The sequence below is a fragment of the Strongylocentrotus purpuratus genome, unplaced genomic scaffold (genome assembly GCF_000002235.5).
Source record: "Strongylocentrotus purpuratus isolate Spur 01 unplaced genomic scaffold, Spur_5.0 spur5_scaffold_6, whole genome shotgun sequence".
Classification (NCBI taxonomy): domain Eukaryota; kingdom Metazoa; phylum Echinodermata; class Echinoidea; order Camarodonta; family Strongylocentrotidae; genus Strongylocentrotus; species Strongylocentrotus purpuratus.
In genome coordinates, this window is record NW_022145612.1 from 61601519 (window position 1) to 61745697 (window position 144179).

Below are 144179 nucleotides of genomic sequence, written 5' to 3' on the forward strand. Positions count from 1 at the left end.
GTAATGTCAATATTCCCGCTGTTGTGTATTTCACATGATGTAACCTGAAGTATAATAAACAGTTTAATTCATGACAAAAACAAGCTTTAGTAGCTCTCAGGCGCGGATCTACGGGGGGGGTTTAGGGGGTTTAAACCCCCCCCCCCCCTTGGGCGGCCCCCCCCCCAAAAAAAAAAAAAAAAAAAAGGAAAAAAAAAGAAGAAAAAAAAGAAAAAAGAACGCACGCTGGAGAGAAACCCTTTCAAGTGCAAATATTGTGAGAAGATATTCAACTCATCTGGTAACTTAACCAAACACATGATAACTCTGGATATAACTGTGTATTTAACTGTTACTTGATTTAAAAAGACGTTATCATGCACTGCTTTTTATGGTCTCCATTGTGTTAATAGATGCCAGGAAAACATCACTTACACCCCAAAACACCCCAAAAAAAATCGGGTCGCCGCTTCGCGGCTCGTGGACGATGCTCCGCATCGTCATTATTTTGGTCAACCCCCCCCTTAGCAAAAAGCTAGATCCGCCCCTGGCTCTTAGTGATGCCTGGATTACATTTGCCCCCGCGCCGTACGATAAATTAGTCTACGATTTTTCGTAGACATCGTAGGAGGCTACGGGCTACGATGTTTGTGTTTACATTATCTACGAGCATCGTGCTATTTATTGTATTGGCCCTCGGGGGCAGGCCGGGCAAATCCGTACATAGGGTGCTCAGAGATTGTACGGAAATCGTGCAATTTGCATGCAGTAGCCGTGCAGTCTCCGCAGCCTCCGCACGGAAATCATATGGAGCCCGTGCAGCTTCCGTGCAAAGGTTGCGCGGAGAAGGCGCGGTCACCGTACAGCAACCTTGCGATAGCTGTGCAATTGCCATGCGAATGCCCCATGAGTCTACAATCTCTGTACGATTTTCTTTGCCCCCATGTTCACCGAAAAATCGTACGCTTGCTGCACAATCAGTGCGAAGCCTCCGGGCGATGCCCGTGCGGGGATTGTGCAATGCCACCTACGACATGTATACGGACTACGGGCTTACGATTTTTTTCAAATTTGTTTAACTTCTCGCGAAACAAAATCGTAAAGGCTGCGGAGCCCGTGAATCAGTACGAAAATCTCACGGCCGCCTCCTGCCACCGCACATAGGCCGCACGGAAAAAGGGATACGAGCAGGATACGGGCTCCGTAGACTAATCGCAGGCCAAATGTAATCCAGGCATGAGGCCTTAGAACCTATCATTCCCGAAGCCGTGCACCTTGTGGTGTAAACAAATGTTGGTTGTTCACATATTTATCAGTCGTTGCTAAAAAAAAAAAAAGTAAAAGAATGTAAAGCCCTTACAAAGTGGATTTTTTTTTAGATTTTCAAGATGTACTTTGGGGTTCGTACTGTCAAATTCCATTTCAGTCAACAATAGATATCAACATGAGGTGGTTTCAAATCAAGATTTTAAATAGAATATTATATATGAAGGACAGTTTGTTAAGATTTGGTGTAGTGGCTGACAAGAAGTGTACTTTTTGTAGTAACAGTGATGAAACTATCATACATGTTTTTTGCTTTTGTAACTATTCTAATGAAGTATGGTCGAAGTTAGAGTTCTGGATATTTCGTAATACGGGGGAAAGGATCAAACTACAAATCAAACTAAACTGTTTGGATTTTGCGGTAGCAATAATAATGCATTCAACTGTGTTCTGGTGGTTGTAAGACAAAAAATATTTTCAGCTAAATTACGAAATCAACTACCATCATTTGATATAATTTTATCAGCTGTAAAACATTATTATGAAATGGAAATATATATATATACCAAACAAATCTCAGAGAGAATAAATTGAAAAAGAAATGGTTTCACTTTATAAAATGTTTTGAGAGTGTTGGAAATGTGCTAACATAAACATGATGATGTATTTTATGTTTGTTTTTGTTTTTTTTAATTATATATTTAAAGTACTAATTTTGTCATAAAATAAATAATGTTTGTTTTTATCTGCCACAAAAGTTTTCGGCCGTGATGATTATTATCTGTGTTAAGCCATTATGTATGGAAATTATTTTTTTAACTATTTGTATATGATATATTATGATGGAACTTTTTGTGAAAATAAAGAACACTGTGGAAGGGGAACAAAATTTAAAAAAACGAAAACAAAACAAGCCTAAGTGTGATTGAAAGAGATTTTTTAAATCAAAAAGACCTTGCGATATTCGCAAAAGATAACCTGACACAGTGGTAGAGTATATAGGAGCATCATAACACCCATATAAGTTTATAATGTTTTATCTTGAACTATTTCAATCATTACACCCTGAATGCCCGGGGCAAGCAGAGATTGAACCCAGTCTTGATTTATAAGTACACATAAATTATCTGTAATATTTTGAACCGGAGACGAAGGAAACATTTAATGTGTCAACACATATCTAAAAGTTTATCAAAACGGGATTTGCAATCTCTTGTGTGCACAGATCATGACTGATGCATTTTAGTCAATTTCAAGGGGGTCCGTTTATCTCCAAACGTTTTTAAATGACTGAAGTAGTGAAATACGGACCCGTATGTTTTTCATATTAGGGACTTTTAGATTTGCACGTCAACAGCTTTGACTGTAACGTTTGACGTCATTTTAAGGCACTGCGCATGCGTTACGTCGACTCAGTCGGCGATCGAGAATGCGTCAACCTTAATGTTCCTAAATCTAGTACATACATACCTACATATTGATATTGATATAGCGCCTTTACATGCTCAAGGTACTAGTATGCCGCGTGCGCATAAAATATACAGTTCCTCAGGTAGACAAAGTAACTTCCCTTCCCAGCTATGTAAAAATGTGTAGAACAGGTGTCACATGCATATTCACCTGTTCTACACATTTTTACATATTAATAGCAGTGAAGGGATGTTCTTTTGTTGAGGGTAGAATGAGGAACTGTATATTTTGTCCTCTTTCTTTGCCGTAATGTTCATAGTGTTACTTCCTGCATGCATGTATATCGTCGAGTGCAATCTAAAAGATTTCTAATTGTAGTCAACATGGGCAGTTAAGTACGTTGACACGCATGAACAGTCGGCGTTCGTCGTGTTCCCGTCCACTCAATCTAAAAGTCCCTATTATGGTTAGACAGGCGCGTACGCAGGGGGGTAGGGGGAGGTTTGGGGGTTAAACCCCCCTTCATTTTTGAATGTGTGTATTTTGGAGAAAAAAAACCCTCCCCCTTTGTGTTGTTACTGTTGTTGTTGTTGTTTTTTTAAAATTTAAATTATGTCAATGGCTGACCTAAAAAAAGGTGACCTGAACGAAAACGAATTCGTTTTCACTGAGTGCCTGCCATAACAACATGCAGAATTGACAACAGACTTAACTCCGTTTCGTTGACAATCAGCCATGCATGAAGTCTTTCGTCTATACGGCTGATTGTCAACGAAATGGAGTTAAGTCTTTTGTCAACTCTGTTTGTTGCTACGGCAGGCACCCAGTGAAAACGAATTCGTTTGATAAAATTATGGAAATGCAAGCACTACTTTAAATAAACAGAACTTTGTCATTCCTTGCTCATTTTTCCTGATTGAGGTGTCATATAAAAGGGCAGAAACTCAACTTTCTAGAAATGAAAATTTTCTCCTTGAAATTTAGATACCGTCCACCAAATGACTTTTTGGTTTCCTCTCTTAAAATTCATTTTAATCACTCATGTGTGAAATATGCATCATATGAGTTGCATCAAATGAAAGAGGAGGATCTAAGGTTTTCAAATATGTGTCATTTATTAATTATAAATGTGACTAAGTTATGATAAAACATCGATTGTTTTCTGTTCTCGGTTTCGTTTTTCCTTGGGACCTTTCATGCTTCGTATTCTCAAAACATACGAATTGCTATTCTGTGATCTAGTAACAGTTTACAAGGTAAACATTCGCCCAAAATTGGTTATGGAGTACCCTTTTTATTAACTGAAACCTCACCCAAAATCAAATCTTAGGTTTGGAACGAATCCAGAAAAGATCATGTAGAACCATATTAGGTGATAAATATATTAATTATGACAAAGCTCTTGAAGTGTGTTCTTTGCAGACGTTGTCAGATACTGTGCACGAATTTTTGCCTCATCTCTTGCCAACAACCCACTTTGTAAACATTGGTTACCTGTTGACAATAATGTACATTATTCACTGCGGAGAAGGACTAAGTACCGTCAATTTCATCGTAAAACGAACCGCTATAGAAATAGCTCAATTCTGTATTTAATAGACCTGTTGAATGCATGAATGAATCACCATTTACACTTTCCCATTTGTCTTAATTATCTACCTGTTGAATTAGTTGAAATATTTATTGGTTACTGAATCATCATAGGTTATAACAATAATGTGACAATGTCTTTACATGAGTATAAAACATAAGTTAAATTACATTTCCACATTCAGTAAATCATAGATACATACGCTCGAAGAGGTGATGATACAGAAGGGCTACAGCCTAAGCGTGACAGCTTGATACGCTTGCAGCCCAGAAACATTTAAAATCATAACGATTGTAAAGTAAAGTAAATTACAAAACATAATTGGGGGAAAATAACAAAAAATAAACAGTGACTTGCAACCAAAAAAAAAAAAAAAAAAAATGGGATAGAGGGTGCATGGGAGGGGGATTTTCCTGCTATATCAAGGAAATGCTGACAAACATATATGATATCATGTGTTAATTTAAGAGATTTGTCAATATTTACTCAATAAAATTGATTTCACACTTTTCTTGAAAGTATATACTGACTTCAAGTTACGGATGTCAACGGACAGTGAGTTCCAAATATCCGGACCAGAATGTCTTATAGATTTCATAGCCATTGTTGTTTTAGGATTACATAAATGGTATTTATTTGATTGTCTGGTTGGGTATGTATGAATATTTCTATTCAAACAAAACATTGGTGGGAAGTGGGAAGGTAGGGAATCATTATGTAGACCGAACATGAACAGTGCTTTTTGTAAAAAGTTAATATCAGTTACTTTCAGAGTTTTTAACCTCGCGAATAGGGGATCAGTGTGATCGCGATATCCAGCATTGGTACGCACACGAATCGCTTTCTTTTGTATAAGTAGCATGTTATCAGTATATACTTTTGAGTCTGCCCACAGTATATTGCAATAAGACATGTAAGGAAGAATCAAGGAATTGTATAGCATATATAGAATATTCAAAGGCACATAATGTTTTAACTTATACAGTAAACCAACAGTGCGTGACACTCTCTTTGAAACGTAATGTACATGATCACTCCATTTCAGATTTTCATTGATGATAGTTCCAAGAAATTTAGTATTTTGTTTTTTCTCCAAATATTCACCATCCAAGACTATTTCAGGTATAGGTTTATCAGTTGCATTTTTCCTGCTTTGAAAATGGATATAATTAGTTTTTTTCAGATTCAGAGACAATTTGTTGCTCCTAAACCACAAAGACAGCTTAGGTAGCTCGGTGTTCAGAATTCTCTGAAGTGATCGAAAATCGGAATTGGAGCAAAACACATTAGTATCATCAGCAAATATAATATATTGTAATGATGTAGTTGAGTTCGAGATATCATTAACATACAGTAGAAACAATAAAGGACCGAGTATCGATCCTTGTGGGACACCACATTTCATAGGCAATAATGATGAATCTACAGATTCGTAGCTTACATATTGCTTTCTACCTGACAAATAATCATTAAACCAGTCAAGAGCAACTCCTCTTACTCCGTAATAATGAAGTTTGCTTGATAGTACCTTGTGATCAAGAGTGTCAAATGCTTTGCTTAAGTCCATGAATACACCAATAACATGCTTTCGAGACGCCAAAGCATTCGAAACCTTATCATATAATTGTGCAAGGGCTAAATCGGTTGAGTGGTATTTCCTGAAACCATATTGATCCTGATTCAGTAAGTCATTTTCTGTTAGAAAACAATATAGCCTATTGTATATAAGTCTTTCCAATACTTTGGACAAACTCGAGAGAATAGAAACAGGGCGATAGTTTGAGACTTGGGAAGAGTCATCCTTTTTGTATATCGGAACAACCTTAGCAATCTTAAATGCTTCTGGAAATGTACCTGTCGTCAGAGAGAGATTAAAAATATGCACTAGTGGGGTTATTATATTTCCTATAACTTGTTTCAAAAGATATGTGCTTATCCCATCATGACCGTTAGCATAGCTTATTTTAAGAGAACGTGCAATATTCAAGATTTCAATCAAGTTTGTTGGTTTGAGAAATAATGACTTGTTGCAGGGAATCTCATTGTCTGCTTACATTTTACATTTTATGCTTCCATTCACTTGTAACACCTTTTTGAAACGTATAAATGTATATTGAATAGTGATAGGTTTCGTAGCAATCATGACATGGCAATTCAGATCAGATGGTGTTCAAGGCTTTAAATCGTGTACTTATTTTGCTCCAATGTATGAAGGTCGGGAGGGAGCTTTCTTGTTTGTTTTTTTTTTTTTTTTTTACATTTCGAAATACCCAACACTTCTTGACACAAGAGAAGTCCAGGGATGGGCGAGCAGACCTTAGCTAGTGTATGGGAGTGTGTATAAGAGTGTGAATGTGGTGTTTATGAGAGTGTCCATGGTACAGGAGTGAGAATAGGAGCGTACACTGTAAAAAAATAATAGTCGAAATAACTCAATAAAATTGAGGAAAAGAATTGCCTTATTTTTATTAAGTAAATATTACCTACGGCATCTTAAGTAGAATTTACTTATTTTGCTGAATAATTTTTTACTTAGTTAAATCGAGTTACATTAACGTAAATAATTTAAGTATTGTAATCATTTTAGATAATTAAAAAAAAGCTATGATAGGATTACATATTGCACGATTTGGTACCGGGCCCATCTAATCTAACAAATAACATCCACTATTCATTCACTACTTCTATTTAAGATTTAACCGTATATATCTACCACCATCACAAACTATTACATACGCTTCAATTCGACACATATTGAAAGGCTCCAAATTTTATATATACTTGATCGTAGCATCTTAAAAGAAAAATTGGTTGACAATTTCTTGGAATATCAAGTTTTGATTTGTTTTGAACTGGGTAACAATTAAAAATTGTCTTGTCTTTGCTTAGCCATGTTAAATGAATTAGTAAATGTTTTAAAGTCCTTAAATTTTCATTCAACCACAAAAAAGAATTGTTTTATTTAAAAAAGAGTTTAATTTGGTCTTAATGAATATTCATAAATTATGTAAATATTTCTATTACGCACTGCATCGGTCCTTACTTTAAAAAGATAAGAATAATCAACATCAATTGTTTGAGTAATACGTATAATTTCTGATTTTGAGTTAAAATTACTAAATTAATACAAGCTGAAATTACTTAAAGTTCTTATGTATTTGATTTTACTTAAATATTCCACGTATGTTCTACTAAATTGAAAGTTTGAGTTAGCAAGACTTAAATTTAGTGCGTAAGTGGCAAAACTAATGTTTTCACGTAAATTCTACATGGAAAAAATACGTAAAAATTACCAATGAACAAATTCTTTTTTACAGTGTAGGGCCTGCTTGCTCATCCTTTGACCCACTCTTGTGTCACCTCACAAAATATATTTTAAACCTGACTTAATTTTGTCTGTTATTGCCTTAGTCATATTGGTTATGAATTATGTTGTATACTGTATATTATACTTTGTGAGAATTTCAAACCACATTTGTATGTATTATTGTCAATGTAAATTGTACTTAATTAAGCCTTCTGACTGCGAAGTGCAATTATAATTAAAAAAAACCTTTTCAATCAATCAATCAATCAATGTATAACAATGCCTATGCATGCTACCAGAAGAGCGATTGATTGCATTGATCCATGGTCGTACAATCGCCTAGTAAGTAGTAGCCTGTCTATACTGATTGTTTGGGAAGCCTGTATATGTGATGAGCGAAGCAGCATCGGTCTTATACAGGCTCATTTTCTTCATTTTAGTACGTTTTTCTTCTGAAAAAAATGAGTAAGATGCAGTGGATACTGAAAATATCACAATAACAAAATTACATCACGATAATACATCTTAATAGTGGCATAAAAGCTAATCGGTATGAAAAGTTTTATGAAAATTTATCTATAAAATAAATGACCTAATCAATAAGTTGATAAAACCAGTTGTTCTTCAGTCCCTTCCCTTTCGGATTCTTTTTTTTCTTCCCCCATTAAGAGTTCATGTTTGAAACAATCCATTTAATTACAAGCCTATTCAATACCTATCAATTTTAGCCATCCCTTTTTTTGAGTAATTGGCAGAGAAGAAACCAATTCCTGGTTAGCATATTTTTCCCCCTTTTTTTGATGGTGCTGTTCTCTTTTTTTTCCTTCTGAAACCAATGTTTGTAAATTGGTTTTGATAATCCTATCATTTCTAATTACCAGGCGGAAGGGAACACAGCTCTCGGTATGTCATCGACAGCTCCTGCATCGAATGATGCAACGCAACAAAGTTAGTTCCAATTATGCCTCCTGTACATCCAAGCGTGAACACATACCACACAGAAATGATACTATAAGATGTATAATAATTTACTGTTCATAGATTATTTCTAAAATAATTATCAATTTTCTAGGTGTAAACTTTTTTTGGACTCACACTGTTTCATACTCCCCGGCGAAACCCAGGCTGGCATTGTGTAGGCCTGTCTGTCTAATTGCCTCTATTTGTGTATCGGCAGCAACTTTAGACTCTATTCCTCAGAATTGTAATTATCAACGAAATGATAAATGATTAACTTAGTAATCAAAAATGTATTTAAATGATGAATGGGAATTACGTTCTTTTATTTTTGTTCTTAATCATCAGATGCATCTCCTTCATCTAATCAATCCATCTTTGACCAGATCAAGAGTGAGAAAGAGAAGGATGGCAGTCTAGTCAGTTTCATCGGATCTGTCATCAGAATCCTGTTCGGCACATGTAAGTCAACCGACTGGCAAACGGTCCAGACTAGTCTAGTTCTGGACCCTATATTGATTTTTGTTATTCGCCGACTATAAGCGTTAAGCCGAGTGATAGCGCGATCCTTAGTGGCTGCACTAGACTAGGTCCAGACCAGTGGCCTCTCCAGAAATCTATTTAAACAACGGGACCCTGGGGGGGGGGGGTGCAATTTGGTAGACAACCCCCTCCAATTAAAATAGTCTAGGACATGTCTAAAGACTCTTCGAGACTTGACTGTCTCGGCAGTCCTACATTTCTTCCTGAACCTTCAAATTCTACACTGTTTTTTAATCCCACTGATCCTAATGAAATAACTAAAATGACGACAAATCTAAAATTAAGTAAATAACAGGGTCAAGATAGAATTAGTGCTTTCCTTCTTAAACACGTCATACACTTTATCGCTTGTCCTTTAACTCACATTTTTAATCTATCAATAAATACCGGGAAATGTCAAGAGTCCTTGAAAATTGCTAGGGTAAATCCTGTTTTCAAAAAAGACAATCCTCACGAAATTAGCAATTACAGGCCTATTTCTATTCTTCCCAGCATATCCAAAATCTTAGAAAAAAATATTTAAAATTGGCTTTACAAGTTTTTAGATACTTTTCATTTCCTAAATCTAAATCAATATGGTTTTAGAAAAGGTCATTCAACTGACCAAGCTTTAGTACAATTATATGATAAAATAACGAATGCTATGGCCAATAAAGAACATGTAATAGGAGTTTTTATGGATTTATCAAAAGCGTTTGATACACTGGACCACCAAATTTTACTGAAAAAACTTTACTGTTATGGAATTCGTGGAGTTGCATTGTCATGGTTTGAGAGCTATTTATCTACCAGAAAACAATATGTAATGTATAATGATATTTTGTCTAATTTCCTACTTACCAAATGTGGAGTTCCTCAAGGATCAATTTTAGGCCCTTTGCTTTTTCTATTATATATTAATGATTTAACTAATACAACACCTTTATTATCATTTGTCCTATTTGCCGATGACACGAACATCTGCTGTTCACATCCTAATTTAAACACTTTAGCAAATACACTTAATAATGAGTTACCAAAATTATCTCTATGGTTTCATGGTTTCAATGCAACAAGTTATCCCTTAATATAAATAAAACAAATTTTATGTATTTCAAGCACGCAAATTCTCATGTCATTGACTTTCCTTACAACATAATTATAGATAATGTCCCTCTCGAAAGAAAGAGAACAACTACATTTTTGGGTGTCACTATCGATGAAAATCTAAACTGGAATGAACATATACGTCATATCACTACTTCTATTTCTAGGAATGTTGGTTTATTATATAAAATGAAGAAATTAATCCCATGTTATACACTTGTTATGCTTCATTGATATTACCGTATATAACATATTGCAATTTAGTACGGGCCACCATCGCCAAAACCAAAATCAACTCTATTTATTTATTGCAAAAGAAAGCCCTTCGTATATGTACTGGTTCACCATATTTCTCTCTCACAAGTCCAATATTTTACAAACTGAAAACCCTAACAGTATTCGACATAAATTCGCTACAAAGTTTACTGATCATGTTTAAGTATTTAAATAATATGCTTCCTCTTTCATTTCAAAACTTTTTCACTATGAATAAAGCTATTCACTCTTACCCTACCCGTAATGCCTCAAGTTTTCATCTAGTAAACCCGAAATTACTTATTGCCCATGAATCCATAAGACACCACGGTCCTGACCTATGGAACTCTCTCCCAGAATCTAATAAATCATGTTGCTCCTTCTACTCATTTAAGGCCAAAGTTAAAACGATGTTATTATCAAAATACTCAAGGTAGAATTTCTGTATCAACTCTTCATTCTTTATCATGTCATCTCTTCTTTCATTCATTCGAATCATTATCACCATCGTCATCATCATCATCATTATCATCATCATCATCATCATCATTATCATTTTCATCATCATCATCATCCTCATCTGCATCACCATCATCGAAATTTGAATTTTAAATTACCTATCCGTTTCTGCTTAATAAATGTGTTAATATATTTCATGAGTTTTGTCTGGGGCTGTCGTATTATCAAGCAATCTGCTTACAATGGCAGTCCTTCTTCCGCAAATAATTTTATAATGTTTTATCATGTTTGAGGAAATTTAGTATTTATGACAGTGTATCATTTCGTTTTTGAAAATAACAATTTATATATATATATTTGCTTATTTATGATTCATTGTCAGAAAAACCGTATGCTTACATGAATGCAGAAGAAAATCAAATCAAAATCAAATCAAATCAAATTTGCCCCAGTAAGTATGCAAGCACAGACTCTAATTTGACACTGTGACCATAATTCCTAAAATACTTGAGCGGAGCCTCGATGATTATGTCAGTCACTGGCTTTGTTCAGGATGGGCTACAGTACAGAGCATATCATAGTCTCATATTGCAGACACTGTTACGCACAACGAATGACAAAGATTTGTGTCTGCAAATTGCCCAAGACACTACCCACAACAACAATCTAAATGTGGGGAGGGGTGTGATTTTCAAGCAATCATATTACTGCTAGAATACGAAATATTTTAAAAAATAAGACCTCAAAAAGATACTGACAAAATAATAGTCACAGAGGTTTTACATGTATATAGAACAGAATCCGCTTTGCCTACTTTCACTGAATGTTCAGAATTACAGAAAATCGATTAATAGATGGAATGGTGCCGTATGAGGAGTACAGCAAATCGTCATGTATGAGTATAACCATTCATTGAAAGATAAATCCCTGTTAAATTGTAATTCGAGCGATACCAATGTATCAACAACAAAAAAGCCATTATAATTTGATATAGAATTTATGGATTCTTTCTTAAATAAATTCCGTGCTTTTTCTTTGTTTACAGCTATCGTGTCATTACTTATGGCAGTATCCCTCGTCATTCTCATTGCAATGATCGCAATAGGTAAGTGAAATATTTCTGGGAAAAATATATAAGTTATAAGGTCTACAAAATCAGTATAGGCCTATGTAGTAATGTATTGTCATGACCATTGAATGCAGAAATATGTAGATTGACATTTTACTCTCTCTCGATGAAGAAATGATAGAAAAGATTATAGAGAATATTGAAAGAGTAGACTACATAAAAAAGTATAGTCCCCATCCAATCGATAATCATACCGATTTCTATTTCACATGTGCAATAGCAGCATTTTACATGATAAGAATGGAATATTTATATTCAATATGAATTTATATTGAAGATATTTATCCTTAGATAATCATATTCCAACTTGCCTCTCCACCCTCGATCCACCAATTGTATTCGGAAACTTTGACGTGACGAAGTTGTCGATCTGCATACCAAAATGCTTTCATGATATACAAATAGAGTACCAAAGCGCTAACGTCATGATATTCAATCGGCGTTAAGGTTACTGGTTCCTAACAATGAGCCTGTACATGACGTTCACCGCGAAAGCAACGGGCTGGAGCAGGGCAAATTCAGTGTTTTGGGCTTGTGTGACCTAGTCTGCAAGCACAAACCCTGGTCAGTCGTAAAAGTGAGTCTGCACTATAAGACTACCATAGGCCATGTACTGTAGCTGCTCACCAGTAGGTAGCTGGGCTAGACTTCTCTCAAGGCACAATGAGTTTTTGATAAAGTGTCAAATTAGGGTCTGTGCGTGTAAACTATAGGTGTGACCAGCGCACCATTTTTAGCACACAATAATTGTGAGCCAGCAACCTTGTCAACCATGCCAGTAAGCCGTCGCACTTACCGGTACTCTATACAGAGTGAGTCAGAAAAATGTCCCACTTTTTAAAAGTTGTATTGTTTGAAGTATGGATATTTAATCATGGGTTTCATGATATGTCTTGATAAAGTTATCCTCCCAGTGATAAAAATGGAATATAGGCAAAGGGCGAATAGTCTCACACTAAACTTTTAATACGTTGTATTTGTTCAGGATGGAAGAAAAAGCTTATACTTCCGAACGCACGTAGTGCACAAACATTTATTTTTCGACAATGATGTAAATAAATGTATAACTTGACCAAAAAAAATATAAACAAACTGCAGATTATGAAATCATCCCGATAGACCGACGCATACGAGGCCGGTCTGCATGATTTCTATAACCCTATCACTCACCCTTACGGTTACGTCATTGCTAATGACGTAACATATCAGCCAATCAGATGACCGGCAATATTAGCATTGGCAAACCTGTTTGGGAAAAAAAATAGCGGCCGGGAGCCATGAGGCAGATGACCTAAGAGACCGACACGGTCGGTCTCCTGAACCCTTAGAGATGTAGTCAGTAGTTTTCCCGAGAATGATATATTAGTATCGGGGGCCGCCAGTCTCGCCAGCCATAACAATTTGTGTTCAGGTCCACGAGACCGACAAAGTGGGCCTATGTGCAGCAGATGAAAGTGTGATATTCTAAAGGACTTACACCAGAAGAATTCAAAGTCGTCGTTGCTAACAATACAATATCATTTATTTTACTAACCACAGGAGCCGTTTATTTTGACAACTGCCCTGCACAAAACCTTATCCCTATCTATTTGATCATCATGGGGGCGGCTTCCATAGTAAAGACCTTGATCAATCTGAAGGGGAGGGCTCAGCGCTCTAGACTACCATCAGAAGAACAGGCCGACTTCAAACCCAACAAAGTGGAGAGAATAATCAGCCTTCTCATCGGAGTATTCATCTTCGGATTTTTCATCGCCGGTGACTATTTAATCGTTTTCCGCCCGACTATTAAATTCCAAAGAAAGAGATGTATTTGTTATATATTCTGTTTAATGTGTCATGAGTAAAAGGTCTTATAATTTCCGACCTTACCAACACGTACAAATCGGTATCCCATGCTAAATCCGTCTGCAAAGTCCCAACATCAGTATCGATGTCATCATCTGTGTATAGTCAACATGGTTTGGCTCACGGAAAGTTTTAGTGACTAAACCATTATGCAAAAGGTCGCTCCTCTCCTTATAGTTTCCCCTCTGCTCCCTTAATTCTTCTTTTGAGAACTTTTGCGTGGAAGACGTTCTTGCATGATTCCTTATTGTCGTTTAAAATTAACTTCATACAAACAGACAAATTAATACCGTGGGTTTTATTTTCCTATTTTCAACACTGCTTTCATTCAGGAAATGTATGGATCTGTGGGATCTTCAGGCCCAACACCACGGACAATTCTGCTACTGACTACTGCCACCCGACGCTCTACTACTTCGCCTTCTGGTGGAACAATGTCTGCTACATCATCGGGATCGTCTGCTTTTTCTGCTGCTGCTGTTATGGCTGCCTGGCCCGCCGTTACGCCACGACCAAGGGGGCCGCCGGTGCAAACTCTGAAAACAGAGACGTCCCCTAGATAAATCTTGATGACAAGGACGACGATGGCGATGATGATGATGATGATGATGTGGAATATGTAAGATGATGCCGTTATTGACGGTGATGACGACGATTATTCCTGCACGTAAATCTGTATATTTAATTGCGGCACCGTTCTTAAACAAAAACAAAACAAAAAGTTATGTTTATTGGTGTAGTACCCAGAGACCCGCGTACTTCCTCCCCTCTCCCTGTTTGAAGGCCGACTCAGTCAGTACACCATGTAGTGCGTCTCATGTCGCATGGTGCTACCCAGTTTATCCCCAACCCTTACATTTCTGGATACGCCTATAGTTTTCGATATTGCACCTACTAACTTGTAAAACTTTTCAAAATGAGGCATCCTCTGGTATTATTCGAAGTTTTATTTAAATGTTGGTGGGGGCGGGGTTGGGGGGAGGGGGCATATGACGTTTTACCCAATGCTGGTTATGCCACTGATAATACATTAGCAAATTGATTGTCTCTGTTCGCGTCATAAATGTTTTGAAAACTATAAATTGTCTTCATATATTTTTTCCATTCAGTAAAGAAAGACGTAGGCGTTGTGTGTTATAGACTCAACAGATTTGACTGTACTCATTCTTAAACACAAGACAAATTAGCGATTAAAACAATAAATAGGGTTACTCATTATAGCTTGGTAATTATAAAGTGTTTCGCTCTGTGCCCTCTATGGGTAAAAATACGAGGTACGCCTAAACAATGCGTTTTTGTATAGACCCCTCGGTGGAACAGCGCCACTATAGCGTTGGCGGATGCTGAGTAGGGCAATCCAACCGTTTATCTCTTATATTATTTGTGTACATATCATATTGCGTAATGTGATGCACGCAAAAGCAACTTTGTATGAAGAAGTCTTTTTATAAAATCTTCGTAAAGACATTACATTCCAAAGTGTTATAATGTGTTTCTGCTGTATTAGAGGTGACGGTCGAGTCTAGGTCGGTGTCAAAATACATGTTTTCATAGCTAAGCTAGTCTCTTACATAGTCCTAGATGATAGTGCGTATATGAGGGCCAGAGGATAGCATATTCAACGAGGCTTGGATAATGTTACAGCAGGAACACAGTATAACACGTTGGCTTATTCACTCAAAGTTGTTTTTGCGTTCACATCACAGAGTAAGAGAAACCCATTCAAACCTGTTGCCTGTAAACCTACAGCCTGATAGTATTTTTATTTGCTTATATTTGAATATATATCCGCATAAAAAAGAGGTTTCATAATCGAAAATATACGTGGTGTTACCGTAAACCTAAGCCTTTAAATATTATAATATATATGTAAGACTATTTGTAAATATACTTCAATAATTGTGATGGAATTAAAGTACAATATATTCCCACCTTTGTTTAAGGTTACAGTGAAGACAAACTGGGGTAAAAGAGCACGGGTTCTTAATAACAAAACAAATTATTTGGAAGAAGAAAAAACATACATGAAAACATACAACTCTAAATCTTTGTATCATGATTTTTTTTTTATTTCCCCTATTCGTTTATGTCATAACATGTAGATAATGTGATAAGTGTATATAAGATGATATGATACACTGTCAGGCGCGTACGCAGGTATTTGTATGTGTGTAAACCCCCTAAAACCCCCCCCCCCCCCTTTTTTTTTTTTTTTTTTTTTAATATTTAAAAAATAAAAAATAAAAAAATTGTTCCCATGGCTGACCTAAAAAAGGTGACCCCAACGGAGAAAAATGTCAAATTTTCAAATTTCGAGACCAAAAAAAAAAGAAAAAAAAGTGTCCTCTTCCCCCCCCCCCCCCCCCCCCTGCTTATTCAGCGGCTGGCTGAGTCGTTGCGAAATTTTCGGCCCGATTTAAAAATGTCAACCCCCTCCCCCCTCCCCCTTGAAAAAATCCTGCGTACGCGCCTGTACACTGTCACAATGTATTGTAGGAATATGAGCAGTCGTGTGACGTCAAAGCTTTCATCAGCTAAGTTTCGCAGTTTGATGAAACGATTTCTTTATGCCTTTATCTCTTTTCGTTTCCTTTGATATAACAATATCAAACATGCATGCCTTGGCGATTACAAAATGGTTTGTAGGGATAGATTTCTTTCAATAAACAGAGGTTTTGTAGAAAATACGAATAATTTCTTTACGATTGTATAGTTTTGTTGGTATTGATTTATCAATAGGAAAATATGACGTTAGTCTTGCAGAGTTTATTGATATTTATATATTATTCCACTTACATTTTTAGCCTTTTATCCCTTTAATTGTATTTCCTTATATATATAAAGATGCATAATGTGTCATGAAAGTAATCGTTCAAGGTCTTATTTGTTCGAAGAGAAAAATTAGTCAGGCTTACTGAATTCTGCTTGGGATTTCCCAAAATATGAATGATCGCCATGGGGTAGTAACTACATATTTTTTTGGGGAAAAAGCTGAAATACTTTTATTAGAACTTTTCTTGAGCCTGAATTAGGCTGAATAAACGAAGTTCTTGTGGATTAATATGCAAACCATTATTGTTCAAATCGAAAGTATATCATATTCATACTAATGTACATTTTGTAATATAAATATATTCTTCGTATTTCATCTTTTTTTATTCTTCAAAGCTCGTGTAACTCTTTGTTATTGATGAGTAAATAAATGTATACATTAACAAATTTCGTGGATATTTGTGTAAGTCTTTTGTTTGCTGTAATATTTATTCGTCTGAAATAGTCAATCATGACAACACCACATTACATAATCAGAACATGATTTCTTAACACAAAAATATATATTCCGACTGGCCTGGAATTCTGTTGGGGATTTGCTTTTGGTTTCAAGCGCATTAGATTATTCGAAAATTATAAAATACTTTTGATGTTTGATTGAACCTCAATTTACATACAGTTTACCTAAAGATTTTATGATATTTTTTTTTCTTCTTCAAATTTTAAGACACAAGACAAACTTTCCCCAATTAAGGTTTAAAGGTAATGCGATAGCCTAACTACAGTGTGAGTCAAAAAAAAAAGTTTACACCTAGAAAATTGCAAATTACTTTTAAAATAATCAATGATCTGTAAATTATTATACATCTTATGAAAGAGTGTTTTATCCCAATTCATTTTGGTATCATTTTTGTGTGGTATGTGTTCACGCTTGGATGAACAGTAGGCATTGTTTGCGAGAGTGCAAAAATCGACTTGCGCCAAAGTGATGCCTACAGTATGTATTATGTAAGGATTAGCGGAGTGAGAGAATGAGTTGAATGTATCAAATGAAATGCATTGCATATGCTTTTTGCAGAAGCAAAGTCGCACACACACACACACACACGCACAATTGTTCGTTGATATTTGGTGTGGCATGATTAATTTTGTTAGGGATAGTATTTGGATCTGCAAAGACCGGATTAATACCCAAATCCCAGTTGTTTAATTCAAATATCAGATAAGCAACTTTGGCGCATTTTTATATGATACAATGTAAACCAAGTATTGTTACTCTTTGGACTTCATTCGGTATATTTTTTAATAAAAACCGAAATTTAATTGAATTGAATTGAAAAAATAGTCTGCATCATATTAATTATTACCAATCAAATTAATTTTACCGCACTGAAGCATAATAAGTTTATTTCCATTTATATTCAATCATTATTATTATTAGGGTAGGTGCAGGGAATTGGAGACCCTTAAGCACATTTTCATAATTTACATAAACATGAAAAATGTTACATTTACAGAAAGTTTTGTATTCTCTTCAGGAACTTCTTCTCTTTATCTGGTAACAAAGTTGTGGGCATGATGTAACTGATTAATAAGATAACAATGATAAATGAAATCAGCACCAAAGGTCTAACATTAACTACATGTGCAGGTAATAAGGGACAGTTACAAATCAAGACATATAAAATACAATTTGAATGAAAATGGTAATGTTATGGTTAGTTCAAACACTTTTTGAAAGAGATATATGCAGCCAATGAACTTACTGTAATTTTGAAACGATTTTAAAACAATGTGGCCATTACATACACCAAGACCTCCGTACACCAAGCCAACTTCTTTGGGTGTGGCCCTAGCCACTGTTATACATTATATACAGTCATCTACAAAAAAAAACTTCCTGTCTATAACAGGTGTAATGTCATTCCACTTTCCTTTCAATGGTAGTCTCAACCTTTTCAGACAAGTAACCCGTGACAACACATTCAATGATTCGCGGGACACTGTATAATTTCTATGCTAATTACATCCACCGATGGCACATTCACTCTCGCTCGCTCTCCCTCTCTACCTCTCTCTCTCTCTCTCACTCTCTTGCTCTCTCCCTCTCTCTTTCTCTTCCTCCCTCTCTGTTACAAGTACACGCTATAATTCGATTTATTTAGTTCCTAGTTTAATGAAAGAAAAAAGGATGTTTTGATAAAACCGCCGATTGCATTTTCCAACGTGACACTAAACCCCGCGCATGGTTTTATTTTGATGACAAATGCAGCGATACAAAAATAAAGGAATCTGTCGCTTGTAAACAAAATAAGACGCCATTGTATATACAGCTGCACACACCGGGGTATGTTCGGCGTTTCAAGAGGGAACAAATGCCGTCCTTAACCCTTTGCTTACTGGAACCTGGTGGTCCCTGTGTTAAGCCTATGGGAATAAGATAATTCAGTAGTCAACAGGTTAATATCATTCAGGGGGTTTTTCAATTTGAAAGTCTGGTTTCTTTGATTGTTAATTAACCCCTATCCTGTGTATTTACAAGCAAAAGATTTTAGTTATCAGAATCGGGTCATATCCCCTTTTGAATGGTTTGACATGCCATTACATTTATATACACTAAACTCATTATAATTTGAGAAATAATAGCTTTGCAATCATGTTCATTCTCTATGGGATGTCGTCTGCTTGCGCAGTGTTGGTCCATATAGTGACGTCATTAAAACATCGTTATTTTTTATATGTAGTTGACCTTAAACTTGTACGATGGCCATCTGTTAGCTTACCAGTTGCTAGTTATACATTAGTTGACATATTTGTGTTCTTCTTTGAATTTCACCTTTAAGCTTTCCAATTATATTGGCTGCTTCGAATCTCGGACATCAAAGGTATAACATCACACCTGTAAATTCTATTGTGCAACCTTAGAAAACGGCAGCTGCTGGAAATAACTTGTTGCTAGTTGGGGCTCCAGCTCTTGCTTAAAGGTACTATGTCCCATTTGCAGGCCAGAAAAAAGGAAAATGTTAAATTCCAACGCCGGGCATTTATTTGAAAGATAATAGTAGTTTAGAACTTCCCTAAAAAAAAAAGGGGGGGGGGGGCTTGAAAATGTCTTTAAGTGGGAAAAATAACGACTATTAGTTGTCGAATCGACTTAAGAGCTATAGAGCCAGTAAGTAATAGTCTGATTTTCAGACCATTGTACCGAGTGGTCGTACGTTTTATGCTGCGCAAAGATTTAATCAGTTTAATTTTGGCCATTACAAGAAGTGGGTCATTTATGTAGACAAAAATGTTCATGTACAACAGCCAAATGACAACAGCTCATTTTATGTATGTTATTACAAAAGAAGGGGAAAAAAAGCCAGTCAGTCACAATAGTGTCTGACAGTGAAGTCTAGCAAGTAAACGGGTTTCCTTGCATAATTTGAATATTAGGACACTGCTAACGTTTAAATTTCACAGATAGGACTTACTACATGACATATTTATAATTCCTGCAAAGTTCTACATAATTTGATATTGGCTGCAAAAGGGACATATCTTTAAAGTCTTGGGCAGACTGTTAGTAGCATGTAATAGAAGCGCGCGCGTGTAATAATGTGTTCCCCTCCGTCCTACAGTCGCTCGTATCGCCATGGATCGTACAGCAACTACGAAATCAGCTCAGGAAGTGGGCCAGGAAGCAGACAGAGAGTAACAAAAGGTGTTATAAGATGGGTAAAAGAATCCCTGCAATCTGATCGGTCAATTACCGTGAAGTTATTTTAACTGGATTTTTTTTTCATTTTTTTTCATAGGTTTTCATGGATTTTTTGTTTTCATAGGTTTTTATTCGTTTCTCTCAAAGAAAATTGTACATTTATAACATAATACATTGGATACAAAATAACAAAATAATTTAACATAGGTCTTTATAAATTTACCAATGATCTTTTACATTTACATACAAAAGTTACACCTCTTCATTTTCCTTTGGAGACAAAAAAAAAAAAAAAAAAAAAAAAAAAAAAAAAAAAAATTATATATATAAAAAAGGGAAAAAGCTACAAAACACCTACTACCCCCCCACCCCACACAACATTTAAACACATAACATGTACAACAGTATACAAAACACACGCTAACATAGAACGAGCAACAAAAAAAAAAAAAAAAAAAAAAAAAAAAAAAAAAAAACTGAAAACATTTATTCTAAACTTTCCAAAGCTTCCCATTTCCTTAAATGAATTGAAAGTGTGTCTCTTTCCATTGAAAGTTCCTTCTCTTCATTTCTATTTTCCAACAATCTATATTCTATTTCTTTTGCTTTTGGAGGGTTTCCCTTCTCTCTACTGTGGAAAATCATATATTTAATCAAAATTAAAATGTGGTTCAATAATTGCTCTGTTTTAAATGTAGTGTCATCTATTCCTATATGAATTTCTTTCCAGGATAATTTCTTCAAAATTGGTAAATTAAGTCTATCTCCACATTTCCCCCAGACTTCCTTTATTGTATTACATTCAAAGAATATATGTTGATAAGTTTCTTCAAAATTTTTGCAAAATGAGCACAAACCATTTTCATGGAACCTGAATCTATGTAAATGATGATTTGTATATAAAATATTATGCAATAATTTGAACTGAAATTCTCGCAGTTTACTACTTAAGGTACACTACTTAAGGTACACTAGTTTACTACTTATGGATGCACGCGATATCGGCGATCGATACCACCGATATCTCTTTTTTTTGTATATATATATTTTTTTTTTAATTATTTTTTAAAAATATATACCGGTATATGTATTTTTTTTTTCTTCTTCTTCAAATAGTTATAATTCTTAGTTTTTCTTGTTTTTTGATAATTCTTTAAAAAAAAATATATATATATATATATATTTTTTTTTTCTTCGAGTTAATTTTTTTTTAGTTTACAAGTTGTTTTTTTTTATTTTTTATTACTTGATAAGTTTCATGAAATCATGCTTTCCTTTAAAGAGAAGGTTTAGTTCTGGGAAGAGGTGAAAAATACTTTGTGAGCGTTATCATTCTTATTATGCAAGTGTGGAAGATCATCAGATATGACATGTTCCCTGAAAAGCATGGCTCTTCAAATGCCTTCATGTTCTAAATATGTCATGTAACATCGTAAAAATCCAGGTAGGATTTTTACCCCATGTGTTCGTGTAGTCCCATATACATCTTACTGTGTACTGTGTTTGTAACTTTACCAAGACTTGGCCAAATTTCTTATCATTTTGATGATTCCAGAACCTTGCAATACACACATATACTTATATGCTAGATGGTCAACGTTTTCTGATCGATTCCACACCGTTTCTTTCACAATGCAATCGCATGACCAGAACTCAACTTTATCTTTAATTACCGGAAAGCATGGCTATGGCAAAACTATGCGTCCGGTGATTACCGGAAAGCATGATTTGCCATGCACCCGGTAAATCTGTAAAATACCTTGTGCACACAATCCCTACCGACGCACTCAAAGCTGTGCATCATTTGTATCAGTGGCGTAGACAGGTTCGTACACCTGGGGGGGGGATGACTCAGGGGCGGATCTAGCTTTTTGCTAAGGGGGGGGTTGACCAAAATAATGACGATGCGGAGCATCGTCCACGAGCCGCGAAGCGGCGAGCCGATTTTTTTTGGGGGTGTTTATTTGAACCCCGTAAGTGATGTTTTCCTGGCATCTATTAACACAATGGAGACCATAAAAAGCAGTGCATGATAACGTCTTTTTAAATCAAGTAACAGTTAAATACACAGTTATATCCAGAGTTATCATGTGTTTGGTTAAGTTACCAGATGAGTTGAATATCTTCTCACAATATTTGCACTTGAAAGGGTTTCTCTCCAGCGTGCGTTCTTTTTTCTTTCTTTTTTTCTTTTGTTTTCTTCTCTTTTTTTTCCTTTTTTTTTTTGTTTTTTTGGGCCGCCCAAGGGGGGGGGGGTTAAACCCCCTACCCCCCTCCCCCGTAGATCCGCGCCTGTTTAATCTTGTGGTTATCTTGTGGTTTCCAAACCACAAGATAACCACAAAATACTTGTAAGATTTTCTTTTTTTTACCGTCTGAATTGGCTTTCACCGTGTGAATGCGGCTAATAACAATAAACACAATTACAATAATGATGAGGATTATTATTATCATCATCATAATTATTATTATTATTAATATTATAATTGTTATCATTATTATTATTACTATTATTATCATCATTATGACTTATTAAGTAAGCAAATATCATTCCCCAAAACCTGGGGGGATGATTGTACATGCCATCCCCCTCATCTCCCCCCCCCCCCCCCGTTGTCTACGCCCCTGATTTGTATACTGGTATTACTGGTATTACTGGTACTGGTACTGGTATACTGGTATATCTCTTTGGGATAATCAAAAGACAACTGCAATGAGTGGACCAAAGCGTGCATACTTGCCAGCTGTTGTGTAAAATAGTAGCGTATTGATTTTTAAGAAGTTTGTCAAAGCTGTTGTCTAGTGTCTGTGCCTGCAGACCAGCCTGAGTTGACATGATGGCGGCAAAACCAGAAACGATTCAAGCTTCCTATGTGGTTCGAGGAGGACGACGAGAAGACTGCGATGAATTATTACGACTCATCTGGGAACTCGCTGACCATGAAGGAACACTGCAGAAGCCCACAATTACGAACGAAAGTAAGTAAACAGACCTTATTAGAAGGTTGTTTTTTAAAGTTTTATTTATTCCACATTTTACATAGAAAAGCAGTTTATATTTTTATCTTTTTTATACAGGCGTATATTATTATAAGAATAGATTTCACACAAGAAGAAAACAAAAATTAGAGATTTCAAATCAAATATAATGTACGGAAAATAAGTACGAAATTTCGAGATATGTATATATAACAGGCTGGGTAGAACAATGTAAAATGTGGGGAGCCTAAATAAAAAGCATAGCTTGTATGTGAATAGGCTCCCGTACTGAGTAACACAATATAGTAGGTCTGGATTTCAAAAGTATTAGAGGAGGCGAAAACGGAGTAGTATAGTATGAGATTCTAGAGACGTACAAGGAGAGTGAATTAGAGAAGAAACGAAAAATTGAAATAAAGAGTAAAGAGAATAATATAATAGTGATAAGTAGGAGAAGGTGAAGAAGGGAAGAAAGAGGAAGAAGAGGAAGACGAAAAAGAATTGGAAGCATTGGAAGAAGAAGAGGCAGAAGAAGAATAAGAGAAAGCAAATTGATGAAATCAATGGCATTGTAAAATAACAAAATCAAAGTCTGTATAACCACCTGTACGACCACCTGTACGATCCAGCGCGACATCAACACTACTTTTATACATACCTACTTAAAAGGAAGCACCTGAGCTTTCGTTTAAGTGAATTAATGGAGGGGCTTTTAAAGGGCCCATGATATCAAAATACAAGTGTATTCCTGTTGGTGTGCAGTCCTGCATACATCTCGTATTTTGATATGTAAACTTTTGAATTTGTTTCATAGATCTTTGAATATTTGTTTAAATATTTGTTTTTCAAACTTGCTAAGCTCCACCCCAAAAACCTCCAGATCTCATTCCCCTTGTGACATCATCTGTCAGTCATCAATGGGCTAACTTGAGAAAGTGGCATGTAACTTTGCCAAAGTTGACCACCTGTTACAATACCACAAACAATAGCAACATATAAGTTGCTATGTCAGACATGTCAGACTAAACTAATATTCTAGAATAGACAATGGTACATTTCCTCCAGCTTAGCACACGTTCATAATAGAATTGCATACTTCCATACATATGTACAATACATCATCATTGCCTTTTTCTTCCTGGTGATGCTACAGCATGTCTGACATAGCAACTTGTATGTTGCTATTGTATTACGTTTTGTAACAGGTGCTCGACTTCGGCAAAGATACATACCACTTTCTCAAGTTAGCTTCTTGATGACTGACAGATGATGTTACAAGGGGAATGAGATCTTGAGGTTTTTGGGGTGGAGCTTAGCAAGTTTGAAGAAAAAAATATTTTAAAAGATATTCACAAATCTATGAAACAAATTCAGAAGTGTACAAATCAAAATATGAGATATATGCAGGACTGCACACCAACAGGAATACACTTGTAGTTCGATGTCATGGGCCCTTTAACTCGTTCGTTATTCAGGCTGTAACAGAATTTGGGTCCAGTAAAAATAATTGTTTTGTTAGCAAAAACGGTGCGAGTTCGAGGGAGATGAAAATGGTTTGACTGTCTAGTAGGGTAAGAATGTATAGTATTATTGCGGTGAAAAAAGGGGACGAAAGCATCTGGTCAATTATCTTTCGATAGTTCATACATGAATATTCCAATATTATATAAGTGCAAGTCAGATATTTTAAGAATATTAGAAAAGCATATTTGTATGGGCAAGAAAACCAACATTATTTATTATTCTAACAGCCGGTTTTTGTACAACATTAACTTTGTCCATGAGGGTTATAGAGAGCTATTCCCCCATGCGAGTATACAATAATTAAGATGAGGCAAGATCAAGGTAGAATAGAGTAGAAGCATGACATGAGGAGGTACAAAAGGTTTCAACTTATTCATTTCCATCACACACACCTGCAAAGTATGTGCTAAGCAGTACTTTGGACCACGTTAACATGAAAATCTTGACGATCACTCCCGTCAATGTATTAATTACAATGTAGGGGTATATTTACCTATCTATACAAAAAATGCTTTAAGGGTAATTTTTGTAGGTGTCCCTTTTTCCCAAAAGAAGTGCCCTTTTTTATTGGTTTCCCCCACTCTGAAAGACGCTCCGCTACCCCTGAGTTCCAGGTTTAACAAAAACAATCATAAATATTTCAATGACTAAACGTGAAATTCATACTACTTCTAGACTACACTACAATAACAAGACCTACAAAGCTTCAGTGAAGCGGAGTACTGAGTCAGTACTTTAAGAGATGTTAATTAAAATCTTGTGCCATTCTTTTTTAAAGCACCCCGTATGTACATGATTTATCGTTCTTTATTTATTCATTTCATGCAGTTCTTCTTGAAGATGCTTTCGGTGAAAGGCCCAATCTCCATTTCTTTGTGGTAGAACTAGAGGACAATGGAGTCAGCAGAAAAAGAATGCTCATGGGGTTTGCTGCAATGAACAGTTTCGTCACTGATATTTTTGACGGTCGACATTCGATGCTTTGTGGTCTGTACATCGACGAAGGCCACAGAGGTAGGTCTAGATTTTTACCTTTGTGCCTCATGCGTTGTTAACTGCTTTCACTATTTCTAAGACTTATTTTTGAATCCGGAGGATTTACTTTAAAGTCTAAGACAATTTTAAACCGGGGAAAAAACCCATAAAACTCATAAGACTAAACTTTTTAAATCCCTTAAAATACTTAAAATTCAAGTCTAATGGATTTCACTTTTAAGTACAATAAGATTTAATTTTGTTTTCGTGCGCATGAGCATGCTAATCCGATTGGTGGGTTAGATTTTGTAATCGTATAGTCAGTTAGCTAAATATTTAAGACTGAAGTATTTTTAAGTCTTAGGAAGGATTTAAAATTGAATTCTGTGAGGGTATAATCAGGGAGGTGAAAGAAAGGGGTGGAAACTCTTGTAATGTATTCAAACGCATGTGTGAGTTCTAAAGCGTAACAATTTCAATTATTGTAAGATTAGTTGAACATCTCATTGATTTACTTAATACCCAGGCAGGGATTATGTAAATTGAATATTCAATAACCTTTTTTTGAAGAAGGGAATGTTCAAGATGTCGGCAACTTATTCTTCAGGTAAATGGTAACTGAAGTGTGGGGTGAAGGTTTTTCTTCAAAGTCACAGATGTAAAAAATAACAGTTTGTAACATAAAAAATTACAACATGTACAATCACCCCATCCTGACTCCCATGAACACACCACTGAGTCTACCAGGGAAAGTTACAATGCTACAATAAAATATGCAACTCCTGTTCACTCATGCATAAAATTTTGGTTTAATAAACCATGAAATTTACTCAGCAAATCATAAATGTATCATATCACTCTCAATTTTGTAAGCTCCAAAGGATTTCCCTCTCACAAATTGGAAAGCTAATTCCTGCGCAACCTAATTTTCATACCCTTTACAAAAGTTAGCAATGCTCACCCAAGCATGAATTATTTTCAGACTTTATGGTGTCCTATGAAAGTTATGTTCATGAGCTTTCCGTGCATATAAAACTTTTCCCCCAGAATCATATATTTTATTTTTTTTGGCAGCCATTTCAAAAGTGTATAGTTTTTGTTGGGACTTACTGTAGAGTCCTTTCCTCATGGAGAAAAATTCACAAACGTGATTCTTGCTTACTATCGTGGGTCAGTGGATATGGTATTGGTTTTGGAACTTGAGAATTCGGGTACGAGAAGATTTGAAAGTTAAAAGGTGTCATCCAGTATACTTACAGTACGTGGCAGGCATTAACAAAGGTTCACAAGACCGACGGCGTGACAGACAAATAAAGAGAAATAGATGAGAAAATATAGAGCAAATAAATATTGAGAGGAATAGGGGCACCTATGGAGAATAAAAAGGGGCACTTATCTAAAGTAAAATTGTACAATTGTGTGGTACTTGAAAGAAGAGGGGGTGCACTGTGCCCCCCCCCCCCCCAGGTGCGCCGCCTCTGCATACCCACAAATGGCCAGGACCATGACGATTTTAAATGATCGCTTTGGAGTAGTTTTGGTGTCTGTCTGGCAGTATAACTAGGCCTAATTTAAAAGTTTGAGTTAACCGACATCCAAATTGAAAGTCCAGGTTAAGGACAATGCACCTTTTGTAATATTTTCATTTGTATATATAAGAATAAAATCAGAGAAACAGAATGGCGAAATTTGAAGTGAAACGTATCGATAATAAGAGGATATGAATGCTCAAAATAATTATGAGATCACAAAATTATGCAAATTTCAAATTGACAATTTTGTCAGCGGATTGTGACGTATTCAAGGACGTAAAACTCTCTCATTTTTTGTCGTGTACAAATTTGGGGGCACTACTAGAACTATTTTATGCATAGCATAAAAACTAAAAGATCTTCCTGACTCCTAAGCCATACATTTTGGGGGAATTATATTTCAGTCCTATTGTATATTGAAAAAGAAAAGATGGGAAAGCGCAAAATTACATTTCATCGACTGGCTAGAAATGGGGCGGTTTGGGTAGGTTTGGCGGTCTGATTTGAGGTATTACATTTGCGATTGTTTTACGAGTCTCTGACCAGATTACTATTGAACCTATAATTTGGATTTGCTTGTTTTGGTTACAGGTAACGGACTCGGGAGGGCACTCATGAAAGCAGTTTGTAAGGTAGAGTGTATAATTCAAATCTCAAGATTTGTCTTCTTAACCTGTTGATAACTGGATTCTCTCATTCCCATAGGCTTAACACAGGAGACACCAGGTTCTAGTAGGCAATGGGTTGATTGTATTAACCCTTTAAATACTGAGCGCAGGATAGCTCGAGGCTGGGTTTTCTTTTTTTTAATCGTCTTTCCTAAAAGTGATAACGCAATATTTTATCGACAATTTAGATGGAACATATTGGGACACAATTTCATACTGAAGAAAGATAATGCTGGGGGCGTTCATAGCATAGGGGAGAGGGTGTTCGATTAACATTTTAGTTTAGACTTTGACAATACTCCCAACATAACAATAACATTTTATTTTCACAGTTGAGGCATACTATGTATACCAAAAAAAACAAGTCAAGCAGGAAATTAAAATCTCTAAGTAGAATTCAAAGTGTTAAAATCCCATAGAAACACGTGTTATAAGTCACCTTTTTTCTCGAAAAAAACTTGTATGTCAAAACTTTAGTACACTTATCAATTAGAAATGGTATGAAAGTGCGAAACAAATTTGTGTACAAAACCTATGGCCGTCCGCCAAGTTACTGAGGTTGAACAAGAGAAAGAAAGAGAGGGAGGGGGAGAGGGAGAGGGAGAGGGAAGGAGAGAGAGAGAAAAAAAAAGCAATGTCAAGAGCAGTATAATATGAATAGGCATTGTATCACACTGCTTTAAAAATGTATCGCAATAAGCAAGAATAATCATAATGAAGAGTAATCAATAATTATATAAAAACAACAATTATGAACACATGTTCAGTTTTATACAACCATGAAGCTATATCATATCAAGTGAGCACTTTTGTTTGTTTTTTTGCCCCGGGAATGTGAAGATTTTGCCACCGGAAATTTGAATATCGCTCAGACCGCTATTTTCGCTCAGTTTGTGTGTGTGTGTGTGTGTATGTGGGGGTGGAGGTAGTGCTATAAATTACAGAGGAAAAAACTCAACACCACCCCATCTTTAAAAAAAACAACTTTGTTATGGCGAGGGGTGGGGGCCCGTATTTTTTAAAGCTTGATTTTAACCAAGGGGGGTCGGGCCCGTCGCCCCCCCCCCCGCCCCTCCCCCACGTTGAACCGCGCCTGAATCCATCAACAGCTGCCCTTTTCAAAACAAATGATCCCATCTGGCATTACAAAAATTACGAAATATTACGCAACGCCGTTTGCTTCCATAAGTTCTCTATTCACTCGGTCGTTAAAAAAAAAGCTTATAAGTCATCCGTGGCACATCAAAAATGACGTCATGTTCAGTGAAGATGGATAGCTAAAACATATTTTTAAAAATACAGAATCCACAGCATATGACCAAGACAACTTTTTATTGGTTATCAAATGCTTTGTTCGTGCTCGCATAACTCTACTGAAGACATAACCATTTGAACAAGCAAAATCGACCAAGGAAATCGTGAGTTATATAGCGAATGGTAGGTTCTCATCATCATGATTTTCTCATCTAATAATTGATGTTTTCCGAAAATGTCCAAATTTGTACATGGCTAGGAAGGTAGTTCAAAGGTTTATCTCCTAAAAGACCTACATGAAATTGTGTTATATGTTTGCGCATTTGTTGGATAACTCAGTGTTAGAAGTTGTGAATTCATCACCACTTTTCACCCCGCATAAGCCGCCCTGCTCGCTGGGTTGGGCTGTGGGTGGAGAGGGAGGACTTAGTGCCACCAAAGTTAGGTGATAATAGGTATCCAGATAATAATAATAATGATAATAATAAGGTTTAAAAAAAAAAAATACCCCCCCCCCCCTAAACAGGGAAGCATACAACTTTCTATGCTATCCTGCTATAATGAAGTTGAAAAACCTATCCTTTTGTCTGTTCTTTGCCCACAGACCTGCCTTGATCTGGGTGTTGGCTCTCTTGATTTCGACGTCAAGATGAACAACCAACGAGCTCGACATTTTTACTCGAGTCTTGGAGTGACTAACAACACGGAAACGAAGGGCTGGGAATATTGGACATTCCATGATACGAACATGAACAAGTTTTCTTCAGAACCCGAGTGCCTCAACGGAGTGAATACACAACTTTAAGATAGTGAAGAGGAGACGAGTTTCAATTTAAAAGATTGTTTTTAAAGTATTATAAAATCATGGGCTCGAGCTCATGCGTATACAATTGATGTGAAATAAATGAATGAATGAATTAATGAATGAAGTTTATCATCATTCTTTGCGCGATAGCTCAGTCGGTAGAGCATTGGTCTCGTTATCCGGTGACCCAGGTTCGAAACCAAGTCGATGCGCTAGTGCCCTTTGGTAAGGCATTAATCCTCATTACCAGGTCCCTCAGAGAGGACCCGTGAGCCGTCGGTCTTCTGGTTGCTTACTAACAAGCATTTATTGCTTTCTTAGCTGCCAGGTTAAATAACCACCACTATCACACCATCACTATCATTTTGTTTTCAAGATTTCACTTTGTCTTACCCAATTGAACGATTTAAACAATGCGTTAAAGATAAAGGTGAGTTCTGATATAAAAAAAGAAGGAAATGAATTCTCACAGAATCAAACGAAACTTACACTGAATGTTCAAGATAAGAAATAAATGTCATTTACCGAACAATTTTGGTAGAAAATGTATACTGGCTGAGTAATGAGCATAGAAAGATTAGGAAATCAATGTTGGTAGCCCTCACACCATTTATTATTACCATTTCTGTGTACAGTGTTTGTTACTTTACCAAGACTGGGCAACATTTATTATGATTTTGATGACTCCAGAACTTTGCAGTACACACCAATACTTGCATTCTACAAGATCAACTTTTTTTGATGCATTCCACACCTTTTCTTCCACAATGCAATCGGATGACCAGAACTCACCTTTATCTTTAAACACCAAATCGGAGAGTGCACAACGATGCCTAATACCCTTTTCTAACTGCACTGATTTTCATCGGATGCATCTGGACGCATCCGATGAAACGGCCAGTTAGAAAGCAACAGAGGAGAAAAAGGCGATTAAATAGCCGATGAAAAGAAGAGAAATAGGCGATTAGATTCGCATTCTATCGGTGTGACACCGATGAAACGGCCAGTTAGAAAGCGTTCGGGAGAAAAAGGCGATTAAAACAGCGATTAAAATGGTCAAAGGTCGCAGTATACGCGCGCTTTATCGTAACCAGGTGTGTTTGTTGACTTATGGTTGAACATACTGCATGCTAGCTATATGGAGCGCGAGCTTAATAATTACGCAATAATTCTTCACTTCCGGCAAGGGCTCGCCACAGCGAGTGAATTTCACCGGCAGTTAGAAAGCGACAAGGAGAAAACGGCGGTTTCACGTTTGTTTACATAAGGAAAATTCAATCGGTATTTTCATCGGTGAGACTCCGATAGAAGCCAGTTTGAAAGCAGTATTATATAGTCCAATGTTGTCAGATGGATATCTCGGTCACCAAAAATCAAACCTTTAGTGATTTTTGTTTTAACCCTTGGATGGGGATAAAAAATAAAACCCAACGTGCACCAAACCAAACTTTTGAGATTTCGCGTGTGATTTTCTGCTGATTTGGAAAAGAAGCTTAGAATTAAATATTGAACCAAATACACCAGAAAAACGTTTAAGGTGTCATTTCCAACTAACTTGGGGATGCCAATTCATTTGGTAATACTTTTGAGATCACCTGAACTCAGAATTTTGCATTTAGGTCAAGGTCAAGGTCAAAATTGACTAAAAATAGCAAGTTTTGAATAGTTACAAAAGGTTAAATCTCATTTATTTGTCATTTGTTCTCAAATTTATTTAGGAATGGTTCACCCCCGGCCCCCCCCCCCCCCACTCAGTGTTATTTAGGGTACGCATATGCTCGTACCCTCTTTTTGAAAGCACCCCCTATCTGAGGACTGCCAACATTTCCGAACCCCCCTTTCGCGGGCTTTTCGCGGGCTTTTCCTGCCTTTGAGACCCCCCTAAATCAGGAAAAATGCTCAATGTACCCCCCTAAATTCAGAATAATTTCTTAGGAGTCCAAAGAGAAGAGAGAAAAAAAGAAAAACACCCCCTTTTTAAAGAAATCTCCGGGTGAAAAGTCAAATACACCCCTTTTTTTACAATTCTCGGGCCGGACTTTGTCGCACGAAAAGTACCCCTTTACCGGACATTTTGGCAACACGCATGCGGTCATTCCGACCTCTGAGTGGGGGGGGGGGGGGGGCCGGGGGTTCACCTGCCGAGTCCTCCACCTTAATCCTTTTCAGTTAGTTTATTTCACAGTTTGATGTGACCTCTGATGACCCTGAGAGGTCAAATCCAAAATGGCAGCCAGTCCGCATGGTCTAATGTATAAACGTGAACTTGAACCAAATAATCTAGAAAAACGTTTAAGGTGTCATTTCCAACTAACTTGGGGATGCCAATTCATTACGTAATACTAAAAGATCGCCAGAACAAAGAGCCCTCGTGAGAAGGCTCACGGGGGCTCTTTTATTACTGACGGGGGCTCTTTTTTTATACAAATATCCATTGAATTGGTACCTATGATACTCCTCAATTATTTGCTATTTCTTCATTATCATTTCAATCAGCATTTTCCCTCTTACAAATTTACAAGCTACATAGCTGTTACTGGCCTGTGTATATAATATATACGCATACAACACTGATCTTTATGATGTCTTTAACGTGACATAATCTTCTTCTCCCCTTGCAAACGAAAAAGAAAACAAGGTCATTAAAAGGGATTAAGCGACAAATAATGATTGTGATTCAAATTGATGCGAATATTTGTTTGAATAAGCACTGCTATTCACCCGAATCTTCTTTGTAAAAACAACTTTTACAAATCTCAGCCATGCTCACTGAGTTGAGACGTTCCATTCAATTTGAAATACCCATTACATAATACACTTCTCCTAATCTCAAAGTGATCTTACAGCACAGTGGCAGAATTGCATGGCTGAGATTTGTAAAAGTCGTTTTTACAAAGAAGATTCTGGTGAAAAGCATTGCTTATTCAAAAAAATCCTTGCATCAATTTGAATCACAATGATTATTTGTCGCATGGTCCTTTTATTAAATAACCTTGTTTTCTGTTTTGTTTGCAGAGGGAGAAGAAGCTATGTCACGTTAAGAAATCATAAAGATCAGTTGTATTATGCGTATATACATTATGATACCAGAACAAATGTTGATTATCAGAATGTCATTTTGGAATACCTCTATACAAATACCACATTGTCTTTAGCCCGTATCAGTATTAGTATGATCCAATATAAAGCTATTATTCTTTATTTAATTCAGTATAATGCTTTTCCTCAAAAATAGTTTTGCTATTTTTTTAGGGTTGAGACGCTAAGAAATGGTTTCAAATGTACATTACACGAACCCTGAACCATTGCAAAATGATGGTGGTTCTCTCTCTCTCTCTCTTTATTTTAATCATCCATTATCAACTACATATAAAGCAGCAACCAAAAACTTAGGATTATCTGAGATAGGTGAAAGTAAGAGTTAAAAAGAAAGTCATGCTAAAACGGCGCTTCACTTCCCCCCGCCCCCTGAAAAAAATTAAATAGATTAGTAGTCCTCCTCTCCAGCATCCCCCTCCCCCCCCCGCTTTAATATCACATTTTCACTTGGCAGCACAAGGGGGCCGGGGGTGGGAGGAGGGGGTTAAACCCCCTAACCCCCCCCCCCCCCCGTAGATCTGCCCATGTTACCGTATCATTCCACGACATTTTGGTCTTCCTCTTCTCCTCAAAAGGGACTTTTAGATTTGCGTGGACGTGGACGTGTTACGTCCTTTTAAGGCACTGGCAGTCACATTATGTGACGTCCTTTTAAGCACTGACCGTGCCTTAAAAGGAGGTCACACGTTGCAGTCCACGTTCTCATCGTGCAAATCTAAAAGTCCCTATTGATTTACTGGTCGAGGTTCATTATTTGCTGACAACGAAAAACTTCTCCAGGCCATGACCATGTTTCTGCCCTTGCGCGATCGCCTCCAGCTCCAGCAGACATGGCGCGGCAGCGTGCACACGCACCGCTACTAAAGGCGCAGTAGGCCTATAACCACTGCTGACGGCGGCACTGCACTGCGAGCTGAATCGGTAATAATAGGCCTACTCATAAAACGAGAAATCTTGCACGCTAATCTTAGTTCCATTTCAATTGTTTAAGGTTTGAAAATTGAAACTCAATATTGTGTTAAAGTTATAACAGAAAAGATAATCTTTATTTTATAATTCCACCGGGGCGATTTTTAATTTTGCAATCGCCCCCGTGAGCAACCTGACGGGGGCGATTATGTAGCTCACGGGGGCGAATCGCCCACCGCCCCCGTGTATTTTGAGCGCTGCAGTAGCTGCCCACTGACCATGCTATATGCAAATGGTCAGTTACAAGACAAATAATGGTTTGGTGCTATAATTAGTGAAATAAACTAACTGATTACGATGGAGACTATGCAGGGGAACCACTCCTAAAGAAATTTGAGAACATAAGGGGACAAAAAAATGGGAAAACTTTTTGTAAACATTCAAAACTTTTACCTTGACTTAATGAAAAAGCCCTGAGTTCTGGTGTACTAAAAAGTATTACCAATTGAATTGGCATCCCAAAGTTAGTGGGAAATAACACCTTTAACGTTTTGCTGGACTATTTGGTTCAAGAGTTAAGCGCGTTTGTACAATTATTAGACCATGCTGCGGACTGGCGCCATTTCATATTAGACCTCTTAGGGTCATCAGAGGTCAAATCGAAATTTGAAATAAACTAACTGAAAGGGATTAAGGTGGGTGACTATGCAGGGGAACCACTCCTAAAGAAATTTGAGAACATAAGGGGACAAAAAAATGGGAAAACATTTTGTAACTATTCAAAACTTGCTATGTTTTAATCAATTTTGACCTTGACCTTGACCTAAATGCAAAGCCCCGAGTTCTGGCGATCTCAAAATTATTACCAAAATGAATTGGCATCCTCAGGTTAGTTGAAAATGACACCTTAAACGCTTTTCTGGACTATTTGGTTCATGAGTTAAGCGTGTTTGTACAATTATTAGACCATGCGGCGGACTGGCGGCCATTTTTTATTTGACCTCTCAGGGTCATCAGAGGTCAAATCAAAATGTGACATAAACTCACTGAAAGGGATTAAGGTGCGTAAATTCCTAAAGAAATTTGAGAACATAGGAGAGAACAAATGACAAATAAATGGGAAAACTTTTTGTAACCATTCAAAACTTGCTATTTTTTTAGTCAATTTTGACCATGACCTTGACCTAAATGCAAAACCCTAAGTTCAAGCGATCTCAAAAGTATTACCAAATGAATTGGCATCCCCAAGTTAGTTGGAAATGACACCTTAAATGTTTTTCTGGACTATTTGGTTCAAAAGTTAAGTGTGTTTGTACATTAGACCATGAGGAATAGCGGCCATTTTGGATTTGACCTCTCAGGGTCATCAGAGGTCAAATCTGACTTCCCTCCACATCTGAAAATAAATCTTATGGTCTAAACTAACTATGCTAGAAGTTTCATGCTTTTCTCAAAAAGTGCACAATTTTCATTATATTGGGAGCTTATCCGCTGTACTACTAGGGAAATTATCGCATTATGGTGTCAGGGGCACAGCTCTGGACTACTTAGCTGACAGGAAACAATTTGTTTCTTTAAACGGTTTTGATTCAGGGTTACAGAATGTCACTTTTAATACTTTGGTTTTTACTGGACCTAAATTTTGGAACTCTCTAGGCTCTAGCGTTAAGCAATCTGTTAGTCTCTCTTCATTTAAGTGTAAACTTAAGGTTTATCTTCTCGATAAATACTGTGATTCATAGAGTAGTTCATTTTTGTAGTTATTATGGTGCCAAGATATATTATGTATTACTATAAATGTAAATTTTCTTCTTGATATTAATATGTGTCTAAATGAATATTTTCAGATTGTCAACCTCTTATTCCCTCCCCCTGTTGTCTTGTGCCCGTTGTGTGCTGTGCCTATTGTCGATGTGCTGTAGTCTTCTATTATTTCTCATATTTTCTGTTTTCTCCCGTCTTGTCTAGTCTCGTCTCTCGTTTTGTTGTTGTTGTTGTGTGTGTGTACACTTCTTGTTTTGTTATACCCCCTTTTCCCTATTGTATTCTTAGGTAGTCACAAATATCTATTCATCATGTTTTATCCGGCTCAGAGGGGACCCTAATAATTACAAGCTCTGCTTTTACCAGGGTCTCCTCGTCTTTCTTTTAGTTAACTTTGTTTTTATCATTGCCATAATTTGTTATTTTGCATTGTAAAATGTGTTATGATCCAATGTTATGCTCTGTATGTCATTTGAAAGAAAGACGAATAAAATCTTATCTTATCTTATCTTACGTAATCTATTTTTACAATACCATTCATTTATAGCATATAAATCTGCTTGGAGCTTAGATGTAATGACATTAATATCCATATCAGAAACATATAAGACAACATCGTCAGCGTACATGTAAGCAATCAGTTATATCATTTATAAAAACAAGAAAGAGGGAGGAGTCTAAAATACTCCCCTGAGGAATTCCTATAGTAATGTCCTTTGTTTCAGACAGTTTACCATGACAATAAACTGCTTGTTTCCGACCAGATAAAAAACTAGAAAACCATTTAAGTTCGGTATTTAAAATACCATACTTATTCAATTTGGACAACAAAAGTTCATGGTCAATACAATCAAAACATTTTTAAATATCAAGAAAACATGCACCAACTTTTTTCTTTTCATTAAAAGATTCGTACCAATCATCAATGACTCTATGTAAACATTAGTTGAATGATTTGGCAAGAAAGCATATTGGTCAACACTAATAAGATGATTAGTCTGCAAGTAAGATAAGAATTGAAACTGAACTTCCTTTTCAAGCAGTTTAGCAATATGACATACGACTGAGATGGGTCTATAATTTGAAATATTATTCTTATCACTTTTACCTTTATAAACAGGCGTAGTTCTGGCCAGTTTCCAATCATTAGGTAAAAATCCACAATTTAAACTTTCATTAAAAAGATAATTAAGAGACATATTAAAATAAGGAGCTGAGATTTGAAGTAATTTTCTATCAAATTCTAAGATATCAAGGCTACTCTCTTTCGACAGTAGGGAGAGATTATGTTTAGTTTTCTCGGGACTGATTGATTTCAAGACGAAGGTATGTATACTTTTAGGGTGGTTCCATGATAGATCATAATTACTGAAAGTTTCTGAAATATGTTTACCAATTTTTACAAAATAATCGTTCAATCTATTACTGTCTAAATCAGATGGTAAAACAGAGTCTTTTTTTTTCTCCCCCTTCCAGTAATTTTGCTTAACTCCTTCCATAACGTCTTACTATCATTACTGTATCTCTCAGATACTGAATCAAAATATTCTCTCTTCTCTTTTCGTATGAGCTTGGTGACTGAATTCCTGAGATTTCGATATTCAATCAATAGATCTGGAAATTTTAGTCTATCATATTTTTTCTTTAAGTAGTCTCTTTTATAAATGAGTTTAATAATATTAGAATTCATCCATGGGCAGTGCCTAGTTTTAACTCGACATTCTTTTACAGGAGCATGTTTGTTACAACAAGTTTTTTTTAAAAGCCTGTTTCCATTCAACCCACTTTTCTCGTAGGGGAATACAAGAAGTACAATTATTATTAAAATATTTGGAACATATAGAAACATTGATCAAATCCCGGGACTGATGTAGACTATAGAGTTTTGTACTGAAGTCTATCCTAATTCACACACATCTGCATTACTATCCTGGCTGTGTCCTGTGTATTGAACCTATCATATTAATTCTCAACATTTCAAACACCATGCACTGTACAAAACTCAACTGATTTTACTCAAAATCGGTACTTTAGTTTAGTGACAATAATAATGACACCTAAAATTAAATAGCAGTAATTACTGACTCGTTAAATCTAAAGAGTATCTTTACGAGGATAAAGTACAGAGTTTGAGTACATAAGTCATTATTATGACAGGTACATTAGTATGTTAAAGGACACATCATGCAGGCACAGGTGATGTCAGTTCAGATTAATGGAAGGTATATTTCTAAGGCGAAGTCTCAATATCAGGCACTAAAGTAATTATTCGGTGGTGATATATTATGCAGATAAGTGAGCATAAAACTAATGGGCAGACTTTGTTTATTCTTACAAGGTATGAAAGAAAACACGAGCACAGTGTATGTATTTCATGTGCTAAATGTCTCTGGGTAATGCAGGCTGAGTTCTTTGGGGGTAATCCCTGGGTGTGTGAGCCAACCAGTAATGACAGCTTCATCTGAGATAGGGGGAGGGGGTGGTCTGCATGTCCTGAGATAGGGGGGGGGGGTTCATTGAGCAGTGTTCCGGATTTAGGGGGGTCTCCTCTCCAAGGCAGGAAAAGCCCGCGAAAAACCCGCGAAAGGGGGTCCAGAAATGTTGGCAGTCCTCTGATAGGGGGTGCTTTCAAAAAGAGGGAACAAGCATAATTATGCGTACCCTAAATAACACTGAGTGGGGGGGGGGGGGGTGGCCGGGCCCGGGTACAGTTTGTAACCGTAATGTCGTGTTGGGATCGGATTAGTGAAGAGGAGTCTAAATGAACAGATTGAATACAAGTTGAAATGAGATGCATTTATTCGGTAGAACTAGTGCAGCAATTACTCTCAATCACTGGCGTACCTATGGGGGGGGGCAGGGGGGCAGAGTGCCCCCCCCCTGACGGGCTCCAGGGGAAAAAAAGAAAAAGGGGAAAGAAAAGAAAAGAAAGGGAAAGGAAAGAAAAAGAAACAAGGAAAAGGAAAGAAAAAAGGAAAGAAAGAGAAAAAAGGGAAAAAAGGAAAGAAAAAAGGAAGAAGAAGAGAAAAGGAAGAAAAAGGGAAAAGAAAAGGAAAGGAATAAAAATGGGGAAAAAAAATAAAGAACATGGCCGTAAGCACCAGGGGGGGGGGGGGGGCAGTTGACCCCAGATATTTTGAAATCGTACAGTTTTTTTCCTGAAAATGTAGTGTAGGCCTATACCAAATCCTTCAATTCTACTTTTGAAAATGCAAAAGTACCCTCATGACCAGTTCGGTCGCTCGAACTCCCTTCACTCCTTTTGCTTTTGAGATTCTTCGAAAACTTTTAACGCATCTTTCCCCCTTCCCCCATCAGAAAAATATTCCGCATACGGCCCTGAAAAATTAAAACAAATGAAAATAGGAAAATATAAGTGATATAACAAATTTGAAACTCTTCGCTGGCGCGAACTGCTTGCTAGCCTATTTTGTATTAAATGTTTTCACTTCCTCGTCCCCCTGAAAAAAGAAAAGGATTAGTATTGCGTAGAATACAATTGTGCCTGCCCCGACGGGCCCCGACCTGCAACCATGGCAACAATAACACACAATATATGTACCAAATGTTACTAAACTAAGAGACTAATTCATTTTTCTCGCTCGCTACACTCGCTCGCGAATAAAATGAATAGACATTGCTTTGGAAACAATTGTGCCCACCCTTGACCTGCAACAATATCATTAAAAATGGAAGAGTTTTTTCGCCCTCTCGCCAAAAAGGAATTGAATCGCGTTAAACGCGATTGCGTCCATCCTGACCTGCACCAATAAAAACAAGTATTTATTAATTTCTATTAAAAGAGAATTTATTTTTTTGCTTGCTCGCTATGCTCGCTCGCCAAAATGGAATTGACACCGCTAACGTGCCCGCCCCAACCTGCAACAACCAGTTAATAATTATGTACGAAACGTTATTCAAAGAAGTTTTGGTGTGCTCGTGCTCGCCAAAACGGAATTAACATCACCTTAGACATGATTGTGTAAGCCCTGCCCTGAAACAAAAAAATCTGAAATTTATGAACCAATTATCATTACAAAAATTTTGCTCGCTCGCTACGCGCGTAGCGAGCGACGCTCGCTCGCCAAAATAGAAATAACACCGCTTTTAATAATCACGTCCCTGACATGGAACAATTAAACCAAGTTTATATACCATATTTTCCCTATAAAGAGAAGTGATTTTTTTTTTGCTCGCTCGCTACGCTCGCTCGCCAAAATAGAATTAACACCGCTTTTAATAATCACGTCCCTGACATGGAACAATGAACCCAAGTTTTATGTACCATATTTTCCCTATAAAAGAAAAGTGATTTTTTTTTTTCGCTCGCTACGCTCGCTAGCTCGTGGAATTATGTGCCCACCACTAACCTGCTACAATATCATTACAAAGAGAAATGTAGGGGGTTGCCTGCCCGCCAAAATGGGATTGACATTGCCTTAAACACGATTGTGCCCGCCCCCTACCTGCAACAATGAAACAAATTTTATATAGCAATTCATTGAGAGAAAGATGTATTTTCGCTCGCTAGCTAAAATGGGTATAAAATCACCCTAAACACAATATTGTTCCGCGCCCTGCATGGGACAATTGAACCAAGTTTAAGTGGCAATTATTAAAAAAGAAGTGATTTTTTTTCTTGCTCGCTACACTAGTTTGCAAAAAAATGAAATTAACGTCGCTAACAAGTGAATGTTCCCACCCCCAACTTGCAACAATACCAGTTTATATACCAAACGTTACTTAAAGATTTTTTTTTGCTCGCTCGCTCGCTCGCCAGAAGTGAAAATTAGCATCGCCTTTTTTGTTTGTTTCGGTCGCTTGCCCCCCCCCCCCCCCTGACGGAGTACCCCAGGTACGCCACTGCTCTCAATAGAATTACATCGTATTATCAGAGATGTACACGTGGTACATGTTCAGCGGTTGATGGTTTGAAGTCCTTTTGATTAGCAAACTTTAGGCCTACTATCAGGAAAGTTTTTCGGGACTAGGAACAATGTTTGGATGGGTCTTAATGGTAAATGGTGAGGGTTGCTAAGGTAGGCCTATTATCGGGAATGGCAATTAATGGAGAGGTGCAAGTGACTGGGCCGGGTTTAATTGAGCCGATATATATGCGTCGGGCTTTATGGCAAATAATATACTGATCGCGTTGTGGAGACCGACATCGGCGCTCGGCTGGCGCTCGGCTGGCGCCCACGCCGATGTTAGTCTCCATAACGCGATTCAATATACTTGTAAAGCCCGACGCATATCGATACATATAGGCTAGGTTTATTTGGGCCGATGAGTTTAGAATAAAAAGTAATGGGATCGGTGTCTAAGAATAATGGGGTCCTGTCTAGGGATAATGGAGTTGGGAGAAAGGTGAGTGAAAGGTAAATGACTGAAGGAAGGGGGAGTGATACAGGTACTATACATAACAGTAACTCTTAATGCTGTAGCCAAGAAGTTACCCCGGTGGCCCGGGTCACTCTTCCGCAGAAGGTGACGCATATGACCGTTACCACAAATGCAAATACCCCCCTATTGCGGTCAATTTCAAGGACATTTTGTGATCTTAACCCCCTTTTTTACGTCAAAATAAGGACAAAATCGTACTTTGGAATACCCCTTTTTATAAGATTGTAAGGACACTTTCGCAAATTAACCCCTATTTTACCAAATTTTAAGGACAAGACTCTGCTCCAAGAATTATTCTTCCCGGTTTTCTCTTTTCCCTTTTCCTGACCCCTATTTATCAATTTCGAGGACACCTGTGCACCCCTAACAAGCAATGAACCAAGTTATTACCTGAGGTAAATAAGATCAAATTTGATAATGAGAAGTTGTTGAAGACCCTAAAAATATAGTTACTTTTTAATACTTACCTTTCTATAATAGGTGATAATCTTGCTAAAAACATTCCGCCTTCAAACAAAAATGTTGTGGAGTAGTTAGGCCCTCACAATCCAAATTCTATTTCCCTGTTCCAACTAATAGGCAAGAAATTGTGAAAATTGTTTCTAAGCTGAAAGATAAGGGAAGTTCAGGATATAATGGAATTAATAATGTCATACTCAAATCCATTATTCCCTTTATTGTAGATCCATTGGTTCACATCTTTAATATATCACTTCTACATGTTCAATTTCATAATTCTATGAAAATAGCCAAAATTATTCCGTTATTTAAAAAGGGTGATAAACTGGATGTTGTTAACTACCGCCCGATTTCTTCATTATCTTCATTTTCTAAAGTTTTTGAAAGAATAATCTATATCCGGATGATCTCCTTTTTGAAGAAATATGGTGTATTTTCAAACTTCCAATTTGGTTTCAGAGAAAAGCACAGCACCATTCATGCGGAAGTCATGATTGAGTGACCCCACCGGGGAGCCTGTGTCAAGTTGGCCAACAATACGCGAGCCCACAACAAGCCAGCCCAATAATCTAGCCAACATTAGCAGGATTAGCTATATCGGATACAGTATTACGCGGGGCTGTAGAAATTGGACTCGCCTGCTTCCACGGCTTCGCGAATCGGCCAAGAATTTTCAGGGGTGTCACGATAATTGCTACGGCGACATTTTGTCCGGGGTTTGGGTGGGGGGGGGGGGGGGGGGGGGGCTCTTTTAAATTTGGACATAATTCAAAACTTATTTAAAGTTATAAATAGTGAATATTTGATGGCATACTTGCCCCAAAACGACAAATTGTTCCTGGGATCCCTTGGTAGAATAGTGGGAGGACACCTAGTCATTCATCCCATGATAGTAAAAGTGGGACCAGTCGTCAAGTTTTACTAGCCCCACTCTTTTAAATTTGAACACAATTCAAAACGGGAGGTATAAATAGTGAATATTTGATGGCGTACTTGCCCGAAAACGACAGATTGTTCCTAGGAATCCCTAAGTGGATTTGTTGGAGGACACCTAGTCATTCATCCCATGATAGTAAAAGTGGGACCAGTGGTCAAGTTTTACTAGCCCCACTCTTTTAAATTTGGACATAATTCAAAACGGGAGGTATAAATAGTGAATATTTGATGGCGTACTTGCCCGAAAACGACAAATTGCTCCAGGGAATCCCTTAGTGGAATTGTGGGAGGACACCTAGTTTTTCATCCCATGACAGTAAAAGTGGGACCGGTGGTCAAGTTTTACTAGCCCCACTCTTTTAAATTTGGACATAATTCAAAACGGGAGGTATAAATAGTGAATATTTGATGGCGTACTTGCCCGAAAACAACAGATTGCTCCTGGGAATCCCTTAGTGGAATTGTGGGAGGACACCTAGTCTTTCATCCCATGATAGTAAAAGTGGGACCAGTGGTCAAGTTTTACTAGCCCCACTCTTTTAAATTTGGACATAATTCAAAACGGGAGGTATAAATAGTGAATATTTGATGGCGTACTTGCCCGAAAACGACAGATTGCTCCTGGGAATCCCTTAGTGGAATTGTGGGAGGACACCTAGTCATTCATCCCATGATAGTAAAAGTGGGACCAGTGGTCAAGTTTTATTAGCCCCACTCTTTTAAATTTGAACATAATTCAAAACGGGAGGTATAAATAGTGAATTATGGCGTACTTGCCCGAAAACGACAGATTGTTCCTGGGAATCCCTTAGTGGAATTGTGGGAGGACACCTAGTCTTTCATCCCATGACAGTAAAAGTGGGACCAGTGGTCGAGTTTTACTAGCCCCACTCTTTTAAATTTAGACATAATTCAAAACGGGAGGTATAAATAGTGAATATTTGATGGCGTACTTGCCCGAAAACGACAGATTGCTCCTGGGAATCCCTTAGTAGAATTGTGGGAGGACACCTAGTCTTTCATCCCATGACAGTAAAAGTGGGACCAGTGGTCAAGTTTTACTAGCCCAACTCTTTTAAATTTGGACATAATTCAAAACGGGAGGTATAAATAGTGAATATTTGATGGCGTACTTGCCCGAAAACGACAGATTGCTCCTGGGAATCCCTTAGTGGAATTGTGGGAGGACACCTAGTCTTTCATCCCATGATAGTAAAAGTGGGACCAGTGGTCAAGTTTTACTAGCCCCACTCTTTTAAATTTGGACATAATTCAAAACGGGAGGTATAAATAGTGAATATTTGATGGCGTACTTGCCCGAAAACGACAGATTGCTCCTGGGAATCCCTAAGTGGAATTGTGGGAGGACACCTAGTCTTTCATCCCATGATAGTAAAAGTGGGACCAGTGGTCAAGTTTTACTAGCCCCACTTTTTTAAATTTGGACGTAATTCAAAACGGGAGGTATAAATAGTGAATATTTGATGGCGTACTTGCCCGAAAACGACAGATTGCTCCTGGGAATCCCTTAGTGGAATTGTGGGAGGACACCTAGTCTTTCATCCCATGATAGTAAAAGTGGGACCAGTGGTCAAGTTTTACTAGCCCCACTTTTTTAAATTTGGACGTAATTCAAAACGGGAGGTATAAATAGTGAATATTTGATGACGTACTTGCCCGAAAACGACAGATTGCTCCTGGGAATCCCTTAGTGGAATTGTGGGAGGACACCTAGTCTTTCATCCCATGACAGTAAAAGTGGGACCAGTGGTCAAGTTTTACTAGCCCCACTCTTTTAAATTTGGACATAATTCAAAACGGGAGGTATAAATAGTGAATATTTAATGGCGTACTTGCCCAAAAACGACAGCTTGCTCCTGGGAATCCCTTAGTGGAATTGTGGGAGGACACCTAGTCTTTCATCCCATGACAGTAAAAGTAGGACCAGTGGTCAAGTTTTACTAGCCCCACTCTTTTAAATTTGGACGTAATTCAAAACGGGAGGTATAAATAGTGAATATTTGATGACGTACTTGCCCGAGAACGACAGATTGCTCCTGGGAATCCCTTAGTGGAATTGTGGGAGGACACCTAGTCTTTCATCCCATGATAGTAAAAGTGGGACCAGTGGTCAAGTTTTACTAGCCCCACTCTTTTAAATTTGGACATAATTCAAAACGGGAGGTATAAATAGTGAATATTTGATGGCGTACTTGCCCGAAAACGACAGATTGCTCCTGGGAATCCCTTAGTGGAATTGTGGGAGGACACCTAGTCTTTCATCCCATGATAGTAAAAGTGGGACCAGTGGTCAAGTTTTACTAGCCCCACTCTTTTAAATTTGGACATAATTCAAAACGGGAGGTATAAATAGTGAATATTTGATGGCGTACTTGCCCGAGAACGAAAGATTGCTCCTGGGAATCCCTTAGTGGAATTGTGGGAGGACACCTAATCTTTCATCCCATGACAGTAAAAGTGGGGCCGGTGGTCAAGTTTTACTAGCCCCACTCTTTTAAATTTTGACGTAATTCAAAACGGGAGGTATAAATAGTGAATATTTGATGACGTACTTGCCCCAAAATTACCGATTGTTCGTTTGGAATCCCTTGGTGGAATTGTGGGAGGACACCTAATCCATATATAATAATTAAGAGTGAAGGTAAAAGAGAGAGAGAGAGAGAGAGAGTGAGATATAGAGAATATGCTATTTTGAAAGCATGTAGAGCCATCATATCAAGCTAGAGCTATAGGAGAAAGATAGAGGTCTTCTGAGACTTTGCTGAAGGGGTGGCTGTGGCCTTTAAATTCATATAGGTAGATTAGCTCAGTTTAAAAAAAAAAGAGAGATCTGTATTTTTTTATCATAAGTTATTAAAATACTCACTGGCTCCAATTACAACTGTTATAGGCATTTTTTTTTTAAAACCAACTAGCTACATATCCGACCACCTCCCATCTACCATGTCTTTATTGAACCCACTGGCCATCTACCTTCTCTTTCTCTCTCTCTCTCTTTCCCTCTCCCTCCTTGGCATTATCTTAATTTAGCCAATCTTCTATCATTTCAAATTTCTTACCCCCCCCCCCCCCCATTCTTCAACAGCCCTCTCACACTTCCCCCTCTCCCTCTTTCTCTCTCTCTTTTTCTCTCCCTCTCTCTGTCGATTCATTTACTACTCAATGAACAGAAGTACCTGCAAAAAAGAGAGAAATTTCCTGCAGATTAGGAAGAATCATTTGGTTTTTTCATCTTTTATTCCATTCTCTTTTCTTTTAAGTGTTTTACTGATTTTCAATATGCAAACCAATACATGAATAAAAAGAATCATTTAAAAACAAAAACAAAATTTATTAACTACCATTTTCATCTATTACCACATCTTACTTCAAATAATCATCGCCAGCAAAGGTGGTATCTAAACGAGCGGCAAATGTTTGCTAAATTTTCCTTTGTCATCAGCGGCAAATCCTTGCGAACGTAGCGAATTTGGGGGGTTTGTTAGAGATCGTAAAAAGTCGCAATCACAGGCCAGTGCCTATAATTGTTTTATGGGGGGAGGGGGGGGGGGGTTACGACATTCGAAATAGAGGACCTTTCTTCGGGACTGGCCATTGCGAACGCGAAGCTCGAGCAGAAAGTTTGACTTTTGTAATAAAGGTAGTGCAATTGAAGCACATTTTGCCTCTTTTTTTTTTTCTTTTTTTTTATTCTTTCTGAAACTGATGATATCCTTCGTTAAAAAAAAAGAAATGCGAGCGCAAAAGAATCCCATAAAAAGACCTATAATTTCTTTGTAATTCTTTCTGAAAATGATGACAACCCCTACTATTAAAACATGCGAGCGCGCTAACTTTTTTTTTCAATTGCTTCTAAAAATAAATGATAACATTGTTTAAAATTTTTAAAAAGCAAACAAACAGGCGAGCGTAAAGAACTCCTGTAAAATGATTAGATTTCATTGTAAATCCTTCTGAAAATGATAACATGCCTAAAAAATAAGGACATGCGAGTGCAAAGCGCGAGCAAAAATTTACCTAGGAACCTGAAACCAGGGTATTTTAATTTGTTTGTCTTTATTTCTTTTTTTTTGTTTTGTTCAAGCGGGGGGGGGGGGGGGGGGGGGGGGGGGTTCCTTCAGACTTCTAACTTCATTTTTAATTCCTTCTAAAAATGATGATAACCTCGCTTTAAAAAACAAAACAAAAAGCATACAAACAGGCGAGCACGAGGCGGGAGCGTAAACATTTCTGTAAAATGATATGATTTAATTATTGTAGAGATGAAAATGATAACATGCCTAAAATTAAGAACATGCGAGCGAGGGTATTTTAAGCTTGTTTCTTTCTTTATTTTTTTTCTTCAAGCTGACCCTGCTCGCCAGCGGGGGCGAGGGGAGGGGGGTCGTTCGAACCTCCCAGAACCTCGCCTAGTTATGGGCCTGAAATCGTATGTTTCTTTGCGACAGTAAAACACTTTTTGCAACTCTTTACGAACCCTGATGAACTCTAACGAACCTTCCAAATTCGCTACGTTCGCAAGCATTTCCCGCTGGTGACAAAGGAAAAGTTCGCAAACATTCGCCGCTCACTGAGATACCCCCTTAACAACAAAATATTCCAAATGGAATACTGTTAGAACAAACTTTATTAGAATGTTTCATTGAGGAAAGTGTGAATGTGGTGTTATGGCCTATTATGTAATTAACACAGGTATACATATGTGGACACAATGTCCCTTCTAAGGAATACAATTGATGTGAGAAGAATCATAGTGTATGGAATGTTCACATATTGCTTTTAACAGAGAGGCATAGTTAATTGATAATTTTGTCTTGAAAGAAAGAAAAATATATCAACGATAGTGCAAATGAGAATATTCTACAAACTTATTGGCCTTTTGACGGAATATCCATCAAAAGGAAAACATAGAGTTGATGTTTAAAGATCCCAACCAAAGTGAAAAAATGAAATAGACAAATTACACATCAATGAAAAGCCCATAAGCTACAGAATACCGCAATACAAACTGCATGCGTTTTCCTTGAATACCAGGAGAGAGTATTTGCTTTCGAAATACTCGAACTCGAGAGCTTCGAAATGTTTTTTTTTTTTTATCCCCTTCCAAACGGGCCTGAATTGCTGCGTGGTGGATGACGACATATATTATATTAAATAGTAAAGCCGATCATCTGGGTGATAATGCATGTGTGCATGCTTTGGTTTGCATGCCTTTGCATGTAGAAAAGTTAGATTCGCCAAGAATAGTTCGTTTACTATGTTATTCAAATTTATGAATGTTTCTTCCTGGGGACTTAGTAACAAGGAATTCAATTAACCTGTTATTAAACAATGAAATACAAGACTTTGAATCCAGTTTGTATACATTACTTGTTGGTATATCTAGCAAGCACTCAGTTTGTCAAGAACAACCTTTGTTTAAAAGTATACATAATATTTGAACATGCCAGTAACAATATTCTTTCGTTATCATCAAAGTCACGACGTTGAATTTTCGAGCGAGCTAATCTGGCTGGCTGTAAGCACGAGCTGAAAAGGTCTACAATGAATGACGTCAAGAAATTAACAGTTTTTTTTTTAGTATTTGGGAGGTAAATTTCGATCTCCTTTTCATGAAAACTGAAAGGAAAATTAGCTTGATTTGTGATTATTCATATTCGATATATCTATTTAGCTTTTCATCGATGTAGGCCTATGTTTTTATTCACTTCGGTTGGGGTATTCAGATTTCACAGTGATTGATATAAGTATAGACTAAAGTTCATTTTCGATGGACATTCCAACATTCCAATCCTGTTCGGCCTGCGCCTCTACTTCATCAGCTACTTTGTCTTCCATACTGGTCGTCCCATGGTCTTTAACTGTGTATTCATTAATGTTACAATTATTCCATATTCGTTGTGTATGTTCCCTTACCCCACCTCTGTTTTCTCTCCATATGAATTTTAAATACTTTCGGTTAGACTCAGTATTAAACCAATTAATTTCCCTCGAAATCGTTCCCCATACAGACGACGCTGTTTCACTCGAAAAATTTGTAGATGACAGAATGTACCTGCCGAAAACATTCTTCATCTGCTGATAATCTACTTGTTTTCTCTTTTTCTTGACAATGGGGAGACGATTCTGGCGGCAACGACGTCGAGAAATGCTGGTAACATTCTGTTTAAAAGAAACACAAATTCTTTGTGAAAACTACGGTTGTTAACATGTAAAAGAGACACATTTCAACTGTTCATTGTACGTAAGTGTAAAAAAAAAAGGAGATATAGAGAAAGCGGGAAATAGTTTTCAGAAAAGAATTACTTTCCAAAAGATGGTGAATCCAGTTTTCATAGTTCACAGAAAAACACAACTTTTTCGTTCGCTATGTTTTTATTTATTTATTCATTTATTTATTATGGTATATAACCTTGTACATGGCACCCTTACTTCTGAATTAAGTGCAATTTACAATGATAATATCAAGTTCGATTGTAACAATAAAAAAAGGCGTATCAAAGACATGGAAAATAAAACATACATAACAGGAATCTCATGAAAAGAAAAAAAATTACAAAGACGAGCTGCTCGAATTGTGACAAACCAATTTGACTATACCATCAGCAGCTCTATTTTATTAAAAGAATTAACTTGGCAACCATTTGAAAAGAGAATGTATTACTTTCTTTGTATTCTGGCATATCAATGCATATATGGGCTTGCTCCTTCAAGATTATCTAATGAAATTGAAATGTATTTTGATAGGCACGGTTTTGACACAAGAAATGCCGATTCGTTGAGGGTTGTTTTAAAATCAGTGTACATCGTCCTAAAAGCGCCTTCTGTGCCCCATAAAAAAAAATTCAATGCGCTTTTATCTAAAACATGATATCGCAAACTAATGGGCACTGTTAGTGCAACCTACAAGAGCGAAGAAACTGTTGGAAATACTTATTTACTTCTCAAAATATGACCATACATGGCACTCTGGGGCCAAAACGTCATTTTTTATGTTTACATTTTGAGCAGGTGCATCTCTATCAGCAATCATTAGGCATTGTTTTACCAATCAGAATTAATTATTAAAATAAATTTGTTTTAAAACTAAATACCCCGCAAGTTGGACACAATTAGATTTGTTGTGACTTTTAACCAAAAATGTGGTGCCTTTTCAATCCAAAAATGTTTGGTAAAATAGTTAGTGTGCAAACTTTTGAAAATAAAATTGTTTGGTAACAGACAGGTTAGAAATAATAGCCGCCATTTTTTTTACTTTTACCAAGAGGGAGAAATGGGACATTATTAATGCAATGAGCAATATCGGTATCGTTTTTTGTGATCGATATAACTAAGTTGATTGTAGTCTGTACTTTGATCCAATATGTTATATATTATAATATGTAATAGAGATGTATGATTTGATAATAATGTATTGAATGTATACAATAGAGAATACTAGTACTACAAAACAAAATATAGAGGGGGGGGGATTATAACAATATTGATTCATTCAATATAATTGAGATTACTGTATTTTTTACTCTGTATTTGGTTCCAATATTTTATATATTACAATTTGTATGAATTGATATTATGTATTGAATGAATACAATAAAGAATATTACAAAACAAAAAACAAAAGTGTGCATCCCTATGGGAGTCCCATTTCACCCCAAAACTAAGGGTTTGCGAAATTTATGATTACGTGAACATTTAAGCTGTGGGAATTCAATCTATTGCTGCAATATTTACTTAAGTATCTATAGTCTATTACCAAACAAACATATTTTGTTTAGTCCAAATATTTACAGAGTTACAAGGTAATATATCTGAAAGTGAAAAAAATGTCCCATTTCACCCCGGTCTCCCCTTAAGGTAACATACTTTAAATCTAAATTGTTGATCCACATTTCACTCAGACTTAAATTTTACTCCTTTTAAATTGCTTCGTTACTTTTAATCACATATACCAACTTTGTTACAGCCGTTCAATTATTATTGTTTTACCTCGTTCTGTTAATTATGTCTATTAAGTGCGTAAGTATATACTTTATGTTATTCTCTTATCAATTATTTTCATGTTATGCAATGTTATCAATGTTAATATCAATGTTATGTCATTTTATATTCCTGTTATCAGGACCATGATGTAAACAAGTTTTATACTGATCATGTTTTTATCCTGTATAAATAAATTTCAATAAATAAATAAATATATAACGGAACAATATTAGTACACATTCCCAAAATACACTGTTCGTCATAAAAGTGGAATATTTTTGCTCTGGCCTTTATTTCGTCAATGCGCCTCTCCCAATTTTCATACCACGGGGTCCTGACGATCTCAGACTTTTCCCCTGACCCTTCCCGGGCTCACCTTAAAAAAAAAAGTGTTCGAACACCCCCTCTATACCCATTTTTTTTTTTGCCTTTTTGCCTCTTTTGGGGCCCCCTTTTTTGTTGACCCGGGGGCCAAGGCCCCCTCAGTCCTACCTCCAGGAAAGGAGTCTGAAGTGTAGGTTATGATTGTTCTTTAAGTTAGATTTGGGTTTATGGTTACAGGGTTAGGTATATTGTCTAGGGGAAGGGTTGAAGTAAGGAGTGTGATTGGTGAAAACTGGAATATTTTATGTTGCGTTTACCGTTAACGACAAAACTGAAATCAAAGACACCCGTAAACCCTTAATTACTATTTGTTTTGCTCCAATTCTATTTTAGCCCTTATGACAAGGTTGTAAATGGTAACTATGGTTTGATTTTCATTGTGATTTATGTTTGGCTGAGATTGTACAATTCATTTCTGAGAAGATAGAAATTTCCATCGATGAAAATTTGATAAAAATCAATTTTGAACCCCAGTCAAATATAACTGTGACCCTTCCCCTAGACAATACCTAACTCTGTAACCATAAACCCAGATCTAACTTAAAGGAGTAGTCCAGGACAGCGGAATGAAATTAGAATCATTAGAGAGGTGAAAATCCAAGATTCCCAAATATAGCTTTTGAAAAATCTGTAAAAACCAGTGTACACGTATATAAGGATGAACAATTTGGTGGAGTAGGCGGATACATAAGGTGAAAGAGAAAGACCTGAACGGTTACCATATTGATTAACATCTATGTTTTGTAATATCTGTTAACAACCATTTGCAAATTAATGGTTCAGCTATTTATTGCAAAATAACTAGTAAGTGCAATCGGTCTTAAGCTCTGTAATGTAACAGGTTGACATTTAGGGATGGGAATTATTTCAGATTGTTACTACTGATATGGTACATTCGATTATTTAAAAGAGGTCAGTAAGTGGTAAATTTAATTCAAAGGCAAATTCTCTAAGAATTCTTACAGGTAAATACCCTACAGTACCAGCTTTAAGCTGGTTTTAAGTTACGCAGTTATGAGTTTTACACTTGTGACGGTTGAACAACAGGACAGTTAAATTGGGCTGGCAAGAAAGCAGGTAAGTTGTTCCTATTGAGTTGTGGGAGGTCTGCTGCTACTGCAGCAAAGTGGTCGTTGATATGATCTGCGATCTCCTTTAACCAGGCCTGTCTTTAAAATGCTCAGGTGTGTTACTATCAAGTCCTGGTATACTAACAGGAGAAAATTTCTTCACACTGTTTGTTAAAACTCCAGTTGCCTTGTTCCAAGCTGCTGGGTTATCATTTTTAAGTTACGAACCCTTTCATTGTAATATGAACTCTGTAACCAAGGAGTTTCCTTGCTGTAACTGACTAATTGTCTTTTAAACGAATTTCTTAAATAACGCCATAATGGTTTCATCTTGTGATCAAAAGCCCACTGCCTCTGATTGATAAGAACTTTCATGCACTTTTGCATTTATCCAAGGTTTATCTCTACAATGTCAGTGGCGGATCCAGGGGGGGGGGGGGGGTTAACCTCAACAAGTGGAAACGGGGCATTGATAGCTATGTATCAATACAAACAAAAAAAGCACCAGTTTTTTAGTCAAACAAGATTTGTTATTCTCAATCTGCATCCAAGAGTTAATCAATATGATGGATTGAGCTGTCTGTGGATTTTGGGAAAATCCATTGATCCATAGCTTGTAATGTGATGACAAAACGGTTCCTGATCTTGTCCACCGTCCTCGTATTTTGGGTAATTGTCTTTAGCTTGTCGATGGTAGGAGTTGCATCTTAAGTATTGGAGCTTGCTGCTTGCTTCTCCATCTTTCTCTTTCTCCTTCCATCTTGGATTTCATGTTGCTGTGATTGAAAGAAAAACAAATTATTTTAATTGTTTTTACCTCAACTCTCCGGTTTTGAATTATGTCCAAATTAAAAAGAGTGGGGCTAGTAAAACTTGACCACTGGTCCTACTTTTACTGTCATGGGATGAAAGACTAGGTATCCTCCCACAATTCCACTAAGGGATTCCCAGGAGCAATCTTTCGTTCTCGGGCAAGTATTCCATCAAATATTCATTATTTATACCTCCCGTTTTGAATTACGTCCAAATTTAAAAGAGTGGGGCTAGTAAAACTTGACCACTGGTTCCACTTTTACTGCCATGGGATGAAAGACTAGGTATCCTCCCACAATTCCACTAAGGGATTCCCAGGAGCAATCTTTCGTTCTCGGGCAAGTACGTCATCAAATATTCACTATTTATACCTCCCGTTTTGAATTATGTCCAAATTTAAAAGAGTGGGGCTAGTAAAACTTGACCACTGGTCCCACTTTTACTATCATGGGATGAAAGAATAGGTGTCCTCCCACAATTCCACTAAGGGATTCCCAGGAGCAATCTGTCGTTCTCGGGCAAGTACGTCATCAAATATTCACTATTTATACCTCCCGTTTTGAATTACGTCCAAATTAAAAAAAGTGGGGCTAGTAAAACTTGACCACTGGTCCCACTTTTACTATCATGGGATGAAAGATTAGGTGTCCTCCCACAATTCCACTAAGGGATTCCCAGGAGCAATCTGTCGTTTTCGGGCAAGTACGCCATCAAATATTCACTATTTATACCTCCCGTTTTGAATTATGTCCAAATTTAAAAGAGTGGGGCTAGTAAAACTTGACCACTGGTCCCACTTTTACTGTCATGGGATGAAAGACTAGGTGTCCTCCCACAATTCCACTAAGGGATTCCCAGGAGCAATCTGTCGTTCTCGGGCAAGTACGTCATCAAATATTCACTATTTCAGGCGATATGATCCGCGTTCTCAATGACATATTGAGCTATTGTGGAATAATTGCACAATGCATATCGTACTGCTTTTACAAAATATCCAGCTTGTGATAGGTATTGTATCAATAGCATTGAGTCGTAATTATATGTGTACAGAAGGGTGTTAAATGTGGCCAATTTGATGTAAGTCTTATATTTTTGTTTAGATATTGGTACACGTTTTAAATGTCGTACCCTTCAAAATACTGACATAAATACTGTTTGATAATATACATATCAATAACACTCTTTTGTTATTTATTGTTATTGATTCTTTGCTTATTCACAATCATCAAAGTACAATTATAAGTATGTTTTTAGAAAAGGCCAAGCTTTATGATGACGTTTAGCCACATACGTATCTATTCTTTCTGCAGCAACCAGGCAAGTAGCCGATTTGAAGTTCATGTACAGGAATAAGGATATTTTTATTGGAAAAAACAAATTCCTTGGTTTGCTAATGTAATAATATATATTTTGTTAGTCTTAAATTATGATAATGCTTATTGTTGCTATTCAAGTGGAAAGTATATAATTGTGAAATGGCCTACACATGTATTGATAAATGGTACTAGTCTTGAAAACAGAAATAATTAAATATTATATTAAGTCTCAATAATCTCTGATTGACTTAGCCCTCGGCAGGGCCTAGGGAGCATGAGGAATATTTGCGTGTGTCTAAAGATGTGGCATGCAGTATATTTTGTCAGAGAGAGAAATTGACCATATACAACATCTCGTTTCAACATTCAACCATGTAACGTCGTAACCTGTTGATTATTAAAGACTACCTACTATAGTATACGCAGTAATGATTTTTTTTTTCCATGTTGCCGGAAGTTAGTCTAATTTTCTCAGACATCAAATTGGATCGTGGGGTGAACAGAATAAAATAATATGAAATTGTAGGCGCATCTCATTATTATCACCCGTTTTATTTCGTACATTTTTTATTTTATTTTATTTCTGCAAATTTTTACAAATAAAATATAACTGAATAACAAAGAACATAAAATACATGTAAGGTATAATAAAACATAAACAAACAATAATTTCTTAATGTCAAAATGTTTTTTGTACATAATATATGTACATATAATAACGAAACTTATTACTTCCATAACATATTATCATAAATTTAAAGTATTATCTGAACTATTCTGTTGGAAAAGTGCAGGAGACCGCAATCATAAGCAAAGCTTAACATTTCATTTATTTGGTCGCTTTATTTGTTCAGCATAAATTTTAGTTTCGACCATTCATCTAAAACACAGCCACATGTACATGGGTATCGACGGTTTCAACACTGCTAAAATAGACTAAGGAACAGTTCCAAAGTCTTAACATTACCATAAACTTTTTTTTTTAATAGGATAATTTGGGCCTATTATTATACCGGTCAATTTTTATGTTTTTCTAAGACTGTTGTTCTAAATTGCTTTACTCTTAATCAGAATAGACGTTGGATTGGAATATAACATTATTAAAGTTTATGATGGAGAGAAATGACGATGAAATTATAGGAAATAATGTTTGCGTCAAGCTTGTGAAAAGACTATTGCAGTCTAAATATACACGCCAATAAAAACTATAAAACAACAACATTATGTGATCTTTCTGATGGACACCACGGAAGTTCCGTGATTGACACACGAGCAACGAGGGGGGGGGCGGGGGGTATTGAGCACTGCTTTTTTTTTTTTAAATCAACACCCCCACCCCCTTTTTTTTGTGCCCACCCCAGGGGAGGACGCCCGTCTTCATTTTGATTTGAAAACAGTTTTTTTGGCCAGGGGGGAGGGACCCCCTCCCCCCCCCCCCCCCCCCCCCACCCTTAGATATGCCACTGGGGATAGCCGTAGGGTCGACGGTCAGTTGGAGTCGAGATGAGAGTCATGAGACACACTTGATCAGCTCAATTTATAGTGTTTCTGTGTTTCTGAGTGGTCTAGGCACCGTGCGTTATAAAATTAAAAGATCACTGCGCACGCACGCCGAGTAGCCGAGAAGCCTGTTTCACATCGGGCAAAGCTAGTTTTCCATGCCATCGAAACCGGGCTGACCAGATTAAACTTTAAAAAAAAAAAAAGCAGAAACACGAAGTTGCAAACCATCCAGAGACTCCTAAAAAATTGCGTTACTTTTTAATTATATCATTACAAATCTTTATCCTCAGTTTTCTTATTTATAACTGATTTTCCTTATAAAATTAAAAATAATTATGGCGTATATATTCAACATTGAATGAACGCCAATAAACAATTACCCAACAACAACAACAACTTGATCAGCTTAATGTCACAAATAGCGGTCTGCGTGTGCTTAGAACTAGACTAGTCTATTACTATTAGTTCATCGTCGATCCGTCGTCCCATGCCCTCCTCAGAGACAGACCACGCCACAGAAGCCGCTAAAATGGTGTTTTCGAGATGTTTTAAGGTAAGGTTTGTTTTGGTTTTTCCTTAATTGTCAATAAGAGTAGTAGATTAAATATATATATATCTTAACATAGCTTCATTAGTTGAAACTGTGTGCTTCTAACGCAGTATCCAGACTAGAGCTAGGGAAAGCCCCAAATCACCACCATTGGTTGAATGAATTAAGCCCGACTGCGCCCGCCAGGCCGCCTGCCAGGCCGCCTGCCGGCGGTGGCCTAAGAAGATGAGACTATAACTTCGTTAGTCAGTTAATTAATGCATTTTACTCGTACAAGTACTCGTCAATCGATGAGCGCGAACGTAGCCTGCATGTTCCTGATGTTGGACCGATGAAAGCCTTGCCTTTGCTTTGCCTTTGGTCTCTGAAAAGTCTGATATCAATGGTTATGGTTGTTCTGCTATAGGACCTAGATCTAGACCTACTAATTACTACAGTGTAGGCCTAGGCCTAGACTCGGCTTAGCTACATGTAGCCTATACTATAGATCTAGATCTAAACATGATAAATAACTATGTCAGGCTCCTCCATATTCACTGACTGCCTCTATACAGAGCTGACTGAGTGTGGCTGTGGGGAGCTCAACAGGGAAGGGTAAGAAGTGCCCACTACCCCCCCCCCCCCCCCCCCATGAGCAAACAAAATCCATATGATACAAGTACGCTGGTTTATTTTACACGTCTGGCGTGAGGTTTTTTCATAAACCAGGAGCTTGCGGGAGAGCAGGAGGAAGGGCGTGTTGGCGAGAGTCTCCTGCTACGAGCTGGTGGGACGGCGGGAAAAGGAGTGTGGTGGCATATGACTCCCTCCAAATGCGGGAGGGTTGGCGGCCCTGGGTTATGCAATGCAGTTTGTGTGTGCATGAGCGCCGTACCCATCCTGCACAGTTCAGTAGCTTCACAAACTGGAGCTGGACTTAATTAATTGTAGAACATCGAAATAGAAGGACTTACATGTACTTTCAGCTTATCTGATGCTTTTCTTGAAGCTTCTGTGCGAGTTAAGATGGGTGATCACACACAAACTGCATTGCATAGCCTCCCCTCACTAACCCGTACGTATAGAGACAAAATCTTGCCCAATTACAGCTAAATTCATCTTGTATACAAAGTGCATTGGTCTTTGAGTGGAAGAAAACTTACTGGAAAAAATCTATCCAAGAAGACCCTATCAAAAGAAAAATGCTGGTCTGCTATCCGCAACAAGATCCCATCCTAAACCACTGGGAGGACAAGTCAGGATGAGTTATTGAACTCATCCCCTTAATAAATGTTAACAAAAATGTAAAAAAGCTAATCTCATGCAAAGAAGATCTTGATCATTTGCCTGCAATGGATAATTTAGATACATACCCCCAACTACATATTTGGCTGGTACATATCTTGTACAATGAACCATAGTGAACATTTCCCTTGCAGTTTAAAGCCCCTCTAAAGTGTTGGGAGCCCCAAATTTGCCAAAAATTTGATGACAAAATTTCACTTAAATTGTATCATAATGTGAAAGACAAGGATGTCATTTAAAACACATTTCTGCCAGGATTTTCCAAAAAGTTGTGTTTGAGGATAAATATTGATAAAAAAAAGAATACTTAATTTTGTTTTTCTGTTGCATGCAGAAAACGTACATTTTGTATTACTAATTTAGATGTTTTTAATTCCTAATTAGGACAAATTAACATACATGTATAACCTTATTTCACTCAAGGAACCTCCATAGAAATTAATGAGATTGGTGAATATATTGGTAGTATTTGAGGTTTCATTCTCTAGCTTTCTCTGAAACATGGATTCATGAAAGTACTTCATTATTGTTCAATAAACAAGGTTACACTATGCCATGTTTACGGTATTTCAGTTTCTCTTGACATTACTGTTAGAGATGACATCATGACTCGGTCAATGTGATGGTTATTTTATCTGACTGCTAAGAATGCATAAATGTTTGTAAGTAAGCAACCAGACGGCCGACGGATTTAGGTCCTCTCCGAGGAACCTGGTAGTGAGGATTAATGCCTTACCAAACTAGCACATCGCCTTGGTTTAAAACCCGGGTCACCGGATTACGAGACCACTGCTCTACCGACTGAGCTATTGCGCCTCCTCAAGTCAGATGATATTGAATCTCTTTTTACTGAAATAATCAAATTGGCAAGCTGATAGTAGTTAAATATTCAGAAACCCAAATCAAACATGCAAACATTTACTTATACACTAGATGATTACCGGTATATAAGGATTAATGTTAACATTGACCATATTTATATTTGTACATGTACATGTACATGTATGCCAAATAGTGGTAATGATTTTGTTGGTATGAGTTACTCACATTTTCTATACCAGGGTAACTATTAAACAAGACTGCATCTCTGATTGAACAAATCTTTACTAATATGTAATGATGTACATGTATGTGCCAGTATAACTCCTGGTATTCTTTATTGTGATGCAACTGATCACTTCCAATTTTCCAATTAAGTAACCACATAATAACTCCTCCATCTGAGTCCTTCAATACCGTCAAATCAATGATGACACTTAATTGGCCCTAAAGGTTGATGTACTGTACAATATACAAAAATCTCCTGAAAAGAAAAAGGAATGAACTGAAAATAGCTGTAAAATACAACAACACCACCATTCTTGGATGACATTTGAGTTACTGTACATGTAGTTTGGTTGATAGTTGATACGCAATGAATTCTATGAATGCTTCTGAAGATAATTTTAAAAAAGTAAGAATGTGTAGAAGATATTTGATAAATTATTATGCAGAACCAGACTAAATTATTATCCAGAATAGTGCTGCGACCGTGTATAGGCACGAACCACCACTACACAACAGATAAACGAAGAACAAATAATCACCTGTTTTTCAGCATTATAAGAGTCTGAAGTCAATATTTCACAAAAATGTCATCAGTCTAAAAATAAAGTTTAAGTTCCACTGCTACTTCCTTGAATAATCATTTCCATACACTGTACGATTTTGATTCAATGCCGTTGAGTCTCTTCTCTTGTCATCATGCAAACAATGCCAATCATTGTGATCTAACTTTCCAGTGAGCGCAATGGTTTTGTGTGCAGTATGGTTACTACACCTGTACAGTTACAACTTTTCCAATGCCATTGAGTCTTTTCTCTTGCCGTCATGGTAATAATAATAGGCAATTTTTTTCAAACTCATTGCGGAATTAGAATCTGCGGTTCGTGTGCAAAATCGAGAAGATACTATAGTAACAGTTGGATGACCACTGAGGCCCTGAAATCTAGAACGGGTTTTGGCCAAATCTACGGGCGTTCTCAATGACGCCCCAAGTGAATCAAGTGCCTCGATACAAACCATTTCATTCACCTGATAATAATAGTATTTAAATAGACAGAATCCAATCTGCATACATTAGTTGTTGCCACACTTAATACATGCGGTTTGCATTCTGACTATTGCGAATCCTAGACAGGTGAATGAAATAATTTGTATTGAGGAACTTCACAAAGACGTACAGTATGTATTAAATTTGATTACATTACGAAAATGGCCTGTTCCCTTCAACGCAATACAGTACAGACGGGACTACACGACTAGCACAACTTGTCTCAACCAAGCCACAAAACGGCTTTTTATCAAATTTCAACAATAATTTATCATCAAGTTTTAAAACAATTCATATCCATATTCATGTTGTTACTGTTCAGAAACAATAATCGGAAGAAACAAAATTCACCGAAGAGTCCTTTGTGCCAGGGGCGGATCTAGGGGGGTTAGGAGGTTTAAATCCCCCCTTTGGCTGGCCAAGGTGCTTTCTACCTCCCCCCCCCCCCCCCCCCCCCCGAAATATCGGTTGGCACTTTTTTCAAATTGAAAACAAGTTTTAGTGCTCCCTACCCCCCACTAAGCAAAATATTGGTTGGTGCGATTTTTCAAATGTCAACCCCGCCCGCCCACGCCATAGAAAAGAAGCTAGATCCGCCCGTTAAAATTCGTCATCCTTCGTTATTAGACGACAAAATTCTCATAACCATCTTTGGTACAAGCTCGCTGATTGGCTGTTTATTCACTTGGGGCGTCATTGAGAACGCCCATAGATTTGGCCAAAACCCGTTCTTGATTTCAGTACCTCAGCGATCACCCTGCTGTTACTATAGTAGCTTCTTGATTTTGCACACGAACCGCAGATTCTCTGTCCGCAATTAGCTTGCGAAATACCCCTAATGTTTGTCGAACTGGCAACAACTAATGTATGCAGTTTGAATTCTGTCTATTGAAATACTATTATCCTTATCAGGTGAAAGAAATATTTTGTATCGAGGCACTTCACAAAGACGTTTGCATTAAATTTGGTTACATTACAAAAATTGCCTAATGGCATTGCAAATGCAATACCTCCGTAGAAATACGTACGCATTCACCGAAAAGCAAAACCACATATTGTATTGAGGGCAGTCTGTATGCGACGGCCGTAAACCTGAGTGCTCTGCGTCCGCGAAGGTCTGTATGTTGCTGAGCGAAAACTCGCTAATATGTCAATCATTGCGGTCTGACTATTCCATGAGCATGATGATTTTGTGTGCAGTACTGTTACTACTGTAACAACTTTACAGAGAAAATGGCTGTTGTGAATGCGCGCTGGATTGCTGGTCCAAAGTCATTGGCTAGGTCAGTTGGTTAACAACAATATGGAATGAATAGTGATTACCTGTATTATTTTCATAACTTCAATTACTGAACAACTCTTAGTAGAAATTTTTTTAACACAGTGAGCAAATATTTCACCCAACAGCTAAAAATGTTTTTGTGGTTAATGTTGAATAGAAGTGTAACATTTTATCAACCCTAGAGATATTATTGTATTAAAGAACTTTTCAAATGTTGAATAATGAATATCCATTTTACATGTAGAGTGTATAAAAATACCAACATTTAGCAATCATACAACAAACATTCTGTGATATGAGTTCAGGCTCAAAACATAACACAATTTGTTAATGCATGGCAACAAAAATGAAGACACCTTATTGTTTATGTCTTGCAGTGTAGGAAATGATGTTATCTCTTATTGTGAAAGCTTTGTCAAAAAGCTGTATTACAGAATTTAAATACCTGTAGCTTTATTTTCAGTAGACAAGAATATCAAAAGACATCCAACTTCAGGACCTTGCCTATTCTGCAATTTTAATTTTAATTTTCTGTCAACATGATTGTATGAGTACTTTTAAAAGTTTGTTGTTTGTTAATTCATCATTTGCATAGCATTGCATAACATTCTTTAACCAATGAATTTCTGTTTACATTGGTGCCTAAATAATATGGATTTTGTAACTTTGATATGTGCAGTATACTGCTGAATGGGAAACATGATACATGTAAGTGACAATGTTGCAAAACAAATAGTGACTCTTAATATTAATGTTGATTCTAAAATACATACATGTACATGTACATGAAATTCACAATGAACATGACGGACAAAGAAAGCGGACAAAATATACATTTCCTCATTCTACCCTCAACAATTGCTATGGTAGACAAAGGAACATCCTTTCACTGCTATTATGTAAAAATCTGTAGAACGGGTGTCGCATGCATTTTGTTCTACACATTTTTACATAATAGCAGTGAAGGGATGTTCCTTTGTCTACCATATATAGCAATTGTTGAGGGTAGAATGAGGAACTGTATATTTTGTCCGCTTTCTTTGTCCTTAATTTCCATAGTGATTGTAGATTTCTGCACCTAAACAGATGTCTTGTTATCCAAAAGAACTGGTGAAACTCTCAAAATGATAACTCTCAATAATAGCACCACAATCAATTGGGTATCATTGCATAGAGAAATAGGTCTACACGTATTACAGAATAAAAAAAGGATAGTATTATATTCTCATAAGTGATATTAACAAAAACCAACTTTCTAAACAGGGTGGATTGTTTCAGAAATGCATATTTCCTTCAAATATTTAATATCTGTGACATTTACATGCAATCTAAATTTGAAGCTCCATTTACTACCGGGTAGTTTGGTTGAAATTGGTTGCGAGTGTCTTTCTTCAAATCACTTTTTAAAGCAAAACAGGTTTTGATCTGAGGTATAATTAGAAAATTAAAACATTTGTATACTAATAAAAAGAAATAGATTAAATTCCTCTCCTGGCAGCTTCAACTCTGAAGTATGGATGAACTATGGCCTGTACCTGCAATAGAAGTGGTCAAAAGCCTACTATTTTGAGTAGTATAAAATTCTAATCTTTGGAAAATCCTGTTTCAATTTATTATACAATGTTCAGTGAGCTGTGAGGCTGCATTATAGATTTAAGTGGTATCAGTTACGATTGATGGGCCATTCCCTTTCTCCATCTCACTGAACATGTAAATAGTACCAGTATTCTTTTGGGCTATATTTAAAGAAATGTAAATCAAATCAGACTACCGGTAGTCATTCTCTTTCCATACAGTGATGAAGTGAGCAATGTGGTTCAAAATTCTGAATACTTTGTTTTGGTAATGTGATCTTCCAATGTCTTCCAATAATGGTTGTCTTGCTGACCCTGACTTCTAAGCAAATAGCCTACCTTTTTTTTAAATGGTACATTGTAGCTGCAATAGTTTTGAGAAAGAAATCTTGATATACACCCTGTACATGTAGGTGTCACATTAATTCATTTTCTATTTATGTAAATAATAGTAAGCATATCAACACCACCCTTATGTAAATAAAAATGTTAACAAAAATTCAGGGCAAAAACTTTTCCTCACAACAACACAGCCTCTCTAAATCAAATATGTTGGTATGTATTACATTTGATGTGATACATGTAGTTTGAATATCATGATGATACTGTACATGGTTATGAATAGCTATTATGGATCACATTCTTTGCCCCCAAGATATGTGAAATTCACCTATGTAGAAGATTTGGGATGAAGGGTTCTCAAATGGTATAGTTTGGCATAACCTGTCATTAATTGGAGCTTAACATGATTGTCATTTACATAATATTACTGGCCTTGAGGGAGAAACAAGGTAATACACCCTGTATTGCCTTCACTGATTCAGTAAGGGCAATACATGTACATATAAATGCATATCACTGTATCTCCCAAAAGATTATAATTATTACCTATTCATTTGTGAATCACGTACGGTCACTATACCCTACTACAGCGCCGCATGATAGTCTGCTCAAACTTTGCGGCGATTTTAGCTGTTTGAAAGGTCCAATATGGAACACAATCTTTGTACTCAAAGTGAATGGTGAAACCCGAAAGAGAGAAACTATCAGGAAATATTGCCCGCTCAAAACTGTTAGTTTGCGGACCGGGCAAATATGCATTTTAATGCATGGTACATGTACATGTAAAATTACCTGCTACTGTATACATGAAGGTAATAAAGCAAACAAAGATCAAATTCACTACTGGTTCCTGTAAAATTTCACCTAGAGAGTACATGTTGTGGATAGACAAACTACCAGCCATACAAGAATGTAGGAAAACCAAATCGAGTAGGAAATTGTTAGTTAAAAATTCAAAAATATTGCTTTGTATAATGTCTTATAATGTGACACTGAGAAAATCCTTTAGAATAGTGCTAGTACTCCAGTACACACTGCTGAATCATTTTACATAGCAGCTCATGAAACTTAAATCACATTTTAGTCTTTTCAAATCCTCTGTGAAGTCCTTTTGACATTAGCTTTAATGTGGCAATTTTTTGTAGTACTCTGTACATGTACATGTACATTCAATCCTATGGTCATACAGAGATTGAATCACATTCTTATGAAATTTGAATTGCCTCCTATACAGGGTGTACATGTACATGTACTGTACATCTTCAACAATATTCACATACACAAGATTTGTGTAATTATCACTGTTTTGTATACTTGAGATGCTTTTCGCAAATATTTATTGGAAGATTTGTATATCCTTTGCTTACATAACATGGATTTCTTTGGCTTTGTCAAATAAATTTCTAATTGGTTTAGCATGTACACATGTAGACATATTGATCTATCACCTACACATACAGTACTGTACATGTATGTAGTGTACTGAAATATTATAAGAATACTTTCTTTTGATCCTGTAATGTAATCTGTATGATATGTTAGATATTTGATATAATTTTATAATTCTTAAAATGCTTATTCATTTTTCAGAGGGGCAGGTAGACACTTGATGACAATCAACGCAAAGGCACAAGGTCACTGTCAAGATAAAGGAGAAATGGCATGTGTACTCCACCGATTGTGAGAAGGGGCTCTTGATTATCCTTTGAAAAAAGTGGTAGATCAAGTTGATCCAGTGTAACAGTAGCAGCAAATCTATGAGGTATGTACAATGTAGATGGATTGTAACAAAAACTTAGGGGTGTTCAATGATCAAGGTACATGTATTTAAGACTCCTACCCCATTTTTTCACAATTTTTTTTATTGATGGCTATTAAGTGCTGCATGCATGTACAATGTAGTTTTTCAATGAATGGATGTAAAAATTGATGCTTTTGGATCATAATTGACTAATATGCCCATGTAGTAGACAATTTTCAAAATGTATTCAAATGTAAACATACATGTACGTGTACCTTGCGATGAGCTATTACATGTACATGTACATTCACCTGTTTTCTATTATTGTACCTCAATACCGGTAGTCAGAATGCAAATTGTGAGGATTAGTTGTTGCTACATGTAGGTTGGGTAAACATTATGGCCTGCCTGACCTAACAACACGTAATGTGTGGTATTGGTATTCTGAAAGTGTTTATTATTGAAATACAATTTTTCAAAGCAGGAGAATGAAATGATTTATTAAGAGGCAGGTAAAGAAGATGTTTTTGCATGAAATGTATTTACGGTATGAAAATGACCGATCAAACCAAACTCTTGAGTATATTTGTCTTTACTTAGAATATATACTAGTATATGATAATAACTCAACTTTGTTATTGTTTTGTTCCTGAAAGTCATTTCATTTGATATATGCTGTACTGTGACTTATCCACATAGAAATTGTAGAGCATTGCATATAATACAATTTATAGATTGTTATGTTATAGATAATTATTGGGGAAAAACAATGTGAACCTTTCCATTTGTTAGTATTGGCAATACAGTGTACAGGTACAAGATTACAACAATTGTAGAATACTTAATACTAGACAATATTTGTATATTATATTATATGATATGATAGTATGGTATGGTATGATAGGGAAAAAATTCATCTCGGAAGAAATTGTAGACATTTGAATGAATTGTACTCCAAGATATATTATTGTTAGCACTGTTCACACTGTTCTTGAGACCAAAAAATAAATGGAAGCTCTGTTCTTTATTTTTCAAACCAACAGATTTCATATGGGATCCCTTTAAGTACAAGGTCTACGCAGCTTCACACACGCACTGAGAGGGACCTGGCAGAGGCTAATAGCATGGCCCTTGGTATGATCAGCCTAAGGTTAAGGTTGATTCAACGAGACATTAAATGGAGATTTTTCAGTGAATATTTTTTTAATGTTTAATTCCAGATATTTAATTGTCTCAAGTAAAAAAATATGTGTTCACTAGTGTTGATTTGAAAAAAAAAGCTCCTGCTGTGGCAATCGAAAAGAGCGCTATATTTTGATTTCTTACAAAGAAGTTTCAGAACCTATGACTATAAAATTTCACACTTTATATCTAAAGGGTTTAATTATTTAAAATAATTTGCAAGTTTCTTGGAGGTTACACAAATTTGAAAAAGTGTAATTTGTAAGAGTTTACAGAACTCAATATCACTGTATTTTGATGATATTTAATTTGGGTTTGAATTAGAGCAAACAATTTAAGATTATACAAGTTAAACAAATAGGGTGTGTAGTTTGATAAATGTGGGATATCCATTTGTTTCATTATACTACAAATTTTTGTGAAAGGTCGATCATCCACTATTGTTGGAGGAAACCTCACAAAACCTCACCCTAAAGAATAAGCGTAGGTATTCTGAAAAGTGAGATGTATTTCTGCCGGCCCTATGATGTACAAAATTCCTTACGAAAATGGAAAAGAGCTACCGGTATGTAGGATGCGAAAGTTAATGTGGTTAGATGAGCAAGTGTGCACTTGTAAAAATGACACCTGGCTGGAATGATCCCCAGGAAGTAGAGAATGTGCATACATAGTGTGCGGGTAAGCCTGAATCTGATGACCGGGGTAATAATATATCTGTAAAGCACTTAGAGACATCATACGCTATATAAAAGCGGAATCATTATTATTATTATTTTATTTTAGGCATCAGATGAAGGAAATGGGTGCCGAAAGATATCCTTTGAGCACCTTATCTCTGCCAAAACTGCATTAATAATTTAGCACTTTATGTAAAGTCCATTAGATAATATTTATTTGATGGTATTATCGTAATGGCATTCAGGAAAAGTCAACTTCAGGTGTACAATCATCTTGCAACTAATAAACCTTATATGTGATTTAAATAGTTTGTAAAATGATTAGAATAATGATAAAAGGATATGAGAATGGTTATGGTATACCACTTATAAGCTTGTATTACAAGATGATTTCAACATAAAAAATAAACCCAAACAAGCAAAAATATTGAGCATTCAACCATACTATTTTTTAAAGATGTGTATGTACACAAGAACCAAATGAGATCACTTTAAGGCGCCACGGAGGCATATATTACATGTAGTGTCTTATAGCTCATGCAAAAGTTGGTAACCCCCTGCCTAACTATTTGTTCAGGTTTTTCTGATATGTGTTGCTAGATAGCAAGATGATTACCATTCTACAAGCTCCTTGAAATTATTTCTTGCAAAAGTTGAATACTGTACTAAAACATAAGAGGTGACAATTATTAGTCCCCTGTCATCATCTAAATTCCTATATGGCTTCTTTTCTTTTCTGTAACCATGTTAAATATCACAAACTAGTTATTAAAAGCTCCATAAGTTTTCTGAATTCAAAGGTGACCAAGTGCCTACCGGTACTTCATTCTTATTATTTACTTTGACTGGCCTTATTATCTCTTGTGCTATGTTTCAGGTGTGGGCAACACATCCATATTTGTGTGGGCGTATTAAACCTGACTGCAGCTATTGCTCTTTGTACATTAAATATGTAACAAATGAAAGCATTGTAAAGTTGTAAACATGTTTACGGCATAGCTTCTGTATGAGGCTATTGATATATCACCTGTGTAAATATATACATTATTTCAATAACATTTGCTATTTTTTGTGGGGATAATAGTGCTATACATTCCATTCAAAATATACAATCAGACCGGTTTTATTGTACATAGGTCATGCTGAAATATAATAGTGTAAATGAAGAAAAATTACCATGTAGTAAATATGATTTCAGGAACACGATGTTGGTTTGCTGCAATTCGAGAATTGCTGTGTTGACAATTGTTCCGGGCTTTAGTTTAACAAAATTGTAGGGTTAGGGTTAAGGTTAGATTAATATTTAAGCAAGATTTAGGGTTAGGTATAGTATTGGTCCAGGATTAAAGTTAGTAATTCATTTAATGTTGGGAACTATTGTGAAGCAATTTTAGTAGGAGCATGTGTCACAAAACTCAATTTTTCCTCACATTTTGTAGGAGGTATTATACTTAAGTATTCATCATGGAATACCCAAACAAAGTCTGTTTTGTATGTGCTTTATTTTTTGTTTGGTGTGCATGTTGATATTTCTGACTGTAGTAGTAGTAGTAGTAATAGTAGTAGTAGTAGTAGTAGTAGTAGTAGTAGTAGTAGTAGTAGTAGTGGTAGTAGTAGAATTAGTTTTACAAGCTCAGTTTTAAAAAGCCTCTCAACAAAACTTAATATAGACAAGTACAAATAATACACAGTACAATAGGTGACAACTTATTACTTATTCCATACTTGCAAACAAATTGATGATAAAAATAGAATAGATTCGTCATTAGTATTATTTTTTATAATTATTGTTAAGTGAGGAATATTCATATTTTAAATAGAAATCGAGACTGATTAATTGAGTGTGTGACAAGTAAATACTGAAGATTTGTTTGATTTTGAACCATATTAAAATGCAAATTTATTGCCTATTCATATTCTATAATGTAATTCATGACAGTCACACACAATATATGAGGATCTATCATAGAAACATAATTGAACAATACTGAAAGAGAGAGAAAGTGTCAGGGAGAGAACAATTTAAAGAGAGAGGGTTAAGTTAGAAAAAAAAGAAGAAGGAAGAAATGCATGAGAGAGAGAGAGAGAGAGAGAGAGAGAGAGGGGGAGGGGGTGGAGAAGAATGGAACAGATGAACTGTGAAGACATGGAGAAGAAGAATAATGATGGAAGTAAGACGACAGAGGGAAAGCGATTGTGTGTATAAGTCAGTTTGTGGCTCTGTATGTTGTAATGAGGGCATGCGATGATGTAGCATAGCAAAAGTGAGAGTTTGGGGTGTAGGAGTGAGTTGCAGGGCGTCGGACGGGGCCCGTAGGGTGTCGTATCATCTCCTTTTTACTTTCTCTTCCACTTCTTATCTTCCTTGATTTTCTGATTTTTCCCTTTCCCCCGTCTTTTCCCCTTTCAATATTTGGTTAGGCCTCCAATCTTCAACACCAGAGGGTGTGGGGGTAATCTCGCTATTCATAACGTCGAACTGCATATATAAAACACGAAGGCGGTAACTATTGATAAAAGCATGAGGACCGTCATGTGAGATGAGGGTCGCTTTTCATAATTTATATTGGGGGTCACTAGGACCGCTATTCATAAGATAAATTTAGGGGCACTATTTATAATTAATGCAGAATGAGGGTCGCTATTCATAATATGAGAAGAGGGTCGATATTCATAATCCGAAAAAAGCGTTGCTTTCCATAATAAATACGCCACAGCCATAGGGGTGCTCCTAGCCAACAATTAACTCTCTTGTCATTTTGTTGCTTATTCATTTTTTTTTATGAATAGCGACCCCCATTCCGCATTATAAAGAGCGACCTTCATTCTGTTTTATGAATAGCTACTCTCTTCTCAAATGATAAATATCGACACTCTTCGATTAAGATTAGCTATCCTTATGAATAATTACCCTTTTCTCAAATTATAAATAGCGGTTCTTATAATAATGGTCCTAATAAATAGCGGTCTTTATGAATAATGGTCATTATAGCTAGTTGGCCTCGGGGGGGGGGGGGGATTGGTGTCCGTTTATGTGTCTTGGATGAGCTTGGATGGGCTTGGATGTGTATTAACGGGGGGCACGGTGGGTATGCTTTTTTTTATTAAAAGTTGCAATTAGATTTAAGTAAAGATGATAGATTTAATTAAAGATGGTTAATTTTGATAATCGGGGAAACAAGATCGGTCAATCTTCATTGATTACTATTTGCAAATTAATTCATCCTTGCTGAACCTATTTAAAAACTGAATTTATAAATCATCCGAAACGAGCTGAACGGGTTGAACGTAAACCAATTTGTAACACTAATTGTAACATTAACCCTAGTCCTAAACCTAGATATAATCCTTAACCCTAGATCTAACCCGTAACCTTACCCTAGTCCTAACCCTTGTCCTAACCCTAACTCTAAACCCTGAACCTCACCCCAGTAACAACCCTCTCCCTGACCATAACCTCAACCCTAAAATCATTATTATTGATGGTGGATTATTCTGCAGTTTGCCCTAACAGGTGTTTTGCCTGATGTTTTAACTAAAATGCTACCCGCCACTTCCTTATTTGTGTCGATCGATCGACTTTACGGCGATCAAATTCAGAAGGGGGGATAATTTGTGTTGGATGCGTGTTACGGGGGGGGGGGGGCAGTATGGATATTTTTTTGAATTTTTCATCAACAATTGCATTTTGATTGAAAAATAGTTAATTTTGATAATCAGGGAAACAAAATTGGATAAAGACGGCAATCCTCAATGTATTAATATTTTCAAATTATTTAATCTTAAATTTAACCTGCTTAAAAAAAGGATTTCTAGGTAATCCAAAATGAGCTGCATGGGTTGAACAGAGCAACACTAATTGTGACCTCAACCGTAGTCCTAAAATTGCCCTAACCCTAGTCATACCCCTAACCCTTGTCATAACACTTAACCTTACCCCAATCCTAGCTTAACCCTATTTCTAACCCAGCCCCTGTCACTGACCCTAATCCTAACCCTAATTCATTATCATGGATGGTGGATAATTCTGCAGTTAAGCCCTATAGGCCGTTTTAGCTGATGTTATTAATAAAAATTAATGAACCCCCGCTCCTTTTGTATATGTCCGATTAGACGACCATCGATCAAATGTCAAAACAAGAAGAACAAATATTTTCTTTAAATGGAAGATTATCCTGATGAATAATTTGCAGATTAGGCATCATGCAACAAACAAAACTGTTAAAAAATTCTTTTAAATGAAGCCAATTGATAAGTTTATGACACTAACAAGAAAAAGCGGAAAAGTACCCTTTTTTTAAACCATTGGTATTAAAAACGTAAATACACATGCACTTTGAAATATCATGATAGAGAGTGTTGTTATTATTCAACAATCATGATATGCGACCCATCCCGAAATTTTTCATCTGCAAAACAAAATTAAAGATAAATTTGAAGAAAAAAAATAGGGGTTTGTCTCAGTTACTTCGGATATTTTACTTCCAATTTTACAGCGACAGAATTATGAGACTACGTACCGTTGTTTAAAGTGGAAAAAGCCCTCTATTGACTCTTTTGCAATCGACGCAAATAAAGAAATTGAACTACGCAAGTGGCTCATAGTCTCTTTCTTCAGGCTCATTTACTATATGAAGCGTTATTTGACATATTCATTGTAAAGTGTAGAAAAGAAAGAACAAGAAAAGACAACAACAAAATGAAAGGAAGAAGTTTTTACAAAGCTGTTTAGTCGCCGCTATACCCGAATATAGTCAAATTTATGGATTATCGTTATTTGCTGGATAAAAGCACAATTTTTGGTACAGGGCTTCGTTAGGACTTACTAAACGATATTAGGCTAAGAGCCCCCGGCAACAAAATCGATTAAAGGGTGTGGGGGCGGGAGCGTCTTTTTGGAGCCCCCAAATAATTTTACAACATTGATTTGTTGCTGTACAAATGCCGTTTTTGGTACAGGGCTCCCTTAGGACCTTCTGAACTATATTAGGGAAGGAGCCCCGGCAAAAATATCATATAAGGGTGTGGGTGGGGGCGTCGCCTCGTAGCCCCCAAATATTTTATAAGATAATATAACATTGGGTTTTTGTGAAACCCATGGGGCCCCCAATCGCACATATATGAATAATTATGCCGGGGGCTTCTACCCTACCATCATTCAGCACAGGCGCGGATCCGGGGGGGGGGGGGTAGTGAGCACTATTTTTAAAATTTGTTTTGCTCCCCAAAATTAGAAAATCGCGCCGGCCGAAAATTCGCTCAGTGGGGGGGGGGGGGTGGAGTGTCGAAAATTTAAAAATTTTCACCTCAAGGGGGAGGGGGGGGGGGGTTCGGGCTCCCCGGGCCCCACTCCCTGGATCCACCACTGATTCAGCAGGTCCTAATGAAGCCCTGTACCAAAAAGGATGACTGTACTACAAATCTCAATGTTATAATACCTTATGAATTTTATGTGGTCTACGAGGCGACGCCCCCGCCCACACCCTTAAATGATATTTTTGCCGAGGCTCCTACCCTACTATCGTTCAGTAGGTCCTAAGGAAGCACTATACCAAAAATGGTGCTTTTGATCTGGCAAGTAACGGTAATTTCACTAAGCCACCTGAATATTAAGCTATTTTTCACAAAATTTCTCGTACATTGATTGCTTGAACAACTATGGTGATTATTATTTGGTCATCAATGCCGATCAACTTATTGTTAAAATGTGACAAACATTTATCTTCATGTGATTTATACCGCCTTGGGAGAGAGAGAGAGAGAGAGAGAGAGGGGGGGGGGAGGGAGAGAGAGAGAGAGAGAGAGAGAAGAGGGGGAGGGGTGATGATGACATTGGTGATGACAATGATGACTCTCCCTGTTGAATTGCACGACAAGGTTTATTTTTTTCTGTAGTTACATGTACTTATTTCGATTTAGTCATACAAAACATTTGAATTTAAAATGCACATTAAAAGGTATAAGTTTACTTGTTTTTGATAAAGGAAATTGCTTTAAGGAGTGGGATATTATTAGTACATGCTTTAATATTATTGTATAAATATCATTATTATACATGTATCATCACCATCACCCTTGGTGCCATCATCATCACTACTACCATCATTTTCACCACCACCATCATCACTACTACCATCATCATCACCACTACTACGATCACTATCATCATTATCACCACCATCATTACTACCATCATTATCATCACTACTACCACCATCATCACTACTATACTATCATCACTACCATCATCATCGTCGTCACTACTACCATCATCATCACCACTACTACCATCATCATCACCACTACTACCATCATCATCACCATCATCATCACTACTACAATCATCACCACCAGCATTACAACTTTCATTATCACCATCATCACCACCATCATTACTACCATCATTATCATCATCATCACTACTACCACCATTACCACCACCATCATCATTACTATACCATCATCACCACCATCATCATCGTCGTCGTCACTACTACCATCATTATCCCCACTACTACCATCATTATCCCCATCATCATCATCACCACCAACATCGTCACTATTATCATCATCATCTTCATCTATTCACAGTAAAGTTTTCAATGAATTCGGTGTTGTCTGCCAAAGTTAGCTTACAGTTTAAATTTTGATATTAAATATGCAAATCATGTAAGTTCCACTGCAAACCACCCTTAATGCTGTGGTTCATAATTTGAAGCAGTTGATAATTGTCATAGATATTACAAATTCAAAATTATTCAGTCTAGTCCATTTTCAAGGTGGCATATTTTTACAAGTTTTAACTTTCTTATTGTAATTTTAACACAACTATTGTGAGAACATGAAAACAGAATTTAAAATTCTTGATTTCAACAATTACACCATAAAACTTTCATCCATTTGAAAACGTTACAACTACATGTACATTTATTTCTAAAAGGGCCCTAATTCACCCAGTCAACCTTTCATTCTTAAGTTACAAAAAAATGCATCCCCAAAAATCACATTTACAAGGAGTATGAATAATTCACTTGTTAACTCTATATTTTATATCTCAAACAATATTGTTGACATTTTCGTAGCACATGTACATTGCAAAAAGGACATGTACACGCATACAGTGTAAGCCCATTGACATAACATGATGGAACTGACAAGGAATATCCATTAGTTCACAGCATATGCTCTGAGGAAAAGTAGAAATATTGAAGAAATACATTGGTAAAAATGTAATGAACTGGATAATAATAACAAATTATGAAATATTCTAAGTTATTCCATAATACACATATATACATGTAATATGTATGTTAATTTCAATTAAACTGTTCTGTAGTTGTGATGTTATGTGGACAACCCTCACATTTGCTTTTATTGACGCAAAAAATACATTACAGGATAAGAGAAATGTAATTGCTTTGGAAATACTTTCTTGGCATCTACTAAATGTCCCTTTACTTGCTGGTTATAGTGAACAATACAAACAATGGTAATTAATCAATCAGCAGTTTTTCTATCTTTAAGTCCTCCAAACTATATTAGCTATAGAAACTACATGTACAAGATTTGATATACCCGAACACATGTTCATTTAGATCATTTGCTGACATTTAACAAAAAAGATCCATTACTTATTTCATCTGGGGACAAAATAGTATCTCATTTGAAAACTTACATTTTAGTTGATACGTATAGAGAATATATGTAACAATCTTACCTCAATCTTACATTATTCTTTACACTACCGTTTTGGAAAATTATGACATATTTTTTTTTGTAATGAACAAAGTATTATGCTGAATCATAAATATGCAATTATTACAGCTTTGATACCAAGGAAGAATCATATGCAACAAACAAACATGTACATATTCACATCATTATGGATACTCATGATTTTTTTTTTTTTTTAAGCTATCCTCACACTTTTTCCTTCTGAATATACAATGAGGTATAACATACCTTTTAGATTCAATGGCGATTTAATCAATTCATAGTGAGCATGCTGTAAATATATTCTTACTTGACCAACTATACCTGCATGTATCATAATGCAAATGCATTTTTCTGAAATATTGAAAATAAAAGAGCACTGTTTATGTACTGTTAAGCCAGGATGTGAAAATAATTGCACAGGAAATGACAAGAATGGTTGATGATACTTTTTTTTGTTTGGTAACATGCATTACAAAGACATTAATGTATGGAAATTCATAAGTATAACATCCGTGCATGTCAGTTGAAGGAGTGTTCTAAAATTCCCTTTTTAGGAAACTTCCAACTTTAATTTTAAGACTACAACAAATTTAAAGCGTTTTGCTGCTTTTTCTCATCAATTGATGTACCTAGTAACATGCTATTAAAGTAAATCAATGCGGTTGTAGTGAAGAGAAAAGAATTGCACTAACTCGTACATGGATCCTGACAAGATTCAGATAGTTAGACAGTGAAATTTTTATGACTTACATTTTGATTTTCAAATGACAGTGTTTCTCCCTTTTACATTTTAATGTTTGATGAAATTAATAACAAGCGTACTGAACTGAAATATTGCCAATTAAAAAGCATTGTTTATGTGCTACAGTATAAAGCAACATTCCTTTTGAAGGAAAGGATAAATGATCCAATATAATGTCTAACTATCTGATTCTTAGCTTCCTTCACCTTCACCTTCACCTATCCCACAGTCTGGCTGACCCTTGGGGCACCACTGAAGATTTATACTACCAGCTTCCTCCACTCCTCGTGGTTCTTGGCTTTACGAAGTATGATGTTTCAGTCAAGGTCACTCGTTAATGTTGTCTTCCCATCGTTTCCTCTGCCTGCCTTTTCGTCTCCCTCCTTGTACTGTTCCATGTAGAATAGTCTTGGCCAGTCCAAATGATCATGTGACATACCCATACCACTTTACTTTGCATCTTTTCACTGAAGTCAGGAGGTCTTCATACGGCCCTATGGTGTTTCCAATTCTGATTTTCACTACCTCGTTGGTTATGTGATCTCTATACCAGATACTGAGGAGTTTGCGGAAACATTTCATCTCCAGTGCCTGTATCCTTCTTTTAATGTCTGCTGTCATGGTCCATGTTTCACATGCATACAAAAATATGGACATATGGACAAGATCCTATAACCGATTTTGAATGGGTGGTATTCGTTTTCGACTGAAACACTGCACATGTGTGTTACTTCCAGCCTGCATAGAAAAAGAAGAAAATGATAGCGTGAATGGTAAAAATACAACAATCGCGTAAACAAATCAAAATTGATTCTATCAGGGTTTTACAAAAGGTCTCTAATAAAAAAATTAAAATCATATCAATTCTTTAACCTCCATGTAACAAATAAAGTGGGATAGACTTCTTTTTTAAATTCATGTATGCTCCAAAGCCTTTCTTTTAGGAATGAATGAATGCATCTAATTAAGAACACAAACTGATTATTATCGAACATGTCATTATCAAGTCCCTAGATATCATTCTTTATATACTGTACATTTATCTATAGAGAGAATGATTGGAAATTCAATTTTAAATATATATCTAAAGGCTATCCTCCTACATACGTGGAAAAGGTTCTCTCATACTGTAACCACTTTGACATATAATCTATTAAGAGGTAATGACCACATCATCTTGAAAAGCCTTGTGAGGCATTTTTTCTATCTACACATATAAGTTATAAAAAAAAACATGAATGGTGCCACTTGTTGATTTCCCCTTTCTGTAAAGGAGGTTTAATTGAAAATTGTATAGTTTAATAGAACCATGATCATAGATTTGCAGGATATCCTCCTGAATATGATAAAGTTTATGGGTGAGTGTATATTACATGTAGGTACATAATAATTACAGTACTGTTTCATCAGGGTTAGCATTAAAACAGTTATAAATCAAATCATGAAAACATGAAAATATGAACTTGCAAAGATGCATTACAATTAATCTATAACTATTTAATTATATTGCGAAAGTGTATTGGAAAAAGAGGGAATGTTCACTACACACACTGATGAAACTTGGTTATCAAAGGGGAAGTCTACCTTGATATAATGATGGTTTTGAGAAAAGCAGAAAAACTACAGACAAAAAACTCAATGACCAAAACAACACGTCTGCAACTACCTAAAGAGAAAGGAAAAAAATCAACTACAGGCAATTTCGGAAAGAGTTCCATATATATAACCCCACTAAAATCGATGCACAGCTGTATAGCCTACCCTCACTCTCATCCTAATCCTAACCCAGCATACCCATATTTTTTCCTTCAATTTTAGTGGTGGTTACGTGTACATATGGAACTCTTGTCGTAATTTTGATGGCCTTGCAGGGTTCATCTTCTGAAACTTGCAAACATTACAAAGATGTATTTACAAAGATGTATTATAGAATCAGAACATAATTGCCGGAGTTGATTTGAAAGTTGTTGGAATGGTGTTAAATGCAAATTAGCATCTTGTGAATGGTGTAGACTTTATTTATTGACATTCCTCTTGCAATTTCTTTTTAAGGCTACAAACATTACTGTTATGATAATTGTAGATCTATCACATAAAAGATGACAAGTGACGTTTGAAATTAGATTTGGCTTCCTACATAATTAATCATAAAATGTCTCAAATTTATTTGCTTTGTGTTTCTGCTACGTGTATACATGGTGATGGTCTTTCTCTTGCTCCCTTATTACTCTGCAAGGAAAGACCCAGTATTTAACAGCTCATTGCAAAAACTATATTGTGTCTTGAGTGAAGCCCAAACTGGTTCCTGCTGCTTAGCCTTGGCTGCATTCTCCTTATAGTCTTCTAGCTCAGATCCTCTCTTCCACACTTCATTTCATTATCGCAATTTGTTCTTATATCTTATGGGTTACCGGTACATATCCCTAATCTATGTGAATCATGCATTATGTTGCTGACTGAAGAAAGCAATTTCTAAATTTGCAACTTAAAAGATCTAAGCATACGTCAAAGGGCTGGCTCAAAGAATACATAGAAGCCAGAAAAACAGGAAGGGGGTGGGGGGGGGATTGGACTCAAATTCATAAGATTTCACAAGAGGACTTTATGAAAGCAGGTCATTTTATACAATAAATAAATATAGTTGTACTTTGAATCATCTTCACATGAAAAGGACTTACAGGTAAGTAAATGTTTTTAAGATATTGTTACATGTACCTGCTACTGCTACCTGGAGCTAACCCTCGTCGCTGAGAAATAGCCTTGAAGTATACTGTTTGGTTGAACGGAAATTCCATTTCAGCTGTATACTACCGCAAATGTCTGACAGTTTGCTCCAAAGAAGACTGTAGTTTGGGTAAGAGCAATAGTTACAATTAAGTATAAGTATACACATGTAAAGTTGCATTTATACAGAACTATTACAGTGACATAATAACAATATTGCAACTTCCTGCGATCAAAAAGGGGAAGAGAGAGGTAGCTAGAGTGATTGAAAGTAAAAAAAAAAGGGAAAAAAGAGGGGAAAAGAGGGATAAAAAGGTAGAAAGAGAGAGAGAGAGAGGATATAATTGAATCAGGAGCTGCCAAGACATATACATTTCTACTCATATGAATCTGCATAATAATATACAATACAAAAACTACATGTAGGTATTGTTAATACATGTTCATGCAGATCTGCTGAAATGGATGATATAAAATCAATGTTTGGTAGTTGTTGCTTAACTTGAAATAAATATTTGAAGAGCTGCATGAATAAGTATATTATTTTCTTTCAAATCAATGATGGTATTGTTTCCAAGAAATAAGAGTGACTTAAATTGAAAGTTTGTTTTAAAATGTAGAAGCCACAGTATTCTTGTGCACTGATGCATGCAACATGCTATCTTTAACATTTGAAATGTGATACGTCTAGCAAAAACAATCCTAACTTAAGTTTGTGGGGTAGTATTGTTCCTTGTACACAAATGGTATTTAGATAATACTAACACAGCACTGCCAACAAAATGAATGGATGAGTACCGTTTAAAACTTTAAAATGTATCCAATAAAAATATTGTTGCATATTCTTTTTAGACAGTAGACACCCTGTAGAAAAACAAAAATCCTAAGATTTTACTGCAAGCTATAATTATTATTTCATTTGGCATTGCAACAATGGAAACAATAAATTACTGCTAAAATGTATGGACAGTCAGATTTTATGCAAATTTAGTCTCAAAGTTACTATTCAGTGCGTATAATAAAAAAAATGTACCAGTTCCAACTTTGGTAACTTAATTATAAAGTTGATGTGCACTGTAAAACTTACAGGTTGCAATCCACAGCAGTCATTAATTTTGCACAGGGGGGGGGGGGGAACAAATTTCCACACCCAACCCTCTTTTAAAGACTAAAACCATAGACCGCTAAAACCAAGGAACGGCTCTACGTAATATGTACACTGTATACAATATATACCAAACTGAATGGAAATCATACCAGAGTTGAAGAATAAATGAAAAATAGATGTGCATAAGAATAACTTTGACATAGACACACACAAACAAAAATCCAATAAATTTTAAAAGGAAGACTGGCCAACTTTTAATGCTACATGTAGGAGATTGCATATACTGTAGGGATAAGGGGTAATCTTTTGGAAATTGGATCAAAATAGAAAAAAAAATCATTTAAAGGAGAAAACATTATGCAATTAATATCTTTGTACAGGAAATAAATAAAATATATCAATAAAAAACAACTACAAACAAACAAAAATAAAGGATAATCAGCTGATTATTGTTGGAGAAAAACATTATCTTTTTAATATGCAAATTATACTTTAGTTTCATTTATTTCTATACAAATTCAGACAAATTGCAAAATATTATGGTAATGAAAGATAACTGACCATGGTTAGTTAAATCTTAGGTAATCAATAGTATTCAATGGTTTTGGATCCTCAGAGAAACATGTATTTTAACTCAAATTATATTAATTAATTTAGCTTTACCTAATCTATAGAACATAATGGAAATTGAATAGAAAAGCTGTATTTTCCACTCAATAATATGACTCTTCTGAAAATATGTGCACATGTACATGTAATGTACATGTAGGGTCTTACTATATTAAAGATTTGTAATAAATAGTTTTTAAAATGGCATAAGAATACGAAGAGGGAGAAAGTGCAACATGGATGCTTCACATTATACACTGTCGCTCATATAGTTGGAATATTTTTGTTTTACCCCACTTTATGGAATTATTTTTAAAATAATTTAAAAATAATAGATCTAGATAATAGTATCCATTCTCCGATTTTATTGAATAATAATTTGACAATGTGTGTTTTGCGTGACTGCTAAAGCATGTGTATGCTACTATGCTTATCAAATAGGGGACCTACGCCCTTAAGTCATAAATGACAGTAACGAGGATTAATGCCCCACAAAAGGGCACTAATATAGCACATCGACACGGTTTTGATCCTGGGGCCTCACAGTTACGAGGCCATTGCTTTGTCACTGAACCATGACTGTACGAAGCGGGGGCTAGGATAGGGGGCAGTTTCCATAAACAAAATAAAAAACAGAAAATGAAATTTATTGCATTTTACCCCGGTCCCCAACATAAACAAATCCTCTGAATGGCCATGCATTATGGCTCAAAAGCTGTTCAGTTTTCTATTAGAGGGATATCAGATGGATATTTAAAAAGGGGTGATGATGTTAATGCAGAGGTGATAGAGAAGGGCAGATTAGAAAATAATTCTGAATTCTGAACCTTACAATTTTCCTTCTACATACCAAAGTAATTTACATTTCATTTATTTACTGACAAATAATTGCAGTCACTTTTGCAATCAATAATAGTCACTCTTTCCAGTTTATTATTCTCATACATGTATGATCTCCTTTTCTCTCTCTTTAAATATCTCTCTCTCTCTCTCTCTCTTTCTCTTTCTCTCTTTGCAGCTGCAAGTTCCAGGTACTGTTTTGTTTTAAGTTTGTGCAATGTTAAGCACCTAACAGGAATAAAGGTACATGGGTGTCATTGGAAATAGGGTATTAAGGAGGGTACTTTTGACAGACTTTGTTTCAAATTGGCATCCCAAATATCTAGCTACAGATACGGGGTAATAAAGTGGACATGTACATGTATGTAAAAGTAGCTGCACAAATCTAGAGTCTGCTTATCGTGCATTTTATAGAATGAAACGGGATAGTAACTTTGGAGCAAAATACTATAGAACATAAATCGGTTATACAAATATTAACACTTGGGATGAAGAACAGGAAATCTGAAAATTAATGAATCGTCATTGATGAGAAAAATAAAAATCACATCATTTTATTCATTAGGTCATTTCATTGTGATGACGAGTAGGTGATTAGAATTTCAAAATGTACCCAGGAGAAATCTGCCCAGATAGAAAGCTTGTGACATATATTTACATTCAATATCATGCAGCACTTTACAGTTTTCTATTCTTCTGTTTTATTATTTGTTTAAATTTCTCCTTTTATTGAGATAACCCTATGTTAGTCTTTTTTTCCTTCTGTTTTCCTCTTTCTCTCATTTTCTATGTTATTCCTTTTTTATTGTCTACATCTTTTTTCTTCTTTTTTCTGTCCTCGCTTCATGTTCTCTTATTTTATCCTTCTTTTATCTTTTACTTTAATATCTTCTATTCATATACTGTTTTTTTATATTCTTCTTTCACTTTCCCCTATTTCTGTCTACATAGGATATGACTTTTCACTCAGTTTTTGTCTTCTTTCATTGGTTCTTCTCTCTTTCCCTGTGTGTGCCTTTATTTTTCTCATTTGTATCTAAACAGTTATCTTTGTTCTTCTTCCTTCACTCATTTTCTCTTTCACACCTTTTTCGCATGTATTCTTTATCTTAAATGTTATCATCCTCCATGTTTACAATCAACTATGTTTATCTTTATTTTCTCATTCATATCACCTCATGACTGCGAATGGTGGTCATGTTTTACATAAAAATGTAAGAAAACAAAAATGACATAAACTCACTAATGCACAGAGAAGTTGCCCACTAATACCTTCCATTTTTTTATAAAGAAGAAGCATCCAAAGAACAGGAAATCATTAATAATTGGGGATGTGTCAATTTTGGTGGTGGCCTACCTCTTTGTTGAAGCGTACTTAAAAACACCAGAAAAATCTCACAAATTAAAAAATATAAATCCTTTTCACGATTTAGAATCTTATTTCCATACAATTCCATAACTTGGATCTCTGTCACCTTGATCAAGTGAAATTTGAGGCTTTTGGGGGGGGGGGGGCTGGTGATTTATTTCCCTTGTCAAAACTCACACACAAGTTTGAGAATACTCACAGCAGTTGTACTCCACCATAGCTTTACAAAATGTACCTGTTGAAGAGGCTTCAATATGTCTTGTGTTCTAGTATTAATAGCAGGGATTGACCATTCATAGATATATAAATGTACATGAGGAAAAAATTATTCAAAATTTCCCTTCAACTCTGAAACACAAAATATGTACGTGTAGCATAAATTACAATACATGTATGGGTTGAAGAGTCCCTGAATTGAGTTTTTTTTAAATACAATGTAAGAGAAACAGAATGGCAAAAGTTTGAAATAAATCAGACCAATACTAAGAGTTATGAATGTTTGAAGTATGAGATCACTAAATAAATGTGAATCTCAAATTGGCAATTTGGTACATTCATGTAGATGTAGCACCGGACTTTCTTGGGTGGGGAGAGGATCATTCATTTATCTAGCGCAGCGGAATTTAGTTATTTCCCCACCTGTCGGGTCCACAGAAACAAGTTTATATCAAACAATTACAGCACACAAACTCATTCATACTCAATCAACACGAATCTAGTCTATCTCAAAATAAACTAGAGAACTAGGCAATATAAAGGAAATGTATAAGTTCCTTTATTATTGAGTAATACAAAGCATATTTACAATATATTTACAAGAATCTGTAACTCCTGGTTACATTACATTAACTTCATGGCAATAAGTTGAGATATTATCTCTATGGCTTAAAACAAAACTATTAGAGTTTGACAAATTACAGAGGGTCTCAGGTTGACAGGGGTGTCATGAGGTGACGACCTTTAGCCTGATCTGAAAGGGCAGGGAAAAAACAGAAGTTATTGAAGACTGATGTTTCGAGGATGCTCCCTCTCCATCTTCGTAATAGTGAAAGAAGCATTTAATCAATAAAATATAGTTTAGATACTTAATGATAAATCATGGTGTATCTTTAGAGAATAATTAATAACTATCATATTGATATTTTATAATAACTGTGTTAATACATCATATTTATAAACAATGTATGCAATTCAAGAGGTGGTCTTGCACAATATTGTTCAGGAAAGTCTTTAATCACATACATTAGAGTTCGCACAATATTACTGCGGCAAGATAGAGAACCCAACCTATCTGCTTGACCAGGGTAATACTGTTTGTTTGTTTTGGAATAGCCCATTACTTATAACTTTGGCGCTGATTTCCAAAGGATATAATTATACAAATCGCTCGGTGCACGCGCTGCTAGACAATACTAAACAACAAGTGCTTGACCATGAACAATCATTGAAAATGGTTAGTAACATTCAAATAACTGCTTATCTTGAGTGAGATTTATATAAAGATAATGGTATATGATATTAAATCTATCTCCAGATGTATAAAAGTAAGCTTAGTCATACTGTTCCAATTAAAAAAATTGGTGAGACACGCATAGTGTCACATGATTAACGATATTCATTTAAATCCACTTAAATATGTCACATCTAGTATCTAGTAATGATGCATTTATAATGTATAACAAACTATTGAACATTGAAATAATCAAATATAAATAAATGACTTTTGGATCTTACCTGAAAGGGCAGGGAAAAACAGAAGTTATTGAAGACTGATGTTTCGAGGATGCTTCCTCTCCATCTTCGTAATAGTGAAAGAAGGAAGATGCCTCAAGAAAATCTTGGATGTTGGTATATCGAATATACCATTATTATAGGAAAGGGGTCTGAATAGTAATAGTTGGTTGTGGTTGTTGATCCGTGAGTCATTTATATAGCAATATAAGACATTGAATATATATCCTAAGCAAAGTCATGCAAAGAGATAACAACTAGAATTAACAGATAACATACAAATATGAAATATACTTTTATCTTAAAAGCTTTCTACCCCTATAGCAATTAATATGGAGCAGTCCAAGAAGTTCCAAGAAGTTTCGCCCTATAGGCCCTATAGGTTAAAAGGTGGAACCTCTGGCAAGACTCACTCACAAGAACTATTTGCTAATATAAACAATTTGCTTTCGCCACAAAGTTACAACAAAATCTCTCCTATCGATCACTACTGTAGGTATAGCTATTCATGCCATACTTTAAAGAGGTTAATCCCTTTTTTTTACTTATGTGGCACCAAAGAGGGGCTACATAGACATTGATAACTCTTCTGTTTGTTGTCTACTTCACCTCTGAAACATACATGTAGCATAAATTACATTACATGTGTGAGTTGAAGAGTCCCTGAATTGGGTTTTAAAAAAATACACTGTAAGAAAAAGAGAATGGCAAAAGTTTGAAATACATGATGTAGACATGTATGGATAACTCTCCTGTTTGTTGTATACAAAACATAATCTTAAGTGCCTTCTTCCTTGTGGAAATTATCAGTTTATTTACAGGTCCTCTTACGATATAAAGATCACCTTCTGAGTCATACATGTACATGTTTTTTCTTTTTCATTTACATTTTAGTCATTCTGTGTGTTGGAACAAATGGAAAAGTTGTCCGCCACTACATCCTATAGACGTTACTGATTCAGCCAATTTGAAGAGCCCATACCTACATGTTTTAATGATTACAAATTTACAACAAAAATGTGTACATGTAACTTTGTCACTTTTAGTCTGATTTAAATTTAAATCAAATTGTCCCCATTGTGCTTCTTATATTTGTTCAGCCTCCACTGGTAGTTTGCTAATACTAGAGAATAAGGTGGATTTCCCTTTAACATATATATTAGGTATATTAAATCTTCTGTGAGAAGAGAGATTATGGTGTCTGTTTTTCACTATTGCAGCAGTGCAGTGGCAGATCCAGATTGGGGGGGGGGGGGGGGGGGCGCGGGACCCCCTCACTTGGCCCCATAAACAGGTAAATTTAACCTTTTTTTAGATTTAAAAAAGACGCCCCCCTGGAGAAAGGGGGGAGCAAAGGGGGGCCGGGGGTGGTGGGTGTTAACTCGGTGCTCAACATTTTTCACGAATTGGGCCCCCTTTCAGCCGGCCCCCTCCCTTTCTGCAGACTGACACACCAAATTGCTATCCCTCCAGTATCAAATATTTACATTTTTTGTTAAATGTTTGTATTATTTTAAAGTGATTTGTATGAGAAGAAAGAAGAGTTTATATTACTAGTCCTACAGTATAGTAATACTAATCATACTAGTATTAACAGCTACCACCAGTGGGTAAGGTTATTTTAGTGTGGGTACTTCTAGTGGTTATTATGAACAAATTTGAATTTTTGTTTTATATCAATTATCAGTCTTGATAGGGGTACGGGTATCAATTAAGTGGCTCGGTAACATTGCCTCAGATTCTGAAGAAAAAAACTCCTGGATTTAGCTCATGCTGCAATCATGATTACAAACATTTAGGTCAGTCAGGAATCCCATGACTTTACAAGCCGATTGCCTAGCTGTCTGATTATCAAGATATTTATGATTGGAAATCAAAATTTTATTTTTTGTTTACCTAACAGTTTTTTATTACATTCATGTACACTACAGTCTTTTGGGGAAAATGAGTATGGTAAAAATGGTAACTCAAACTAACAGATTTTTACTTCTTTGAGGCATTTCTATCATGATCATTTTGAAGCGCAATTTTGTTTAGGGCTTCAATATTACACCATATCACAGGCACTGATAACACGTAGGGCCATACAGCTCAGATTGAATATTATTAAATGATATGGGTATAGGCCAAGTGATATCAATGTTATTAGATCTACAACCTGCGTCTAGCAGCTACCATGAGCTGAGGATGCATGATGACACCGACAGTAGCCTATACGTGTGAAAAGTTGATGCACATGGGTCATATGGCAAGATTATTAAGAAATCTGATTTGAACGTCATATGCTACCTTACGTAAAGTCCACGCCTAAAATGCAATCATTAGAGTCACAGTTTTTGATATTTTATATCGTATTCCACCCAGGCCTGCAGGGCAAAACCACTCCAGCAAGGCTAGAGTCAATTAATGCTTAGGCGTATTGTCCTCTAGCGCTGTTACATGTACGTGCTGAGAGGCAGCAATAGCACACGATGAACACATTGCACACAATTGCACACTAATGCACACAATGTATACAAAGTGGTTGATTAGCAAGTTTGACAGTAGACTCACGATTTGAATTTTTGAATTTTTCTTTCTAGTCTAGATCTATATGACTATAGACTAGATTCTAGATCTCTAAGTATAACTATAACATAGACCTAAGTTGAAAAAATTGTATGCTATTTAGGTGTCATCAACTCCCGGCCCCCCCCCCCCCCCCCCCCCCCCCCCCCCACTCGAGAACGGATGGACCCCATGCGTGTTACCAAAATGTCCTTTTCGTAACAAAAGAAAAAGGTCGACCCGTATTGACTTTACACACCGGACTTTTGCTGAAAAAGGCTTGTATAACAAAAGAAAAAGGTCGACTTGTATTGACTTTACCCCGGCCCCCCCCACGCAGGGGTCGGAATGACCGCATGCGTGTTACCAAAATGTCCGGTAAAGGGGTACTTTTCGTGCAACAAAGTCCGGCCCGAGAATTGTAAAAAAAGGGGTGTATTTGACTTTTCACCCGGAGATTTCTTTAAAAAGGGGGTGTTTTTTCTTTTTTTCTCTCATCTCTTTTGACTCCTGAGAAATTATTCTGAATTTAGGGGGGTGCATTGAGCATTTTTCCTGATTTAGGGGGGTCTCCAAGGCAGGAAAAGCCTGTGAAAAGCCCGCGAAAGGGGGGTTCGAAAATGTTGGCAGTCCTCAGATAGGGGGTGCTTTCAAAAAGAGGGAACGAGCATATGCGTACCCTAAATAACACTGAGTGGGGGGGGGGGGGGCGGGCATCAACTATCACTAAAGTACCGATTTTGAGTGAAATCAGTTGAGTTTTGTACAGTGTAGTTTGAAATGCTGAAAATCAATATGAACAGTTTTTAATACACAGCTGCACAGCCAGGATAGTAATGCAGATATGTGTGGGCAAAACCAGGGACATGGCTCGTGATGTGCACCAGTCTAGGTATCCTGCCGGGCGGGAGCGGCGGGCCCGGCGCACCTGGTAGGGCTATTATTTCCATTTGAATGTGCAAGTTAGATTTATTTAAAAAAAGAATAAAATACGGTGTTACTGTAGAACCTACCTTAATCAGACGGATGGGCACATAATAGAGACCTATCTTGATGTCAGGCTACTAATGTGGTCTAGTTGTTTCAGTCGGGCAACCGTGTTCGTGAAAGAGAAGAAAGACAGCTGCACGATGCGATGGAGAGTTAGCTCGAGAGCGGGCTGCCGTCGCGTCCGGGGCATGCATCGCAGGCGGTCAGATCCGAGCTTCCAGCGTGGCCGTGGATGCGCCAGATTCAGAGCGAGTGCTAGTTTCTCGAAACTGCCATAAGTCTAAGCTCGTGGAGATTTGGTAGAAACACGTGTTAGATCTCTATCACACGTTTCAATACGATGTCTAAAAAGTTAGACTTAATGACGGTTTCGTGAAACCTCCCCAGGTGTTCGGTGTCGGGGATCTGGGCAGCGTTTCATGAAACCGTCATAAGTACAAGTCCAACGACATCCCATTGAAATGTGTGTATTAAGTTTAACACACGTTTCAATGGGATGTCGGTTAACTTGTAGTTATGACGGTCTCATGAAACGCTGCCCAGATCCAGTGGATGCCTGGTACTGGGAGGCGCACGCCCCCCCCCCTTTTTTTTCTCCCGAAAAAAATGTGTTCGCATACATATTCTGTTTAAGCATTTGGATAGGCCTCAGAATCTGCCAAAAGGCTAAGATTATCCGGGGACCGCATCCAGTTGAAGGCTTCATTCTCGCAATTTCGTTTATTTCAAGCTTCCTCCCCCCCCCCCCCCCCCCCCCCCCCCACCCCCCCCCCCCCCCTGTAAAGTCTTTGATCTGCCCCTGGATGTATGGCCGGGTAACCTGGCGCTACAGTCGTTTGTAGAAAAAAATGTTGCTGGGCGCTGTCGCCTTAATGACTCTAACCACAAAAAGTAGGTCTTAAAATAGCGTTAATGACTACTGGACGCAAATCAAACACATGTTGGATGTGATACAAAAACGGGTCAATACATATTGCATCATTTTTCCTAAACTGGTCAATGACTTTAATGTCGCAGCTCGTATCGGGTGACTATTTATACCTCCCGTTTTGAATTATGTCCAAATTTAAAAGAGTGGGGCTAGTAAAACTTGACCACTGGTCCCACTTTTACTGTCATGGGATGAAAGATTAGGTGTCCTCCCACAATTCCACTAAGGGATTCCCAGGAGCAATCTGTCGTTTTCGGGCAAGTACGCCATCAAATATTCACTATTTATACCTCCCGTTTTGAATTATGTCCAAATTTAAAAGAGTGGGGCTAGTAAAACTTGACCACTGGTCCCACTTTTACTGTCATGGGATGAAAGACTAGGTGTCCTCCCACAATTCCACTAAGGGATTCCCAGGAGCAATCTGTCGTTTTCGGGCAAGTACGCCATCAAATATATATATACCATATAATAAAGGGGTCACTGAGATGGGTTTTTATAATACCATATTTAATATGTTCTTCCGGACGGCTAGTAGTATATAAATATGATCTATAAGTTTGCGTTACCAAAGACAATACGTGTGGGTGACTTAATCATTTGGTTCATGAGAAATCCTGTCATAGCTGACTTTAATCGAGGAGAGTAGATCACAATTCAAATCGCGAAGTATAATAATTTCTTCACTTCGATTGATTGCGTTATTCAACATGTCATCAAGCCTGTCAAAATATTCAAGAGGTGAATTTGGCGGCCTATACAAAGTACACAATAAAACTGATTTAGTAAGGAAATTGCATTTCATACCTTTCTACTTTCTCTTTTCCCCCCTTTCCCTTTCTCTCCTCTTTCCCTCTCTCTTCACTTCCTTTTCTCTCTTTTAGGCTTCCCCGGGGGGGGGGGGGGCAAGGGCCTTCCCCCCCCCCCCCCGATGCACATGTTGTTGGCGGGATTAATAGCAACTGATCTCCGCTTCTGTTCACCCTTTTCTTTTCTTCTTCCTCTTTTTTGTTCCCTTTTAGCTCTCCTCTTTCCCTTTCTCTTCCTTATCTCTCTCTCTATTTTTGGCGGGGGGGGGGGGGGGGGAGAGGCAAGGGCTTTTTGCTCCCCCGATTCACAACTTGTTGGCGGGAAAATTGCAACTGATATCCCCCTTCTTTTCTTTTCTTCTTCCTATTATTTTCCTTCTCTTTATCTCCTCGTTTTCTGTTTTGTAATTCTCTCTCATTATTTTTTTTGACGGGGGGGGGGGGGGGGGGGTGAGAGGCAAGCCCTTTTCGGCCAGCCCCCCCCCCCCCCGATATCCTTTCCCCCCCCCCTTTTCTTTTCTTTTCCCCTTCTTTCTTTCCCTTCTCTCTTTTTTCCCTTTCCCTTCTTTCCTTCTTTCTTTCTCTCTCTCTCTCTCTTTTTATGCGGGTGGGTGGGGGGGGGGGGGGGGTCGGGCAAGGCCTGCTCGGCCCCCTGGATCTGCGCCTTCTTTCTTTCCCTTCTCTCCTTTCCCCTTTCCCTTCTTTCCTTCTTTCTTTCTTTCTCTCTCTCTCTCTTTTTATGCGGGTGGGTGGGGGGGGGGGGGGGGGGATCGGGCAAGGCCCGCTCGGCCCCCTGGATCTGCGCCTGACCCTGTTCAATCCACAATACTCTTTGCATATTTAAATTGCTACTTCTTCTTGAGAGGAAATATGGCAGAACAGAAAAATACATAATGGTCAGGGGCGGCGCCACAGGGAGGGGGCAGGGGGCCGCCCTTTCATTTTCAAAACAAGGAAGAGGAAGAGAAGGAGAAAGAGGAAAAGGAGAAGGAAAAGAAGGAGAAGAAAAGAAAAGGAAGGGGATGAGAAGGAGGAAGACCAGGAGGAAGAGAACTATAATGTACATTATGTCTGACGTATAGGAGAGCGGGAGAGAGGGAAAAGAAAAAGATAAAGATAGAGAATATTGCGCTTGTTTTTGTTTTTAATCAGACAAAAATTATGCACCAATTAAATCGAGCCATTTAAAAAAAAAATCTTCAACTTCTGAGGGGAGTATACTGAGGGATGGGCAGTCGCCCCCAAACGAAAAAAATGTGGGGCAAAACGCATTTTCGCTCCCCCCCCCCCCAAAAAAAAGAAAAAATTAAATTACTGTCTGGCAAAAAAAATGCATAGAAGCCTTCTTGACAGGGCCTGCCGAACGGCGGGCCTCACTATTTTGAAGAAGTAAAAGAAAGAAAGAGAGAAAGAAACGAATGAGTGACTTGCCAGTGTCACAAATGACTCGAAATGAGGTATAAAAATATGCTCATCTGACCGTAATTAAATGCCTAAAACCCCTAAGCTTATACGGGTGCTCCACCCCCTGGATCGATCGTCAATACTCCACTTTAAAAAACGTTACGCGGGGCCTGCACGTAACATGTAAGAGTGGTGGTGATGCAGATTTTTCTTCTGCCCCCCAAACGCTTTTGCTCATTATGCCACTGCCCCTGAAAGGTGAGCCCTTCGGAACGTATTGTTTGCCCCCCCCCCCCCCCTCCAACCCAACAGATTGCTTTCAGCACGCCTGTCCCCTGCGTCGCGCAAGCGCAACGATGGCGCTGGCGCGCCCATTGGCCCCCCTAACAAAATAACCTGGCGCCACCCCTGATAATGGCAACTCGAATAATAACTGCTAGTGCTACAAAAATTATATCACATGGAATGACCGAAGTAACTACTAAAGCATTGACAAAATAGAATGGAATATTATGTTGATGATATCGCTTAATCAAAATTACAGTCAACAGTGCATGGCCAAGGCTTATACCCAAATCATTATATTCTACATTGGCCTCCAATTTTCAAATACAGAAAATGTATTTTTATTTTGTTAAAGTGGAGGTTCATTGATTTTAAATATTGATTTAATTTGTATCAATGCATAATGAAAGGTTAGATCAAACAGGTTTATCAAGATTCCCAGGTTGTAAGCATACACAGCAACAATCAAGTACTTCTCTGCTTTCGCACTTAGAGCTCTTAGAACACTGCCAAGATTCGTGACGTCACGCAAGGGACCGAAGTAGCATAGGCAGACGATGTCCCATAACACTGCACAAATATTATCAGAGCCTGCTTCATAATCACTTACTTCTCTTACTTCAGAAGAATCATTGCAACTGTTTGATCTGTTGCCTCACCTTAAATTTCAAAAATGGTTTCATTTGATGAAAAAATGCAGGGTTAATCGTGGAAAAAAACAAAGAAATCAGTTGTAGCTTTACTATTATCATTATCATTACTTTATTCGGCAGAAAACACTCGATATAAAAATACAGAAACAAACTTAATCAATTGCAAATCACACAAAAATACATGAATTCCAGGTGCACCTGGCTGTGCTGCCAGGTCTTGGGCAAAGATAACCAACAAACTGTAATCCACAGACCGCCCCCAACCTATATCCAAACAGATGCAACCAGTTCTGTAGATTTATGTGACAGACAATCTAAGAGATACAAAGAAAAAGCCTCTAAATTTCCCCAGATGTTGGCTTTCAGAAAGACGCCATAGAACATACATGATTGGCTACTTTAAACAAAGAATACACAAAAGGAATACTTGATGACAAATTTGAAAAGTCAATATCGTGATAATAGGGCTGCACGATATATATCTCAACATGGAATATTGCAATAATAAAAGCAAAAGCATGCGATATACACTTTTGCCAGTATACAATACATGTATATTATATCACTTTGAATTGACATTGTATGTTTAATGAGTTTAGAAATAAACAATGAAATAAATCTATTTTGATTATGAGAAAGCTGCAAACTGCAGTGAAGTACAAGACTAGGAGAGCACAAACATGCCAGAGGTAGCAGTTCATCTGGTGCTGTGGAGCGTACATGTATTAAAGCAGATCTTACTTGGCTATATCACAGATACATAAGCACATCATGTTGATGTTTAATTATTCTGTATTGCATTTTACATTTAAGATTCTACTTTTGATGTACTCTCTAAGAGCCTTGGGCATTTTCATACTAGCACTTTCATCTCATTATTCTTTATTGATATTATCATAAACAATGTTTGACAGTTATTCCTGGGGATGTTTGTGCATTGCCATTTGTCATATCAGTGATATAACAGCTGACAAGGATTGAATAGCCAAAAAAAGTGATATGCAGCCCTATTGTGAAAAAGAATATAATCCTTGGAATTCACCTTCACCTTTACTTTAATTGATAGAACAAATAAACACACAATCTTTAACAGTTCTCTGATCATATATTTGCATCCATCCATTTATATTTTGATCTCTTAGATCTTAAGTTTATTTCCTCATAAAAACATACAGTCATGATGACATACAATATGAATAAAAGTCCATCAACAATATTCTCAAAATATATCTCTAGTAAACATAACTTGATTAGATTCAAGACAGCCTGATTAATATTTTCCTCCTTCCTTCAATTTATGTACAGTGACTGCTCTAATCTATATATGAAAAAATGTATAAATCAAAACTGATATGGTACTAGAATTACATACAATCTGAATTTGCATAAAATAAATTCATCAAATCGAGGATTGTCACCACTACTTCACCATTTTTACATAATAATACATGTTATAATGTTTTTTCAGTGAGGTAAAAATAAGAAATTCTTACCCACAACTACTCAAGCTGGAAGTGGTGTGGAATCTTTCCCATGGAATACTTCTTAATCTCAAAACACTCTTTACGTAGTAACACAACCCAAATTTCAAATTCTGTAAGCTAATAAATTTTTAATCTATATTTTAAAACTGACATAAATATAACCATACATCAATCAAGCTTATCTTACAGATAAATTGCTTTAAGAAGCATACTCATAGTACTAAAAATAAGTCTCTCCAACTGATAGGTACTTTAAAAGCAAAATCATATTTTTGTCTAGAAATTTGTTGATCTTGTGTAAAGTCTCCTTAGCCATGTCATCCTTGAAGCTCAATGGATTAGAGAGGTGGAATCTTTCCCACCCATGGCATGATATGGTCATCTTTGGTGCATGTTCCTGTAGAGCTGTTACAGGAGTAGTCACTTGGACAGCAGTGTATTAGATCAGAGCAGCAGATAGCCTGATTAAACACAATCAAAATAGAAAGAGCATGCTTATCTATCTGGTCTAGTCTTCAATTCAAAACTTATGACGGAACTATTTACTCAATTTTAGGCTTAGATGAAATACTCAAACATATTTTCTAGTATTAGTTTAAGCCAGGTCCCTAGCAGATTTAAGCCAAATATTTTGGATACCTTGATTAGCAGGCATTTGTTTTGTCATACTGAGGCATGCGCACGCACAAGCAATTATAAAAGGTTTGCATTCAATACAATGCAAATTATTGTGCATAATTTTGGATTGGCTATGTGATGTCACGATGGCCATCAGAAAGTAGTTGGCTTTATAAAATGTACTTACTTAAATAAAACGGTTGAAAATTGGCTAAGTAAAATAAAATATTCAGATGTGATGTTAGTAAGATTTGTGCTATTGATAGCAAAGCTGAATACTATGGAGTAAAATACTGACATGATGCCAGTATTAAATAGAATTGAACATGGGCCCTGAAGTTTAAAAGGTTTCCTGAATGTTGGTTTAATTAAAATTTCATTAATGAGGAGAAAAAAGTATATTAATTCTTTGCAAGTTTTCTAATGCGCCACAACTTCAGAGTTTTCAAAGAACTAAATTGATCACAAAACTGATCAATGGAATGTGCATTGATGTATGATTAATTGGTTGAAGTGTGGACAATCGGGAGGATTATAGCCAAGGAGCAAAAATAAAACAATAATAAAAATAAAAAGATCAAGACATGCCTGGAGTTAATGATCGACACTTTGACCTGATTTCTTGTCCATGATGAGCAGCCATCAGAGTAAAACTGAAAGCTTTCAACATAACCACAATACTTAATGCCCTTGAAGTATAATCTTTTCTATAAAATCTTGATATCACAACTTAAACATAACCAGGAAACTGAAACTAATTTTGATTGTATGTTCCTCTTTTTCTTTTTTTAATGTATTTTTCTGCTTTTAATAAATAGCTGCATGAATTCAAACCACATACAAACAAGGGAGAGGTCCCACAACCCATACAGTATGAAGTTCTTAAGGGAAGTCCATCCTAACATATAACTTGATTTGAATAAAAGCACATAAAAAGGAAAATAAGGTCTGTGAAGTCCAAATATAATTCCAATTTGAAGTTAATAACTACACGAATTGACAACTCCATCATTTCCTTTATTTGGTTGACTATCATCCTTTCTTTTTCATAAATTTCCAGTTGAAAGATCCTATCCGATGTATAGAGGCTGTCTCTGAAGTAGAGCCAGGCAAGGGTATCATCTAACACAAGATGTAGTTCCTTGATCTTTCCTGGAAACCTTGTCAGCATGCAGTCATTGAAATTAATTGTATGAATTAATTCACTAAATACTCTCTTCTTGTTATTCTTTGACAGTTGCATTATGTTCGCATTATGTTCAAAGAGTCTCCCATATCATATGGTATTCTATGCCTAACAAACAATGATCTATCCAGTGTGAAATTGAACCTACAATAAGAAAAAGACATTCACAAATGTGGATGTTTGAATAAAGCATCACTTACTGCTTGGTAGGGGCAGCAGCCGTAGATGTTTCCTGGTGTCTGACAGCAGGTGGATCCAGTGGGACAGGATGAGATCTCATCAGGACACATCATCTTATCACCTGATTCCTCATGGGGGGACACCGCCTAGCATGTTAAAAAAAATGGAATTCATAAACATACATTTATCTGACAAGAGCAATATATCTCACCTTATTCATTCTCATACAGATTTTACAGCTATTTCAAGAAAATATTCTTAACCATCTTGATGAACAAGGATTAAAAGTTATTTGTCACACACTCTGATGACAATTGCCCTGCTGTCAATATTTACACTTGTAGAGCTTCAACTCTGTCCACCTAGTTATAAACCTACTCCATAACCTACCTGAGGGAGAGGGCAACAAGAACTCTGTCCACCTAGTTATAAACCTACTCCATAACTCACCTGAGGGAGAGGGCAACAAGAATAATCACCGCCGGCTAACAGGCAACAAGCGTTTCCATCTTGACATTCTATTTTGCCTCCTGGGCAGATGACGGATCCTGTCCGTGGTTCATCTGGCTGAAATAGGAGATGCTTATTATCATGAACTTTGACCTCTGGCTTTGGTTCTTCCTGGCCCTCGAAGGTAAGCTTAAGGAGGCCAGTGGACTTGGAGAGAAGGGGTAGGTGCATGGAGCCCTTCTGGCAGGAGTTGGTTCCGCAACTGTAGCCTGATGGGCAACAGTGAATGTGGTCATCACAGCACACAGCCTGGATGAAATACAAGGTTAAAAGGTATCATTAGTACGCAAACATTCATGTATACTTAAAGAATATTAGTGATCGACTTCTACATGGATTCGATTTGCAAACAATGAATTGTGATCTGACTGAATCAATAATCAACCGAGTTGTGACTTGGTTTAATTAGTAAAAACAAAGCATGTCTGCATTTGCTCTATCATGACATGGTTATAAATGAAAGACTTGAGACAAGAATTGGGTAATTAGTTAGCTTACTTCTGACGTAACTTGGTGTGGGTAACTCCTGACCTGTCTTGGTGAGGGGAAGTTATCAAATAATTGGGGACCTGATTTTGATACTGGTGGTAATAAATTGACTTGTGAACTGACTAATTGATTAACTTCTGGCCTTTTTTTGCTGTAGTATGTTGACCTTTGGTATGACACTGTTTGCAACTATGAACATGTGACTTCCTCTGCTTTGAAATTAACTCCCCGTGACTTCATACGGACTGCAATCATTTACATTTAACTTGTGATTTGACATGAATTACAATCTCCAAAGTTGTGACTTCACATGGTTTGCAATAAATTTTTCTTGTGACTACACATATATTGCAATCACTACACTTGTTTCTTCATACGGTTTGCAATCATTGCACTTGGTCTGGACATGGTTTGCAATCATTGCACTTGGACTGGACATGGTTTGCAATCATTGCACTTGGACCGGACATGGTTTGCAATCATTGCACTTGGACTGGACATGGTTTGCAATCATTGCACTTGGACTGGACATGGTTTGCAATCATTGCACTTGGACTGGACATGGTTTGCAATCATTGCACTTGGACTGGACATGGTTTGCAATCATTGCACTTGGACTGGACATGGATTGCAATCATTTAACTTTAAACTTCAAATGGTTTGCAAGTAATCAACCTATTAGTTTTTTGGTGATTGACTTATCAACAATACATGTTGTTTTAGCAATCACTTGGACTTGCACACAAAATATATAATGGTTTCCTACTGATTGACTTGATTTGACTCATTACAACAAAACTGGTATCTCTGGGGGCAGGCATATCTAAAAACTTGAAGACAACTTACATTATGTACGGGGCAGCAACCCCATTCTCCTGAAGCCATGAGGGGGCAACAAGTGCTTGATGAAGGGCATGATGTCTTGCTATCTGGGCAGATGCTAACTGGTTCAGTGGCCGTAATCTAAGAGATATTACAACAAAAAATATCAAAAGAAAAAAAGTGTGATTGACATAACCTAGTTAATTTTCACAGATCAAAATGCATATCGCCCTACAAGATGATCTAGATATTTTGGTAATGACATTAACAGAACCTCACAGAATCAAATTAAATTTGCGATGAATAATCCAGGCTACACATAAAAAAAAACTTTTTTTTTAGCAATACCATACCGGTATTCAAATAATGAGCATAGAGAGATAACAAAATAGAGCTAATTGTCTTCATCATGTGCATTACTGCATAACAGGCAGAATTTTCTTTGCAAAATGGGGGTTGGAAGCAAGTCATACTTTATTTCTGTGCGGGCTCTATTCTTTGGGAGCGTGAATGGGTGCGTTCTCCTTTCAAGTTGTTTTTATGTTAACTTAGAGTGTATTTGAACTCGGAATATATATCAATAGCATGCCTAGTTTAAAGAGATGATATTAAAAACTTGTATTTGAATACAGTATAGCAACACAAAACACCTTAAAGTATAGAAAATTTTCCAGGTGATTGGTACACTGTAACCCATTGAATACAGGTACATGGTTGTTCCTGTATAGGAGTGTGACAACTCAGTAACAATTTGAATCATTGAAATAATTAATAACAGCAGGAATTTAAAATACTAGATGTATTATCAACTTCAGAGACTGCATCACGTAATTCTCATCTTGAAACATTATGAAGTGCACTTATCCTTCGATGATACATACCTGAAGTTTGTCTACATTAGAACGTGCACTTGACTTTGAACTCCATTCCAAGATGCTGCTACCCCTTGTACATGTGCCAGATGATACACCACAAGTGTATCCTGATGGACAACAGTGAAGATGATCACTACAACAAACTGCATTTGGTAGAGGACAACAACCATATTGGCCAGAAGCAAGCTTGCAACATGTATTACCATCTGGGCATTCTGATTGGCCATCAGGACATACAACACTCTCTACGTACACTGGAGTGGCAGATGACTTTTCATACCAAGGGACAACAGACTCTCCTTGTGTGCAGGTTCCTGCAGAAACATCGCAAGTGTATCCTGATGGACAGCAGTGCTGACCATCACTACAACACACTGCATTTGGTAAAGGACAACAACCATATTGACCAGAAGCAAGTTTGCAACATGTACTACCATCTGGGCATTCTGATTGGCCATCAGGGCATACAACACTCTCTATCTGCACAGGAGTGGCAGATGACTTTTCATACCAAGGAACAACAGACTCTCCTTGTGTGCAGGTTCCTGCAGAAACATCGCAAGTGTATCCTGATGGACAGCAGTGAAGATGATCACTACAACACACTGCACTTGGTATAGGACAACAACCATATTGACCAGAAGCAAGTTTGCAACATGTACTACCATCTGGGCATTCTGATTGGCCATCAGGGCATACAACACTCTCTATCTGCACAGGAGTGGCAGATGACTTTTCATACCAAGGAACAACAGACTCTCCTTGTGTGCAGGTTCCTGCAGAAACATCGCAAGTGTATCCTGACGGACAGCAGTGCTGACCATCACTACAACACACTGCATTTGGTAAAGGACAACAACCATATTGACCAGAAGGAAGTTTGCAACATGTATTACCATCTGGGCATTGTGCTTGGCCTCCTGGACATACAACACTCTCTACTTGCACTGGAGTGGCAGATGACTTTTCATACCATAAGACCACAGACTCTCCCTGTGTGCAGGTTCCCGCAGAAACATCGCAAGTGTATCCTGACGGACAGCAGTGCTCACCATCACTACAACACACTGCATTTGGTAAAGGACAACAACCATATTGACCAGAAGGAAGTTTGCAACATGTATTACCATCTGGGCATTGTGCTTGGCCTCCTGGACAGATAACACTGTCTACTTGCACAGGAGTGGCAGATGACTTTTCATACCAAGGGACAACAGACTCTCCTTGAGTGCATGTGCCAGATGATACACCACAAGTGTATCCTGATGGACAGCAGTGAAGATGATCACTACAACACACTGCATTTGGTAGAGGACAACAACCATATTGGCCAGAAGCAAGTGTGCAACATGTATTACCATCTGGACATTCTGATTGGCCATCAGGACATACAACATTTTCCACGTGCACAGGAGTGGCAGATGACTTTTCATACCAAGGGACAACAGACTCTCCTTGAGTGCATGTGCCAGATGATACACCACAAGTGTATCCTGATGGACAGCAGTGTAGATGATCACTACAACAAACTGCATTTGGTAGAGGGCAACAACCATACTGGCCAGAAGCAAGTTTGCAACATGTATTACCATCTGGACATTCGGATTGGCCTCCTGGACAGAGAACACTCTCTACTTGCAAAGGAGTGGCAGCTGACTTTTCATACCATAAGACCACAGACTCTCCCTGTGTGCATGTACCAGATGATACACCACAAGTGTATCCTGATGGACAGCAGTGAAGATGATCACTACAACAAACTGCATTTGGTAGAGGACAACAACCATATTGGCCAGAAGCAAGCTTGCAACATGTATTACCATCTGGACATTCTGATTGGCCATCAGGACATACAACATTTTCTACTTGCACTGGAGTGGCAGATGATTTTTCATACCATAAGACAACAGACTCTCCTCGTGTGCAGGTTCCTGCAGAAACACCACAAGTGTATCCTGATGGACAGCAGTGAAGATGATCACTACAACACACTGCATTTGGCAGAGGACAACAACCATATTGGCCAGAAGCAAGTTTGCAACATGTATTACCATCTGGGCATTGTGCTTGGCCTCCTGGACAGATAACACTCTCTACTTGCACAGGAGTGGCAGCTGACTTTTCATACCAAGAGACAACAGACTCTCCTTGAGTGCATGTGCCAGATGATACACCACAAGTGTATCCTGATGGACAGCAGTGAAGATGATCACTACAACAAACTGCATTTGGTAGAGGGCAACAACCATATTGGCCAGAAGCAAGTTTGCAACATGTATTACCATCTGGACATTCTGATTGGCCATCAGGACAAACAACATTTTCTACGTGCACAGGAGTGGCAGATGACTTTTCATACCAAGGGACAACAGACTCTCCTTGAGTGCATGTGCCAGATGATACACCACAAGTGTATCCTGATGGACAGCAGTGAAGATGATCACTACAACAAACTGCATTTGGTAGAGGGCAACAACCATACTGACCAGAAGCAAGTTTGCAACATGTATTACCATCTGGACATTCGGATTGGCCTCCTGGACAGATAACACTCTCTACTTGCACAGGAGTGGCAGCTGATTTTTCAAACCATAAGACCACAGACTCTCCCTGTGTGCATGTACCAGATGATACACCACAAGTGTATCCTGATGGACAGCAGTGAAGATGATCACTACAACAAACTGCATTTGGTAGAGGACAACAACCATATTGGCCAGAAGCAAGCTTGCAACATGTATTACCATCTGGACATTCTGATTGGCCATCAGGACATACAACATTTTCTACTTGCACTGGAGTGGCAGATGATTTTTCATACCATAAGACAACAGACTCTCCTCGTGTGCAGGTTCCTGCAGAAACACCGCAAGTGTATCCTGATGGACAGCAGTGAAGATGATCACTACAACACACTGCATTTGGCAGAGGACAACAACCATATTGGCCAGAAGCAAGTTTGCAACATGTATTACCATCTGGGCATTGTGCTTGGCCTCCTGGACAGATAACACTCTTTACTTGCACAGGAGTGGCAGCTGACTTTTCATACCAAGAGACAACAGACTCTCCTTGAGTGCATGTGCCAGATGATACACCACAAGTGTATCCTGATGGACAGCAGTGAAGATGATCACTACAACAAACTGCATTTGGTAGAGGACAACAACCATATTGGCCAGAAGCAAGTTTGCAACATGTATTACCATCTGGACATTCTGATTGGCCATCAGGACATACAACATTTTCTACGTGCACAGGAGTGGCAGATGACTTTTCATACCAAGGGACAACAGACTCTCCTTGAGTGCATGTGCCAGATGATACACCACAAGTGTATCCTGATGGACAGCAGTGAAGATGATCACTACAACAAACTGCATTTGGTAGAGGACAACAACCATATTGGCCAGAAGCAAGTGTGCAACATGTATTACCATCTGGACATTCTGATTGGCCATCAGGGCATACAACATTTTCTACGTGCACAGGAGTGGCAGATGACTTTTCATACCAAGGGACAACAGACTCTCCTTGAGTGCATGTGCCAGATGATACACCACAAGTGTATCCTGATGGACAGCAGTGAAGATGATCACTACAACACACTGCATTTGGTAGAGGACAACAACCATATTGGCCAGAAGCAAGTTTGCAACATGTATTACCATCTGGACATTCTGATTGGCCATCAGGACATACAACATTTTCTACTTGCACTGGAGTGGCAGATGATTTTTCATACCATAAGACAACAGACTCTCCTCGTGTGCATGTGCCAGATGATACACCACAAGTGTATCCTGATGGACAGCAGTGAAGATGATCACTACAACACACTGCATTTGGCAGAGGACAACAACCATATTGGCCAGAAGCAAGTGTGCAACATGTATTACCATCTGGACATTCTGATTGGCCATCAGGACATACAACATTTTCTACAAGCACAGGAGTGGCAGATGACTTTTCATACCAAGGGACAACAGACTCTCCCTGTGTGCATGTGCCAGATGAAACACCACAAGTGTAACCTGATGGACAGCAGTGAAGATGATCACTACAACACACTGCATTTGGTAGAGGACAACAACCATATTGGCCAGAAGCAAGTTTGCAACATGTATTACCATCTGGACATTCTGATTGGCCATCAGGACATACAACATTTTCTTCGTGCACAGGAGTGGCAGATGACTTTTCATACCAAGGGACAACAGACTCTCCTTGAGTGCATGTGCCAGATGATACACCACAAGTGTATCCTGATGGACAGCAGTGAAGATGATCACTACAACAAACTGCATTTGGTAGAGGACAACAACCATATTGGCCAGAAGCAAGTTTGCAACATGTATTACCATCTGGACATTCTGATTGGCCATCAGGACATACAACATTTTCTTCGTGCACAGGAGTGGCAGATGACTTTTCATACCAAGGGACAACAGACTCTCCTTGAGTGCATGTGCCAGATGATACACCACAAGTGTATCCTGATGGACAGCAGTGAAGATGATCACTACAACACACTGCATTTGGTAGAGGACAACAACCATATTGGCCAGAAGCAAGTGTGCAACATGTATTACCATCTGGACATTCTGATTGGCCATCAGGACATACAACACTTTCTACGTGCACAGGAGTGGCAGATGACTTTTCATACCAAGGGACAACAGACTCTCCTTGAGTGCATGTGCCAGATGATACACCACAAGTGTATCCTGATGGACAGCAGTGAAGATGATCACTACAACACACTGCATTTGGTAGAGGACAACAACCATATTGGCCAGAAGCAAGTTTGCAACATGTATTACCATCTGGACATTCTGATTGGCCATCAGGACATACAACACTTTCTACGTGCACAGGAGTGGCAGATGACTTTTCATACCATAAGACAACAGACTCTCCTCGTGTGCATGTGCCAGATGATACACCACAAGTGTAACCTGATGGACAGCAGTGAAGATGATCACTACAACACACTGCATTTGGCAGAGGACAACAACCATATTGGCCAGAAGCAAGTGTGCAACATGTATTACCATCTGGACATTCTGATTGGCCATCTGGGCATACAACACTTTCTACGTGCACAGGAGTGGCAGATGACTTTTCATACCAAGGGACAACAGACTCTCCCTGTGTGCATGTGCCAGATGAAACACCACAAGTGTAACCTGATGGACAGCAGTGAAGATGATCACTACAACACACTGCATTTGGCAGAGGACAACAACCATATTGGCCAGAAGCAAGTGTGCAACATGTATTACCATCTGGACATTCTGATTGGCCATCAGGACATACAACATTTTCTACGTGCACAGGAGTTGCAGATGACTTTTCATACCAAGGGACAACAGACTCTCCTTGAGTGCATGTGCCAGATGATACACCACAAGTGTATCCTGATGGACAGCAGTGAAGATGATCACTACAACAAACTGCATTTGGTAGAGGACAACAACCATATTGGCCAGAAGCAAGTGTGCAACATGTATTACCATCTGGACATTCTGATTGGCCATCAGGACATACAACATTTTCTTCGTGCACAGGAGTGGCAGATGACTTTTCATACCAAGGGACAACAGACTCTCCTTGAGTGCATGTGCCAGATGATACACCACAAGTGTAACCTGATGGACAGCAGTGAAGATGATCACTACAACAAACTGCATTTGGTAGAGGGCAACAACCATATTGGCCAGAAGCAAGTTTGCAACATGTATTACCATCTGGACATTCTGATTGGCCATCAGGACAAATTACAGCAGATGCATTACTAGTTAAATCTGTGATCAACATCCTCATTACATCATTTCCTTTTATGCATGTGTTGCTGGTGACATCACATTCGTAGCCTGTAGGACAACAGTGGCGACCATCAGAGCAGCATACTGCATTTGGGTATGTGCAACATCCTGATTCATTGTTCAAGTCGTTACAACACGTTGATGTAGTAGCACATCCATCTTTACAAGTATTCTCTTTGGCAAGTTCTGCCACCTGGAAAAAGATACAATGTAGTTAAAACGTTATAAGACTTGCATTTCAAATGAGATTTGACATGATCGAGACAAGTTCTTTAAATTTGCTCAAAGAATGAATTGTTCCTGCTATACACATACTAGTGCTGTGGTCAAACTTTTTATCCGTCCGGTATCCGACCGTCCATGGCACTATCTGTTTTCAATTGGACGGTTTTCTTTTCCCGTTTTTTTAATTTTTTAATCCAAAATATACATAATTAGAAACAAAATCACTGAACAAAAACGGAGCTTTACTGTCAAGCATGCTTTGGAATAATGACTTGGTTTCGCTTTCTTTATGAAGCTAATAAATCCAGTTTTGCTAACATTATAGTCATCATAAGCCCCGACTGTCGAATGTTGAATTGCAGAGCAACAATCTACACAATAACGATCAATTGCAAGATTGTAGATTGAGAAGTTGACTGGTAAAACTAAGTTCCCAGCCTTGAAATACATGCACAATACTTCACTGATGCCACTTATTCATATTTTTAATTTTTTTTTAAATCGTTTAACCGAAAACCGTCCGGTTTTAACTTCCCCATTATTGAACCAATTTCTAATAAATTAATTATTTTCATATCCTAACCATAGTGAAATGTACCTTTGATACCTTCAGGGGTCCTCCAAATGCCAGTGACACAAGAGAAGCCACCACAAGGATAGTCACCAGCTTCATCTCTCTCTGCAAGGAAACAAACAGTACAAAAAGAGGTTAGAATAATGACTTCAATTGACTGTTACTGGCATCAATTCAAAGAAAACAGAATGAGGTAAATATATTAGCGGAACTTTGACACAAATTAAAAAAAAAATTGAAAAAATCTTAAATTTGTGATTGATCACATACACACATTGGTAATTCTCTGTTTTTCTTCTCCATTCCCCTTCTCCTCATTTCACAACCAGATATGTCTCAGTTTCGATTTTACTCTGTACTATGAAGTCTCCAACTCCTATCCCAGATATAGGACACAAAATCTAGTATAAACTAGAATTTAATTCGTCACGAAGACGAATAAGGTGGTCTGTTCAAGTCTTATGATAGATTTGAGAATGGGACAAGTTATATAGACATGTAAGCAATGATGATTAGGATGAACATGGTGATCATTATGATTGTAAAGGTGATGATGATGATAATGATAATGTTATATGACGATAAAAACGATAATGTTAATGATGATGATGAGCATAAGCATGATCCTGATAACTGATTAAAAAAAAATGACGAATTATTTAGATAGCAAATAGTCTCAGTTACAACATACTAAAATTTGGGAGAAAACTGTTGAATAACAACCGAGATACTGGTCAAAACACCTTGTCATGCAGATTCATGTTTTGAAAAAAGTGACCTCCCATAGACATAACACGCAAATATGACAAATTATGCATTGTCACCTTTAATCGAATATTTAACTATGATGACGTCATCTAAATGAAAAATAAATGGCATATTTCTGATAGAGAATTATCTCAGCTACAACATATCAAAATCTGGGAGAAGATCGATCACCGATAAGTGAGATAATCTCAAATAAACAAAGACAAAAATGACGTCATCAACAAAATACATTTGTTTGAGTTTAGATGCCAATATGATGACTTTATTTCACTTTGTACGAGTCAGGATGGTATGAAATCATATCTCCAACTCATGCTTTCTCCAACCATGATATAAAAATTGGGGGTCAATGGACTATCTGAAGAGCTATTTCGATTTTTAAAATGGCATGTTTTTGATCAAATTTGCATTATATTGCCCATAGCAGTACGCGCGGATTTTGAACTTTGACGCACGCTCACGGCCTTATGAAATATGAAGAGTGACTGAAATTAATGTAAATTGTCAATTACGTTAAGAGGAATCCAAATCATGTAAACATTTTGAATTTGACCTTTTCCGCGCGTCATGAGCGCGCGCAACGCGCGCGGTGACATGTACGGACGGACAATTTTGAAATGCTTAAAATGACCCGATTCGTACTCTCGTTTAATAGTTTAGTGATTTTGAGCAATTTTAAATTTTGACGCGCACATACGCGCGCGTCATGACCTTTATGTGACCTTTGATGACATGACCTGTTGACCCTTGACCTAAAGTATATGTGACATGAATATGAATGACCTTTGCTGATGCATCATGAAGATATGATGGATAACGTGATTTCACAAAATGGCGCCTGGATGACGTCACGATCACCTAATGACCTTAAAAATATTCCTGTCACGTCTCATGATAATGGCCTATGACTGTGCCAAAATTGAATCAAATTGACTAAACCAAACTTGAGTTATCCGGGCCACAAAAAACGGGGAGAAATAAAAATAAAGAATAATAATAATAATAATAATAATAAAGAAAATTCTGACGAAATCAATAGGTGGTCTGTTGATAACAGACCACCTAATGATGAAAAGCATGCAATATTCTCAATTGTATGAACATGTATTTGTTCCTCTGATGTACAGTCATATATGTACATGACTAGACAGAGGTTAGGTTCAAGACCTTGTTTGGCCTTCCATTTTTTCAAGAAAATATGTGACAGATATCCTGCCTGCAAAGTACAAAGGAAGGACGAGAAGCATGTGATTCAGCTGTAAAACTCATGACCGTCGACAGCTATATGGTACAGAATATTAAAGTAGGGAATTTTGTGGTCACTATACATGTAGCTTCCACTTCAGCAATTAAACATTTGATACATTTGTATGCTTACTTTCTGTTTTATATCATTTGATTTGTGTCATGTAGTCTTTATTATAGATGATTCTCTAATACAATTACAATATATATCAATAAAATTATATAATTACACTTGAAAGATAGTTAGCGTGTTTCTATTAGAAGCCATTATCCGGTTAATAGCCGATAAGGGATTAATTTCGCCTAATAGAAACTTACCTTATCCGCTATTATCCGGATGATGTCGGTAAGAGCTCTGACACGTAAACAAGCAAAATAATCCTTCTGATAGAAGGATAATTCCGGGGAAGCTAACCGGATAACGTGAGTAGAAACTCACGCCGTTCTGATAGAGTGCACATTACGGAGAGAAACCGGAAATCAGAGTGATCACATGATCAGAATATTTGACCCCAACACTAAAAACCCAGGTTGACCTGGCATCGCCATGTGTTTTGTTGACAGCCACTGAGTCGGCGTAGAAGAAATTAGAAGCAATTAAAATAAACAAACTACTAAACCCATATAAAATGGCAGAAAACAAAGTTTCATTTGGACCATGTATTTTGTAGTATGTAGTAAGGAACTGATCACTGTCCCATAATAATTTGCAATGACCTTAGCAAAAGTTTTGATGAACTTTTATTCATAGCCTTTTAACCGGCTAAATCGGAGCAGCGTATTAATCCGGATTTAATAAACGTACGTAGATAGAAACTGCCCATTCCATGGTATTATACTCTATTACTGTACCTGGTAAACAAATTAACCAGATAATTTCAGTATAACAATAGAAAAGCAAAAATTGTATCGCAGTTGCCATGAATGTACATGTACCTATAAGTGGACTTTGTGTTCTCTTCTAGACTAAAGTACAGGTAAAGCCTCCTTATTGTGGCCTGAGACAACATTTACACTCCACCCGTTTCCTTCTTTTTATCCTTCTCTAGTCTTCTCCTCTACTTTCTTCTATTTTTCTTCTCCATTCTTCTCTGGTTCCAATTATTGTTGTAAAGTAGTCCAGATTTCGGAATTGCAAAGCCATAGCTGAGAAGTTTTTTTTTACATCTAATTTTGTTACTACATGGTTTTGTTCTAGCTGCAAGTCAACATAATAAATGTTTTTATATGCTTGAAGATGCCATAAAATAATGGAACTGTTCAATGTTCATTTGTAACTCAAATCAAAACATACTTCAGGTTGTGGTCGTGTCTTCTGAAGTACATGCAGTGGCGGATCCAGGGGGCCGGGTCCCCCCCCCCCCCCCTGGCAAAAAGAGGGAAAAAAAGGGGAAAGATTTTTTGTGCGTGTGTGTGTGTGTGCTTAAGAAAGCGAGAAAAAAAAAGTGTTCCTTCCCCTCCCCTCCCCCGAGCCACTGAACATACTATCTGAGGACTGAGGTTAGGTTCAAGACCTTGTTTGGCCTTCCATTTTTTCAAGAAAATATGTGACAGATATCCTGCCTGCAAAGTACAAAGGAAGGACGAGAAGCATGTGATTCAGCTGTAAAACTCATGACCGTCGACAGCTATATGGTACAGAATATTAAAGTTTAGGGAATTTTGTGGTCACTATACATGTAGCTTCCACTTCAGCAATTAAACATTTGATACATTTGTATGCTTACTTTCTGTTTTATATCATTTGATTTGTGTCATGTAGTCTTTATTATAGATGATTCTCTAATACAATTACAATATATATCAATAAAATTATATAATTACACTTGCAAGATAGTTAGCATTTCTATTAGAAGCCATTATCCGGTTAATAGCCGATAAGGGATTAATTTCGCCTAATAGAAACTTACCTTATCCGCTATTATCCGGATGATGCCGGTGAGAGCTCTGACACGTTAACAAGCAAAATTATCCTTCTGATAGAAGGATAATTCCGGGGAAGCTAACCGGATAACGTGAGTAGAAACTCACACCGTTCTGATAGAGTGCACATTACGGAGAGAAACCAGAAATCGGAGTGATCACATGATCAGAATATTTGACCCCAACACTAAAAACCCAGGTTGACCTGGCATCGCCATGTTTTTTGTTGACAGCCACTGAGTCAGTGTAGAAGAAATTAAAAGCGATTAAAATAAACAAACTACTAAACCCATATAAAATGGCAGAAAACAAAGTTTCATTTGGACCATGTATTTTGTAGTATGTAGTAAGGAACTGATCACTGTCCCATAATAATTTGCAATGACCTTAGCAAAAGTTTTGATGAACTTTTATTCACAGCCTTTTAACCGGCTAAATCGGAGCAGCGTATTAATCTGGATTTAATAAACGTACGTAGATAGAAACTGCCCATTCCATGGTATTATACTCTATTACTGTACCTGGTAAACAAATTAACCAGATAATTTCAGTATAACAATAGAAAAGCAAAAATTGTATCCCAGTTGCCATGAATGTACATATACCTATAAGTGGACTTCTTGTTCTCTTCTAGACTAAAGTACCAGTAAAGCCTCCTTATTGTGGCCTGAGACAACATTTACACTCCACCCGTTTCCTTCTTTTTTATCCTTCTCTAGTCTTCTCCTCTACTTTCTTCTATTTTTCTTCTCCATTCTTCTCTGCTTCCAATTATTGTTGTAAAGTAGTCCAGATTTTTGAACTGCCAAGCCATAGCTGAGAAGTTTTTTTTTACATCTAATTTTGTTACTACATGTATTTGTACTAGTTGCAAGTCAACATAATAAATGTTTTTATTTGCTTGAAGATGCCATAAAATAATGGAACTGTTCAATGTTCATTTGTAATTCAAATCAAAACATACTTCAGGTTGTGGTCGTGTCTTCTGAAGTACATGCAGTGGTGGATCCAGGGTCACCCCCCCCCCTGGAAAAAAAAAGAGGGAAAAAAAGGGGAAAGATTTTTTTTTTGTGTGTGTGTGTGTGTGTGTGCTAAAGAAAGCAACAAAAAAAAACAGCGATTGAAATGGTGTTTGCATTCTAGCTCCAAAAATTTGCTACTATGAAGCGCGTCACCAGGCTTATGTCCGGCTAGACATAAGGAAAATCTATCTATCTATCTATGCACTTATTTTTTTGATAGCCCCATAATAGCAGTGAAGGGATGTTCCTTTATCTACCACAGCAATTGTTGAGGGCCGCAATAACGGTTAGAAAATACCCTTCCCCTTTTTGTTGGATCAGCTAATTAGGGAGGCGTGCGCTCCGCTCAGTCCAAACCATGGTTACATCGTGTAACATCTGCACATAAATATGCAACCGGACCATGTGTGTATATGAGGCGAATAAACCCGGAAGTGAACGCACGTTATAGTCATGGAGGTATGGCTTGCAGATCGCGCTCTCATACCCGTTATATGAAGGTATCGCGTAGACAACGTGCTCAAGTTGCGCATTCAGCTCAGCAACATGCATACGCTACGCATACGCATGCATATTTCGCGATGGAGCTGTTTGGCTAAATTTAGCAAAACAACATACTCTGCGCATACTGTACATCTTTTTCGTTGAGTCTGACCAAAATGCTATGAATATTGCAGAGTTTTGGAGGGGCTGTATCTTTTGATAGAAACATCGGTAAGTCTTGAAAATTGAAATGTATTATTCTGATTACATTTTTTATTCACATATAAAAAAAAATTGGTGAAAAATGATCCAGAATTGAAAATTGAAAAATCCTCAATACACTCTCTACCATTATTTGAACAATTAATGAAGATTTAGTCGATTTTCGGTAGGTTTTAGTAGGGTATCTCCGCGGAGTTTCGGGTCAAATTCTGGATAGATAGACTTCTGAACTAGTGCAGAGCCGACCCTACCCAAATAAGAGGCTAACGAACGAAAGAGAAAAAAATGTTCGATCTACTCTACACAGGGCCTCCATTTAACATCCTATCCGAAGGAAAGAGGTTTTAGCTAGGCCTAGCCTAGGCTGAAGATCGTACTGGACCAAACGGGAGGAATGGTTTGGTTCGACCGGACCGTGATGAAAGAGATATGCAACAAGTTTTCAGTCTTTACGTCTTCATATATCCACTGTGGCTGCAATATTACACTGATTTTTATTTAAGATAAAAAATAACACAGAAATATTTACTTTGAGCTTGCTCATTTAGATCCTAAATTAATGATTAATCCGAGAGAAGTCTTGTAGTCAACATGATTCGTTGTCAGCCATCTTGGTTTTAGTTGATGAATATTCATTTTTTCTTTTCGAACGTACAATAGCTACATGTACGTACGAGTCAGCCCCAGTATAGTACGATAATACTCTGTAAAGAAGTCTGTACTCAAAAGGAAGAAGGGAAAGGGAAGAGAAGGTTGACCCAGTGATATATGAATATTCATAAACCCAATATTAAACAAGTGTTCCGATTGGCCATTGGCTATGTTTTGGTAGGTTGACCCGGAAATATATTAGCCGGGTCATGTCACTCTTAGATTACCAGTTCGAATGCACATGATCATAACGTTTCACAGCTCTGAGCAGTGACAGTCGTGCACTAAAAAAAAAAAATTTCCTCAACCACGCCCCCCGTGAGGAAAAAAAAAAAGGATTTTGGGGGAAAAAAAGGGATTTTGGGGGAAAAAAGGGATTTTGGGGGAAAAAAGGGATTTTGGGGGAAAAAAGGGATTTTGGGGGAAAAAAGGGATTTTGGGGGAAAAAAAAGGATTCGGGGGAAACAAAGGATTTGGGGGGGGGGGGAAATGGCACCTAACAACATTACCCCCCTATGAGAAAGAAAAATTGGGATAAAATCTGGGGGAAAACAAAAAATTGGGAACAAATTGGGATAAAATAAAAAAAATTGGGAAACCGATTTAGATCTAGATCTAAATCAGGTTTTTATGAGGCCTGGTTCTGAGATAAAAATTAAAAAATGTTAAAAGTGGTTCCGAATTGGCTCAATCCCTCCCCCCAGTGCTAGCCGTATGGGTTACCGTCTGGGTATGGGGAATGTCGACAAATGTCAGTTTTATTTAAAGTATGACCCATACCAGACGGTTATTTCTGTCTAGATCTAGGCCCAACTCCAGCTCCAGGAAGCTCCGACGCCGAGGTACTGCAGGAATTAGGAGGCGAGTTGGCTCAGTCGGTAAAGCGTCTGCCTGTCGAACCAAAGATCCCGGCTTTCCCGGGTTCAAATCCCACCCAGACGGATGACTGAAGCCTGTGTTGTGTGTTAACGTGCCTTGTTCATAGACGCAGGCTATGTTAAGTGGAAAACACTCCGTCCCTCGAATAGGACGTTAAATGGAGGCCCCATGGCCATGGATCCATGTCACTACCTTTGCACGTTAAGAATAAGCAACCCACGTACTGCACTAGGGGGAAACCCCAGTGGTCCACCTGCACACAGACACCCTAGTAGATTTTTTTTCTATAGGTCTAGGCCTAGCCCTAGGAGTACTCTGTAAAGAATCAAAATGGAAGAAGAAGAAATCAAAATTAAAATAAAATGACACTTACCAAATACCACTATCCACTGGTCACAAGCACGAAAATAAGAATGGCACTTTTTATTACTAGGGAGTAAATCTAGGGCCCTACTCTTGAGCCTAGAGAGGACGCTAATTCTGCGCCTAGCTTTCCCAATCCAAGTCCTTAAAGCCAGCTAAAGGCCTAGGGTCTCTGTCTGCTTTTGTTGCCTAGCTCTATATTTCTGCAGCTGCACGTCATATGACTGCAAGATTAATTAGTGAAGTACTAATACAGTGCAAGCAGTATTTATACCGCGTACGGTATGTATTGTACATACACTGGATATGCATGCCGAGCGGCTTTTCTCATTTCATTCCCGAGGTCTCGTGATTTCATATTTGATCATGTGACATGCGCCCGTCTAAAGTTCAGCTTCGGACAAAGGACAATAGGCTCCAAGATTATTCTTTCATGAGCGTACGTGCGAGCGCCCGATCATATGGAAGGCCATCGCCGCCATATATCGCAAGCAAGCTTGCGTTACTGGTTAGTAGCTTACGGTAGTTAGTTGTAGTGCTTGCGTTACTGAGTAGTAGCTTGCGGTAGTTAGTTGTAGTGCTTGCGGTAGTTGATCGGCCAATTACTGTGCAGGATTATCGTTTACGTACACAAAACGGGAAATACAGTACCGCATGTTAAACATGTGTACGTATATTTAACTCTGGCGAATCAGAGCACTTGTTATAGCGGGCCGCCGGGTAGCCTTTTCGGCCGTGTCGCGAATTTTGTTATGCAAAGGTACTACGATCGGGGCGAGTATGTGTTAGTGTTACAGTATAGTTCGTGCTATTTAGTCCTTATAAGACTGGTCTGTATCTTTTAATCATACTTTATCACTTCTCAAATGGGAAAATTCTGGCATTTTACTCTCTGAAAAGTTTACAGTTTGAAACACCGAAAAAGGGAAACAGATGTGGCGCGGGACGGAGCTAGAATTGTATGGGGCATCTTAGCCCGACTTGGCCTGTCAATTATATATATATTTTTAATACGTCTTGTCGCAAGCAAGGAGGGGGTGGGAGGAGGGGCTCAGGCTGTTTTGCAATTTAGGGCGTGGACTGAAAGGGAACTAATAGGAATTGATTGCGAGTAGGTCTATTTTTAATATTTTTTGTTTTATTTAGGCCGCAGATCTCTGCAGATGAGAACATGGAATGCGCACGAACCAAGCGTAAGCGAGGCGCGGATCCAGGGGAAAGGTGGGTCCAGGGGGCCTTCCCCCCCAAAAAAAAAAATATATTAAAACAAATTTTTAAAAAATTTAAAAAAAAAGGAGAGAGGGGGAGAAGGAAAAGAAGGGAAAGGGAAAGAAGAGAGAAAGGGAAAGAAAGAAGAGGAAGAAGAAAAGAAAAGGGGAAAAGAAGGAGATCGGGGGGGGGGGGGCCGAAAGGACCTTGCCCATGCTGTTGCCTCTCCCCCCCCCCCCCCCCCGCAGCAAAAACAGAGAGCAGGAAGGAAAGAGAAAGAAAAAAAAAAGGAAAAGGAGATAAAGGGAAGGAAAAAAAGAGGAAGAAGAAGAAAAAAAGAAGGGGGATATCGCCGACCAGTCGTGGATCGGGGGGGGGGCAAAATGCCCTTGCCTCCCGCCCCCCCCCCCCACCTCAGCAAAAGAAAGAAAGAAAGAGAGAGAGAGAGAGAGAGAAAGAATGGATAGGAAGGGAAGGGGAAGGAGGAAAGAAAGTGAAAGAAAATAAAAAGAAAGAAGACAAGAAAAGGGGGAAAAGAAGGGAAAATAAGTTGCGATTTGTATCGCTTCTTCTTTCGTCATTGAGACCAAGCGCCAAATACGCACCTGATCAACCCTGGCGTACTGCAAGGGGGGGGGGGGCTTGGAGCATTTGACCCCAACACAATTTCCAACGTGGTTTATTTCTAAATCAATACCAGTGATTTACAAATTTTGCTTAAATGACATAATTTTTCGGGATTTTTCCTCGCTTTTTAGTTCACTAAATTTGTGAATGCATTTGTTGGAAAATGACAAATTCAAAAATTTACAGTCAGGCAAGAAATATGCTTATTAAGAGGCCAATATGCCAGGGTCCGCAGAACGGTGGGGCTCAGGGGACTTGACCTCCCTCCCCTCTTTGTTTAAAAAGTATATTAAAGAGAAATAGAAAGAAAGACAGAAAGAAAGAAAAAAGAGTGACCTGCATGTGTCACAAATATGGTCAGCTGACCGTAATTAAATGCCTAAAAAACCCTGGTCCCCACCCAGGGCTCTAAGGCGGGCCTCTGGATGCTCATCAGACGGTAATTTAATTCCTTAAACTCCTGAGCTTCTGGGGGCTGCGTCCCCTGGACCTCACGCCAATTAGTGACATGTCAGTGTCATGAATAAGGTATCGAAATATGCTCATTTGACCGTAATTAAATGCCCATACCCCTAAGCTTCCGGGGGTTCCACCCGTTATTCCCCACCGGGGTTTGCCCTAGATCCCACGCCAATTTACGCTTCGCTGTATCTGAACGTAAATACTTTATCCTCCCCCACCAACTTTAAAAAAAAAAAACGTTCAGCGGGGCCTGCAGGTAAAAGTGGTGGTGATGATGCAGATTGTTATCTTCTGACCCCCCCCCCCCCCCCCCCCAAAAAAAAAAAAAAAAAAAAAAAAAATTTACACCACTGCTGGAAACCATAACGTACCGATATTTGGCTCGCATGATTTTAAATCCCCCCCCCCCCCCCTGAGAAATCCTGGATCCGTGCCTGCATTTGTTTATGAATATAATGACTGTGATCTGTCCATAACACAAGATACCCTTTTGTAATTTGATGGTTTATTTTTGGTTCTGAAGTTTATAAATGAGAAATAAAAAATATTACGGACTAGCACAACCTCATGCTTCGGGATCTGAACCACCCATCTCATGATGCCATATTAGAAGAAATTGAATTAAACTCAAATGGGAAACTTCCATAGTTCTTACAAAGTCCGTGTTTATTGATTAATGAACCATTGCCCTTTAAGTTTACTAGTTTCATGTATTGAGATAAATATAAGAACATAAATAAATAAAATCATATGAGTTAGAGTACTAATAAGTAGGCCTATTAGACATTGTAACAGTGGCGATATAAATATTGTAAATAGTCGTCAATGAAAGTTGACCACTTCACTTTTCTCTTGAAACTTGAATATGGTCCAATAAACGCTTTTGTCTTTTTTAACTTACCGCCATCAGAGTCATATATTTTGAAGAAACAAACAGTAAAATTAATTGTAGGTGCCCCGCCCTTTTGCAAATAAAGTTAAGACCTAATTTCTTTGACTGCTCGGAAATTGTTGACATCAATTGGCATCTTACGAAAATCCTGACAGAGTTTATGACTTAGTAATGAAAAATTGTATAGAATTAAATTCCCTTGCTGAGAATGGGAACGATTCCGCCATAGAGGTCGGGGCCGCCATAGTATTGTTAAAAGTTGGTTGAAAACTAATTTCCTCTATTTGTGAAGTATGAATATTGTTAATAAATGATCAATTATCTGTTGATACACAATCAAATTGGTATAGCGTCATCTGCCACCAAATTTAATTCAATTTCAACTCAATTCGAATGATTTTTATTTCAAAACTCAATAAAAACAAGAAAGAATGCTTACATAAAATTAACATCTAATGACATTTAGAATATTCGAGAATTTTTTTAAAAAGGAATAGGAAAAAAAGAAAAAAGGAGAAAAGAACACATGCACTGCTCGAAATGTTGAGCTTTCATATACATAATAAAAAACACAGTCGAGGAGTACATGACTGTGCAGAGGTGGCGCTCCCGGGGTGGGGGGGGGGGGGGGGGGGCACATCCCCCCCCCCAATTTTTGAAGTACCCCAAAATTGCCCCTTCCTACAGGAAAAGTGTCCCTTACCGTTGTAAGAAGTGCCCCTTTTTACATAGGAAAAGTACCCCTTTTAATTTGATAAGTGCCACTATTACTTTAAAAAGTGCACCTTCCCCTTTCCGACTCTGATAAGTACCCCTTTTATTTTGACACGTACCAATTTTCCTTCGACAAGTTCCCATGTTCCTTTGCAATAAGTTTCCATTTTTCATTCTCACAAGTGCCCTTTTTAATCTCTAGTAAGTGCCCCTTTTTTACTTTTGATAAGCGCCTCTTCACCTCTGATAATTACCCTATTCAAATCTGAGAGGTGCCCCTTTTTCTTTGACAAGTGCCCCTTTTGCCTTGTAAGAAGTGCCCCTTCCCAGTTTAATAACTAACCCTTTTTAACTCGGATAAGCGCACCTTATATTTTCCCATGCGCCCCCTTTCCTTTCTAATAAGTGCCCCTTTTCCTTATGCTAAGTGCCCCCATTAAAAATATCCCCTTCCACTTCTCATAAATGCCCTTTTTCATCTCTTGTAAATGACCCTATATAATTCTGAGAGAAAATCGTTTTACTTTGACAATTGCCCCTTCCTCTCCTGATAAATGCTCTTTTCATCTCTAATAAATTCCCCTTTTATTTGACACTTCCCCCTTTCCTCCCCAATAAATGCTCATTTTCCTTCTTATAAGTGCCCCTTCCTCTTCTCATAATTACTCCCCTTTTCATCTCTGACAAGTGCCCCGTTTATTTTAAGATGTGCCTCTTTTTCTTTTTAATGGGAGCCACTTCCCCCTTCTCACTTGTTATAAATGCCCCTTTAAAATCTGATGAGTGCCTTTTTTCCGTCGACAAATGCCCATTTCCCATTGTCATAAGTGCCCTTTTCATCCCTGGTTAGTGCCTCTTTTTTTAGGTGTAAGAAGTGCCCCATTTTCACCTCTGTTAATTAGCCTTTGCACTTTGACACGTGCTCCTTTTCTTTTCTAATAAGTGTCTTATCCCTTTCGATAAGTGTTCCCTTTTCCTCTCATCATTAAACGTGCCTCAAGCGACTAAGAGAAATTTCCCCCAAAGCACGCTCGCTACGCTCGCTCGCATTTAGTGTTACTAATCAAAGGTCTTTTCAGTCTTCCGTTATGAGAATGTGCTTATAACCCCATCAGGATAGGGTTTTTCTTCTTTATAAGATGTAATTTTTCGCACTGCGACCTCACAAATCTTAAAATTTTTCCTCGCTCGCAAATGAATTTTCAGACCATCACACCCAACTGCAAAGTATGATGCTTAAGCTATATCTTATATGATGTATAACGAGAAACAAGTATTGAAATCATCCCTGATAATGTAATCATAATATATGGGTATATACCAATATCTAAAAACTTGTCTATTTTTGCTTTAAAATTCCCTTTGAAGGTGCCCTTTTTTCTCCCGAAAGTGCCCTTTTTTGTTGGTGCCCCCCCCCCCCACTTTGGAAGTCGCTCCGCCGCCTCTGTGACTGTGTACATGTCACATGTGTTAATTCTCCAACACTCAAGAGCGGTCGAAGATTCCATAAATTAATACATTTAGTAGTTGCATATTTCCATAGGCTGTTAAGTAGAACATTGAACACGATGACGATAGTCAAGACTCAAGACGAGGTCAGGGACAAGCGCAAGGACACGGATAAAGACACGGATACATTAGCTCCCGTCCTTCTCTCTCTCCCTCTCTCTCTCTCTCTCTCTCTGTACATTTTATAATATTGACATTCCTTTCTATTTTCCGAAATTTACATACGGGTGTCAACTTGGAGGGGGAGGGGGGGGGGGTTATCAGGGTATAAGGTTGGGGGCACACCCCTTTGCATTCTAAGAGATGATGTCGAAATTAAAAATAAATAACAAGTGGGAGAGGAGGGGGTGAAATATATTTCCTAGCAACGGCGCACTAAATATTGTAATGGGAAGGGGTAAATGCATCAATTTGGAGGACAGCTTAAAATTATTAAAATAGGATATATACATGTATATACATATTTTTTTTCCGATTAAAATGTATAGACCAGTTTGAGAAACACCCCTCTCAAATAATGAAATTGAAGCTCTTTACCAATCATGACTGTGAAAGAATATGTTTTTGACTAAATACGTGACGATACAAATTTTGCGGGGAAACCGCCTACTAATTGATATATATTTGGAAAATTATCACATCGATCCGGTCTGGAAAAATATCGTGAATGTATTTCAACATTGAACATTTGGGCAGATATTTCTGCTTTTTGCAAATTTAGTTTAAAGTATTGCCATAAAAAAAAACCTCTGAAGGCAATATTTAAACAATATTGAATGGATATTTTGTACCCAAAACCCTTAAACGGCATTTTTACTTCTACCCGTCTATATCTTTAACTTGGTGCCCTCTCTTTGCGTTCCATTTTATTATTATTTTTATTTTTAAAATTTGTTCAATGTCTATTTTCAGTTGTGCCCTCCCTTTTAATAATTTTATTAATATCATAATTTTAAATTAAACTCAAATTTCAATTTGAGTTGCCCCCTTAAATTTGTTTAAACCTCAAGTTGCCCCCCCCCCCTTCCCCTAATTTTCAATTAACACCCCTTTCAAGCCCCTTTTAACTCTTTTTGAACTCCTCCCCCTACTCCTATATTAAACATTGAAACGCCCCTAAATACATCCACTCTATTTCCTGAAATTTACAAAGCGTTGTCAACTTGGAGGGAGGGGGGAATCAGGGTACAAGGGTACAAGGGTAGGGGCACAGGAAATTTGGAGGACAGTTTAAAGTTTAAACAAAAGAATATGTATATACGTATTTTATTCAATTAAAATGTCTTCTTTTCCCTCTTTTCCATTTTCTTCCTCTATATTTTCTTTCCCGGCCTTTCTCTCCTCTTTCCCTTTCCCTCTCCCTTCCCTTCCTACTCTCTCTGAACCATCTTCTCTCTTTGCTCTATCCCCATTTTTAGACCCACTAGGGAGGGGGGGGGGGGTACGGTGATTAATTTGAAACACAGTATTTTTTGCCTTTTCGGTATAAATTATATACCCAATAGGATTTTTTTCTTCTCTCTCTCTATGACCTGAAATCGCTGCATTCTAAACCCTTGATATTTAAAATAAATCCCCTGAAATAATTGTTTTTAACATGGGTTAAATATATTAAAGAAATATGGCGTCGGAGGTTTAAATCACGTTCGGAATTCCATATGCAGTTAAACCATGCGAGCACAAAGCGCGAGCCGAAATGTTTCGATATAATGACTTGATAATGTAGAGTGGGTAGGCAAAGGGCGTGGTTCCATGCGCGTAGCTAGGATTTTATTTTAGGGGGGCGATAATGAGCACCCTTTGCGTGCGAATCATTTAAAGAGCGCGCAAAGCAGGGAGGGGGGGTAGTTTCCCCGCGCGAAGCGCCGAAGCTCTAAAAGAAGACGATTCTTTGTACTTTTCTCGACTCTTAATCCTTGTCTGTATTCAGTCTCTCTCCCCCCCCCCCCCCCCTCCTGCGCGAAGCGCGGAAGCTTTGACGTATTATTAGACAAAGAAGACGATTCGTTGGACCTTTCTCGACTCTTGATCCTTATCTGTAATCAGTTCCCCCCCCCCCCCCCCCGCCGCGCGAATCGCGGAAGCTTTGACGTTTCATTAATTTATTAGAGAAAGAAGACGATTCGATGTACCGTTCTCGAATCTTAATCCTTATCTGATGTCAGTTTCCTCCACCTCCAGCACGAAGCGCGAAAACTTTGAAGTTTCATTAAATTATTAGCGAAAGAAGACGATTCGTTGTACCTTTCTCGACTCCTTTTCAGTTGAAGAAATTAATAAAAGTAGGCCTACTTGAAGAAATCGTTGAATTGTAAGATATTCAGATTTTTATATTAAGTTAAACAAAGTAATAGGTGTTAAAATAACACACATTTAACACCTTTGGAAAAAATAATACGCTAGGAACGTGAAAAACAAAACTTTTATTATCACACATGCCTATAATCGGACATATTTAAAAAACTGAAATGTGGCACCGCCCAAAAAATAAAATTCTGAGATCCTCCTTCGTCTTTAATTTGCACCTGGAAATAAATTGTTTGGTCCTCGTCTATGTCATCGCAGCGAAAAAATGTCAGACTTTTCTTCTTTTGAGGAGCTTTCACATGCAGCCTCAGACAAATGTGCCAAAGAAGTTTTCTCTTCTTGTGTTCCTGGAAACAAAGTTTTGTTGGCAATAGTAACGTTAAACAGTCATAACCCACATCCAATGAATGAGTCGCGGTTAATGGAATAATATTTTTTTCTGACCACTATAAAGAACAAATCATACGATATCATTCCGCCTACATCAGATCTGATTAAAAAAGGGCAATTAATTATTTTTTTTAAAATCACTTGATGAAGTCCGGGGAGATGAAGATGTGCCTGTGATGATCTTACTCCAATGCAATGCAAGGCTATAAGCCCCCCTCAATCAATCTCCCAATATTTATAAACTGTCAGTTTTAATAATAATTTGAATACTAAGTCGATCTGTAGATTATAGAAACGCATAAAGCTTCTAGCCCAGAACATAAGTGTGCAAATATATTTGGGGAGGGCGGGATCAATGATAGCCTATCCGAGCCCGAACAAAATATTGGGAGGGGGGTGGGGGGGGGGGGGCTCGATGATATCCGAGCCCCTCAAAAATATCAGGGGGCTCCGTGATGTTATCCGAGCCCCACAAAAATATCGGGGGCTCCGTGATATTATCCGAGCCCCACCAACAATAATTGGGGGGGGGGGGGGGCTGATGATATCTGAGTCCCTCCAAAATATGGGGGGGGGGGCTCAAAGATATCTTAGCCCCACCACAATATGGGGAGGGGGTGCTCAATGATATCAGAGTCCCGCCAAGAAAATATTTGGGGGTCTCAATTATATCCGAGATATATATATTTTTTGGGGGTCAATGTTATGCGAGATCCGATGTCTGAGCCCCCCCCCCCTCCCCAAATAAATATTTATAAAATGTTTATATTTGAATGGTAAGTCTGTAGATTATAGGTATACATGAGTTTCATGCCTAGAATATAATGATAGGGGAGGTGGGGGTTTATGATATCCGAGCCCCGCAATAAGTATTGGGTGCGGCTCAATGATATGTGAGCCCCACTTAAAATAGTGGGGGCTCAATGGTATCTGCGCCCCTAAGGACTCAATGATATCTAAGCCCACCACAAAATTGGGGGCTCAATGATATCTATAAGCCCCGCCAAAAATATTGGGCGGGGTTCAATGATATCTGACCCCCCCCCCCCCCCAAGATTTTTCATTGGGGGGCTGTGCCCCCGCAAGCCCCCCTCCCCGGTTCTTAAGCCTATGTCTACGATCACGACTGAATCACCATGGTATCACCGATCTCTAGCTAGCTCTAGCTCTAGCTATAGAAAAAAAGATCGGTGTGTGTTTCTATGGCATGCAACGATGGGTATGATTGGTCAACATTAAACTAACGGTAGTGTGTTTTACTTACGCTACTGAATTACTTAGACAGTTGCGTTAATGAAAACTAAAGAGCTTACGTAGGTAAAATAATCCCTAGAATGAGTATACGTAAGCTTTTCATCATTTGACTAACGTAACTGTTTAGTAACGCAAGCACTACTCTGTAAAATCATTGGATACTAAGTGTACGTTAGTGTTTCCTTATTGGTTACGTTACTAGTTAAGTTTATGGCGGGGTTGGCCTTCCATACGATCATGCTGGTAACTTCCCCGGTGGCCTGTGTCAAGTTGGCCAACAATACGCAAGCCCACAACAAGCCAGCCCCATAATCTAGCCAACATTAGCAGGATTACCTATATCGGATACAGTATTACGCGGGGCTGTAGAAATTGGACTCGCCTGCTTCCACGACTTCGCGAATCGGCCAAGGATTTTCAGGGGTGTCACGATAATTGCTACGGCGACATTTTGTCAGGGGTTTGGGGGTGGGCTCTTTTAAATTTGGACATAATTCAAAACTTATTTAAAGTTATAAATAGTGAATATTTGATGGCATACTTGCCCCAAAACGACAAATTGTTCCTGGGATCCCTTGGTGGAATAGTGGGAGGACACCTAGTCATTCATCCCATGATAGTAAAAGTGGGACCAGTGGTCAAGTTTTACTAGCCCAACTCTTTTAAATTTGGACATAATTCAAAACGGGAGGTATAAATAGTGAATATTTGATGGCGTACTTGCCCGAAAACGACAGATTGCTCCTAGGAATCCCTAAGTGGATTTGTGGGAGGACACCTAGTCTTTCATCCCATGACAGTAAAAGTGGGACCAGTGGTCAAGTTTTACTAGCCCCACTCTTTTAAATTTGGACATAATTCAAAACGGGAGGTATAAATAGTGAATATTTGATGGCGTACTTGCCCGAAAACGACAGATTGCTCCTGGGAATCCCTTAGTGGAATTGTGGGAGGACACCTAGTCTTTCATCCCATGATAGTAAAAGTGGGACCAGTGGTCAAGTTTTACTAGCCCCACTCTTTTAAATTTGGACGTAATTCAAAACGGGAGGTATAAATAGTGAATATTTGATGACGTACTTGCCCGAGAACGACAGATTGCTCCTGGGAATCCCTTAGTGGATTTGTGGGAGGACACCTAGTCTTTCATCCCATGACAGTAAAAGTGGGACCAGTGGTCAAGTTTTACTAGCCCCACTCTTTTAAATTTGGACATAATTCAAAACGGGAGGTATAAATAGGGAATATTTGATGGCGTACTTGCCCGAAAACGACAGATTGCTCCTGGGAATCCCTTAGTGGAATTGTGGGAGGACACCTAATCTTTCATCCCATGATAGTAAAAGTGGGACCAGTGGTCAAGTTTTACAAGCCCCACTTTTTTAAATTTGGACGTAATTCAAAACGGGAGGTATAAATAGGTAATATTTGATGGCGTACTTGCCCGAGAACGACAGATTGCTCCTGGGAATCCCTTAGTGGAATTGTGGGAGGACACCTAGTCTTTCATCCCATGACAGTAAAAGTGGGACCAGTGGTCAAGTTTTACTAGCCCCACTCTTTTAAATTTGGACATAATTCAAAACGGGAGGTATAAATAGTGCATATTTGATGGCGTACTTGCCCCAAAACGACAGATTGCTCCTGGGAATCCCTTAGTGAAATTGTGGAAGGACACCTAATCTTTCATCCCATGATAGTAAAAGTGGGACCAGTGGTCAAGTTTTACTAGCCCCACTCTTTTAAATTTGGACATAATTCAAAACGGGAGGTATAAATAGGGAATATTTGATGGCGTACTTGCCCGAAAACGACAGATTGCTCCTGGGAATCCCTTAGTGGAATTGTGGGAGGACACCTAATCTTTCATCCCATGATAGTAAAAGTGGGACCAGTGGTCAAGTTTTACTAGCCCCACTTTTTTAAATTTGGACGTAATTCAAAACGGGAGGTATAAATAGGTAATATTTGATGGCGTACTTGCCCGAGAACGACAGATTTCTCCTGGGAATCCCTTAGTGGAATTGTGGGAGGACACCTAGTCTTTCATCCCATGACAGTAAAAGTGGGACCAGTGGTCAAGTTTTACTAGCCCCACTCTTTTAAATTTGGACATAATTCAAAACGGGAGGTATAAATAGTGAATATTTGATGGCGTACTTGCCCCAAAACGACAGATTGCTCCTGGGAATCCCTTAGTGGAATTGTGGGAGGACACCTAATCTTTCATCCCATGACAGTAAAAGTGGGACCAGTGGTCAAGTTTTACTAGCCCCACTCTTTTAAATTTGGACATAATTCAAAACGGGAGGTATAAATAGTGAATATTTGATGGCGTACTTGCCCGAAAACGACAGATTGCTCCTGGGAATCCCTTAGTGGAATTGTGGGAGGACACCTAATCTTTCATCCCATGATAGTAAAAGTGGGACCAGTGGTCAAGTTTTACTAGCCCCACTTTTTTAAATTTGGACGTAATTCAAAACGGGAGGTATAAATAGGTAATATTTGATGGCGTACTTGCCCGAGAACGACAGATTGCTCCTGGGAATCCCTTAGTGGAATTGTGGGAGGACACCGTCTTTCATCCCATGACAGTAAAAGTGGGACCAGTGGTCAAGTTTTACTAGCCCCACTCTTTTAAATTTGGACGTAATTCAAAACGGGAGGTATAAATAGTGAATATTTAATGGCGTACTTGCCCAAAAACGACAGCTTGCTCCTGGGAATCCCTTAGTAGAATTGTGGGAGGACACCTAGTCTTTCATCCCATGACAGTAAAAGTGGGACCAGTGGTCAAGTTTTACTAGCCCCACTCTTTTAAATTTGGACGTAATTCAAAACGGGAGGGAGGTATAAATAGTGAATATTTGATGACGTACTTGCCCGAGAACGACAGATTGCTCCTGGGAATCCCTTAGTGGAATTGTGGGAGGACACCTAGTCTTTCATCCCATGACAGTAAAAGTAGGACCAGTGGTCAAGTTTTACTAGCCCCACTCTTTTAAATTTGGACATAATTCAAAACGGGAGGTATAAATAGGGAATGGCTCATCATCTCTCCGAGTGCAATAAAACGAGTAAGACTGGGGGTGTGCATGACGTTAAACTATTGAACTCTGTTTAGAATATGGCATCTTTTTTACCCTTCAAATTAAGGAAATCATAAACCCTCTCTACAATTTTAAAACAGAAATAGTGAAGCTTCAAACGCTCTTAACTTTACATGCAGGGCAATCCAATATGTAACAAATTTAGTCATGTGAAAACAGAAACTTCTGTGAACAGGAAGAAAGTTTGAAGAAGAAATTAGGACTTATAGTTGGATGAAAAAGCAAAAACTTAATTTCAATCATTTTGCATCTCGAATTTGCGCTTTTAGACGGAGAGAATATAATTGGTTTATTCTGATTACATCAGTTGCGGCGATTCCGGGAAAATTTGTTTAAAAGTGCCAAAAAAAATGTAGGCCTATAGCAATACTGTTTTAAGATTGCAACACACCTTTAGGCTCTGGAGGACCCAAAAGTGCATGCGGCGTTAATTTTAGACTAATTAATACAATTAAATACAAAAATCTTCTGGCTCGGTCGCTACGCTCCCTCGCGTAATATCCTTCAAAATGAACAAGACTATTGTACAAAATCTGCATTCCGTTGGTATCACCGTGAAACCAACGGAACATACAGATTTCCGGCTCGCATTTCGTCCCGGGATTTCGTCAACTCGATCCGCACTCCTTGATATATTCCCTTCCCACGCACTCTTGAATTGATTCCCCACCCGGCCCCACGAACGGTGCCGCCATCTCGATTCTTTACCACCACAGTATAGTACCGCTCCGCAAACAATACAAACGTATTACGTATATACGCGTTCAAGCATGACGATAATGTAACGTTCCAGATCCAGAGCTGGACTTCAAATTGTAGCTGATGGTAAATATTCATTCATTAATTGCCGAATGTGACATGTCATGATAATGCCGCCCTTTTTATTATGAGAGTGAAAGGAGTCATGGGTGACTGGGACGGTGAAACTAGGGGCAGGGAGTTCAAATCCCTGGTGAAACTGCCATGACATTTACGAATTACGGAAGTAGAGTCTAGATCTACGAGGTCCGTATAAACGTTGTCTTTCTTATCATGCTCATCGCCGTCGAAGATGGCCCACATTCAGGGGCAAATTGAAAGTGGACTGGCGCAGGCGCAATGATTTAATGTTGCCAAAGAAATTCGTTTGTTTTGACTTTCCATGTGCTGCTTCTCTAGATCTGCACTTTACATTTAATTTAGCTGTCACGTCCATGTTGATATAGTATGTACCACATGTATGTCTCACAGACATTTAAATATGATAAATTGGCAATCTTTTTCTTTATACAAAATAGGGTCTATTCCTTTGATTATGAAACCTGAGTTTTGGCACACGTAGGAGCATCACTATCCTGGCTGTGTAGTAAAAGCTGTGCTTTTGAACATTTCAAACACCACTGTACAAAACTCAACTAATTTCACTAAAAATCGGTACTTTAAGTTTAGTGACAATTGATGACACCTATAAATAGCAGTAAAATACATTTTTGTTAACTTACTGATGTTAAAAAGAATATTTTAAAAATTCATATTGTCTAGTGCCAAACTTTGCTAACAGCTGCATCGACATGATCGTGTACAGTCTATGCAAGTTTGTGTGGTGTGTATTTATGTACAGGTCTAATGATACCTCCCTCACAGCAAGCATGCAGTGCTAGAGGCGCATTAGCATTGACTCTCTATGCTTTGCTGGAGTGAGTTTTGGTAAATATACTAGGCCTAGAATCTACTTTTTAATAGTCAAGTCTAGAGCCTACTGGTGTTTTTTTTTTTTACCTGACTGCTAAGAAAGCATAATTGCTTGTAAGTAAAGCCCCATCTTAATGGAACATTTTCGATCTCATCCAAGCAACATGTGGATGAGAAACAGTGGGGGGTCTGATCGTAAAACACGGGGTGAGCTTTTGCCTGGCTCCATGACACCGTCTTAACCAGCCATCTGCAAAAACCTCACCCCGGGTAGGTTACCATAACAACCGCACCAGAGCCCTCATCGCGATCAGCTGGCGCGCGCTGTGTACATGTATACATTTTTTCACGTCGATGACGTCATCTACCCGGATAGAGTTCCGCGCGCGTCTTAACAGGCTGTTTATCAGGATGTCATCCGGACAACGTCCGGAAGTTACCGCGATATTACCCTGGCCCCACTAGGGTTACATTTACCTCGATATTGTCCGGACGTTACCCCGATTGACGTGTCTTAATAGGAAGGGGGTAAATGTCATCAGGACAACGTCCGGACGACACCGCGACTTTATTTTCCATTTAGACGGGGTTTAAGCAACCAGTAGATCTATATAGTAAATAAATTCTCACAGAATCACTGGCGTACCTATGGGGGGGGGGGCAGGGGGGGCAGAGTGCCCCCCCTGACGGGCTCCAGGGGAAAAAAAAGAAAAAGGGGAAAGAAAAGAAAAGAAAGGGAAAGGAAAGAAAAAGAAAAAAGGAAAAGGAAAGAAAAAAGGAAAGAAAGAGAAAAAAGGAAAAAAAGGAAAGAAAAAAGGAAGAAAAGGGAAAAGAAAAGGAAAGGAATAAAAATGGGGAAAAAAATAAAGAACATGGCCGTAAGCACCAGGGGGGGGGGGGCAGTTGACCCCAGATATTTTGAAATCGTACAGTTTTTTTCCTGAAAATGTAGTGTAGGCCTATATCAAATCCTTCAATTCTACTTTTGAAAATGCAAAAGTACCCTCATGACCAGTTCGGTCGCTCGAACTCCCTTCACTCCTTTTGCTTTTGAGATTCTTCGAAAACTTTTAACGCATCTTTCCCCCTTCCCCCATCAGAAAAATATTCCGCATACGGCCCTGAAAAATTAAAACAAATGAAAATAGGAAAATATAAGTGATATAACAAATTTGAAACTCTTCGCTGGCGCGAACTGCTTGCTAGCCTATTTTGTATTAAATGTTTTCACTTCCTCGTCCCCCTGAAAAAAGAAAAGGATTAGTATTGCGTAGAATACAATTGTGCCTGCCCCGACGGGCCCCGACCTGCAACCATGGCAACAATAACACACAATATATGTACCAAATGTTACTAAACTAAGAGACTAATTCATTTTTCTCGCTCGCTACACTCGCTCGCGAATAAAATGAATAGACATTGCTTTGGAAACAATTGTGCCCACCCTTAACCTGCAACAATATCATTAAAAATGGAAGAGTTTTTTCGCCCTCTCGCCAAAAAGGAATTGAATCGCGTTAAACGCGATTGCGTCCTGACCTGCACCAATAAAAACAAGTTTATTTATTAATTTCTATTAAAAGAGAATTTATTTTTTTTACTTGCTTGCTATGCTCGCTCGCCAAAATGGAATTGACACCGCTAACGTGCCCGCCCCAACCTGCAACAACCAGTTAATAATTATGTACGAAACGTTATTCAAAGAAGTTTTGGTGTGCTCGTGCTCGCCAAAACGGAATTAACATCACCTTAGACATGATTGTGTAAGCCCTGCCCTGCAACAAAAAAATCTGAAATTTATGAACCAATTATCATTACAAAAATTTTGCTCGCTCGCTACGCTCGCTCGCCAAAATAGAAATAACACCGCTTTTAATAATCACGTCCCTGACATGGAACAATTAAACCAAGTTTATATACCATATTTTCCCTATAAAGAGAAGTGATTTTTTTTTGCTCGCTCGCCAAAATAGAATTAACACCGCTTTTAATAATCACGTCCCTGACATGGAACAATAAACCCAAGTTTTATGTACCATATTTTCCCTATAAAAGAAAAGTGATTTTTTTTTTCGCTCGCTAGCTCGTGGAATTATGTGCCCACCACTAACCTGCTACAATATCATTAAAAAGAGAAATGTAGGGGGTTGCCTGCCCGCCAAAATGGGATTGACATTGCCTTAAACACGATTGTGCCCGCCCCCTACCTGCAACAATGAAACAAATTTTATATAGCAATTCATTGAGAGAAAGATGTATTTTCGCTCGCTAGCTAAAATAGGTATAAAATCACCCTAAACACAATATTGTTCCCGCGCCCTGCATGGGACAATTGAACCAAGTTTAAGTGGCAATTATTAAAAAAGAAGTGATTTTTTTCTTGCTCGCTACACTAGTTTGCAAAAAAATGAAATTAACGTCGCTAACAAGTGAATTTTCCCACCCCCAACTTGCAACAATACCAGTTTATATACCAAACGTTACTTAAAGATTTTTTTTTGCTCGCTCGCTCGCCAGAAGTGAAAATTAGCATCGCCTTTTTTGTTTGTTTCGGTCGCTTGCCCCCCCTGACGGAGTACCCCAGGTACGCCACTGCACAGAATCTAACCAAACTAACACTGAATGTTCAAGTTACAAATAAAAAATGACATGTGCCAAGTAAACAACTTTGGTAGAAAATGTAAAGTGGCTGAATAATGAGCATAGAAAGATAAGGAATCGCCAACATTAAAGATCTTTCATCTCTCCCTAATCTTCGCTCTAGCCGAGACCCATTTCTGCTTACCATTCCTAGGACCCATAGCAAAGCAGGCGATCGCACATATACTGTAACTGCATCCAGAGAAGGGAGCAATAATATCCTCCAGCTCTTTTATTAAAGCAGCAAATTCAACAGACCAATCTAAGAAACTCTTGAAAACATACCTCTTCCGTGAACTAACTTAATTTAAACCCTTTTCTTTTCTCTATCACTTTCAAACATCGTGTATTTACCTTTGCCGATGAAATATAGTTATTATAGTTGTTATTGTATGATAATTTTTTTTACACGCTGTGATAAACTGTAGTTTCCTATGGAGAGCGTAAATACTAGTTTTTATTAAGAAAATTGGGGTAAGTAGGCCTGACACCGTGCACCATGTGCTTAACACAGGTCACTAGTGAAATTGGAAGTCACGTTTTTTATCGTAGATGATGCCCAGTATGTTTTTGTGCGTATGTTTTTATTTCACTGGTTCAAACAATCTACTGCAGGATAAACAATCCTGAATAAATCATAGCAATTTTCTCATAAAACCAATTCCCATACCAGAGCTCAAGATTAGCATTTTGTTTCCACTCTTATTCAAAGATATGGTGGAGTGGACTCATATACTTTGGTACAGTAGATTTTATTTTAGTTTGTTTTCTTCAATTCCAGCCTTATTGGAAGACTCACAGGCCTTCATTGAGCAGGACTTTCTGAAGAGTCAGCTTCACTTGGATTATCAAGTTTGATGAGAGCATAGGGTGACTGTCTGCTCACACAACAATATTTGGACTGGATCTTGTCAAAAGGAAGTGCCAGCTGGAGGCCCTCTAAATCCACTTTCACCCATTGTCTGTGACCAGTACTTCACAGTAATTGTCAGAGGTTCAGAACAGAAATACTTTACCTGAGGGAGGCTGGAATAATTGCAAACAGCTCTACAATTGACATGTACCTCTGATGGAGCTGTTCTGATTTGATGTAAAAGTACATGTCCGACTCTGACCCTGTACAGAGGTGGGAAAATATTAGAGGATTTGGATTTAGTTGGACATATTTGAAAACTGAAATCACAAAGGTTGTGTTTGATTGGACGTTCTGAAGAGAGAATCCTATGCCTTCACAATGAGTGCCAAGTGGAATAACGTGAAAAGTGGTATGTTTGAATTTGTTCAAATATTTTTCATGCTCCTTAGTTCCCTATAGTTCTGCTTATCTTTCTTACCTACCGCCTGTGTGTCCCTCACATTCCTTAACTTTTTTGACTGAGATTTAAAGTCACATGATCCATTTTCTCTTCCTGTTTCTATATTGTATTTGTTTTTACTCAGTTTATCTCTGCCCCCTCCCCCCCCCCCCCACTCTCTCTCTCTCTCTCTCTCTCTCTCTTTCTTTTAAATAAGTGTGTATCAGAAAATATTGAAAAAGAACATCAGTCTTAAAAGTAATTACCGGGTATACGAACATGTACTGATTTTAAATTACACATATATATTCACTAATTGAAATTAAGACATTTTTATTCTGAAGGAATTCTTGCAATGATTGTGCAGAGTAGGCCTACTCTTTGTTTATTGATTGGATATTTAGGAGGGGGGGCATGATTTGATCCTAAATGAAGATTTCAACTAAATAATGGGCAACTCATACTCCTTGGTAGATCACCTACCGGTAGTAGAGTTCTGGCTCTCAGCAGACATCATTATCATCTAGATTGTTTTCTGTATTCCATCAGAAAATATGTTTAACAATACATCTATTGTCACTACTAGTAGGGTATACTACAATAGGAATTTGATATTTGTTTATTAAGTTATTTCATTTCCTTTTCCTTTAAATCGTATGTTGTGTACTATGGTTTGTTCTTTCATTTTGTAGGAACAAAGTCTTGGGTGCACTCTGCAGCAGCCTTGTCAGCAGGTCATGTTGTCTATAATGTCAAAGTAAGTATGTAGGTGTGAATGTGTATAAATTAAAATAAGGGTTATGGTTGCCTTTTTTTGTTCTCTAGTTAAGTTTAGGTGTACTCGATTCTGTATTTAGGCAATAAGTTAGAAATGTCTGATAACTTTAGTTTTTAATCATAAAAGGAAAAGTATTAAACTACCGGTATAAGTGTTATCTTTTCATGCCTAAATGTTCAACAAGCAGATTTAGGCCTTATCAATTAGAAACAGTGAGAAAACATGCTGGTAACTTTTTTTTTTTAATCCTTATCATAACAAACCTCTTTTTGTGGAAATGGATGTAATTGTAATATGTGTACTTGTACTATGTAAATATACATTAAGTGCATTGTAAATAAGTGAAATAAAGAGATAAACTATTTTTTTTAAAATACATCGCTATCATATAACCGTGAACTTGGTTTGTAACTCTGGTTATGTCTGTATCTTCCAAAGTAAAAGTAATTATGTTTGTCGTCAGTCACACCACCAAATCAACTCCAAACTGACTGATTATTGGCCATTGGGGGTAATGCAGTTTTTTTGTTTGGTCTGTAGTTGATCTTGTATTGGGTTCATTGATGTGACGACTGAACTATTACAAGTGTATGTTATATGAACATTCTAATGTAATTTATTTTTTATATTTTACAATACTGTGAATTTTGATTTTCTTTAGATAAAGTAAAATAAATTAAATTTCTTTTTTATACAGATCAATTCATTCTGTAGCCCATACTTTTTGGAAGGGATAATTGTTATACATGTACAGTAATTTGTGTTTTCCTCTGTTTTGAATATCTTCTCTGACAGTATCTTGGACTGGTCGAGGTATCAGCCCCTAAGGGAGCTGATATTGTGAAGGAAGCAGTGACTAAATTAAAGGTAAATATAGAGCTCTACCAACCATTTCTATCCTGGAGCTAGGAATGGTTCTTAAAGTTTAATTTTGCCTTCAAACCAGTGTTGTTTCCGTCATTGTCTGAAAATATCTGTTTAAAAGTGAGTAACAACTTCTCTATTTGTCCTTGTAGATTTTAGATTTTTTTAGCATAATAGGTTAGCAGGTTTGGGTACTTTAAATATTATTGATGTACGGTACTCATATTGACAGTACACACATTTTTCTGATGTACATGTACTACGTTCTATTTAGATCTTTTATGACACTCCAATCCATGTACATGTACAATGTTGTCCTGTGTGCCTATTACTTTATTAACATTGATATCAAAGTCACTTTGAAAGAAAACAGAAAGATTAGAGAATAATACTGAATAAATTGATGGAAGTTCAAACAAAATTTTATAGGGTTGAAATTTCACTTTTGAAATTTTTATGAAGTCCTGCTTTACATGTTACAGATGTTCATGCGTGGGTATAGTCGTTTGTGAAGTTGGCAACTTGGCAAACACTGAGCCAATGGGTATATAACGCTCCTGTACAGACGTATGCATAAAGGGACACTAGTATACCCACGCATGAGCAACTTTAAGTGTACTATCTAGCAGTTGTTCTACAAGGGTGTTTGAAAATAATGCCTACAACGGTTATTGTACCTTTTACCCTAGTGCTGCAGTGAATGTTCAATACTATACCACATCTACAATGTACACACGTTTAGGCCCATGAGTGACTTTGCATTATTGGCTGAATTCTTGTTTTTCTTCTCCATTTGTAATAAATTCCTGTACAAAGAAGTTTAACAAAATAGATGAAATCTCCCCAGTTTAGTTTATTGGGAGGGAAGGTCTCTTAAAGATTAAGTGTTCCACGGATGCCAGAGAAATACAAAGGAAGTGGGCCGAAAGCACAAAGGACATATTGAAATGAGGCAAACAGTTCTTAAGCAGATAAAAGTCTTTAAAAAGTCTATGGAATGGAAGGATATCTACCTAATAGCAGGAATTTGAATGAGGAAATGTGTAAGGACATTATTTGATTGTAAATCATGTTGACTGTTTGATAGGAACAAGAATCTGTGTGTTAGTAAAAATCTTGTTTCATTGCCATGTAGATTCTAACTGGAGTCTGAAGTTTCAGGGTATAATTGAATAATTGATAGTCGTTCAGTGTTAAACGCAAGTGCTATTGTTGTTGTGGTACTATATTTTGTCTATTTGTTCATCTTACACTTACATACAATGTACATGTACTTGCGTGAATGAAGGAGGAAATGAAATGTATAGAATGAATTGCTACAATGGATATTATCCAAATGTCTGCCCCTATTGATAATACTAATACAACGTTGAGAAGCAGTGCATCACCAGACCTCATTGATGTTTTCAATTTGTACTGATAGTTCCTCTGAGAACAATAAGTAACCAGCTGTGTAATCTTCTTGAACTCTAAGTAGAACTCATTACTTTCTTCTACATGTAATCATGTACATGTACATGATTACACACATTACATACATGCACTTAATCTCTTGCCACTCTCAACCCAATTGTAGTAAATAGGGACCTGTTATAAAGTACATGTCATTGAATGTTTTTAGCACCATAGGGCATACTACATGTAGTAGTAGTTTAGAAGTGCTATTAAGTGCTATTAGTATTAATATATGTTGTAATAATTCTTCTAGAGGATGTTGTGCACAAGCATTTACGCTTACGACATGTGGTCTCCTGCTTTTTTCCTTTTGTATGAAACTTTTATTTTAACTAGAAACAAATTTTGTCAAACTTACATGTTATTCATCATATTTATTTGTATGTTTCTTTGTATTGATATGAAAAAGTGGAAATAAAACAAAACAAACAAACAAACAAACAATAAGCTATGTTATACATGAAAGTACATGTACACTGTAGGAGCAGTTCTTTCCTTCAGTGCATGCTACAAGTTGTCAGTTACATACCTGTACTTTAACATTTCCTCTTGCTTTCAGTTCAATAAGCAAGTGAAGAGATCAGAAGGCACTAAACCTCCCAAGATGGAGCTCACTATATCTGTAGATGGCGTCACAATCCAAGATAGACAAACAAAGGTAAGAAATCACATGACGCTATTCAATTCAAACAGGAATGGCTGAAAAGGACATAAAAAATATAACTAAATGTTTACTTTATCTTCAGGAATATTATTGGGTCAAAATTTGTATTTCAGAACCATTCTATTTTTTCTTAAAAGAAAATTGTTAGGATATCAATGTGTTTACTTTTAGTGCTTTTAGATTTTACTTTCTCTCCCCTTCTCTCTACCTCTCACTCCCTCTCTTTTATCTTTGTTTTCTTTAATATATCTTTGTCTTCTTTATTTCTCTCTCTCTCTCTCTCTCTCTCTCTACCCCTCTCTCTCTCTCTATATATCTATGTCTCTGTTTCCCTCTCTATCTTTCCCTCTACCTTTCTCTCTTTCTCACTATATACCCGTCCCCAAACTCATCCTCTCACCATGGACCTATACTACTTAGTACTGTAGGTCCATGCTCTCACACATCAAACGTGGGATATTGCAAAGAGGAAGTAGTGTGTCTGAATAGTTGATTTGACCTTTCCTTCAGAAAGGTGAACTTTGTTTAATATCCTGTTGTCATTATCACCAAGGTCTTTTCCTTGCTATGTCTATGTACAGTGTATGTGTGTGTTCGTACAGGTACATGTCAATTTTCATCTATGAATACGCATGGCATGTATGTAAATCTGTTGTTTGTAATTCTTTCTACCTCTGTTTGTACATGTATGTAAGCTACATGTATATATCGCCTACATGTGTACTTGAATATCTCTTTATTCCAGTCAATAATTTTTTACTTAAAAAAAATGAATTTTGAGCATATGCAGTGCTGCGTCCCAGAAAAAATGAAACCGATTATTATCAGTGTTTTATCATAACTTAATCACAACTATAATTAATAAATGACACATATTTGTAAAGCTTAGATCCTCCTGTTTCATTTGATTCAACTCATATGATGCATACAGTGTATTTCATGGATGAGTGATTAAAAACAATTTAAAGTAAGGGTACCAAAAAGTCGTTTTGCGAACGGTATCTGAATTTCAAAGAGAAAATCACATTTCTAGAAAGTTCTTTTTCTGCCTCTTTCATCTGACACCTCAATCAGGAAAAGTAAGCCAGGAATAACAAAGTTCTGTAAGTTTAAAATAATGCTTGCATTTCCATAATTTTATTAAACAAATTCATTTTCACTGGCTGCCTGCCGTAGCAACAAAGATAGTTGACAAAAGCCTTAACTCTGTTTCGTTGACTATCAGCCATGCATGAAGTCTTTTGTCTTCTTTGTTTGTTGTTAGGGCAGGCAGCCAGTGGAACGGATTCATTTAATAAAATTATGGAAATGCAAGCATTACTTTAAATTCAGATACCCTATTTAGCCAATGATATCTTAACATGGTATTCAAATTACCCTTCAAAGATTGATCTACATTTGCCACACTCAACCCAGGTGATGTAAATGGGTACCTGGCAGGAATTAATTCCTTGAAATGCTGGAGCGCTGTATAAACGGCAGCTAGGCTAAAGCCGGGGTAATAATAAATGCGCCTCGGAATAGAATTATCTAGATAGATGGCGCTATAGAAATACCTATTATTATTATTATTATTAATGTCCCTCCCTTCTACATTAAATCTACATGTAAGGCCTCGTTCAGATATGGCGGGGCAAAAAACCGCAGCATCGGTATGTTAAAACACAGAGCTCAGTGAATTTGTGCAGGACTTTTTCATTTGTGCGTAGTTGCCTTTCATTTACACGTTCAAATAACAGTTTACCGCTTCACATCTGAACGAGCCATTACTCTGCCGATTACCTTTACAGGAGAAGCAGTTCACCTATCCGTTGCATCACATTTCCTACTGCGCTGACGACAAGTCCGACAAGAAGATATGTGCCTTCATCGCCAAAGATGCCAAGGAAAACAAAAACATTTGCCATGTCATGGAAAGTGACAAAAATGTAAGCTCTAATATAACCCATCTGCACGTTTACATTCTATTAAACAGTGTATTTTCAGAGCTTTTTTTATGCCTCCGCCACCGAAGGTGGTGCCGGAGGCATCATGTTTTCGGGTTGTCCGTCCGTACGTCCGTCCCGTTTGACCGTTATCACAATATCTCAAGAACCATTTAAGATTTAAACTTAAGACTCGGGAATAGTATTTATCACCATAGGAAGACGATCTGATTAGATTTTGGAGTACGTAGGTCAAAGGTCACAGGTCACAGAGGTCAACTTATGAAATTCCTTGTATTGAGTTTGTTAGCGCGATATCTCAAGAACCATTTGAGATTTAAACTTCAAACTTAAGGATAGTATGTATCACCATAGGAAGACGATCTGATTAGATTTTGGAGCACGTATGTCAAAGGTCAAGGGTCACAGAGGTCAACTTATGAAATTCCATACATTGAGATTGTTATCATGATATCTCAAGAACCACTGGAGATTTAAACTTCAAACTTAGTGATAGTGTGTATCACTATAGGAAAACAATCTGATTACATTTTGGAGCACGTAGGTCAAAGGTCAAGGGTCATAGAGGTCAACTTATGAAATTCCATACATTGAGATTGTTATCATAATATCTCAAGAACCACTGGAGATTTAAACTTCAAACTTAATGATAGTGTGTATCACCATAGGAAGACAATCTGATTAGATTTTGGAGCACGTAGGTCAAAGGTCAAGGGTCACAGAGGTCAACTTATGAAATTCCATACATTGAGATCGTTATCGCGATATCTCAAGAACCACTGGAGAATTTTCACTTCAAACTTAATGATAGTATGTATCACCATATAATATCTCAAGAACCACTGGAGATTTAAACTTCAAACTTAATGATAGTGTGTATCACCATAGGAAGACAATCTGATTAGATTTTGGAGCACGTAGGTCAAAGGTCAAGGGTCACAGAGGTCAACTTATGAAATTCCATACATTGAGATTGTTATCATGATATCTCAAGAACCACTGGAGATTTAAACTCCAAACTTGTTTAAATTGCTCTATGGCGGAGGCAGTATTTTCGACTGCGCGCAGTCAAAATTCCATCTAGTTTTTTACTGATACATGAACTATGAAGGGGAATCCAACAAATAATTTGGGAGGCAATCTTTCCTGTATACCGGTAATGACTGGCCCATCACAGAATTCAATAAAAGTGATTTGATGTGGTAATATTAATCTTGAGTGCTGAAACTTGAAATGAAGCAGTATTTGGAGAGAAACTCTAGGATTTATCCTACATGTAAATTGTTGACACCATATGCTGTTAGACCCAAAACATGAATATTATTGTTAGTCATTCCAATTTTCACAGCAAGAAATGTTTGTGAGTTTCAAAATTTCATATTTCCTTATCTGTGAGTGTGACAGTGTGTCTTATGAATGAACATTTGTGCTTCGCACTTGTTTATGTATTTGTTGACAGGCAGAGGAAATCACACTGACAGTCGGCCAAGCCTTTGACCTTGCTTATCAGAAGTTTCTATCGAACGCCAACAAGACGCAAGAGCAGCAGCAGCAGAATGAGACTCTGCGTAAAAGGGTGAGCCCAAGCCCATCCCACTCCCCCCGGATGGGTCGCATGTACTCCCATGGCACATTTAGGGCCGATTCTCCCCCGAGTCGAGGGGCTACGCCCCCTGGGATTGGCACGCCTCCTCGGGCAGCCACCCCTCCTACATCCAGACAGGGTGTGTCTCCCAAGTTTCCTAGGTCACCTCAAGCAACTCCTGTCATTTCAGTCACACCCCTCCCATCTGAAGAAGCATCGCTTCCTCCCCCTCCTGCTGCTTTTATAGAGAACCAACCCCCTACTCTGCACCCTGCCCCGCCCACACCCCCTCCTCCACCCACACCCCCTCCTCCTCCTTCTCCTTCTCCTCCTCAAGGTGCACCATTGGCTCCCAACTCTAATCCCATGACTAATCCCACTCCTGACACCCCTCCTACCACCATCTCATCTCCTCCCGACCAATCCAAACCAGAGCAACCCAAAGATACCTCTTCTAAACCCGTAGAGGATGCTCATGACCACCCTAATGACCCATATAGACCTAATGACGTTCAATCCACTAAATTATAAATTCATGGACATTATTTCTCACAGTATTACTCAAATGTTTGTTTTACTTCATAGTATTCATAGGTGCTGGTCTCCTAACCAAAGAATGGCTAAAAATCATTTTAGCTGAATTATTTATATATTTGTGTGCTGACTCATGAATTAATGATATCAGTATGGATAAACATGTATGCAATAAGTACATGTAGGATGAATATTTATATAATATTGACTGGCCTTGAGGGGTATATCAGAAATATTGACCAAGCTCAGATCATATTGCCCCGAGTCGAAAGACGAGGGCAATATGGTCTTAGCGCGGTAAATATTTCTGATATCCCCCGAAAGTAAAGCCAGTCAATATTTTTATTGTTATCCAAATCAGACATCTAGAGCAAATTCAGAAATCCACAATGACAATCTCAAAGAACTGAACAAACTTTGTCAAACCAGCACTGTGCATCCAGTGCTTGACGAAATTTTCTATACACTGCAAACAGTGTGCATTTGGTGTGATTATTACGTCACAATAGAGTGCGCGCAAAGTGCGCAGGTTCTCGTACGCATAATAGATGCCCAATGAAAATGACAAAATATGGCGCAGTCAATACAAGATGCCCGGATGCGAGACCGTGGAAAATACCAAGGTATATTTTCACTCGTCTCTACACGCAAAGTCAATACGCGCAGGGAGACCAAGGAAAATACAAAGAATATACCCCTCCGTTCCCACTGCTAGTGGAAACTAGGGCAATACGGTTTTGTAAATGACCAGCTCAGATGTCTGATACGGGTAATAATGATGTATATATCGCGCTATACATTTATGCTGAATAAAAGCTATGACTATACATACCTGTAACACTGGCTTAAAGGTAATACAAAGTTTGGGTATGGGGTCATGAATTCGGTTCAAATGAACATATTGGAAGCATATTCGATCATACAATATTCAATAATCGTTGTCGCGGTTGAAATCGGGTCTAAATTCATGAAATTGTAAATAATAATATTTTGTATAGCTCCCTCTCAAGGTCAAGATATTATTAGCTATAAAACAATGTTTCTTGACTAAAATCGACCAATTAGCTATTCCCGTTTGGAAATTATATATCACAACTACATATCTAGAGATTTTCATGGTCGCAGCTACCAATGTACGGCCGTAGGCGCTATTTGAAACTTATCAAAATATACTGGGAGCACCTGTAAATTTTTAGGTTCAATTTTTCTCTAAAGCAGAAGTGTTTTAGGGGCTAAATTTTCTAGTGCATAGAATACATCACAGGGGCATTCAAAATTTCAAATACATCAAAATTGTAAAGAATTACTATCCACCCAATTTTCAAAATTTCCCAAAACTTTGTATTACCTTTAAAGAGATAGAAACCTTGATTTTTTTTCTCTCTCTTTTTTTTTTTTTTTTTTTACAAATCTCCAAATATCAAAATACTGTTCTTTATTTAATAGACAGTGAAAGATATTTTTTATACTAAGCAAGTTTTACTTTTTGATACTGTATGTTCATTTGTTTATCCAAGAAGTATGTGATCACAACTGGACAAAATTACGAGAATAACGAGATTATGAACTGGTTGGCAATTTGTTTTTCCACAACATACTATATATTTTCTTTTAATATTCATTTCTTAAATGGGTGAAATTCTGTAACAGCATGCTGCATTTATTACTTTTTCCTCACAACTTAACATGGATCATTTAGTGGTAATATATCTCCCCATCTTTGATATCCGTCTATTACCAAGATATTTTAATTTTGCATGGTTGCAAAATTCATCCTATCTATATTAATTCTTCATAAACATTTTGTGACAATAACATTTGAGAGCCCTTTTGTTTTGCCAGAGAAATGCATAATGACAAATTGTGTACATCTTTTGGAAAAAAAACTACTCAAGAAATGTTCAGTTGTGTGCTTCTAAGTTATGATTTAAGTGCCTTTAATATCATGTGAACCAAATGACAAATACAGGATTACTCCCTTTGAAGTGAGCCAAATTCTTTAAAAAAAGAATCATGTACTGGTACATTCATTCTTTAGTGACAAAGATAAAGGGGTAGACATTTGTATTTTTGAACAGGAACACTGATTTTTAGTGCATCTACAGTTGGAACTTAACCTGTCTTATTTCTTAATCCTAATAACTTTCTGTTCCTGAAAGGAGATCAGGTTGTCTTGAAATTTTCAGTATTGAACCAAAAAAGTGCTCATAGCACTATTGAAGAAATTCCTTTGTATGTTTTGAAAACATACTTGATTTCAATTTGTTACTATCTAAAAAAAAATACTATATCACAACCTGAATCTCACATATCAGTATTCCTGAAGGAGCTTTCCTTAATGGGCTTAAATTATTGATTTGACCTTTTCTTACAATATTGAACTAGCTTCTCTTTCATTTCTGATTACATCTGAGCTACTAATCAACTTCTAAATTCTAAATTCATTGCTTTCTGCATTTATTTCTATTCTATCAGACTAACAATTATATATGGTGAGTACACATCTGTTATTGGTTACTAATACTCATTTTACAGTAGAGATGAAAAGATACATGTATGTAGTGTAGAGCTTTCATGCATATCAGTCTATATAGCTTATATTCACCTCTTGATTTTAGTCACAGTCCAACGAACCAATCATGCTTAAAAGTTATATTTAACGTTTTAAATAAAATTTATGGAAAAAATAAATCTGAAGTGAGACAGGTATTTGAGTAGAAAGGCATAAAAGAAAAAATGAGAAAAACTTTCCACTCTCCTGTAAATGTGTTGATATTTGTGGCAAGTTGTGCTTGCTGAGTGTTACTTTAAAAGTTCCTTTTGGCAATTCATTTGGTAAACAACAATATCAAAACTTTTGTCTTCTTTTAACGCTCTAAATCAAAAGATCTTTGTTGAAAATTATTTAATATGTAAATTATGCTGAACTTATAAACTTCAGATCGCCTAGAACTGAATACTTACAACAGAATATTAAATAGAACCTTTAAGCATAGGACCTTTAGATCCCCCCCCCCCCCCAAACAAAATAAAAACCCTTTCATTGATCCATAGTAGAAACAAACATACATTTCCTCTTGCTGTCCCACTTTGTCTTGTTTGTTTGTATGTATCATTATCCATAGTAGAACAAACATACATTTCCTTTTCCTTTCCCAGTTTGTCTCACTTTCATAGAGGATAAAGAATATATCATGAATTATTTTGCAGTCTGTGAAACACTGTTGCTTTTTTCCACCTCACTTGGTTGAATTCGACATAATAGCAATCTTATTTGAGGGGAAAATGCCTCATGAAAACTAGCTAAGAGCAAATATTTAGATTTAATTTGAGGCCTGCCATTTTGTTAAACATAATGATGATTACATTTAGATTAGTATAATTATTATCTGATCTGTGCACCCACCACAATGAGAGATAATGGCTGGGCTTTGGGGAGGGGAGGAGTTACAAAGTAATGATGCAATTTACTTTCATCTATGAAGCAATTACTTAGCAAAACTATTTTTAGTATAGAAAATATTAAAAATGCCTCTGCTAGTCTGCTGGTCAAACCCATCAAGGAATCATGTATTGTGTAATGGAATTTGGTGATCATATGTATACTGTATCTCCCACTTATTGGTCTTCTCTATCTCTGTATCAGCTTTTCATTGGCTAACCCTATGGGACTTACTTGTATGTTTCAGACTTAAAGATAAAGTGGAGTACTGGTCAATTATGTAAAAGTTATAGGTTTATTGTGAAGGACCTAAGGTTAATGGTGTATAATATAGGGTGGTCCACAAACATATATTCGAACATGTTAAATTGGAATGCAGAAAGAGTATGAACTTATAAATACAAAGAACCAAGTCCTTTGTTGCTGTAATCCAGGGCTTGCTTAAGGGCTCTTAGGTTCTTAGATGCACTCAGATGCTATCTGACCCCCAATTTGAAGCATTTTCATACACATATGACAAATATTTCATGATCTTGAAACCTATACAAATCAACATTCAAACCGGTTGTTGATCTTTAAACTATATACAATCCAAATTCAATCTGGTTGCTGATTTTCAAACCTGTCACATCAAAATTCCAACCGGTTGCTGTTACATGTTTAAACCCCTTTGTGGACTCCCCTGATAATGTGAAGATTCTGCATCATCTGAATGAAACAAGTGACTCCATTCTTGTATGCAGTGACAAAGCACTGCTCATACTTGTGGTATGAAGATTTACCTCATAATTGTAAACTAATTTATGTCATATTTGGAATATGAAGGCATTTCAAGAGTGCTCATTTTCATATGACATTGTTGCTATGCCACTCTCCAAGCTAGAAATGAAAAGAAAGAATATTTTCCACCTTTACAAAAACTTAACCATTTCTTTACACTGTCTTAAAGTCACTTAGAAAAAAGAAGAAAAAAATCTCCCTAAACCGAATAAATAAAAACCCCAAAGGGCACTGAAAAGAAAGAAATCAAGAAACTCATGATAAAGCATTAAAACTTCTCTTTTCCAAAATATATGTTGCTGTTGGCAAATTATGTTCATTGAAATCTGGTAGGATTTCATGTAAAAATAACAACTCTCAAAACTTTATTAGATGGTTTCTTATATATGAAGGGCACCTATGTTGTACCAAGTTGTAGAAAAGATGTTAATTTGTGTGTTTTTAATGTATTTTCAAAAGAAATTAATTCAAATTTAGTAGAAGCGATTTAAGTGTGTATTAAAGATGCTTCCTTTTTAGTTTGTTGTTATGAAGATTATACATTTAGATATGTTCAGCTTACACTTTAAAGACCCTGTCCGATGAAAATACAACTTGATATAAATGGAAAACTGAATGAATGTAGAATACAAATATAAAGGTATTCAAATTATTTACCCTTTTCATTATTGCACAAAAGTAAATTAAAACCTCATTTTCTGCAGTCCTCCAAATTACGGGTCAACAGGGGTCAAATTTGCTGAAGTTACAGTGATGACATAACATGGGACCCAAACGGTTCACCTATATAGCTGAGGCAATGAGCCGTGCTTAATTGATGCAAAGTCATTGTGAATATGCGTACTCTACATAAGATGATGTCATCAGGTAGATAGCAAGTTTTTAGGTCGACAACTTCTGAGCTTTAGATTTGGATTTTTCAGAGAGCTGATACTCCTCTGACAGACAATAAAATGGCATACAATTGATATTATTGTAATCTATTGCTTCTAAGCTTTCCGTTGATATATAATTCATTCATTTCGTTTTTCAGTTTGGATATGGTCTTTAATGATTTCAACTGTCGAGATTTCAAATCAAACCCCTGGAAATGAGAATTTGTCTTTGTAAATTTTTTAGGTTGATTAACATCAATTTTTATTTGCATGCTTGAATTAATTGCTTGTAATAATTTTTATCATTTTGAAAGTATGTTCGTTCATTTTTCATATTTGTGCATTTTCATTACAGCATGTTTGTTGTAAATATGGCCGTTTGTTTCATATTTTGAGCCTATGCACAAGTATAAATAGTATGCTTTCATCCACACTCCATATTCAGAATATGTGTCCTACATTTGTATTGTTTCATTGCAAATAATTTGGAAAGTATTGTAAGTTATTGGCTGCATTTGCATAATACATGTAGTGTGCTTGCTATTCATGCATGATATAATCACCAACAAAAATTAAAAAAAATAAAAGCTTCTGTATTTGTTTTGTTCCATTTCAATAAATTCATTTTTCATTTATTGTATGTCATTGCTGTATTTGCTTTTATTTTGTGCTTTATGATTTACCTGAAGATTATATCATGTATACGTAAAAGCATAAACCGAAAACTTATATTTAGTGTGTAAATTAATGAAGATATTGCATATTCTGAATATGTGTTGTGGTGTGGTGTTCATGTTACAGGCCTGATAAAAACGTGATTTAAATCCGTTTCCCGATTTTTTTCCCGATTTTTTTTTTTTCTTCCCTATTTTATCCTGATTTTCCTGATTCCCCCCTTATTTTCTCTTTTCTTCCCTATTTTGCCCTATTATTTTCCCAATTTTCTTACTCGAAAGGGGGGAATGTTGTTAGATGCCATTTTTTCCCCGCGAATCCTCTTCTCTTTTTTTTACTCAAGGGGGGTGTGGTTGAGGGGAAAATAAAAAACCTATTTTTTTTTTAGTGCTCACTATCACCCCTGATGTTAGAGACCAGTTTACTATTGTATTAAACAAATATCCCCAATGCTTATGTAATAAACCTGTAACTAAGTGTATTTTCTAAAATCCATTCTATGCACAGCCTAATACACAATGGATATCATCAATTGAAATACCAAATCAGTATCAGCTCAGTATTTGGGGTACTTGGAAGAAATGGCTTGAAAACATTATGAAATTGGTTCGTTGAATACTAACACTTGTTCCAAAAACAATTAAAATTGAATGATAAAGGATGCTGCATTTATGCCATTTACCCATTTGCCTAGGAAAACCAAAAATGTAACAAATGTATAATCAAATAAAAACAAGGTAGTTCATTTTGAAGTTAGACAGGCGATATAAAAATTTAGATGCTAGGTCTGTGTAAGAAATGTTTTGACTTGTGAAATTGATTACTGTAGGGAGCTCAGGACATGTTGTATTATGGCCACCGAAAAAATGGTTTGAGAGAGAGGGTGACATTTGCTGTTGAAAATATTTTTGTTGTTGAAGGGAAGTATAATTTATTCAGTTGAAATAAACTCATTTTTGTATCAAGTGATATTGACTATTGGGCAAATAGCATTTGTGTTAAAACTAGTGAACAAGGGGCAAGTGTCCCAATAGCCATGTTGTCTAATACCAGCCGGATAGGACATTATTTTTGATGCTCTTTCAGAAAATGAAGACAAAATTGAGAAATTCCAAAAATACATTTTTATGATGTTACAGCTTGGGTACTCTATGTCTTCTCTGAGCTTTATTGACCAATCTCTTTCCCTCTCTAGAATGATCAATCAAGTTTTAAAAAAAATAGGAAAGTTATGAATATTTGAAGTTGTCATCAGTGAATCACAGAT

At 37.4% G+C, this 144179-nt stretch overlaps 4 protein-coding genes and 3 long non-coding RNA genes across 12 annotated transcripts in view; 4 read left to right on the top strand and 3 right to left on the bottom strand.

Moving 5' to 3' along the window:
* The first annotated feature begins 7832 nt into the window (after positions 1 to 7832).
* LOC105439336 (transmembrane protein 272-like) lies at positions 7833 to 14768 on the top strand. The gene is made up of 6 exons (XM_031000117.1): positions 7833 to 7895; positions 8435 to 8501; positions 8859 to 8972; positions 11899 to 11958; positions 13522 to 13740; positions 14163 to 14768. Exons 1-6 carry the CDS (start codon positions 7833 to 7835, stop codon positions 14387 to 14389), a joined length of 750 nt encoding a protein of 249 aa, XP_030855977.1. The 3' UTR covers positions 14390 to 14768.
* Positions 14769 to 22997: 8229 nt separating this feature from the next.
* LOC575578 (diamine acetyltransferase 2) lies at positions 22998 to 30162 on the top strand. The gene is made up of 4 exons (XM_775970.5): positions 22998 to 23284; positions 25637 to 25822; positions 27907 to 27947; positions 29842 to 30162. The coding sequence occupies exons 1-4, from the start codon at positions 23140 to 23142 to the stop codon at positions 30040 to 30042; spliced, it is 573 nt and encodes a 190-aa protein (XP_781063.3). The 5' UTR covers positions 22998 to 23139; the 3' UTR covers positions 30043 to 30162.
* Positions 30163 to 56125: 25963 nt separating this feature from the next.
* On the top strand, positions 56126 to 66298 carry LOC115919276. The gene is made up of 3 exons (XR_004061778.1): positions 56126 to 56255; positions 64417 to 64588; positions 65611 to 66298. It is a non-coding gene; the product is annotated as an uncharacterized LOC115919276 (long non-coding RNA).
* Positions 66299 to 73445: 7147 nt separating this feature from the next.
* On the bottom strand, positions 73446 to 87285 carry LOC115919195. The gene is made up of 3 exons (XR_004061745.1): positions 86826 to 87285; positions 77600 to 77727; positions 73446 to 75622 (listed from the first exon to the last, which is right to left on the bottom strand). It is a non-coding gene; the product is annotated as an uncharacterized LOC115919195 (long non-coding RNA).
* On the bottom strand, positions 82288 to 83830 carry LOC115919197. Its single transcript, XR_004061746.1, has 2 exons — positions 83269 to 83830; positions 82288 to 82504 (listed from the first exon to the last, which is right to left on the bottom strand). It is a non-coding gene; the product is annotated as an uncharacterized LOC115919197 (long non-coding RNA).
* A 3684-nt stretch (positions 87286 to 90969) lies between the features above and the next one.
* On the bottom strand, positions 90970 to 111541 carry LOC575170 (fibrillin-1). 4 transcript variants are annotated; one of them, XM_030973028.1, is made up of 8 exons: positions 111242 to 111541; positions 103700 to 103780; positions 98992 to 103069; positions 97055 to 98529; positions 96198 to 96314; positions 94803 to 95111; positions 94373 to 94498; positions 92053 to 92829 (listed from the first exon to the last, which is right to left on the bottom strand). In XM_030973028.1, exons 2-8 carry the CDS (start codon positions 103772 to 103774, stop codon positions 92707 to 92709), a joined length of 6303 nt encoding a protein of 2100 aa, XP_030828888.1. In that variant the 5' UTR covers positions 103775 to 103780; positions 111242 to 111541; the 3' UTR covers positions 92053 to 92706. The 4 variants fall into 4 exon arrangements, with proteins under 4 accessions (XP_030828886.1, XP_030828888.1, XP_030828887.1 ...); XM_030973026.1 differs by having other exon boundaries at positions 90970 to 92829; positions 97055 to 103069; XM_030973027.1 differs by having other exon boundaries at positions 97055 to 103069; positions 103709 to 103780.
* A 12864-nt stretch (positions 111542 to 124405) lies between these two features.
* Positions 124406 to 144179, top strand: part of LOC575102 (PTB domain-containing engulfment adapter protein 1) — a 36442-nt gene continuing 16668 nt past the window's right edge. For 2 of the 3 annotated variants that reach the window (XM_003731290.3, XM_775518.5), the window contains exons 1-7: positions 124406 to 124533; positions 128801 to 129284; positions 130007 to 130071; positions 130888 to 130959; positions 132971 to 133069; positions 134866 to 135003; positions 136481 to 136597. In XM_003731290.3, coding sequence (XP_003731338.1) covers positions 129254 to 129284; positions 130007 to 130071; positions 130888 to 130959; positions 132971 to 133069; positions 134866 to 135003; positions 136481 to 136597 — 522 coding nt within the window. In that variant the 5' untranslated portion in view covers positions 124406 to 124533; positions 128801 to 129253. Of the gene's footprint in view, positions 124534 to 124563; positions 124714 to 128800; positions 129285 to 130006; positions 130072 to 130887; positions 130960 to 132970; positions 133070 to 134865; positions 135004 to 136480; positions 136598 to 144179 lie in introns of those variants that run through there. The other variant, XM_011676688.2, reaches the window with a different exon arrangement.

Bases quoted from the DNA above. Each gene is read 5' to 3' on its own strand.
- LOC105439336 (XM_031000117.1), top strand. From the start codon at position 7,833: ATGCCTATGCATGCTACCAGAAGAGCGATTGATTGCATTGATCCATGG. The intron at 7,896-8,434 runs GTAAGTAGTAGC...TCTAATTACCAG, and splicing joins CATGGTCGTACAATCGCCTA to GCGGAAGGGAACACAGCTCT. The intron at 8,973-11,898 runs GTAAGTCAACCG...CTTTGTTTACAG, and splicing joins CAGAATCCTGTTCGGCACAT to CTATCGTGTCATTACTTATG.
- LOC575578 (XM_775970.5), top strand. From the start codon at position 23,140: ATGATGGCGGCAAAACCAGAAACGATTCAAGCTTCCTATGTGGTTCGA. The intron at 23,285-25,636 runs GTAAGTAAACAG...CATTTCATGCAG, and splicing joins GCCCACAATTACGAACGAAA to TTCTTCTTGAAGATGCTTTC. The intron at 25,823-27,906 runs GTAGGTCTAGAT...TTTTGGTTACAG, and splicing joins CATCGACGAAGGCCACAGAG to GTAACGGACTCGGGAGGGCA.
- LOC575170 (XM_030973026.1), bottom strand. From the start codon at position 103,774: ATGAAGCTGGTGACTATCCTTGTGGTGGCTTCTCTTGTGTCACTGGCA. The intron at 96,315-97,054 runs GTATGTATCATC...AATATCTCTTAG, and splicing joins CTAATGTAGACAAACTTCAG to ATTACGGCCACTGAACCAGT. The intron at 95,112-96,197 runs GTAAGTTGTCTT...TATTTCATCCAG, and splicing joins GTTGCTGCCCCGTACATAAT to GCTGTGTGCTGTGATGACCA.